Source organism: Schistocerca nitens, chromosome 6 (genome assembly GCF_023898315.1).
Source record: "Schistocerca nitens isolate TAMUIC-IGC-003100 chromosome 6, iqSchNite1.1, whole genome shotgun sequence".
Taxonomy (NCBI): Eukaryota; Metazoa; Arthropoda; class Insecta; order Orthoptera; family Acrididae; genus Schistocerca; species Schistocerca nitens.
The window spans coordinates 72,696,065-72,840,243 of record NC_064619.1 but is presented as its reverse complement, the minus strand read 5'-3'; the positions used below and the strand labels follow the sequence as shown (position 1 = coordinate 72,840,243).

At 43.6% G+C, this 144,179-nt stretch overlaps 1 protein-coding gene across 1 annotated transcript; it reads right to left on the bottom strand.

Moving 5' to 3' along the window:
- Positions 1-42,175: 42,175 nt before the first annotated feature.
- On the bottom strand, positions 42,176-121,774 carry LOC126262318 (zinc finger protein 532-like). Its single transcript, XM_049958872.1, has 4 exons — positions 121,598-121,774; positions 78,078-78,158; positions 47,301-47,476; positions 42,176-45,382 (listed from the first exon to the last, which is right to left on the bottom strand). The coding sequence occupies exons 2-4, from the start codon at positions 78,084-78,086 to the stop codon at positions 42,616-42,618; spliced, it is 2,952 nt and encodes a 983-aa protein (XP_049814829.1). The 5' UTR covers positions 78,087-78,158; positions 121,598-121,774; the 3' UTR covers positions 42,176-42,615.
- Positions 121,775-144,179: the final 22,405 nt, after the last annotated feature.

Genomic DNA, 144,179 nt, shown 5'->3' with positions numbered 1-144,179 from the left:
ATAATTTGCGATGGATGGTGGCAGCTAGACGCCTGCAAATACAAGTCTGTGTGTGTGGGCTTACGGTATGTGCAATGACCTAGGGATCGATCTTCTTTCCGGAGAACCAGCACATCCAGAAACGGTAAACAGCCATTCTTCTCTCGCTCCATAGTGAACTTGATGTTTCCGTGAATGGAACTGAGATGTTCCAAAAACTCTATCAGTTTATCCTCTCCGTGGGGCCACACTATAAAAGTGTCATCCACGTATCTCCAGAAGACCGTCGGTTTTAATGCTGCTGAGTTGAGGGCTTTCTCTTCAAAATCCTCCATAAACAAATTAGCCACCAGGGAAGAGAGAGGGCTCCCCATAGCGACACCGTCAATTTGTTCGTAATATTGTTCATCAAATAAAAAATAAGTGGAGGTTAATGCATGCTTAAACAAAGCTGTTATATCATCCTCAAACTTGCTGCTAATGAGATACAGGGAGTCAGCCAGAGGTGGCTAATTTGTTTATGGAGGATTTTGAAGAGAAAGCCCTCAACTCAGCAGTATTAAAACCGACTGTCTTCTGGAGATACGTGGATGACACTTTTATTGTGTGGCCCCATGGAGAGGATAAACTGATAGAGTTTTTGGAACATCTCAATTCCATTCACGGAAACATCAAGTTCACTATGGAGAGAGAGAAGAATGGCTGTTTACCGTTTCTGGTTGTGCTGGTTCGCCGGAAAGAAGATGGATCCCTAGGTCATTGCATATACCGTAAGCCCACACACACAGACCTGTATTTGCAGGCGTCTAGCTGCCACCATCCGTCACAAATTATGAGTGTTCTGAAAACTTTGGTCCACAGGGCTCATGTAGTGTTTGATGTTGACAGCCTGCAGGATGAGCTTGTACACCTGGAGGCAGTTTTTAGGAGAAATGGCTATTCGCAACAGCAGATTAAGAAAGTCCTGCAAATAAAAACTGCAGAAAAATCACAGGAAAAGGAAGAGGAAGTGGAAAGGGAAGTGAAATCTACAGCCTTTCTCCCATATGTGGGTAATGTTTCTTCTAAAATCGCTAGAATCTTGAAGAAACATAAAGAGGATGTCATATTCCGCCCACCAGCTAAGACTGCAGCCTTGTTGGGATCCGTTAAGGATGATCTGCTCTTGCGAAAGGCGGGAGTTTATGAAATCCTTTGTGAGTGTGGCAAACGTTACATAGGGCAAACCACGCGCACTGTACAGGAACGATGCGTCGAACACCGGCGGTACACACGTCTTCTTCAGTCCAACAAATCAGCAGTTGCCGATCATTGCATTTCTACTGGCCATGTCATGGATTATAAAGATGTTAAGATTTTAACTACTGCTTCATCTTTCTGGGTCTCAGTTGTTAAGGAAGCTGTAGAAATACAACTAGCTGACAACCTGCTAAACCGTGACGAAGGATTCCATCTTGACAATGCTTGGAAACCGCTTATTTCACACCTTCGTTCGGAAAGAATTTCTGCATCTTCACTTCCGACAGATGTTACCACTTTTAAAGATTAATTATTTATTTACAAGCATGGTGGAATTGCAGCAGCACTATTTTGTTTGCACTCTGCGCTTATATGTTTATCTTTGCTATATACATCTTATCTATGACTAGCACAGTAGTGGCGACTTTGATATCTTTGACGCATGCGCTTTCAATCCTCAGCAGCTTCGTATCACGTGACTCTCCGTATAAATAGGCACGCGCAAACGCTCCCGGCCATCTAGAGGGTTGGATCCCCTCCTTCGAAAGCGTCAGATTGCAAAGCCTGGGCTACTCTCAGGGTGGAATCTCCGTCTTCGAAGATTGTGTGTGTTTGTCTGTGTGCCCGCCGCTTGTTGCTGTCGCTGTTCGTTCGTTCGTTCGTTCGTTCGTCCGTCCGTCCGCCTGCCTGCCTGCCTGCTCGCTGTCCATCGCCGTCGTCGTAACCGCTGCCGCCGCCGCCGCCGCCGCCACCGCCGCCTGCTATTCGCCGCCGGCCATCGCCGACGCCGACGCTGACGCCGCCGCTGCCTGCTGCACGTCCGTCTGTCCGTCGCCGTTCGTCTGCAATGAGTACTCCCACCTCCACCGTCATCTACACCTCCCCCTCCCCTTCTCCCACAGTCACTTCCTGGAGTGCCGCCCCTGGCCTCCCTCCTTCCGCCTCCCCTTCCCCCGCTCACACATCCCCCTATATCCTCCCCTGCTGTATACCCACACCTCTACACCCTTCCTCCAGCTTCCACGCCCTCAACAGCTCCCACTCCGACCCCCGCCCTCACGTACGCCTCTGTTGCCGCCTCTGCTGCCGCCCCTCAGGTCGTTGGCTTCCCCTCTCTCACCGACCCCGTCGCTTCGTCTTCTGCATCTCCCGCACGCATCACGTCGCGCCGAGCCACCATCGCCACCACTGAACCAGCTGCTTCTCCCGGTGCCTCCGCTACGCCACAGGGATCTGCCACCCGCCACCTCCCTCTCCTCCCCGTCCCTCTCCCCTCCTCCCAGCCTCCAGTCTCCAAAAAACCCCAAAAGCGCGTCCTTACCGACTCTGCTCCCGAGACTTCCCACAAAAAATCAACACCACCTCCCCCTCCCCCTGCCGTCACCATGGACACCACCCCTCCTCCTGCCACCCATACCTTGGCCCCCACCCTCCACACCTTCATCCTGTCAACTCCCGATCCTAAGTTCCTCGACGCTCGTACCCTCACCAAGGAAATACGAAAGTACTTACCTGGTGCTCCCATTTCCCAACTCATTCCCCGCAGGGACTCAGTCCTTATCAAGTCCCCGTCCCCATCCTTTCACACAGACCTCCTGCGAAAACTCCCACGAGTTATGTTTGGCCCCCACGCCTCTCTGATGCCCTTCCTTTCCGCTTCCACTCCTCGTCAGCCCCAGCCTCCCCGTCGCCCCCCCACCTACACCGCTGTGATCACCAAGCTCAGCCCGGTGATCACAGAGGATGAAGTGTTGGTAGAACTGAACTCCCACCCGGACTTGGAAATCCGCTCTGCCCGCCGTATCCACAATGCCTCTGGTCCCACCTACCTCATGCGGGTATTCTCTGAATCCGCCCCATCCATAGACCATCTCCTCACCCAGGGTGCCCTGATATACCACCGTCGCCACCCTGTTGAATCCTCCAAATCCCCTCCCCAATCCTACCGTTGCCAGCGGTGCCTGATGTACAATGACCACCTGACTCCCAACTGCAAAAACCCCCCCACCTGTCCCCATTGCAAGGCCTCCCACTTTCTTAAAAACTGCCCCAACCTCGCTGCTCCTCCTTCCTGTAATACCTGCAATGGCCCCCATCCCACATACTCCCACAAATGTCAAGCTAAACCCCCTCCAGCCACCCCTGAACTTACGGTCCCAGTTCGTCCCGTCGATCCCCCTGTCCATCCCAACAATTCCCTCCGTCCACCCCCCACGGCCGAGGACATCATCCGGTTCATTACCGTTGTCCTCCAAAACATTCACCCTTTTCAGCGCCCCCACACCTTCCAACAAATATCCCTTGCTGCTCGCTCTGTTTTCCACCTGAACGCCTTCGCCACTTACTCCCACAACCAAGCCCACTTCACCTTCACCCGCCTCGACACCCTAGTTTAAGTCTCTTCCCTTCCCTCTCTTCCCCCCCTCCTTCCCGCCATGGCGCGGCACGAGTCTCGCATCCTCTTACAGAACATTCGCTCCTTCCGCTCCAACAAATACCTCCTCATGCACACCCTCTCCCACCACCAGGTCGACACCTTCCTCTTGAACGAAACCTTTCTCCAGCCCCACCATTCTATCCGCACCTCCCCCTATATCCTCCACCGCACACTGACGCTCCTGGTCCTCGTGCGCAGGGTGGAGTCGCGATTGGCCACCTTAAGCATATCCCTGTCCGGCCACAACCTCTCCTCAATGACCCCACTGAACACCTTATCCTTAGCGTCTTCTTCCCCTCCCTCACCATTACCTGTGCCACCATCTATGTCCGCCCCACTGCTCCTCTTCCTTATGACTTCATCTCACACATTGACCACACCTTCTCCACCTATGTGATTGCCGCCGACCTCAACATCCATAGCCGCACTCCTGCTGCCCTTCGGCGGTGGCATCAGTTCCTCTCCACACTTCAAGGTGACCTTGTTCCTCTTCCCCAGCACACCCGACCTGAAAGTAACACCACCCCCGATGTTGTCATTGCCTCCGCCAACCTCCTTGGGCGTATCACTGTCGCCGTCCTTGACCCCACAGGTAGCGATCACCTCCCTGTCCTCCTCACCATCACATCTGCAAACCGCCCCCCTCCGGCTCCGCACCCTGCACCCCCTCCCAAGGTCGTCCATGACTATCGCCGTGCCAACTGGGATGCCTACCGGGACTCCATCTCCGCCCAGGTCGAAAGCCACCCTCTTACCTATCACCATCCTGACGACATCAACCACGCCTCGTCCTTCCTTCAGCAGGTAATTACTGACGCCGTGGAGGCCCATGTTCCTACTAAAACCATCCACCCACACCGTCCCACTCTCCCTCCGCGGGCTGTCCTCCTCCTCCGTGAATCCCGCCGCCTCTATCGCTCCTTCCTGCGCACTCGTGACAGGGATACACTCCAACGCCACCGGCAAATACAGCGACACGTACGGAACCTTATTACAGCAACGAAACGCCGAGACTGGCGCTAGACCTGCACACGACTCAACGCCACCCTCCCTATCAACTCCTCCAAGTACTGGTCCGCCTTCCATCGTCTTACTGGTTCCCTTTCCGCTCCCCACTACCCCCTTCTCCATAACGATCGCCCACTTCCTGACAACCTCAGTAAGGCCAACCACTTTGCTTCCCACCTTTCCGAGGTCTTCTCCATCCCCGATGATCCCCACTTTGATTATTCTCTTTTCCCCATGGTCATGGAACGTGCCGATACCTCGGTCGCTCCTCTTGCTCCTAGTCTCCAGTACTTGGGGCAGTTGCCCCCCTCCGACATAAACACTCCCATCACAGCACAAGACATTAAACTTATCCTCCGGTCCAAACGCAACACGGCCCCTGGTCACGACTGTGTCACCTACCGTCACCTTCGCGAAAGCCCCTATTCCTTCCTGACTGTCCTCGCCCATCTCTATAATGTCGTCCTCTCTACTGGCTTCTACCCTGACCTGTGGAAGACCTCCCGCGTCCTCTTATTCCTCAAACCCAACAAACCCCCTTCTGCCGCCTCTTCCTATCGTCCCATCTGCCTCACCTCCGTCTTCAGTAAGGTCTTTGAATCCATCCTCTCCCGCCGTATCCATCAGCACCTTGCTCAACACCACCTCCTCCCCCTTACCCAGTGTGGCTTCCGACCCTCCTTCTCTGCTGACGACCAACTCCTCAACCTTGTTCACCTTCTGTCCCTCCAGCTCAACTCCCGTCGCTCCGCCATTTTTGTTTCCCTTGACCTCCAAAATGCCTATGACCGTGTATGGCATCCCGGTCTCCTCTTTAAACTCCAAACCTACGCCCTGCCTATCAATTTTGTCCGTCTGATCGCTTCCTTCCTCTCGCACCGTCCTTCCTATGTCACCCTCCACAACACCAACTCCCGTATCTTTTATCCCACGGCTGGCGTCCCCCAGGGTTCTGTCCTCTCCCCTCTCCTCTATCTCTTGTATACAGCTGATATGCCCAAGCCACCCCCACCAGTCCACCTTCTCCAGTATGCTGATGACACCGCCTTCCTGGCTCTCTATCCTACCCTTCAACGGTCTCAACGTACCCTCCAAACCCACCTTAACCAGTTCACCACTTGGTGTAACCAGTGGTTCCTCCGTCTCAACCCCTCCAAAACCCAGGCAATCATCATAGGCCGCACCACTCGCTCCTTCCGCCTCCATGATTTCTACCTCACCCTTTATGGTCGTCCTATCCAACTCACCCCCACCCTGAAATACCTTGGCCTCACCCTTGACCGCCACCTCACCTGGACCCCTCATCTCCTGACCATCCAGCAGAAAGCCCATTCCCGCCTCCGCCTTCTGAAACTCCTGTCTGGCCGGACATGGGGCTTGCATCCTTCTACCATCCTCCACACCTACAAATCCCTCATCCGTCCTATCCTCTGTTATGCCAGCGTTGCCTGGATCTCCGCCCCCACCCGCTTTTACAAGGCCCTCCAAATCCTTGAACGCCATGCGCTCCGCCTTGCCTTCCGTATCCGCCTTCCTTCCCCCACACGGCTCCTGTATGAACTGATCCCCTTCCCCCACCTCCTCCTGTTCCTCCAACATCTCCGCATCCTTTACATTGTTCGCAGGCTTGATCCCCCCACCCTCTGGTTTCCTCCTTCCTCTCCACCCCCCGCCCGTTGCCGCGCCTCTATCGCTGTATCCCTCCCTCTCTCCACCTCCACACCCTCCATCTCCTTCGTCAGGGCAATTTCCAACGCCTCCCCCTCCCGGATGACGAACTTCGCCGTGACATCTACCCTTCCTTCCAACTATAACCTGGCCTTGTTCCCCCCCCCCACTCCCCAGGGCCCCTTTCCCTCTTTCCTCCTTCTCCCAGAGCGGATTTTCCTCAGTCCCCCCCTCCCCTGAGACCCTGCACCCCATACTTGCCTCTCTCCTTCCCACATCCCTCCCTCCCTGGCCCTCCTCCACGCGCCCCCCGGTCACCTCCCCCATCTCTTCCCCTCCCTCCCTTCTTCAGGTCTCCCTCATCTCCTAGCGCCTGGCAGATCCTCTGTGTTGCTCTTCATCAGTGTGCCACATCAGTGTTGTTTAGTGCTGTTTCTCGTGTGCGTCAAGAGGTGTGATTTTAATTGTGTCCTGCCTTGAGGTTCGCCGTCACTGTTACATTATGTGCTATGCCATACGTCGCTCCCTTTATGCTCCAGTCATACTGTGCCTCGTGTTCTTTTAACCGTCGCAGTGTGTGGATTTTTGTGTGTGCTACTTTTAAACAGTTTTTTATCTCCATTTTACAGTCACCCCGTTTTTTGTCTATTGCCTTCCATGATGTTCCCCTTTTTTATATCTATGTTCACCTTATTCTCTCCTTTGCTGTTTTTAAATGTCTTCTATTGTTTTGTTCTATGTCTTTCGGCTGAAGAGCAGCGCCTATGCTGCTGCCAGCCCGCCCCGATGGGGAATTGAAATACAATAAAGGAAAAAAAAAAAAAAAACGCTCCCGGCGCAGCCGCCCAGCGGCTACCGGCCGAGTGCCGAAGGGTTGAGCCTGCTCCCCTTCGACGCAAAGCCGCGCAACCAGTCGCAGACTGCCGCGAAAGAGCTTCGGCTCGCAGCTCCCGGTAGCCTCCGGTTACCCAACGCCCCCAACGTGATTCTCACGTTCTTTTAGGGACTCTGAGGCAGTACCAGGGCTCCTTCACGGGACCAAGCCCGCGTGCTGCAGGCCATTCTTCTTCCGCACCTCCTTTAGGTGCCGCGCTTGCACGAACAGCGCATGTTAGCGTAAAGTAGGGACCACCCACTTCCATAGGGAACAAGTAACACTTCTCTCGCCTTTCGAGAAAAGTAAAATTGTCGTTTCCCCCTTCCCACCCAATACAATCCTAAGTGCGAGATGGCGGACGCTACTAGCATTTCCCCTGCTATCACCCGCAGCAAGACTGCAACACAAGAGGCGCGAGGATCGACTGCACCCGCCGGAACTCGCGCCCCGCCCGCTACCGAAGGCAAGGGAGCGGCTGGCGACGCTCGACAGCTTGGCGCGAAAGCGCAAAAGCAGCTCGAGTCGCGCCGGCTAATCACCGAACTTTTCGGGGCGGACGTCTCTCCCACAAAAACAAGTACACTTAGCATCACGTTACACTCACCTGTCACTGGACAGTCATGCACCATTCTCCCACCGACGCCGCAGCCTCAAGAGATCGAGGCAGTGACGGCGGATGTGGACACAGAAAACTACTACACAGAGCCCTGGCAGGTGGAGGGCCCAAAACGCAGACCCAAAAAAACACCAGCACAAACAAGCGAGCAACCAAACTCGCTAGGCAACCGAAAGGCGCTGTTGCCTACACCCACTAGCTCACCTCAGGCTAGCAACATTAACACACAACAAAACGCAAACACAGTTGTGGCGAACAACAACAAAGCACACAAAGCCACAACAGTGCCCACACAACACAAGACTGGTTTCCCCCCAGTTGTTATACAAAACTACGGGAACCTTAGTGCCCTTAACACTGCATTTGCGGAGAGGCACATAAACAGCACATTACATGCAAAGTACTCGGGGGATAGGGCCTCACTGTACGTTGCCACAGACAATGAATACAAAGATCTTCTGACCTTCCTCAAAGATCGGAAGATCGAACATTACACGTACAGAACGCTGGACGAGAGAACCCAGCAGTACGTGATCAAGGGAGTGGACCCCAGCACCCCCAACGAGACAGTACATGCGGCCCTTTGTTATCTGGGATTCGACTGTAAAAGTGCCTCCCGGATGACAGGGTTCCGTACACACGCACCGTTACCACACTACATGGTCGAGTTAGCCGACACGGCTGATTCCCGCGCCATCCTGCAGATAAAGAGCTTTCTGCGGATGGACGTACGTGTAGAACTTTACGAACCACCCAACGTCCCCCAACAATGCAAAAACTGCCAGCGGTTCGGCCACTCGGCCCTCCGCTGCGGCCTGGCAACTCGCTGCCGCGGATGCGCTGGCAACCACAGATCCAACACTTGCACACAAACACAACCAAACCAGCGACGCTGTGCCAACTGCGGTGGGCCCCATGCGGCCAACTTCAGACAGTGCAACTCATACAAACAGGCGCTGAAGCGAAAGCAAGACAAAAGCAGGGTACTGTACGACATACCACGCCCAAGGCCAGCGCCGAACCCAGTAAGGAACGGCGTAACGTTTGCCACGGTTGCACGCCCTGGCGGAACGGTACAGGCTGCGGAACCTCAGCGCCCTACACACACACACGTGAAACAACCGCTGCAACAGCCACACAACAGCCACAGACAACACATGAAACCCATCAAGCCGGCCGGAGTGGCCGTGCGGTTCTGGGCGCTACAGTCTGGAGCCGAGCGACCGCTACGGTTGCAGGTTCGAATCCTGCCTAGGGCATGGATGTGTGTGATGTCCTTAGGTTAGTTAGGTTTAATTAGTTCTAAGTTCTAGGCGACTGATGACCTAAGAAGTTAAGTCGCATAGTTAAAAAAAAAAAAAAAAAAACCATCAAGCATCGGTACCAACACCTATGCCCCCAAACAACACGACCCCACTCCCGGAAATCACGAGCTGCGAAGAAACGCACCATATACAGGAAAACACATACACACAAGAACCCCCCGAACCCCAAGCCCAGAGGAGGAATAGACGTACTCGCAAACACAGGGCGGGGAACACGAAATCACCACAACAGGCCACGCAGCAACAACAGAACAGCAACACACAAGAAAACAGTCAACAAGACACCGAGACTGTAACTCACACTACCATCCCCCTCACCACAGAAGTAACACAGGCGCCACAACCTCTGTCACAAAACACAAATGCCGCCCCAAACAACACACCAATACCCGCACAAGCGGCCGCTAACCCCACAACAGCACCTCAGGCTGCCACACCCAACACCAACACATCACCTGGGGGAATACTGGAAACACTATTCCCCGACACACGACCATTGAAATCCTTACCAAGGTGCTGATGGCCGTCACTACACTCATCACCCAGCTCATGAGCGCCGAACCCGGGCAATACTGGGCTGTCATACACACCGCCATCACAACACTCTTTCACACTCTTACATGAATAATACGCCACACCCGGCCCATAACGCAGACCCGCACACACTATCACGGATCCTGTTCTGGAATGCAGACTCGATCCACAACAAAAGGGCAGAATTTGCCGCGTTCATGGAGCGCAAGGGAATCCTTGTCGCGCTACTGAGCGAGACTAAACTTAAACCGCACAAACAATTAAACTTTCCTGGCTACTGTGTCTATCGTACCGACCGACCGGGCGACGCCGTGGCAGGTGGAACTGCAATCGTCATACACAAAGACATTGAGCACACAAACATAGAGCTCCCTGAACTGGAAAAAATCGAGGCTACGGCCGTCAGAGTCAAGTTCAACGGAGCCTACACCACACTGATATCGGTATACAACAGCCCTGTAGGCATTTCAACACGCGATATCAGCACATTACTCAACATTTCACCGCGAGTAATAGTCGCTGGAGATCTGAACGCAAAACACCCAGAATGGAATTCACGCATACGAAATCCCAACGGCAAAAAACTGTACGAACATTCACTTGGCAGAAACTACATTATACTAGCGCCGACTGAACCGACGCACATTCCCTATCAGAGGGGACACAGGCCAGACGTGATAGACATGGCCCTCATCAAGGGCATTACAACGACACTCAACGTTGTCGTTGAAAACGATCTGCCCTCAAACCACCAACCTGTAATACTATACATTGAGGAAACACTGCAGCACATGGAACAACGCAAGATGTTGGACTACGGGCGCGCGAATTGGACAAGGTTCAAGCAAACGCTCGATAGCCACATCCCGCCTATACACGAAATTAATGAAACAGCACAAATTGACGAGGCAGTAGAAACCCTCACTAACGCCGTCCAGGACGCAATGGCAGACACCATACCTGATCGCACCTCACAACAACGCAGTGCGGCCCTGCCCCAGGAAATCCTGGGCCTAATCTCAATGAGGAATCGCCTCAGGAGACAATGGCAGCGCACCAGGCGTCCGTACTTCAAACGGCACAGTAACAGACTACAGGGCATCATACACGATAAAATACAAACACATAGAACACAACAGTGGAACCAAAAACTCGAAGGGCTGGACACCACACGACCTGGCGTGTGGCAACTAGCCCGACACTTCACCAGGGAGAAAATATACACCCCAACGCTTCAAGGGCCCGACGGACCTGCATACTCAGCGGAAGAGAAAGCAGAACTAATGGCCCGAACACTTGCAGCGTCATTCACACCGAACCTGGTACCATCAGAACCAGTGTTCACACTTGCTTCTGACCAAGAGGTTACACGCATTCTAGCCCAACCATCGCGCGACGACATTCGACATGCTAGCACAGCCGAAGTCTCCTGGGCTATAATGCATTCCGCTGCTAGGAAAGCCCCTGGTCATGATGGCATTCAAAACCGTGTCCTCCAGGAGTTCACGGATAAAGCAACTGAGCACCTAACACACATAACGAATGCCATACTAAAACACCAACACTTCCCCGCCTTTTGGAAGACGGCCAAGGTCCTGATGTTCAGGAAGCCGGGGAAAGACCACAGCCTCCCACAAAATTACCGACCCATCAGCCTTCTGAGCTCGCTCAGTAAGATTGTTGAGAAAGTGATTCTCAAACGCATCACTAGGCACTGCATAACAAATGACATCCTGAGACCGGAGCAATTCGGCTTCAGGAATCACCACTCCACAACACAACAACTCCTACGGGTCGTTGAACATATAACACATGGCTTCAACATAAACAAAGCTACAGGGGCAGTGTTCCTGGACATCGAAAAGGCTTTCGACCGTCTATGGCACAACGGCCTCATCCGCAAACTCAGCGACGCGGGATTCCCCGACGGGCTGCTGCGTCTAATACACTCATACCTCACAGACAGGAGTTTCAACACTGACGTGCAGGGAAAACAATCAACACGACACGGTATACACGCGGGAGTACCCCAGGGAAGCATCCTAGGGCCCCTACTGTTTAACCTCTACATAAACGATCTCCCAACCACACACAACACAATGATGGCAATCTACGCGGATGACACAGCCATCCTTGCGCAAGATTGGAAACCATCAAACATTACGTCACGCCTACAGACTGCACTCAGAGTGGCCGAGCCTTGGTTGGAGAAATGGCGTGTTAGAGTAAACGTCGACAAGTGCGAAGCCGTTCTGTTCACTAGAAGGCCGAAGCAACTGCGCAAACACCGCTACTGCAGACCAATAACCCTACATGCACGTCCAATACGTTTCCACGAGAAAGTCAAATACCTCGGTGTCTGGCTGGACCGGAAATTACTCTGGGGGGACCACATACAACACATGACCAACCGAGCTAGCGCGAGGCTCAAACAGCTCTATCCTATGCTCAACAGGCGTAGCACACTGAACAGAAGGGTGTCGAGGTCCATGTACATGACACTTATCCGACCCCTGATGACGTACGCAGCTCCTGTCTGGGGATACGCTGCGCCTACACGCCTGCGCCGTCTGCAGCTCATACAAAACAAAGTACTCAAAATCATAAGCAATGCTCCACGATACACACGCATCGCGGACCTTCACCGGGAATACCGACTTGAGACTCTCACGGAGGTAATCCACAAACTCACCACAAGACTATACAGAAACTCCAGACATTCGCAGAACCCGTTTATTCTGAATCTGGGGAACTACGACCACAACCATAGATGGAAACATAAAAGACCAAAAGACATACTTGTAAGGGCATAACATCTATGGCCAAGCATACGCAAACATAACGGCACAGGCGAGCCCCTGTTAATCAGACGCCATTACTGGATATCCAGCTGAAATATACTGCCGAATAACTGGCACCACACAGGGAAGCCTTACCGTACACAGCATGCAAACAAGCTCCACACATCCCCCACACAGTGAGACGATCTATGGCCGATCTCCCACTACTGTATAACGATCTTGATTGTTCCAGGAATGTAGCAGCTGCAGCCACTGGGACACATTGCCATCGCTTGTCACGGTAATGATGCATGATACCCATACTAACAAATCCAACCTTGCATGAGCTATCGCAGCTAGTAAGCCACTACTGCTCTTACTACCCATCCCACTGTCGCAGAGGTTTTTTTCCCACGGCACGAGCCATGGCACTTTTTTCCCTCTGCTCTTCAAATCGCTACCCTCACTCGCGTTTCGTCCACTATCTATCACCTGATGGACCGTGTTAATGCGTAGTCTTACCCAGACGCACGGACAACATCACAGCCCAGCATCCTGTGATCCACTTACTAGATAACTAACATGTTTACGGAGGTGACAGTAGAACTTTTGGTTTGGTCACCACGTTGGTGCGGGCGTGGAGGGGCCCCATCTCTATTATTATTTTTTTTTTTTTTTTTTTTTTTGCTATGAACTCAGTCTCTGACTCGCCTTGAAGATGGCTGGGAGGTTTCTAGCCGAAATATCGCAAGAAGAATTGTCGCTGTCCCGAGTGCACGCCCGAAAGAAGATGGAACCTATTTTTGTGTTTCCTTTAATCTCTAATTTTTCTAATGAAAACTAACTTCACAACTGAGATCCATATGGGGTAGAAAAAAAATTTGGAAACACCAAAAACACAATGCATTACCATGCCTAATATAGCACAGGAAATCATTTGCCATTCCAAACAGCTTCCAGTCATCGTGGAATGGAAATGAAGTCCTATGCTTCTTGGCAGAGTGCAGGGGAACGATCAGGGAGACCCGCACCACCATACTATGCAAGGTCCTAATGGAGGTGGTTTGCCGTTGCCTTCCTCTGACCGAAATGGGGATGAATGATGATGATGATGATGATGATGATGATGATGATGATGATGATGACACAGCAACACCCAGTCATCTAGAGGGAGGTGAAAATCCCTGACCCTGTCGGAAATCGAACCCGGGGCCCCATGCTTGGAAAGTGAGAATGCTACTGCAAGACAACGAGCTGCGGACTCCAGTCATCATGGAGTAGATAAATACAGATCCTGTATGTTTTCAAAGGGAAAGCATTCTCCTTATAGAATACTGGTAAGTTCAGCTAATGGTGATGGAGATAGATAGCGATTATGCACCCTTCTCTCCAAAGTAGACCTTGGGCTCAATGACATTGAGATCTGGTGATTGGCAGCCAGGAGAGACGTGACAATTCATCCTTGTGTGCACAAAACTAGAATGCAATGATGCGAGCTGTGTGAGCAGGAGCCTTCTCACCTGGGAACGCAGCATCATCTCTGGGGAAGAAATAATATGCCATGGAATGGACCTCATCAGCAAAAATAGTCACATAATCCTTGCCCAAATAGTCACTGAACTCCTGCCAGGTTTCACTCTTGGTATCAAGCAGTCTGCATTGTAGGTTTCAGGTGGCATATGCCAGACATTACATGTGCATCTACATCATACTCCACAAGCTACCTAATGGTGTGTGGCGGAGGGTACTTTCAGTAACACTATCTGATCCCTCCAAGCCTGTTCCACTCACAAATAGTGCATGGGAAGAATGATTGTCAGTCCTGAAAAGTTGCCCAACATTTCAATAGTAAATCCCTCTAAAATGCACAATGCCTCTCTTGTAATGTGTGCCAGTGGAGTTTGTTTACCATCTCCATAACGCTCTCTCGCCAGCTAAATGATCCCACAATGAAACACACCGTTCTTCGTTGGATCTTTTCTATCTCCTCTATCCGTCCTACCTGGTAGGGATCCCAAACAGATTAACAATACTCAAGAATGGGGCAAACAAGTGCTCTATAAGCCACTTATTTCATGGATGAGTTGCATTTCCTTAAAATTCTTCCAACGAATCTGAGTTTGGTATCTGCTTTTACACTATCTATTTTATGTGGTCATTCCACTTAAGGTCACTTTGGATAGTTACACCTAGATATTTTACAGCAGTCATTGTCTCCAGCTGTTTGTCATCAATAGTGTAGCTGTACAGTAGTAAATTTCTTTTCCTATGTATGTGCAATATGTTACATTTGTGTACGTTCCGGGTCAACTGCCAGAGCCTACACTATTCATCGATTCTCTCCAGGTCATTCTGCAAATTCTTACTATCTTCTGGAATTGCTACTTTGGTATAGACAACTGCATCATCTGTGAATAGCCTTAAAGAGCATCTAACACTTTCGACTAGATCATTTATATATATTGTAAACAGCAACGGTCCTATCACACTTCCCTGTGGCACTCTGGATATTATCTTTACATCAGTCGATTTTGTTCTCTTAAGAGTGACATGCTTCAGTTCTATCTGCAAAAAAGTCTTGAATCCAAACACATGTCTGCTCCAATACTCTGTAAGCTCATATTTTTTTCATTAAACGGTACTGAGGGATGGTACCAAATACCCTGCTGAACTCAAGGAACACGGCATCAACCGGAGTGCCATTGTCCACTGCGCTGTGGATCTCATGGAGGAACAGAGCGAACTGAGTTTTACAGGACCTCTGTTTGTGAAATCCATGTTGATTTTTATAGAGGAGATGTTAATTTTCCAAAAACGTGATAATTCATGAACATAAAACATGTTCTACAATTCTACAACAGATTGACATCAATGATATAGGTGTATAAGTGTGTGGATCTGTCTTACGACTTTTCTAAAAAATGGGAATGACTTGCACTTTTTTCCAGATATTAGGTACCTTTCATTGCTCAAGTGATCTACGATAAACTACTGCTACAAGGGGAGCTAGTTCTTTCACATAATCTTTATAGAATCTTATAGGTATCTCATCTGGTCCAGACATCTTTCCACTACTAAGTGATTGTAGCTGCTTTTCAGTTCTGAGATTAGTGACCTCAATATATGTCATTTTGATGTTCGTATGACAATTGAAAAGAGGGACAATGTTACAATCTTCTGCGGTGAAACACCTTCGGAAGACCGAATTCAGTATTCCAACTTTCTCTCTGTAATCTTCCGTTTCGGTGCTGTTGTGGTTGTTGAGAGAATGAATAGATGATTTTGCCCCACTTACTGGTTTTACATACGACCAAAATCTCTTAGGGCTTTTACTCAGGTCAGTTGACAACGTCTTACTTTCAAAATCATTGAACGCTTCTCTCATTGCTCTCCTTACACTCATTTTTGCTTCGTTCAGCTTCTAAAATCTCTTAGGGCTTTTACTCAGGTCAGTTGACAACGTCTTACTTTCAAAATCATTGAACGCTTCTCTCATTGCTCTCCTTACACTCATTTTTGCTTCGTTCAGCTTCTAAAATCTCTTAGGGCTTTTACTCAGGTCAGTTGACAACGTCTTACTTTCAAAATCATTGAACGCTTCTCTCATTGCTCTCCTTACACTCATTTTTGCTTCGTTCAGCTTCTAAAATCTCTTAGGGCTTTTACTCAGGTCAGTTGACAACGTCTTACTTTCAAAATCATTGAACGCTTCTCTCATTGCTCTCCTTACACTCATTTTTGCTTCGTTCAGCTTCTGTTTGTCAGCTAGGTTTTTACTTCTCTTGAATCTGAGATGAAGTGCTCTTTGTTTATGTAGTGCTTTTCTGACACGTCTATTAAACCGTGGTGGATCTTTCTCATCCCTTAAAACCTTGCTCAGAACATACTTGTTTAGGGCATACTGAATGATGCATTTGAATTTTTTCCATTTGATGGCACTTTGGGCCACAGCATGTATAAGAAGAAGATGCACACCGATTTGTACCTACATGCGGATAGCTGCCACCACCTGGCACAAAAGAATGGCGTGCTCAAAACTCTTGTCCACAGAGCTCACACCATCTCCGACAGGGACAGTCTCCAACAAGAATTGGACCATATGAAAACCGTGTTTCGGAGGAATGGTTACAGGGAAGGGCAAATTCAGAAGGCTCTACATCCCACGCCTGCAGCACCGTCGGAAACTGAGGATGAACCTCAGGAGGAGGCGGCCTTAGCTATTATTCCGTTTTGTGGGGCCTCATCCGGAAAAATTGGACGCATTTTACGTAAACACCAAGTGGAAACCATCTTCCATCCTCCAAGTAAAACCAAGAGCCTTCTTGGTAGTGTCAAGGACAACCTTGGTCTACATAAATCAGGGGTTTATCAGATACCTTGCCAATGCGGTAGTGTATACATAGGGCAGACCATTCGTACCACTGAGTACCAATACCGAGAACAACAACGGCACACTAGACTGCAACAGCCCAGTAAGTCTGCAATCGCTGAGCATTGCCTGTCGGAACTCCACAGCATGGATTATGACCAAACCTAATTCCTGACACAGACTTCCAAATACTGGGACTGTGTTATCAAAGAAGCCATAGAGATCAGAGTAAGGGAGCCACAACTAAATCGTGACAGCAGTTACATCCTTCGCAAGGCATGGGAACCCACGACCACCCGGATTAGGAAGAAAAAGGATATTTCCCAGAAGGTACTGACTTCAGGAGAGGTGGGAAGAATAACAAGAGTGGTGCCGGCAGAGCCTCCTGATCGAGAAGACCTAGGACGCAGCGCCCAGACAGTGAGAGAACGGATGCTGTACCTGGAACGCGCGAGAGGTGCGGACCACACCGACTCATAGGATGGGCCTGAGGGAGGAGCGGGAGTGGGACTGTCCTAAATATACATGGCACCGGTCCATCGCTGGTCAGTACATCAGCGCACCTGATGATGGCAACGTGATCGATTGCTGAAATTTTGTGTCCTATGCACACTCATACTAGGCTGTTCACCCGAGATTTATTTCATCACAAAATATGCCTGGAGAAATTGAAGAATTACAACCCTGGGCACGATGCTACAAATAGATAGATTAGCCTGCACCCCGCATGCATTGCTAGTTGTCTTCACCAAATCTGCCAGTCGCCAAAAGGAGCTGAGGATGGCCTCAGAACCCAAGCAGAAGGCATGATTTGTGCTGACATGTGCCACTACCTGCAGCCGGTTACACCCAGTGTGCTCGATAGCTGCTGGCAAGGCCTCCTCCACATCACAGATGAGACCTCATGGTAAACGTACGGAATGCACACTGGAATTCTTTCCCGCCTTGCCTGCTATCTCCCTAGGGGTCTCCAACACCCGCCTAACATTAAGGCTCCCAATGACAAGCATACCTACCCTCTGTACTTGTCTGGAATGGACAGGAAAATCAACCACTGGATGAACAGGAGAAGCATCCTGTGCTGGCTCAATCATCAACACTGGGTAACACCTCGTACCCGTTGCTAACATGTAGGGAGCCAGTGACCCGGCCTGCTCCCTCTTTTGCCATCTGTCCAATGACACACAAACCCACCACTATCTGCCACCCACTCTGGACTAATGACAGACTGGTCAGATGTTGCGTGTCAGAAGCTGCAGCAATGTCCGGATCATCAAGGGATTCCAGTGGCACCGAAGGTATCACAGGTTTGGCACTGGTGCTCTGATGTCACTGAAACTTTGAGCATTAGCTAGAAGCTTGTTGACAGTAGTCAACGCAGCTTCCAGCTGTTTACGGGCAGCAGGGAACTCACCTTGTGTCCATTCACAATAGCACAGTCCCTAACCATATCCTACTGTGTATAAAATAGATATATGGTCTCAAATGGTGCTATTAAGTTTGCATAATTTCAAACTACGGCAGAGGATAATAAAGTAACACTAAAAATTTCTGTGCAGGTTTCTCACTGTACTATGAGATTGCAAGCTATTAAACAGAAATTAATTTCTCTACTGAAGTTGATGTATTTACAGATACCTTTTATTAGAAACCCTGTGAGTCATGCGTGGCTCGTGTTCCTGCCATCATGTATTTCACACCCTGTTTTTAACGTACTTCCAGCTCATTACGTTAATTTAAATAACTACTGTCACTGGGTTGCTGCTTTACCTGGCCGTGAGCGGCGTTAGCAGCGCATATTGATATATCCCCTCTCGTAGTATCTTTGGTCGACTGCTATTACTTCCCGCTCATTGTCTGTTGTAAGTTAATTGGTTGCAATTCTTGTTGAGAGTTCAGGCCTGCCAGTCAGTTGGAACGTGTCTGGAACGCAGTCCGGACCTGCCAGATGGGGAGTCGCAATGCGCCACTAGTGCAGTTTGGTTAGAGCAGCAGTGAGGGCTGCGTCAACATGGCACCATTGTCGCCACGCATCACTTGAGCCAGGGCATGGTCTTGGTGGATCATCGGTCAGTTGTCCTACTGGACGACACGTTTTGGCTTGCCAATCGTTCATGTGTGTGTGTGGGTGCACACGCGCAGTGTTGGAGCGTGTGTGGAGCTGTCCGATCGCTACGAGCTTCATGCTTCACCAACCCAGGATGTCAAAGTTGAGTAGTGGTTTCAACTACCCAGACCATGTCCATTCATGTTGTGGTGGTTCGTTTCATTTGTTTGCTGTTGTGGAGGCTTTCCTGTGAGCAACACCAAGTGTTTCTACTGCTAAAATTTAGCTGCCATTTGGTGCAATTAACTATTTTGGTCGACTACAATTTGGGTGCACCAGTGCAATTTTCTGCCTTGTGGCCGTTAGTGTTCCGGTTACCTGCCCTGGCCACTTACGCAATTTCAGGCAGCGTCCTTCCCTCACCTGTTGTTGCTGTCCCACATGGTGTGTAATTTTGACAGCTAATACATACTCCATTGTGGATTATCACATCTGTAACCTTTCCAGTTTGAGTTCTCATGTACTGATTGATGGGAAGCAAGTCATCGTGTCAGTCGGTCCATGGCTGTCCCCTGGTTGGGTTCCGCCAGTTCAAGTATAGTTGGCTCACCACCTGGCTCGCCTAAGTGAATGAGGGCAGACCGACCTCCCTGGAGGCTTCTGAGTGCCACTGATGTTTAATTATCTGTTGTCAGCTACTTTAAATTCAAAGCTTATGGCTTTTTTCTTAAAAATTGGCAAAATTAATTTTAAATTTATCTTTCAAGCTTGAACATTGCGGCCTTCTGCCTTTAAAAGATTATAGTAATATATTTGAAAATTTTCAAACTTAATTGTGGCCTTCAGCCACTGGTATTGCACCTTGCATATGTATGTTCTATCTGCTTAGCCTTAAGGCTTTCCATGTAGCCGTGATATGTTTCTTTATTTATATGATTTGCCTCTGTAATTGCATTTTAATCTTGTTGATTTTTAAGGCCAGAATGTTTAACAACATTCTGGCCTTCTGCCTTTAAAAATCTATGGTAATATATTATACAAATTTTGAAATTCAATTGTGGCCCTCAGCCATTTATATTGCACTTTGCATATGTTTGCTGGTTTATTTTTAAATTATTTTATTTCTATCTTAATTGGATTTTTATCTTGTTGATTTGTTAAGATTTCTTGGTGGAGACCTTCAGCCGTGAAAGAGTTGCATTCGGTAAAGGTCCAGCTATGTGCCGCTTTGGTTGTAAAGGTTATTAAATTACAATAAATGACAATTAGATGGAGAAACTGACCTCAACCTTTGGCCCTTTCTACAATCCTATTACCTGTTCTGCCCAGTGGGTTTAGCGGGTGTATCACCCTGTTTACCGAAAAGTTACTGCATGAGATAAATATTCAAACTAGAATGCATTAATCTAAACTTTATGCTGTCTACTGGCACAAAATTAAAACTTAGTGGTAAGACAGTTTCTGGTGACAGGAAAACTTACACTAGGAAGTCGGCTTGCACAAGGATATTCACAAGACATACACAAAAACAAAAGCTACTTTAATGTGGCCACAAGTTGGAAATATTGTGAAACAAGACTGATTGGACCAAATGACTTTCTTCCAATGTTCCATAGTCTAGGTTTTATGGTTTCAGCACAACATTTTCCTGGTACCAGCATTTGCATCACTGATAAGGGGCTTTGGAATTCCAGTACGTCCTGCATTTCCCAGCTTATGGGGCTCCTTTCATGCTGTTTTGGTTCTGACAGGACTTGTGAGTGTGACATTCAGTTCTGCAGTGACTTTTGCAGCAGTTGTCTTCTTATTTTTCCATCACAATCCTCTTCAACGACAATCTGTCACAATCACTCAACACAAATTTTCGTCTGTGTTGTGACTCAGCAGATGATGTTTTTCTGTTTTCCTTGTACGCATTACATATCTCCTGTATGGTGTCTTTTGGATTGGTTCAGGTAGCACCCACTGTATGAGCACCAACACATTGACCGCATTTGAACTCAGGTAGCTCCGAAATTATTTATTTATTTATTTATTTAACCTGATCTGATTAGGGTCATAAGGCCTTCTCTTACACTGGACCAGGGTTTTACAAGTACAGTACCTTTCCCACATTATAGTTACCTAAGAGATAACAATTCTAATATGACAAATAGTATTAAAATGATTTGAGTGTCTGTAGTGACAATGTGAGTACATAATACTGACTATGAACTAATAAAGTTAATATTGGCAGTAGCTTTATTACTGCAGATGCTACCACTGATAATAATAGCAGCAGCAGCAGCAGCAGCAGCAGCAGCAGCAGGAGTAGTAGTAGTAGTAGTAGTAGTAGTAGTAGTAACAATAACAATAATGGTAGTGGCAGATATAAAAAGAATTTGTAGGTGTACAAATAGATGTTTTCTGATACAGCAAGTTCTGGGGAAAATGAAATTTAAGGAGACTGCACCAGCTAACAATAATGGGAAGATCTGGTTGGAAAGAAGGATGTAAAAGGTTAACGACTGCGTGCAGGGCCAATAATAAACATTGTTGCTTTAGTGTATATGTCATTAACTGCCTTTTGAAACTGATGTTATTCAGTTCTCTAAAATAATTCAGGAGATTCTTCTGGAGTTAGGTTCCTCTACTAAGGATTTTGAGAAAGTTACAAACAATGGAATGGGACAGAAAAGATTTTGCTCTGATGGGAACGGGTGTTCCTGCCTTGTTGTTCAGATAAGTGCATTAAGGTCGAGGAGAGGTATGGGGACAGTGTATATTGCCAAGACACTAGAGAAGACTGAGGGTATGGATATCTCTGCACGCAAGGAGGATAGCTGTGCATATGGTGGTGAAATATGATCAAAAGAGTTGAACATCATAGGTGTAAGAAAGACAGGCATTCATAACCAGTTCCACATGCCATGACCTTTCCTGAGAAAGGCCTTGTAGGATAATTTGGTTTTTAACATTAATTGGGAGTGTAAGTGTTTGTACTGTTTTTCAGGTTAAGAGGAAACAGCTTTTGATATTTTTGTTGGGCGCAGAGAAAAGCTGATGCCTTCTTGCATATTGCAGTTATGTGCTCAGTCTAATTTAGATTTTCATATATTATTAGCCCTATGCTCTTTGCTGCAGGAGAGAAATTGATATTTGTCCCACTTAGGGTTAAGGATAGTAGGAATTACCAATAATTTGGGCTAATGAGCCTAGAATGATCAACCAGTACTGCTTGGGTTTTGAATGGGTTGCAATCATGACTATAAGGGGCGTGCAAAAAGAAATGAGCTGGAGGCATAATAACAGAAACCAGTACCTGTATGTTAGAAGTATTGACCCTGTCTGTTGAGACACTTGTCCCATTGTGACAAAAGGTGGTGAATGGCTGTCTCATAAAATTCCCGGGGCTGCAATGTTAACCAGTTCCGCACGTACAGCTGGATGTCATCATCCGAGGTGAATCATTTGCCCCTCAGAGCATTTTTAAGGGGACCAAAAATGGCATAAGCACAGGGAGAGAGGTTCGGGCTGTATGGAGGGTAGCTGAGAACATCCCATTTCAATTTCTGCAGCGGTGCTGTGACTGTGTTGGCCATATGAGGCTTCGCATTGTTGTGTAACAGAATAACCCCACAGGTGAGACTGCCTGGTTGTTTTGATTTGATCACTTGGTGGAGGGTGATCAAGATTCATGAGTAATGCTGGGCATTCACTGTTGTCCCATGCTCCAGCAAGTGAATCAGAAGGGGGCCATCTTGGTCAAAGAACAACATCAGCATAACCTTTCCTGCACTCGTGTGGACGACGACGTCCAGCTGCACATGTAGAACTAGTTAGCATCGCAGCCCTGCAGATTTTATGAGACAGCCATTCACTGCCTTGTGTCACAGTGGGACAAGTGTCTCAACAGCCAGGGTCAATACTTCTAACATACAGGTATGGGTTTCTGTAATCATTTCTTTTTGAACACCCCTTATACACAGAACGCTGTCTGGCCATGAGACACACTTGCTATTTATCAAGGGCATTGCACAGTTGCTGTTCGTGGTCAAATATAACAATATCACCAGCATGCTTGGCTAGTATCTGCATTTATGCTCAAGTGTGCATTTTTTGTGGTGTTCCAAATTTTTGTCCAACCCCTGTACTTTAGATCAGAAAATCATGTATTGCTAGAAATAAAAACCATACTGTAATTAAAATAATTGTGACCTTTTTATTTCTTATATTGTTAAATGACTCTTAAAATCAATTTTGGATGTGAAAACTAGCATTACATGTAAGGAAAATGATGTACTAATTTGATAATGTATATGTAATCAAGTGATATAATAATAATTATAATAATAATAATAATAATAAAGATTTTATTGTCTTTAGGCCATTACAGCAATTGACAACGTCAAATGAAATTACAATTTATAATACAGTGTGATAAGGTATTGACTACTGAAATATTTTAGCTTATATTACAATAAATGTACAGGGGGTCACCTGTTGGATTACTGCATTTTACAGTTGAAGAATTCATTGGTATCATAGAACGGGTGGGCAATAAACCATTCATGCAGTCTTTCTTTGAATGTATGTTCAGGAAGATCCTGTATAGCATGTGGCAGCTTATTAAATAGTTTGTGCCCTGTGACTTCATAGCTATTTCTTGATTTTGATAGTCTGTAGTAAGGCGTGTATATGTGTCTGATGCTTCTTGTGTTGTAACAATGTACATTTTCTCTACGTTTCACATCTTGTAGGTTCTTCTTCCCAAAGATTAAGATATTGTGTATATAGAGGTTTATTACTGTCATAATTTTTTGTTTAGTAAATAAGGTTTTGCAGTGAGCCTTATGTGAAGAATTTGTAATTATCCTAATGACTTTCTTCTGGAAAAATGCAAAATAAGATGATCTGATGTATGTTTCAGGTACACAATTTCTGAGTTGTCTTAATAAATAAATTACTCTAGATAGCTTATTACTAATATAGTTTACATGTTGGCCCCAGGATAACTTTTCATCTAAATAAACTCCCAGGAATTTAACAGAACTAGTGTTATCAGATAGTGGTTTGTCTCTTAGAGTGAAGATTATCTGCTGAGTTTTATTTTCATTTAGCAGGAAACCATTTGCTCTGAACCAATATGCTGCATGAGTGAGTGTATTTTCAGCACAGGTTTTAAGATCATTAAGATTGTTACTGCTATGAAGAAAAGTCGTATCATCTGCATACAATACAGTGGTGGATCTAATAAATGAGGGGAGGTCATTGATCATTATCAGAAACAGGAAGGGCCCCAGTACAGATCCCTGAGGCACACCTACTTAAACATTTTCTGTGTTTGACATTTCCTTACCAACACAAACTACCTGTTTACAGTTGTTGAGATAAGCTTTTAATAGTCTGAGACTGTTTCCTTTGATGCAGTAGAATTCTAGTATCTCTAGTAGTGGCATGTGCTCAACACAGTTGAAGGCCTTGCTTAGGTCACAGAATGAGACCTGAGCAAAGCCTTTGTTCTCAAAAACTTTGAGGATATAACTGACTACCGTGTTGATTGCATCAATGGTTGACAGATTCTTCCTAAACCCGTATTGTGTAGCATTAATTATTCCTATATTCTCAAAGTGAGATGATAATTTTTGGTACATGATGCATTCTATTACCTTGGAGAATGCGGGTACTATTGAAATAGGCCTGTAACTAGATGGAGAATCTTTATCTCCCTTTTTGTACACTGGGACGATCCTAGACAGTTTTAACTCATCAGGAAAATATCCCTCAAATAAGCACTTGTTTATGCAATGGGTTAAAGGGTACAGAATGCAATCACACACTTTTTTAGCAGGTTGCATGATATGCCACATATATCTAAGCTATCAGATGATTTCAGTTGTTTTATGACCCCTTGTACATATCTAGGCGATACTTCGGAGAAGGTTAGCATGCTTGTATTTAGTGACTGTCTACCCCAATTTTGGGAGAGTAACTCTGATGGACTAATGTCTGGTTTGATAATTGCGTCTCCTATTTCTTTCACTGAATTAATAAAAAACTCATTGAGTGTTTGTGGTGTGATATTAATTTTGTCTTTTTTAGTATCTGTGGCAGCACTGTTAATTACTTTCCAAGCGGTTTTGCATTTATTGGTGGAATTATGTATGCTGTTGGCATTGTAGGTTTTTTTGGCTTGCAGGATGGCTTTTTTGTGTTCATTCCTGCACTCCACATAGGCTGATTTGGCACAGTCAGACTTCATACTATTGTATATGTTGTACAGTAACAAAACTTGATTCTTTATATCTGTCAGCTGTTTAGTGTACCATATATTTTGTCTGTTTTGAGATCTGGATTTGTGGCTGCTGTCCATTATTTTGATTTTCTTTATGGGAATACTATGGTTAAATAGGGTCAAGAATGCATCAAAAAATCTATCAAATATTATTTTGGCTGGCAGGTCATTACTTGACGCGTAATGTCTATCGACACTACAATGGCCAAACCAGTCTCTGTCAGCAAGGGAATTACGAAATGTGTTAATTTTATCCTCAGTTATGGGTCTGGTAATCACAACTGTTGGGACAGGTCTGCTTGCATTGCTCCTATTGAGGGGAATTTTACTTGCATAATTTAAAGATACGGAGTCATGGTCAGAGAATGGGAACGCTACAACTTCGCATGTGTTTTCAGTGGTCTTGAAGTTTACAAAGACACTCCTGGAAATTGAAATAAGAACACCGTGAATTCATTGTCCCAGGAAGGAGAAACTTTATTGACACATTCCTGGGGTCAGATACATCACATGATCACACTGACAGAACCACAGGCACATAGACACAGGCAACAGAGCATGCACAATGTCGGCACTAGTACAGTGTATATCCACCTTTCGCAGCAATGCAGGCTGCTATTCTCCCATGGAGACGATCGTAGAGATGCTGGATGTAGTCCTGTGGAACGGCTTGCCATGCCATTTCCACCTGGCGCCTCAGTTGGACCAGCGTTCGTGCTGGACGTGCAGACCGCGTGAGACGACGCTTCATCCAATCCCAAACATGCTCAATGGGGGACAGATCCGGAGATCTTGCTGGCCAGGGTAGTTGCCTTACACCTTCTAGAGCACGTTGGTTGGCACGGGATACATGCGGACGTGCGTTGTCCTGTTGGAACAGCAAGTTCCCTTGCCGGTCTAGGAATGGTAGAACGATGAGTTCGATGATGGTTTGGATGTACCGTGCACTATTCAGTGTCCCCTCGACGATCACCAGTGGTGTACGGCCAGTGTAGGAGATCGCTCCCCATACCATGATGCCGGGTGTTGGCCCTGTGTGCCTCGGTCGTATGCAGTCCTGATTGTGGCGCTCACCTGCACGGCGCCAAACACGCATACGACCATCATTGGCACCAAGGCAGAAGCGACTCTCATCGCTGAAGACAACACGTCTCCATTTGTCCCTCCATTCACGCCTGTCGCGACACCACTGGAGGCGGGCTGCACGATGTTGGGGCGTGAGCGGAAGACGGCCTAACGGTGTGCAGGACCGTAGCCCAGCTTCATGGAGACGGTTGCGAATGGTCCTCGCCGATACCCCAGGAGCAACAGTGTCCCTAATTTGCTGGGAAGTGGCGGTGCGGTCCCCTACGGCACTGTGTAGGATCCTACAGTCTTGGCGTGCATCCGTGCGTCGCTGCGGTCCGGTCCCAGGTCGACGGGCATGTGCACCTTCCGCCGACCACTGGCGACAACATCGATGTACTGTGGAGACCTCACGCCCCCCGTGTTGAGCAATTCGGTGGTACGTCCACCCGGCCTCCCGCATGCCCACTATACGCCCTCGCTCAAAGTCCGTCAACTGCACATACGGTTCACGTCCACGCTGTCGCGGCATGCTACCAGTGTTAAAGACTGCGATGGAGCTCCGTATGCCACGGCAAACTGGCTGACACTGACGGCGGCGGTGCACAAATGCTGCGCAGCTAGCGCCATTCGACGGCCAACACCGCGGTTCCTGGTGTGTCTGCTGTGCCGTGCGTGTGATCATTGCTTGTACAGCCCTCTCGCAGTGTCCGGAGCAAGTATGGTGGGTCTGACACACCGGTGTCAATGTGTTCTTTTTTCCATTTCCAGGAGTGGATATTATCTAAACAAGCTTTGTTTCTTGTGGGCCTGTTATTAACATGATGTAAATTGTATTGTCTTAGTACGTTTTCCAGATCTGCAACACTACCCTTACATTTAGTAACATCAAAATCAGCATTCAAATCACCTCCTATTGCAATATCATAGTGTAGCCATTTAATATTACTTAATTCACTCAATAGCATGTCCATTTTTTCTAAAAATATGTTAATGCTTCCCTTTGGTGATCTGTACATGGATACTACTATTAGCTTATGACTATTGATGATTATACCTGTAACTTCAAAGTGCTGTTCATCACACAAGGAATTTAGGTATAGTTTGGTTATTGTACAATTGAGTGACTGGTTGGAATAAATTGCCACACCACCTCTAATGTGCTCTTTCCTACAGTAGCTATTTACTATACTAAAATTGTCAAATTTGGCAGCTGCAAGTTCATTCTCATTAGCCCAGTGTTCACTCAGGCAAAAAATATCAAACTGGTTATCAAGATCAAATTCATTTATGATAAGTTCTTTATCTTTCAGTCCTTGAACGTTAAGGTAACATATTTCAAGATCCATGCTCTTATTGCTTACACACTGAACACTATGGCGATTGGTTTTCAAACCTTTTTCAGGGCTTATCTTTTGGATTTCTGCCTCTTGTTGCCTTTTACTAAAAAATTGTTCACTTGGAGTGGTAGCACTTCTACTGTTGTATGCCTACTCTTCCCTCCTTGTGATGATATTGTAGATGAGGCTGCTACTACAGGAATTGATGGAACTGCTGTTATGGTGTGTGGAGGCACTGTTGTGTCATCTGGTGACTGAGGACATAAGGTGCATAAAGTAATGGAAATTATATATTTCTAACAGTAAATTAACTCTGAAAAGTGACGGCCATTGGAGCTCTGGTGAAGCTATGATAGACCCAGGAAGCCAGTAGTAGATAACCTATTTCCTTTCACCAGTCAAATGAGCCTTGGATTGAAACCAGTACCAAAAGTGACAAAGCTTCTGAGCAGATCTGCTGGGTATGACAGTCAATATGGTCCCGATGAAAGACGGATTTGTCTGAAGAAATATATAATAATTGGGGCTATTAATGTTGTATCCTGAGAAAATATGCTACAATCCAAGAAATCACAAAGATAATGACAGAAAGGAACATACCAATAATGGGAATAAGCAAGGTAAAAAAGAGAGAGAATGGTGGTAAGGTGTTGGAAGAGTAAATAAGATGTGGTGGTCAAGAACAGACAAAATAAGAAATGGTGTTGCAATAATAGCAGCTAAAGAACTGGTTAACAAAGTGCTTATGTGGAAAATAGAAGTGACAGAATAATTCAAATGACATTTGAAGTATTTTATTTGTGCTTCCTTCTGTTACCTAATATGCAGTGTAATATCTTGTCATGCTTAAAATTTTGTACTATTTATTTTGTAAATTTTTGTGAAGACATCTTCTTAGCCAATGGTATCATTTTCCATGCTGCTCGGCTTAGTCGTTTCCATTTGTCTCAGTTATGTTCTGTTCTGCACTTGAGCCACGTTCTCCATACATTATTCTTCTTCTTGACTGCTTCTGCCATTATCTCATTGTACACAAGATGCTGTTTGTTATGAGGGATGGCACCTGAGCAGTTCCTCTTCCAGACTCTTATGCCAATTCACAGGTCCATACCCCTCAAATTAGCTCCCTCACCACAACACACATCTGTTTCCTTCTCACAACTCTATTCCAACCATCTGTTTTACATAGTGTTAGCTTGTGGCCTGTTGTGTATATCCCTTTGATCACTACTGAAAAGCAGTATCCATTGGCTCACATTACTACTTCTGTACTGTCTCCATACACTTTTAGCAAACATTAATGGATTTCAACTGGGGCAGTTTGTTCAGCAGTGAGTAATTCAATGACACATTTCTGTCTTACATGTACCTCAATATCAGATGCAATTTTCAAATGCTCCCCTGCCACTACTATGTTTTTTTTTTTTTACGGAACTAGGAAATCAACGTGACATTTGATTACTCAAAGTCAACACGAAAGATTTGTGGCACTAATTCTGAAATGACCCACATACAATAAATACATGACTCAGGCAAATCATTAACAACATAAAAAGCCAGAAACAGAGTTCAAACAAAGGTAATGGAAATTAATACAAAATTTTTTTGGAAATAAACTGATACAAATAGCTAAAATTGGAGTAGCCAGAAGGCATTATAGCTAAGAACACAAGGAAACACATGACTGTAAAAAGAGGTACCATTTAATGCATCATGGAATGATATCCACAAGAATAAAATGAAAGTCGTTGATGTTTCTTTAACACATTTAACAACTGAGGGCACAGAGGCCCATGCTAGCCCACATAAAGATGCTATGCATGTTAGGTGTCATAGGTATGGTGCTAGGTATGCGCAAAGGACCTGGTGATGGCAGCCGGTGAGTGGGTTGCTTCTGGTGGCCACCTCAGTTAGTTGCCGGTGTGCTGTCTGAATGTCTGTGTGCACTAAACTTGCCATAGTGTCTAGTGAGAAACCTTGATATCGCTCAGTCAGGTACTGTTTCGAATGACCTCATTGTCAACAGAACATTAAACTCTAATCTTTCTTTTTTCTTTTTATACATGAAGTAGCTGCACCTCAATTTCCCACATTAAAAATAAATGGGATGAATAATACACTGCACATCTAAAGGAAGAATGGGAAGTGTTACAAAAATATAGAACAATGTCAATGACATTAATTGCCTTAACCTTAAGAAAACACAAGCCAGAGTAAAATAATAATAATAATAATTGAAGAACAGCAGAAATAATAATATTAATAATAAACTACTGTACCTCTAAAACTATAGTTGTGTGTGGACTGCCATGTCGTTCCCATGTGAACAATTCATTGATGACTTCCTGAGGAACAGAAAAGTAATCATTCCACAAAAAGGGACTTCAGTGGAGCACAGGGAAATTAGTGAAGGACTTCCAAAGCAATCAGTCTTGGCTCCTGTTCCATTCAGTCTACATATCACAGACCTCTGTGAATATTTTCACATCAATATCCAAATACTATAATGCACAAATTACATGCGTTTATATGATGAAGATAAAAATTTAGAGTTGCCAACTAAGGGTGAATGTAACCATTAGTTGCTTGCATGTATAGTGCATAGATAGTAGACTTGAAATATCTACTAGTACGTCCATTCTGATGATAATCACTAGACTGTGAATTCCAGCAATGCAACTGACACAATACAACTTCCCAATACCAAAACCAATAATATAGTTAGTTGCGGGTGTGCTGTCTGAATGTCTGCGTGCACTAAACTCGCCATAGTGTCTAGTGCAAAACCTTGATACTGCTTGACTCATTATAAACGAAAATCTAAAATTGAAACACTGTATTACAAATGTTATTAGAAGATTTGAAGAAGCATGTAGTATTATAAGAGTACAACTGGAGTATGGTGGGGTTCTGATCAATGAATGACCATGACTTTATGTACCAGAGCCTAATAAGGACACTCTTTGGTTATGTTCACTTGTGCTATGGATCAGTGCCAAAGAGCATATTCAAGATGTTTTATACTATGCAGTGTTTAGTTATAGGGGCTATTACATCAGCGCCAATCACCACATTGCTACTTGAAGGACACAAGCCATCTTTAAAACACTCAAGAAATTTGTTGAGAAGATATATTTTGACAAATATATGTCAGTGTAATATATGGGAACTGATGACTGACTGTACATCTGAAAAATACTGAGTAAATAAGTAAATTTCACCAAGATAGCAAAACACAAACACATAGAAAAACTAAGAATCAGAGTACAGAAAGCTTCAACAATACCAACAAAAATGTGTCATATGAAACAATAATTCTGTAAACTGATGTTAGTATGAACTTAAAATTTCAAGATCAAAACAAATTGCAAAATGATTTAGAAAAGATATCTGAATGGTGCAAAAATTGGCAGTTGACCCTAAATAACAAAAAGTGTGAGGTTATCCACATGAGTGCTAAAAGGAATCAATTAAACTTCGATTACACAATAAATCAGTCAAATCTAAAGGCTGTAAATTCAACTAAATACCCAGGAATAACAATTATGAACAATTTTAATTTGAAGGAACACAGAAAACGTGGGGAAGGCTAACCAAAGAATGCATTTTATTGACAGGACACTTAGAAAATGTAACAGATCTACTAATGAGACTGCCTACACTATGCTTGTCTGTCTTCTTTTAGAATACTGCTGCACAGTGTGGAATCCCACAGGACTGATGGAGTACATACACTACTGGCCATTAAAATTGCTACACCAAGAAGAAATGCAGATGATAAACGGGTATTCATTGGACAAATATATTATACTAGAACTAACATGTGATTACATTTTCACGCAATGTGGGTGGATAGATCCTGAGAAATCAGTACCCAGAACAACCACCTCTGGCCATAATAATAGCCTTGATACGCCTGGGCATTGAATCAAACAGAGCTTGGATGGCGTGTACAGGTACAGCTGCCCATGCAGCTTCAACACGATACCACAGTTCATCAAGAGTAGTGACTGGCGTATTGTGACGAGCTAGTTGCTCAGCCACCATTGACCAGAAGTTTTCAATTGGTGAGAGATCTGGAGAATTGCTGGCCAGGGCTGCAGTCGAACATTTTCTGTATCCAGAAAGGCCCGTACAGGACCTGCAACATGCAGTCGTGCATTATCCTGCTGAAATGTAGGGTTTCGCAGGGAGTGCTGTCAATGCAAACAAGAGGTGACCGAGACGTGTAACCAATGGCACCCCATACCATCATGCTGGGTGATACGCCAGTATGGCGATGACGAATACAGGCTTCCAATGTGTGTTCACCGCGATGTCGCCAAACACGGATGTGACCATCATGATGCTGTAAACAGAACCTGGATTCATCTGAAAAAATGACGTTTTGCCATTCGTGCACCCAGATTCATCATTGAGTACACCATCGCTGGCGCTCCTGTCTGTGACGCAGCATCAAGGGTAACCGCAGCCGTGGTCCCCAATCTGATAGAACATGCTGCTGCAAACATCGTCGAACTGTTCATACAGATGGTTGTTATCTTGCAAACGTTCCCATCTGTTGACTCAGGGATCGAGACGTGGCTGCATGACCCGTTACAGTCATGCGGATAAGATGCCTGTCATATAGACTGCTAGTGATACGAGGCCGTTGGGATCCAGCACAGCATTCCGTATTACCCTCCTGAACCCACCGATTCCATATTCTGCTAACAGTCATTGGATCTCGACCAACGCGAGCAGCAATGTCGCGATACGATAAACCGCAATCGCGATAGTCTACAATCCGACCTTTATCAAAGTCGGAAACGTGATGGTACGCATTTCTCCTCCTTACATGGGGCATAACAACAACGTTTCACCAGGCAACACCGGTTAACTGCTATTTGTGTATGAGAAATCGGTTGGAAACTTTCCTCATGTCAGCAGTTGTAAGTGTCGCCAATGGTGCCAACCTTATGTGAATGCTCTGGAAAGCTAATCATCTGCATATCACAGCATCTTCTTCCTGTCAGTTAAATTTCACTTCTGTAGCACGTCATCTTCGTGGTGTAGCAATTTTAATTGCCAGTAGTGTAGAAAAAGTTCAAATAAGAGCAGCACATTTTATATTATCACAAAATATGGGAGAGAGTGTCACTGAAATGATACAGGATTTGGGCTGGACATCATTAAAAGACAGGCATTTTCCCTTGCCATGGAATCTTCCATGAAATTCTAATCACCAACTTTCTCCTCCGAACGCAAAAATATTTTGTTGATACTGACCTACATAGGGAGAAATTATCACCACAATAAAATAAGGGTAATCAGAACTTGTACAGAAAGTTATAGGTGTTTGTTCTTTCTGTGCACTGTACGAGATTGGATTGGTTGGTTTGTGGGATTAAAGGGACCAGACTGCTACGGCCATCGGTCCCTTTTTCCAAAAACTTTAAACACCCACAAAGAATAAAAACGAACAATGGAGATGACAAGAGATGACACAGGACAAGAAAGACTCAGACAGAGACCAGACAAAAGAAATTAAAATCACACAGATTGTGACAGTGGTTGGCCGACCATAGAGACAAAAAGGAAAAGCCAACCACCTAGAAACACACTAAAAATCCAGTCTAAAATCGTAGGCCAAAGGCCAGAATCAACACAAAAAAATGACAAACACTTAGATCAAGTGATAAAAGCCCCATGCCCGAATAAAATGCAAAACTAAGCCTGCCATGGCAGTGTCATCTTTTAAAAGGGCAGGGAGCGTATCAGGAAGCACAAACATCTGCCTGAGCACAGTTAAAAGGGGACAGGCCAACAAAATGTGGACCACTGTCAAAGCCGACCCACAGCGACATATAGGTGGGTCCTCACGGTGCAGTAAATAGCTGTGCGTCATCTGGGTCTGGCCAATGCGGAGCCAACAAAGGACAACTGATTCCCTGCGAGTGGCTCGCATGGATGACCGCAACACATTCGTCGTCTCCTTGATAGAACGGAGTTTATTTGGTGTGGTCAGGTTGTGCCATTCAGTGTCCCAAATCGCAAAATCTTTGCGGCAGAAGACTGCTCGCAAATCGGTCTCTGGGAGGCCAATGAGGAGAGATGGTTTACTGGTGGCTTGTTTGGCCAGGCGGTCAACATGTTCATTGTCTGGTATCCCGACATGGCCTGGGGTCCAAATGAAGGTCATTGAGCGTCCACTCCGGTAGAGGGCATAAAGAGACTCTTGGATTAGCAATAACAAAGGATGCCTAGGGAAGCACTGATCGGGGACTTGTAAGCTGCTTAAAGAGTCACTACAAATGACGTAGAACTCGCCAGAGCAGGAGCGGATATGTTCAAGAGCGCCATAGATGGCAACCAGCTAGGCAGTGAATATGCTGCAGCCAGCCAGCAAGGAGCATTGTTCTGTACGGTCAAAGTGAGCGTAAGCAAAGCCAACAAGACCATCGACCAGTGAGCCATCAGTGTAGATGATGTCTGAGCCCCCAAACCCGCCAAGAACAGAGAGAAAATTCCGGTGGAGGACCTCAGGTGGGACTGAGCCTTTGGGGCCAAGAAATAGGTCCAGCCGAAGCTGCGGCTGAGGTATTGACTATGGAGGGGTACAGAAATGAGTCTGCAGGAAAGGTGGTAGGGGGGAAGCATCAAGGTCATGAAGAAGTGACCAGACACACACAGCGAAGGGATTCCCAATTCTGGGCCGCCGTTGCGGGAGATGGACCACCATGTTGGGGAAAAGAAGACGGTAATTTAGGCAGCGAGGTGAACTATGGATGTGTGCAGTATAGTTTGTAAACAATAGTTGCCGCCGGAGCCGCAATGGATGAACGCCCACTTCTACAAGGAGACTGTTCACGGGGCTAGATCGAAAGGCTTCCGTAGTGAGGCGAACTCCACAGTGGTGGACAGGGTCTAGTAGATGTAGTACAGAAGGGGCGGCTGAACCATACACCACGCTTCTGTAATCAACACGGGACTGTACAATGGCATGGTACAGTTGCGGTAGAGTACGACGATCAGCACCCCAGTCGGTGTGGCTCAGGCATCGTAGTAGATTGAGATGTCGCGAGCACTTGTCTTTAAGCTGATGAATATGGGGAAGCCAACTTAAGTGGGCATCGAAGACCAGTCCCAGGAAGTGGTAAGTCTTCACTATGTCTAGTAGTTGGTCATCGAGGTAAAGTGCGGGATGTGGATGGACGGTATGACGGCGACAGAAGTGCATCACACAAGTTTTGGTGGCCGAAAACTGGAAGCCGTGATTGAGGGCCCATGACTGCACCTTCCATATAGCTCCCTGCAGATGGCGTTCAGCTACAGCAGTAGAAGAGGAGCAGAAAGAAATACAAAAATCATCAGCATAGAGGAGGGGAGAGACTGACAGTCTTACTGCTAGTGCAAGACCATTGACAGCTATTAGAAAGAGGGGGATGCTCAGGACAGAGCCCTGGGGGACCCCATTCTCCTGTGTATGGGGTGCACTATGGGAAGCACCAACGCAAACTCTGAAAGTGCGGTAGGATAAAAAGTTCTGTATAAAAATCAGGAATGGGCCCCGAAGACCCCACTCATGCAGAGTAACGGGGATGTGGTGTCACCAAGTCGTATTGTAGGCCTTCATGAGATTGAAAAACACGGCGATGAGGTGGTGTTGCCGGAAAAAGGCTGACCGAATGGCAGACTCCAGGTACACGAAGTTGTCGATGGTGAAGCGTCCTTGGCGAAAACCACCCTGAGACGGAGCCAGAAGGTCCTGAGACTCAAGGAGCCAACTCAACCACCAGCTCACCATGCATTCGAGCAACATGCAAAGAACGTTGATGAGGCAAATTTTTTTTTTTTTTTTTTGTTATGGTTTTAGGGTGCAAAACTGCTATGGTCATTAGGGCCCAGTCTGTGACTTAGGAAAAGCTAAAAAACGAAACTGGAAACCAGCAGCAATGGGAGCAAAACTCAAAAAAGTGGAGAAACCAAAAACAGAAGGAAAGCCTAAAAACACACCTTTGGAGAGGGGGGAGATGTTTGTCCCCAAAAAGAGCTTCAAATTACTGACGTCATCTCACTGGCACTAACGAACTCGAGAACGCGATCGGCTGATCGCGTTTCATCTGCTAAAATGGAAGATATATCAGGTGACAGCTGTAGACGGGCGCGTAATGGAGTAAAATAGGGGCACTCAAATAAAAGGTGTCTCACTGTCCACAGTTGAGAGCAGTGGGGACAGAGTGGGGGAGGATCGTATAAATAAATGTGGCATCCTTCATTTGTGCGCAGAGCAGCAAATGCCCGACGATAAAGAAGTGAAGGGGTACCATCCTTGGGAAATTGACGAAGGTCACGGAGTAGGCAGGTCCGGGACCGGAGCCAAGGCGGTGCTGTACCCCAAGTTATCAAGAAAGTTTTAGGAAAGTAGAAGGAAAGAGAATGGAGCAGTTGACGGAAGTGGACTCCTGGTGGTAGTAGGGAGGAAGGGCGGCCAGCATACCCTAAATCCAAGGAGGCGTCGAAAAAAATGTCATGGGCCGGATTTGCAGGCATGGACGACAGATGGCTAGCATAACAACTCAGAAGGACAGTTCACCAATTGGACAGCGGAGGTGGTGGTGGTTAGTGTTTAACGTCCCGTCGACAACGAGGTCATTAGAGACGGAGCGCAAGCTCGGGTTAGGGAAGGATTGGGAAGGAAATCGGCCGTGCCCTTTCAAAGGAACCATCCCGGCATTTGCCTGAAACGATTTAGGGAAATTACGAAAAACCTAAATCAGGATGGCCGGAGACGGGATTGAACCGTCGTCCTCCCGAATGCGGACAGCGGAGGTTTAGCAGTCTCAGCATAAAGGCTTTCCTCAGGGCTGGTGTAAAAAGCTCCAGACACTAAACGTAATCCACGGTGGTGGACAGAGTCGAGACGCCGAAGAATAGACAGCCAAGCAGAGGAGTAAACTATGCTTCCATAGTCCAGTTTCGAGTGCCCTAAGGCGCGATAGAGGCGGAGAAGGACCACTCGGTCCGCTCCCCAGGAGGTGCCATTCAGGATCCGGAGGGTGTTGAGGCATCACTGATGAGGACAGTGAGCTGAAAGATAGGAAACGTGGGAGGACCAGCACAGTTTTCTGTCAAACATAAGAACCAAGAATTTAGCGACGTCCGCGAACGGAAGGTTGACAGGGCCTAGATGTAAGGAAGGTGGAAGAAACTCCATATGACACCAAAAATTAACACAAACGGTCTTACTGGGAGAAAAGTGGAAGCCAGTTTCAATGCTCCAAGAGTGGAGGCAATCGAGACATCCTTGAAGACATCGTTCAAGAAGGCTGGTCTGTTGAGAGCTGTAGTAGATCGCAAAATCGTCCACAAAGAGGGACCCCGAGACATCAGGAAGGAGACAATCCATAATTGGATTTATGGCAATGGCAAACAGTACAACACTTAGCACGGAGCCCTGGGGTACCCTGTTTTCTTGGGAGGAGGTACGGGAGAGAGTAGTGTTCACCCGCACTTTAAATGTGCGCTCTGCCATAAATTCACGAAGAAAAAGGGGCAGCCGACCTCAAAAGCCCCAAGAGAACAGTGTGCGGAGGATGCCTGTTCTCCAACAGGTATCGTATGCCCTCTCCAGATCAAAAAATATCGCTACTGTTTGGCGTTTCCGGAGAAAATTGTTCATGATATAAGTGGAGAGAGCAACAAGATAGTCAACTGCAGAACGATGCTTTCAGAAAGCACATTGGGCAGGTGTTAAAAGACTGCGGGACTCCAGCCACCAGGCTAAATGGCAATTCACCATACGCTCAAAAACCTTACATACACTACTCGTGACAGAAATGGGGCGATAGCTAGAGGGGAGATGTTTTTCCTTTCCCGATTTCAGAACAGGAACGACGATAGCTTCCTGCCATCGTCTGGGAAAAGTACTGTCGGTCCAAATTCGATTATAAAGGCGAAGGAGGTAACGCAGACTATGGTATGATAAATGCAGCAACATTTGGATGTGGATACAATCCGGTCCTGGGGCAGAGGAGCGAGAAGTAGAGAGTGCATGTTGGAGTTCCCGCATGGAGAAAACAGTATTATAGCTTTCGCAATTTTGAGAGGAGAAAGCAAGAGGTTGCACTTCCGCTGCACGTTTCTTCGGGAGAAATGCTGGCGGGTAATTTGAAGAGCTTAAAATCTCAGCAAAGTGTTGACCCAATGAGTTAGAAATTGCGACGGGGTCCACTAATGTATCATGCGCGACAGTGAGCCCAGAGAGCGGGGAGAAACTAGGCGCGACAAATAACCGTCGAATCCGACTCCAAACTTCCGAGGAGAGTGTGAAGGTGTTAAATGAGCTAGTAAAGAAGTCCCAGCTTGCCTTCTTGCTATCGCGGATGACGCGACGGCATCACGCACGGAACTGCTTATAGCGGATACAGTTGGCCAAAGTAGGATGGTATCTCAAAACGCGAAGAGCACGTCGCCGCTCAAGTATTGCATTACAGCATGCCTTGTTCCACCGAGGATCTGGGGGGCACCGGGGCAATTCGGAGATGCAAGGTATTGAACGTTCTGCAGCTGTAAGAATAACGTCTGTAATATGAGTGACCTCATCGTCGACGCTAGGAAAGTGACGGTCATTGAATGTCGCTAGAGACGAAGACAGAAGATTACCGGCGAGTAGAATCGTAAGATGATAGACAATTCATCCCAATTGGCTCGAATGCCGCGGATATTCCAATGGATAATGAACATACGATGGACAGAGAATGGAAGAATGTGACCAAGGTTGCCCTCAACTCAACGACTGCTCAGAGCTTGCGACCGACAGTGTTGCGGCGGGCTCGCGCATGGAGCCATTGAAAGGTAATGAGGTGTTCCAATGAGGGATGCCGCTTCTGATGCTGGAGTGCCCGCCTGCAATCTTTAATCACCTCAGCAATCTCGGGCGACCACCAAGGCACAGTCCTCCGCCGAGGGGATCCAGAAGAACAGGAAATAGCCGAGTCTGCGGCAGTAACGATGCCGGCGGTGACCGAGTGAACCACCGCATCAATGGCGTTATTGGAAAGAGTCTCAATAGTGGCAATGGAGGAGAACAAGTCCCACTCAGCCTTATTCATAGCCTATCTGCATCGGCGCCCAGAAGAGTGATGCTGTGGCAGTGACAGAAAGATCGGAAAGTGGTCACTACCGCACAAGTCGTCGTGCACACTCAATTGGACAGATGGTAAGAGGCTAGGGCTGCAGATCGAAAGGTCGATGGCTGAGTACGTGCCATGCGCCACACTGAAATGTGTGAAGGCACCATCATTTAAAAGGGAAAGGTCGAGCTGTGCCAATACATGCTCAACAGTGCTGCCTCAGCCTGTTGCCACTGATCCACCCCACAGAGGGTTATGGGCATTGAAGTCGCCCAGTAACAGAAGAGGTGGCGGTAATTGGGCTATCAGTGCAGCCAGGGCATGCCGCGGGACATCACCATCCGGTGGAAGATACAGACTGCAGACAGTAACAGCCTGAGGCGTCCACACCCGAACAGCGACAGCCTCTAAAGGCGTTTTTAGAGGGACAGACTCGCTGTGAAGGGAGTGAAGGACATAGATGCAGACGCCACCAGATACCCTTTCGTAAGCTGCCTGGTTCATATAATAACCCCGATAGCAACGAAGGGTGGGGATTCGCATTGCCGGAAACCAAGTTTCTTAAAGAGCAATGCAGAGGATAGGGTGAAGGCTGAGAAGTTGTCGGAGCTCAGCAAGATGGTGGAAAAAACTGCTGCAGTTCCACTGGAGGATGTCCATGGCCGAGAAAGGCGTGAAGAGACTGGGGAGGCAGATTAGGCCACTGGGTCACCTGCTGCCACCGATTGAGTACCTGTGCAAGTGCTATCCATTGTGTCTGAGGGTCCGGCGAGATCTAGGTCGTCAGCAGACACCAGAATCTCCACCTCATCTTCAGACGCAGAGCTTGAAGGTTGTGGTGGGGTGGGTGCCACCACAAGTTCCTTGGCCTTAGAGGTCTTCCTCTTGGACTTCTCTCACTGCTCCTTGGGTTTCACTGGCTGGGAGGGCTTCACCGATTCAGTCTCTGGTACGGAGGAGGATTGCGAAGCCCTACGACCAGCTGCTTGTGGGCACTTATGCCACTGTCTGGCGTCATCCTTCCTGCTTCTGGAAACCTGAGAAGGGAGGGACCCAAGGGACCCCTTGCGAGCAAGGGGCGCTGAAGAAGTTGGACGCTTCTCCGGCTTGGAAGCGGGGACAGACGTCCCCGATGGGTGGGGGCTTGCTGCTCCCGAGGTAGGTGGTGCAGGAGCGGGACAGCAATGCGACGATGAGAAAGCTGGCTAAAGGTCTCAATGCACGATGGACACCACAATGCACCATGTAATGCGCCCTTCCCCAATTGGCTCGCTCTTCGGAAGAATTTGGAAATATGGAGGTCAAACCCAACAGGGGACCATCACATATAGGCCGAAACGTTTGAGACTCCATTTAGTTGCCTCTTACGACAGGCAGGAATATAGCGGGCCTATTCTTACCCCCGAACCTGCAGGGGGAGTACGAGATTTGAGTAATAGAGAACTGTGAAGGTGGTTCGATGAACCCTCTGCCCAGCATTTACATGTGATTTGCAGAATACCCATGTAGATGTAGATGAAAACTGTGATCTTAGCAAAACAAATGCAATGGAATTCCTCTGCCAGCACATAGCAGTGTGCATAATATACAGAGAAGGATTCAAGTGGTGGGCCCTAAAAAATGAATGACAAGGCTTGTATAAGTCGGTCCCAGACTCTACCACAACAATAGCTGTGTTGATTATCGTACTGGGATCTTCACTATTTGCGCAGACAACCACTGAAGGAACAACAGTCATTAATATCTGATAGCATTAGAAACCTCACAACCATTTTGCAAATATAATAGCTAACAAAAAGTTAATATCATATTCCAGATGAAGAGGAAACAAAAAAAACTATAATGGTTTGGACAAAAACGGCATTCTAGAACCATGAAAATGAAAATGTAGATGCTCTTGCTATGGAAGCATCTGCAAAGGGGAATCTTTTAGTATGAGAAAATTCCAGAAACAGAAATAATTTACACATTCAGAAAGGAGTTGTCAAGGAACTGGCAAGACAAATGATTAAGAACATCTATTAACAAAGGCAGCCAATATGCATTAATTTGTCCAATAATTTAAGTAATGCCAGGTTTCATAAGATGAAAGCCTCAAGAAGTTTCACAACAGATACCGCAAGATTGAAGATCAATCATTGCAGTTACAAGAAACACCTAAATAGGGTCAACCTTGGTGTCACATTCCTGGTTGTCCGTGGCAAGGAACAAGACCCAAGCCTTTTTTTTTTTTTTTTTTCTCTCCTCAATGTGTCTGGAATATAGGGAGTATACATTGATTGAAATTAACCTTAGAGAACTTGTCCAATAGTTTCCAGTTCTAAACCTCATCAGCTTCTAACAATATATCTGTACATAAACTATTTAAACATGTCACAGAAACAGAACTATAGAACTTGTGCACTGTCTTCAACACTTGCAACAAAGTACCAAAACATTTGTTCCTGTAATTTAAGGTAGGCTTATACCCTATGTTTAATGTCTCTGTGTCAATAGAAAGAACATATGCAATAAAAGAGAATTTATCAGTTTATAGTGCACTGTTAGACAGACAATTCAATTTGTTCTATATAATATTCTTCATCTTATCCAGTCTTTGTTTCAAACATTGCATGTGAAAATTTGTACCGTTAAATTTACCATAACTGTATGTACCTTGATTCCTGAAAGTCCATTTTGATACTGCATAATTTAGAAATGTTGGAATCTAAAGCATACAAAATGAACAGTAAGATTGCTGCATGGGCAAATTCTAAAATCCAGCTTACATAAAGAAGTGCCTATCTCTCATCTTGGCCTGAGATGAGGGCTACCATTCCCTATCCTCTTCATCCAAATTAATATTCTGTTAATAAATGGAAAGCAACAGTTTGCTATTGTTCTACAATATTACTTTTATTTTACAAAATATAAGTAATATTGCAGAACAAAAGCATTTTCATTCATTATAATGTTGTTTTACCAAGAACCAACACAAGATTCTGTTAACATAATATTCTGTTGCCCATCAAGCCCAATCCTCAAGCTGCCCATGCTTGCAAGCAATCATGCACGTCCTTGGAGCATTCCCCTGTGGACAACACAGGCTGAAGTCCTACCCTTGCACCAGCTCTTCTGAGCCCTACAGCGAGGAGCTGTTTCTCCAATATATTGTTAATTTCCACAATCTCCCATCACTAAATATCCACTAGCCTTCTTCCCATTCCCTTACCATCTCTTGTTTTCCTAAATTCTCATTTCCCTTACTGAATGAGCTTTCCAGGTCAGAGGAAAGCAAATTATGTCCAGCTAAACTGTATTCCATGAAGGCTGCTGCTTGGCGACTGATTTACCTTATTATTTGTTTACTAAAAGCTCATATTGCCTTGTAATTATGTAGGTGCTTGAAACACTAACGAGAAATTAATACAAGCTTGTAAAATTTAATAGATAATTTGGTATGGGTGATATATATATATCTACTATATAAAACATTAAATTCTTTTGAACATTGTTCAGACATAAAATCTCTACTGTAACAAATGATGAAAGTTTTATACAAAAATAATAGTTGTCCAGCAATGAGTTTACTACAGTTACAGAAAACTTATTTTAAAGTGAAATTAAAAGAAAAGAAGGGATATGACAGCTATAAAAGGAACAAACATTTGACACATACTTTTGTACTGCAATGATTGAATTGCACTATTCTACATGTCACATAAGATAAAGCAAATAAAATTGCAACCTACCCCATGGGAGCATAAGATTTTTACATCATTTTAAGACAGAACTTCACATAGCGAAGAAATTAACAGTTATTTGATGAATCTGAGTAACATGTTATAAAACTTTGCTTTTAGACATATTAGCTAATAGCACACATTGAAATAACATTTATTAATGACATACATTGCTATGAAATGTGAGAAAAACTTTTACACAAACAATGGATGTCCACACATTATGCTGTTATTATTTGTCTAAGTTCTCGTTGTTTCTTGAGAAGAAATGCCATCCCATGCACACGGAAATGCTTATCTAATTCTTCCGATGTTTCAAAACTATCATGGCACACACTACATTTGTTTTCATCAGCTTCGTCATCTGATGATACAGTCACTGGGGAGAATCCATTGTAGGGGTCATAACTGTCTTGTTTACAATTAAGATTTTCAGTTACATATTTTTCAACATCTCTTATGCCATGGCAGACTAAAAGGTGCTTCTCAAATGATGGTTGGACAATAAAACACATTCCACATTCCATGCACTGGAAAGAACTAGAATCTGTCTTATGAAGGACAATGTGCGATTCAAATTCAGCTTTATCAATGTGGGTAAACTGACATTTGAAACATTCATACTTATTGTCTTCTTTTTTTACAACTGGGAATATAAGCTTTCCTGAACTGAAGGGTGTAACAGGTGCAGGTGGTTTGTCTTTGGATCCTAATTTTGACTTCTTTTTCTTTTTAGGTGGTTCAGGAGTTTCAGATTTTTCTCCAGAGGAAGTGTTTAGTGGAGGCTCAAGACTTTCACTGTCTTCTGGTTCCATTTTGATGATAGTACCTAACTCTTTCCCTTCTTTCCCTTTCTGTGAATGTTCAATATTAATTTTTTTCAGAAGTGGAGTAAGTTTATGGATCTCTATGTTTTTGTGCTCTTTGCTAAAATGATCCTGAATATCACTGGACTGTATATTAATTAGCTTTTTGCAAATGTGGCACTTGAACTGCCCAGGAGGAGCTTTGGAATCAGTACTACTATGAGGGCCATTAAATGCAAAACGAGCACTTTCTTTAGTTTCTTCCAATTTTTCTGTCACTATGCTGCCAAGAGGTTTCAATTGCCTGGTAGTAGGTATCACTGTTGTGGGATGTGTGGCTGTAACTGTACTTGAAACTGGAGTTGCCATCAGTTTTGGAGCAGAAACAACAGCTAAAGTTTTATTAGGGCTATTTGCCTTCTGCAGGTGCACAATTGTTTTAGTTCCTGAAGTAAAAATACTTCCTGAACCTGAGAGAGCATTGTGTTTTTTTAAGCAGTTGTAACATTTGGAAGGAAGCATGGAGTATTGTTCCAATGAAGGAGAATGGAACACAATTTCTCTTTTGCATGAACTACAATTACGAATAACTCTACGGACTTTTAATACACCTCCATCTGTGCTTCTCACAGTTGCTTGTGCAGGCAAAATATTTGCTATTAGAGTATTCTTTTTTAAATCCTGCGTGAGTGTAATGTGTTTTGTTGGAATAAATCTGTTTCCATTTGTCTTCACAGTTACATTACTGAGTCTGTTGTTGCCGTACTGTCTAATAGGTGGTTTTTCAGCCTGTGAAACCGGTTTCGGTTGTATAGTTTTTGGAGACGACAGCTTCTTCACTGGGAAGCTCCGGGTTAAAATTTTTATTGGAAGACACTTTGGCATATCAGACCTTTGGCTACTTGTAGAAGTAGTATTATTCCAGTTATTATCATCAATATTATCAACAGATGTCTCTAGGTTGTTGGTGCTAACAGAATTATCACTGCTGTTCATATTATCAGTGGTACTGCTAACAGAGGTATTTTTACCCCCATCTCTGCATGCATTGTCAGTACTACAGTCAGATGCTATCATACTGTCTCCTTGTGAGTTAGTCCCCTGAGCACGATCTGCACACGCTGGTGGTCCACTGCACTGGTGTGCTCCAAATACAGCCTTCTGCTGGAAGAAGTTTTTGCATCCAGTACACTCAAACCCAAATGCCAAGCACTTTTTACTGCGGGTATGTTCCAAAACATGCCCAGCAATTTGTTCTTTTGGGGTGAGGCGATCTGGGCATATCTGGCACTGCTGAAATTGGAGAGTCTTTACATCCTTTTTCACATGGGCAATTGCCTTGTGTTGATCAACAGAAATAGTATCAAAGCATGCTATGGGGCATAAGTCACATTTAAACACTGTCTTGATGTGATCAGAAAAGAAGTGCATTTCAAGCAATTCAACAGAATAAAAAAGTGTTGCACACTTTGGGCACCTGAATCGAATACACCGAGACAAATGAAAACATGAATAATTGAGGTGAACCAGGAATGATGCCCAAAGAGAGAAGATACGTCCACACTCAGGGCATGTGTGGGGTCTCAATTTCTGATGATACCTCTTATGAGCACGAAGACTACATATTGATGGTAAAATTAATTTGCATTGCTGACATTCTAACCCAGGGTCAACATAACAGTTTGGCCTCAGTAAGTGGTTCCTTAAGTCAATAAGAAGTTTCATGCCACATTCCTTGCACACCTCTGGCATTGTTAGGTTTTTGGAGACTTTAATATTACTCATAGCAGTTGTGTAAAGGGACTCTTCTACAGTTGTTCTTTGCTGAGCCTGTTCCTCTGTATGCACTGCAACTGCTGTATTTGTAGTTATCTCAGATGGAGCACCATTTTTGTTGAGTCCAACTGTTGCAGTAGATGAGGGTTTTACAAAAATGTTTTGGGTATAATCTTTGTTTTCGAATGTCTGTTGGTCTGTCCTAAGCTGGTCTTCAGCAAGAGGCGTCACTGTGACATGGAGGATGTCAGTCAGATATCCTCCAGAGTCTGAGTGTTGTTGTAGGTGGTTCAGAAAACTGCATCTATTGTAATCAGTGATAAAACGATTGCAGTTTTGACAATGATATTTTATTTGCAAACTTCGCCTCTTCATGTGGAAATCCAAGCTGGATTGCAGCAGATACCTAGAAAGAAAAATCAGGCTGTAGCTTACAAAACATTCAATAGGCAGGTAATTACAGGTTTATATTTCTCATTGTAAGCTGTTCTTCAGACGACAGTGTATGGTATAGTGTAGTTACTTCCATGTTCTATGGATGAATCATAATTGCAATCTCTGACTATGATAACGAATGAGATGGTTTCACAAATGCAGTACACTCCCCCCCCCCCCCCCCCCTCTCTCTCTCTCTCTCTCTCTCTCTCTCTCTCTCTCTCTGTGTGTGTGTGTGTGTGTGTGTGTGTGTGTGTGTGTTTTTTTTCTTTTTTTCGATTTTCCAGCAGCTCAGCACCAATAGCAATCTCGCTTATATGCCTGTCAACCACCAAGCCTTAACTACACTGCGAGTGGTTGACCTTTACTTTTTGTATTCTACCCATGGCTTACAGTGTAGTATTAAGTTATCAGTAACTCAAACACGTACACAAGTAAAATGGACAATAGAAAAAGCTACTCATTCATTCTGTACCTGCTCCTGTGCCTGAGGTCATTAACACATGGTTGTGGGGTGGCTCTGAACTTCAAGGTGGTGGAAGACATTTTCACCTTTAATATTTGAATAGCACGAGTAAGTGAGGTGGTGGTGTACAATTCCTGATCAGCAGACCTTGCACTGATGTCTTGGATTAAATTCTAGACCTCTCTGCAGTGCCTCGTGGAGTGAGGGCACGCTACACTGCTCATGGCGATCGAGCTTGACAGCCCCTTTGGTCTGATTTGGTCACATGAGCATCGTACATAAACAAACCAGCTGAGATGGTTTGAGAATTTGCTAAAAGTACTTGACCTTTAAGGTTGCTATTTCATGCTCAGTGTATCTAACCCCACATACATCCATCACATTACCTTATAAAGAATGAACCTGAACTCCACCACCAAAGTTTTGGAGGTGGTTCAGGGACACTTTCTGAGTATTTTGGTGCAAGGAACCTTTGGTCTTTGGTGGCTCATTACACAGTAACTACATTTTGTTGAATTTCTGGTTGGCAATTATTTTTCTTTGTATCTGTATGGCAGTGAAATTACCTGCAAATGTAGAAAATATGTATTGTGTGTCTTGTTTGGAAAGAAACTTGTTCCATTCACTCACGATACTTGCTGTTGACAACAGCAATGCCCCCACGATTGCTCTCTGTATTGTTTGTGTCTGTCTCAGGTTTGTTTTTCTGACGCTATTAGTTGCATATGGATAGGTTTAATGACAGACAGTGGCAAAAGTAATGTGATGTGGTTTCATCACTGTGGGAACAGTTCAACATAGTGGCACTGTGCAGCTCTTCCTCTGAATTCAGTGAACCCATACACGAGGTGCATATTGGCCAACTCTTCACGAGTAAACCTATCCATATTGAACTCTTCACGAGTAAATCTATCCATACTGCAGTTTATCACTGTTAACATACAAATATCACTACCAGAACAACAAAGCCCCAACAGAAACATGTAATACCAAATGCGAGCTTGAGGGCCAAGAGTGAAGTGGGCCATATTATTGTCAACAACAAGTACCATGAATGAATGGAACCAGTCTATTTCCAAATAAACACTGCACACACCATTGACATATATGCCATTGTGTAGGTATTTTCAGTCCAATACAACTTCAAAGGTAAATGGAGGTAAGAAATTAAACAAAATGCAATTACTCTGTAATATGCCATGGGAGACAATGGCTCCCTTATACTAAAGTCCTAAGAAATATCCCTAGACAAAATCAAACATTTTGTCAGTGGTGTTGTGGTTCACCCTGTGGAAATCTACATTTACCAATGAAAATGTTCTAAATGGTGTCACAATAATATATTAAAATAAAGCTTATATACCTTAAAACACATGGTACACATTATAAAAACTATAAATGAATACAGGTAAAAGTAACTTACCTGTCATGACAAATTGGACAGGTATAGAAATTCTGAGGCTTAAAAGGCTCATCATCTTGTAGAACTGGTTTGTAAGGTGGCAAAGCAGCATTTAGAATCTGGTCATCCCAATGTATCCCACTAGAATTACCATTTATATCTGAGTGATTATCTTCCTGATGTGGGCTCTCACTTACCTGAAACAAATTAAACAATTCATAAAAACGTTGAAGGATTTCAGTTTCTTTCCTGAAAGCGAATAAAATTCTTATACAAAGAGAATAAAAGACACCTTTGTGGTGTGTCATTAAAGATTTGTGTCTAAGAAAGCCATTCAGAATCAACTATGAACTTAAGCTTGTCAACTACCTTTCATTTTGGGACTTGTAAGGTACCCTCCAAAGGGCAAGCCATACAAGATCTCACAGATTAAATATTGACAGAGCTAATGAAGAAGAATTATCCTGTTGGCATATTCTTTGTCTTTGCCAAAGCACCTGATTATTTTATCTCTAAATTCTGATCAGAAATCGAAAATGTTATGAAATTAATAAAATCCCACTTGTATGGGGGAAACCTTTTAAGCTTCATAAAGAAGCAAGAGACAGTTTTAATAAGATTATGCAGACTTAACTGGAGAATCACTGCTTGTGGAGAACTTAATGCTGAAGTTAAACAATGAAAAGCACATGTTGGAATGTCAACAATTTTATGAAAAGAATAGACTGTTACTTACCATAAAGATGACATGCTGACTTGCAGACAGGCACAATGAAAAAGACTATCAGAGGCAACAGGACAAGGCTATAGAGTGCAGTGTGGGGAGGCTGTAAGGGAGGGAGGGACGAGGTTAATGGGGAGAGGAAAGAAGAGGGGCAGAGAAGGGGAAAAGACTGGTGAGTGCATAGGCAGAAAGTAGTGCAAAATGAGGGTGAGAGGACGTGATTTAGGAGGAGGTGATAGGACAGAGGGGGTGCAAACAGTTGGATGGAGGGTGTGAGGACAATTTGTTACCAAAGGATGAGGCTGGGGTTATTTTGGGAGCAAAGAATGTGTTGTAAGGATAACTTCAATCTGCGCAGTTCAGAAAAACTGGTGGTGGAGGGGAGAATTCAAATAGCCTGGGTTGTGCAGCAGTCATTGAAATCAAGTATGTTACTTCCAGCTGCACATTGGGACACATGTTGTCCACTTTGCTCTTTGCCACAGTTTGGTGGTGACCATCCATCCTGGTAGATGGCTGGTTGATAGTTATACAAACATAAAAAGCTCAGCAATGTTTGAAGCAGCACTGGTACATGACAGGGCTGCTTTCATAAGTGGACCAGTCTCTGATGGGGTAGGAGATGCATGTGACATGACTGGAATACGAAGTGGTGCGTGGGTAGATTGGGCAGGTCTTGCACCCGAGTCTTCCACATGGATACAATGCCTGTGGCAAGGACTTGGGATTGGGAGTGGCATAGGAATGGACCAGAATGTCTTCGAGGTTGAGTGGGTGATGGAACATCACTTCAAAAGGGGTGGGAAGTATCTTGGGTAGGGTGCTTCTAATTTCAGGGCACGAAGACAGATAATCAAGCACATGCGCCTGACATAAATGTCCACACTATGAGGATGAGGATGATAAGTGTGTGGAATCTTCATAGGGTGACATACCATAAAATTTCTCAACACACCTTCTCTCCCACCACCCTCAACAAGCAGATATGCAAGAGAGCCCCCTTCATCACCCAATACCACCCCAGACTGGACCAATCGAACCACATCCTTTGTCAGGCCTTTTCAGCTGGCAGAATCATGAGGGTATCATTGCAGTGTGTGTGAAGTCTGTTGCATTCAGCCCTAGTCAAGATATATGGCAGAGTTTAGATTTTGATATAATCTGGCACGTTTTGTGACTTACACACACTCCACAATGACTCCGTCATCGTGGCTTTACCAGATGACAAGGGCAATGCATATGTTATTCTGAATACAGCTGAATACAATGCTAAAATTCAGTTGATTCTTGAGGAGGATACCTACCGGACACTGTCACGGGACATGACGTCAAGAATAATGAGGAAGACATTGGAGCCCCTAAAACAGTCATCACTGGAAGATCTCCACCCTCAGGCACTAAGACCACCTATGTTTTATGGGCCACCAAAGATGCACAAAATGGGTTTTCCTCTTCACCCTATTGTGAACACTACTGGGTCACCAGCTTACAGAGTAGCAAAACATCTGGCCAGCCTTCTTAATCAGCATGTGGGCTACTGTATGCATCACATCAAAAGCACCAATTATTTTATCCACCAAATTAAACATCTGCTTCCTGGGCAATGTGATATAATGGTCAGTTTTGGTGTGGTCTCCCTATTTAAGCATGTTCCTTTCAAAGACTGCACAGATCCCCTCTCCCAGTTATTTGATAGTACAGTTGTGGGATTGTTTAAGCACACATTGCCATCACCATATGTCCTATATGGCAGCCAGTATTTTGACCAGTTGGATGCCGTGGCAATGGGAATTCCATTAGCTCCATCCATAGCCAACCTTTTTATGGAGAAATCTGAATACTTTGCTTTGGACACAGCTCCCAAAAAGTCAAGTTGCTTTTATCATTATGTTAATGACACATTTATCATCTGTCTCCATGGATGTGAAAAACTGGGAGACTTCTTAGAACACCTGAACTGCATTCATGACCTCATTAGTTTTATGATGTGAGTAGAGACAGGTGGTGCATTGCCCTTCCTTGACATCCTCATTCACCAGAAAACCAATGGACATCTCAGTTACAATGTGTACAGGAAACCTACAATACAGACCGGTATCTGCACGCTCTTAGCCACTACCATCCAGGGCAAAAACATGGCGCTCATCTTAGATGAAGAAAATCTGGCACTAGAACTACGTCGCCTCCCAAAAGTCTTCCGGACAAATGGCTACAATCACCACCAGGTATCATGGGCTATTTCTGGTGAGACACACAAGAAAAACACCACCGAAGAAGAGAACAAGAAACTTCCATTTTGCTTTTCTGTGGTACAGTGTTGCGAAAGATTAGTCTCCTACTGATGAGACACATCTCATCAGTATTCAGCTCTTGAGGCCTGTGAAGGATGCTCTAGGGCTCAGAATGCCTTGAGTGTACTAAATACCATGTCAGTGTGGCCACTACTACAGTTACCATACAGTACGCACTGTGAAGCTACACTGGATGGAACACTGGAGATGCTTATGCATATGCAATCCTGAAAAATCAGCTGTGGCAGCACAAACTTCATAAAATCTACACCCAATTCTACACGATGAAATATCTGCCATTATGAGGATGATGGGATTTTGGGATAGCGTCACAAAAGAATCAGTAGAAATAAAAATATCTGAAAACACCATCAACAAGGATGGCGGTTTGGGGCAAAAACATTATTACATTTGGTGAGGGAGACAGCATCAGTGATGTCACAGCCAGCAGTGCGGCTATATAACAGAGAGGCCGCTGCGACACGGCAGGCATTTATCACTTTACAATTATCGATGAGAACTCAGCTGAAAGCTTGTGGGATTTCTACCACCTGATGTGGCTGGAAGCCCAAGAAGATTTTGTTAATTCATATTTCCCTGAGACAAGCATTCACACAATGTACAGTTTGTTTCTCCTTGGTATTCTTCCTGGTCAGGATTATCGCAGCCTGCAGAACATATTGCCAATAAAAGTTTATCATACCATACCTAAAAACCTTCCTAGTTACTGGTAAGTTGAAGGCCTAGGCATCAGCTTTATTAGTTTATTTTCTCTTCTGTTGGTCTGATCCCTGCTGGCAACACAGAATGATCCAGAAAGTCACTATCTTTTGCCATAATTGACATTTTTCTTTGTTCACACCACCACGCCTAATTGATACACCATATTGAAAACCTGCTGGAGGTGTTATTGATGTTCTCGCATCGTGAAGATGGAAAAATTAGCATGTCTTCAAGGTAAGGAAAACAGAAGGGAAACTTGTGCAGAGAGGAATCAATGAAGCACTATCAAGTCTGTGCTGAGGTTTTGAACCCGAATGCCATGTACAAAATGTTGGACAGCCCAAAGGAGGTAGTTATAGGAACCTTTGAAATGTCGTATGTGACCTTTGGTATCTGTAAGTAAGCCTTTTGACAGCCTATAATTTGAAGACTGAAGCACCTGATAATGGATGACAGAAGTCCTGTATATTCGGTACGGGATACTGGCTGGAACTGGTTCGAGCATTGACGGCTCTGTAATCTTCACATACCTGAAATCTACTATCTTTTTTACTGAACCAAATGAATTCGGGAAACCCACACACTTTTGTTAACAATTCATCTACTGCAACTTTCACTACATGTAACTTATAAGGGGACAGTTGCTGTGCCTTATAAAAGATGGGAGGTCCCTCTGTAGTTTCAGTCGTATGCACTGTAACCTCTTAAAGCTGTGGCCTTGGTAGGTAAGGGGTTGAGAAGTGCTAAACGTATGTGCATGGGAGACTGTCACTAAGTACATAGTCACCAACTTATGGGTGAGTCACTGATACAAAAGCAAGGTTTTTGTAGAAGATAGGCAATGTCATCCATGATTATTCTGAGTGATGCAGTGTTAAGCTATTTGCACAGCTTCTCTTAGGGAGGAGTGTGTGTTCTTGTCATATTTAGATTCTAGAAAGTCCAAATCAAGTAAAGCCTCGGTGGGCAACTCACCAACATATCTACATTTATTATCATCCTTTTTGGTCCCTTCTTACCCCTTATATATATGTGAATGACTTTCCACTTAACATTCAACAATCAAAACTGGTACTTTTTGCAGACGATGCTAGTGTTAAAATAAATCCCATTAGAAAGAAGGCAGTAGAAGTAAATGATGTTTTACAAAGAATTATTAACTGGTTCTCTGAAAATGGACTCTAAAAATTCTGAAAAAAGCCACTACATTCGATTCTGTACAACAAAATGAGTTATACCAAAACCTGATGTAGCACATGAGGAAGAGTCAGTAAGTAGGATACAATGCTCCAAAGTTTTTGGTGTGCATATTGACGAAAACCTAAACTGGAAGAAACATATTACTGAGCTTCTAAAACAATTAAGTTCAGCTACTTTTACTCTTCATGTAATCACTAATCTAGGAAACAAACATATTAATCTCCTGACACATTTTCAGTCAATAACATCATACAGTATAATTTTCTGGGTCAATTCATGAGTTAGAAAAAAAGTATTGATTGCAAAAAATTGAGCAGAGAGAATAATATGTGGTGTTCATCAACAGACATCATGTAGGTACTTCCTCAAGAAGCTAAGCATTTTAACTGCACTGTCACAATACATATTTATGCTAACAAATGTCATCATAAATAATCCATCACAATTTGAGAAGAAACATGAGGTACATACCTACAACACTAGATGAAAAACTGATCTTTATTACCCATTGTTGAAGCTGTCCTTGGCTTAGAGAGGAATTCAATAAGCATCAATAAAATTTTTAGAGATCATTTGTCCAACATAAAGTGTCTGACAGGTAGCAAAGCAAGTTTTAAATTTAATTTAAAATCATTTCTCCTGAACAACTTCCTCTATTCCATCGAAGAATTTCTACTTAAAACCTCGTAGCAAGTAAAAAAGTTTTTAAGTGAAGTTGCACGAGTAGGGATAAAATGACAATGTGTTAATTAATGTTAGTACCGATCATGTACAAATATAACATCATTTCAACAAAAGAATCATTCAAATGATCTATGGAACAAGTAACTAACTAACTAACTAACTAACTAACGAAATGTAGTGGTGTTCGGGATCATGCCGATTTTGGAATCTGAGTCGACAAGAAAATATTGGTTGGTACTGCTGTACTGTGGCTCTGTGTCTACTCTGCATGCAGCCCACTATACACCCAGACTGCGTGGGCATCTGTCTTCCTTTTACATCACACACGCTTTCGGCCATGTTCTGCATGGCCACCAGATGGCAACCCAAGCACCATCAGAGGTTGCTTGCCCCACAAACCTTTTCCTTACATGAATCATGTGACTGAAAATAGAACCAGCTGTATCCTGGTGTCTGGGACTGTATTTAGGCCAGCTCATGGGCTCTGAGCAGCCGGTTCACTGTCAGTCGGCTTCCTGGGCCAGGCGCCAAAAGCAGTTGCATTTCATCAATCAGGAGCTCACTCTGGAGTCATCGCTACACCAGCATCACAGTTTGCTTCCGTATTTGTGTCCTAGATCTTCCAACATGGCTGCACCTTGAAGAAGATGTGCCCCTGTGCAGTAACTAATCTTTGGATTTGTAATTTATATTTATTCTTTTCTTGTCACCAGCTTCCCCGAACTTAGCTTTGGACTGAGATTTTGATAAATCCCTGAGCCTTATTTTTTGACCACCATTGGTGGGCACATTAATTACTACTGTCAAGTACGTAGAAGTGGCCACTGTAGTCAAATGCTGGAAGCAAAGTAGTTTCATTCAAGTAGATCGATTTTTGGCATACTTTCATAATATAATGACCTCTAATGCCTAATGAAGCGTTTGGTTTCTTGCATTCAGGGGAGCATTTATGAATGGCAGTTCTGAAGCACATGTGGAACCCGCATAATCATGCAATCTGTGGCCACTGGTAGCACCCTCGGTGTTGAGCAGCACTGGTCAGTTTGCTGTTGTCAGCTGATCACAGTGCATCTTGGTCACCGGAAGGTACTGACCTGTGGTGGGAGCATATGGAGTCTAATGCGTTTGATCGTGCTCAGACACTGTCAGCCGAGGTGAAAGCCAAGATAACTGCTGCCATTCCATGTATATCTGGTCATGACACATTGGATGTGGTTGGCTCTGCTCAGTAGCTGCCAGCTATGCTGAAGCACTTTACATCTGCCAAGTATATGTTCTGCTGGTGGCCGATGGATAGCAAGGGCACCCCATCTTGTAACACAAAAACACGATCTACCATCTGTAATTTAGCCTCTTGTGTGAGACCTTCATTACAAATTAAGGACACTTTAATCCAGTGAGGCAATTTACTTTCCCATATGCCCACAGCATACTGGCTGGTAATAATGCAGGATACACTAGACTTTGTAGATAACATCAGAATGTTAGGGTGCCCATCCATTCAACTGCTCAGAGAAAATTGGCAGTCATATTTGTTGCTCAGGTCAGTTTCACAGTCTCTGAAGTAATGCTGTCTTGGCCATCTCAAATCTGTTAAAAGTAGATGGTTATAGGACATCATCATTGATGATAGAAGCATACTCTCCTGTGCGATATAATAATGTGGAATATTTCACTGTAATCTCAATAACACAGTGAATGAAGAACATTTACTCTATGGTGGCTAACCATGTTTGTGATTGATCTGGTAGGAATTGAGGCAGTTTTGATAACATGTGGTGAACAGCAGAAACATTGCTGGAAAAGTGTCTGAATGGCACTAAAGTGAGTTGATCTGGGAGTGTCATCAGGCATAAGCCCATCGACATGGTAAGAAACATGGAAATCTTCTGATGCGGCTTGACCAGCCAAGCCCCACCAAGGAGTAAAAATGGATGTCATCTCAAAAACTGGTGCAGTAGCACAGTTCGAACTGGGAGGAGTAAGAATGCAGTGTTGCACCTGCACACTAGGATCTAATGTAGGTCCTGTAACACATGCAGGTATCAGTTTCTGTTGTACCTCCATGAGATAAGTCAATCAGATCTGTGGGAGGCACTTTCATTAGCATCTTAACACATGGGTGACTCATTTTGTTCATAGCACTATGCAATCCATGAGAATCAAAACTGACGAAAAGTCCCAATGACCTTTGATGGTCTGCAGTATTCAATATATTGTCAGGAAGGTTGGCAGTGCTGCATGTTTGTCAAGTTTATAAAAAAATGTATAGCTGTTGGCCACCAACATGGGATCTTCATAGCAGTTAGTATGCAGAATAACATGTGGATAATGCTGCCATTTTACCATTTTATTCATGTAGATCCATAGAATAATAAATGGACACTTCAGTCACCGGAGTACACAGCACGACAATAACAACAAAGAAAAACAAAGACAATAATAAATTTACAGAAATACACTCTTTCACTGTTCTTAATGTTGATTTTGTAATGTCAATTTTAGCAGTCAGTGCCGCCACAGATGTTTATGTACAGGTCATATTGCAGAAGTATGCTGCAGCACATTGGGAACCAGGCACTGACTCCATCTGAATCACGTTAACAACATATCTGACAGTGATACTGTGCTGGTACTTCACAAAATTTTGCTACATACAAAAGTGCAAGAAATTCCAGTGGCTTTTCTTTTTGATACCAGCACATCAGTTTCAGACATTTACTTTTATGCGGGCACTCCCTCACTTAGCAAAATGTAATCAAAGTTGTGGGTATGTGGCCATCATTAGGTTCCACCTTTAGGTTGTGTGCAACTGGCAGTCACCTACAGTCAGGTGTCTCAAATGTTGTCATTTGTGGCTGTGGCATATTCAACGGTTGAGAACATTTTGGCCTTATTGAATATTCTGCCTTTGGAGTTTCATTACATCATGAACTACACTCTATCAGTTCGGCTCATTGGTTCTCTATGGGGTGTAAACTAGCTCGCATCCGTGGAAGACGTCCACATGTGCATGCTGGGTAATGCTAAATGAGCTAGAACGATAGCTGTCACCAGACTTCTCTTCTCCAGAGGATCTCCTGGCCTTGCGCACATGGAAGCAAGCCTGTCAGATAATGGCTCCTGCAGGAGCTGCATGATGTATCCTTCACTTATGTATTCTATAGTGTATTTTATCATATAATTTCATAATGTAATAAGTGTAAACCATGTGTGTAGCACCATATGCTAAATAAAATAAATACTGGTTCTCTATGAAGCCACTGATACGATTTGTTAGCAATTTATGTGAACCAAATCTGTGATTTTTCTAAGCTCACCTGATATCACTGGCCATTTCTATTTCTACAGTCAGTGGGCTTCGCCCTTAGTGGTCCCTTACTGGTGGTTAGGATGCCTAGGGGCTTTCTTAAGTTGTGAGGAGTCTTCAAGCAAACCAGCAATGCAGAAGGCTACATTGAATCTTATCCTGTGATTAGTATACATGAAATGTCTTCTAAATTTTCAGAGGGAAACTATTTTCTAAAATCAATCTTGCAGAAGCATACTTTCAGTTACATCTTGAGCGAGATTTTAGTTTTTAACAAACTTTTCAGAATGAACCAATATAACAAGTTGCCTTTTGGTGTCACCAGTGACCTCTGTCATATTCAAGAGGTTTTGTGTACTGACTACTGCAGTGATTTTGCATTGTCTGAATTAGCTTGATAATATTCTTAACATTGATGAACAAAGGAAGAACATGTAACAGTCTATGCCATATTTTTGCAGCCCTTGCACAAAAAGGTGTTAAGTGTAATTTTTTCAGATACTCCTCCTTTCAACCAGTGGTCAATTATTTAGGCTATATCCTCAATAACAGGGCCTTTGGCCCACCAGTGAATATGTAGACATAATTCAGAACATGCTTCTGCCTAAATCCATAAAGGACCTTCAAGTATTTCTCGAAAAATTGAATTAATATGCTCGGTTTATTCCCAGGCAGCCTCCATAGCCCACCCACTAAATCATCTCTGTAAAAAGGGAGTCCACTTTCAGAAGAACCCCACCTGGATTTTTAGAAATTAAAATCAGCTCTTCATTCAGCACAATACCTTATGACTAATCAGCCCCCACTTGCCATAGGTATTGGCAAAAAATGCATCTCCACATGGCACCAGGACTGTTCTCTACCATAAATTAAACATACATTGTCATACACCAGCTCTTATGTAAACACTGTTTGGCCTTTTACATCGGCATGACTACCACCCAGTTATCAGTCAGGATGAATGGGCATAGGCAGAGGGTACATACAGACAACACACAATATACTGTTGCAGAGCATGCACTACATGACAGTCATGATCTCGGTGCCTGTTTCATCACACGTGCCATCTAGATTCTTCCCCCAGACACCAGTTTTTCAGAACTCTGCAGGTGGGAACTAGCACTACATGTCCTTGGTTCTCACCACCCACCTCACCTTAATTCCTTCTGTCTCAGCATTTCTTCATAGTAATTACTCCTTTCTTCACTCCATTTTAGTTTTCTACATCTTCCATTTTCTGACTTGTCTGTTTTTCACTGTCCTGCCTCTCACCTCTGTTGCGTACAATGCACTTAGCTTTTCACTCTTATTAACTCATGCACGATGTTTTAATAGCAATCTCTGTCTTGCACATTGCCCTGTCTTCCACCTTTAAGCTCTCAGGTTTTCAAATCTCATCTGCTGCAGTCCCCAACAATCAGTCTTTCATTCTCATCACATCTGGTAAGTCTCCCCAGACCCGGGGTTTTGGACGACTTTTCTGAACTATACCCCTTTCCCTAAGCCTCTCCAGTCCTTTTCTTCCACCCCTCTTTCTTCCCCTTCAACTCTTCTGCCAGAAGAATGAGCTACTGGCTCCAAAAACTTGTAAAAGTTAAATCCTTTTGTGTGTGCGTTCGCCACTGGTGATTGGTGAGTAAATTTTGTATCTATCCATTTACATTATATTATCAACACCTGATTATTTTTGTTGTTATAAATTAAACAATGGTACGGAGAGGCAACCAAATTATGTGAAAGTCATTTACCCAGCACAAGAATGTTATTCACAGATCAAAAAGGAAGCATTAGCGATCTTATTGGGTCTACATAAATTTCACACTTTTGCATGGTCACAAATTTCATCTTATTATTGACCACAAACTGCTATTGTCGCTTTCTGGACTTACGCCAAAATTGCTGGAGTGAACACCACATCGCCTTCATCAATAGGCTCTCTATTTGACAAATTTCCAGTAATCCATTCATTATCATGCTTCACCTCAACATTATCTATTGGTCTTGTACGGATGGCAATTTTGCACAGGTGGGTCGCCAGTGTGCCATTTGGCAGGCACATCAGCCATCCAGGCCCCAAACAATCTCTCTGTGGCCAGTGTAACACAGCAGTGGAAGCAATTTCACATCGGCTGCAGTGTTGTTCGACAACACTGGTGGCCACGATGGAAACTTTGGAATTGATATTCACAATAAAGGGTGCATCCTGTACTCTGGTGACTGACAATGGTTCCCAATCCACAGCTTCTAATTACCAAATGTTTTGCATCCTCAATGGAACTAAACATTTTACCACAACCTTCTTCCATACAGTCCCAAATGGGTTGGCAGAACGATTTATTTATACATTCAAAATTTAAATTTTGAAATCATTACAGCCTCCTAAATTGACTTCTGTGCTTCTCATCTTCCTATCTTCTTAACGGTTCTTGCTCGTCATTGGTCGAAGCTTGGTGGAGCTCCTATGACACTTTTGGATGCTCGGTCCTGTTTCTGCATCCAGAACATGAAGCAGATGCGGCCTTGCCATACTGTGTGGGTCGCTGAGTGTGGGCATGCATATTTAGGCAGAATCCAGGATGGATCAAGGGATCCATGGAATATATTTTCTGAAAATTACTTCAAGCAGATAATTGAAGAACCAACTGATGAAGGTAACATCTTAAACTTCCTAGCAACAAACAGACCTGAACTTATTGAACAAGTTAGTGCAGAGTAAGGTATCAGTGAACATAAGGCTGTGATAACAACTATGTCTATGAGCATTAACAAAGAATGTTACAATAGGTAGAAAAATATCTTTGCTTAGCAAGAGTGACAGGGTGCACATTGAAAAGTATGTAAATAGTCGCATCAAATACTCAGTGCTTAGGATGAAAATGTGGAGCACAAATGGAAAAAAATTCAACAGTATCATTCAATATGTCTGAAACAAGTATGTTCCAAGCAAAGTTTTAATACGTGGGGAAGATCCACCACGGTTTAATTGCCATGTTAGAAAACTGCTATGTAAACAAAGAGAGCTTCACCAACACAGATTCATGAGAAAACAAAACCTAGCTGACTAACAAAGGCTGAAAGAAGCAAAATTCCATATGGAGAGGAGTGGAACAAGTGTCCAATGACTCTTAAAGTAAATCTTGTCAACTGATCTGACTAAAAACCCTAAGAGGTTTACGTCTTACTTAAAACCAGGAAGCTTTTGAAACTCATCTATTAAGCCAATCTGTGACCATACTAGCACTGAAATGGTAGATAACAGAGATAAAGCCAAAATACTGAATTCGGTCTTCTGAAACTGTTTCACCGTGGAAGATCATAACGCAGTCCTCCATTACAGTCATTGTATGAATGTTGACATGACAGATACCGAGATAACCAACTGCAGAACAGAAAAGCAACTACAATCATTTAGTTGTGGAAAGGCATACTTTTAAGATTCTATAAAGGTTATGAGAAAGAACTTGCTCCCCTTCTAGCAGCAGTTTATCATAATTCACAGGATCAATGATGGGTACCCAGTGAGAGGAAGAAAGTGCAGGTCATTCTCATTTTCAAGAAGGGTCGTAGGACAAATGCACATAATTTCAGGCCTATATCATTGATGTCAATTTGTTGCAGAATTATGGAATATGTTTTATGCTGGAGAATTACGATTTTTTTTTTTTTTAAATGAAATCTCCTCTATAAAAATCAACATTGTTTCTGCAAACAGAGATCCTGCAAAACTCAGCTAGCTCTGTTCCTCCACGAGATCCACAGCACTGTAGACAATGGCACTCAGCTTGATGCTGTGTTCCTTGACTTCAGGTAGGCATTTGACACTGTCCCACACTGCCATTTAGTTAAAAAAAATACAAGTTTACTGAGTATCTGACCAGATTTGTGACTGGATTCAAGCCCTCCTTGCATATAGAACGCAACGTGTCACCCTTAATGGAACAATACTGACAGATGTAAAGGTAATTTCTGGAATACCTCAAAGGAGTGTGATAGGATTGTTACTGTTTGCAATATACATAAATGAAGGTGTCGGGAGCTCTTTAATACTGTCCACAGATGATGCAGTTGTGTAGCAACGTCAGAAGACAGTACCAATTTGCAGAATGACCCACAGAGGATTGATGAATGGTGCGGGCTCTAGCAGTTGGCCCTGAACATCAATAAATGTAACATACTGCACATACATAAGAAAATAAATCCACTTCTGTACAACTACATTGTTGATGACAAATTGCTTGAAATAGTGTCTGCCATGAAATATCTAGGAGTAACCTTAAATATCTAGGAGTGACCTTAAATGGAATGACCGCATAAAGCAAATAGTCAATCTGGGACCTTTACCAGGTAGAACTCGCGAAAGAGGTAGAGAAGATCCAACAAAGAGCAGTGAAAATCTCCTCTATACAAATCAACATCATTTAGTCAGTGCGAGAGCATTACAGAAATGCTCAACAAACTCCAGTGACAGACCCTACAAGTGAGGTGTTGTGCATCACGGAAAGGCTTACTACTGAAATTTCGAGAGAATACTCTCCGGCAAGTGTCGGACAACATATTACTTCCTCCCACATACATCTCGCAAAATGACCATTATGAGAAAATTTGAGACATTACAGCTAATACAGAAGCTTACCAAAATCATGCTTCCCACACACCATTCATGAGTGGAACAGAGATCAGTTAGTGGTACCAAAAGTACCCACTGTCACATATTACCAGGTGGCTGCAAAGTACTGATGAAGATGTAGATGTAGGAACAGCAGGGGCACCACGTGATGCTGGTGGCTACAATATGAGGGTTGCTACGTCAGCACCGCAACCAATACCAGTAGCAGCACCCTAGTCAGCGGCCTCCTATCAGGGATTCCACCACGGGCGCAGTCACAACCACATCGCAGTGTACTTCACTTGCGTGTCACAGAGGATGGCCATCTGGTTCCCCCTTCCAGCAGGCTGAAGAGCACACCCATGGACGTTTTTCTGGTTTCGCCGATGGTTGAATTATCAGATCTGCTGAGTTCCTCAGGATGCCTCTGCTTCCAAGAGTGATGAGACTGTTATCTGCACTCCATGGGCTGGTATAACATTTCCATATAGTGTGTGTGGTTTCCATCACCGTAAAACGTATTTGGAACTGTGGCTAGTATTATAATTTCAATACAGAGGCCCAACAAAATAGTTGTGCTTGGTCTTATATTAATTTCGTTGAGAAACAGAAACTATTATTGTTTGTCCTGCTGGAATTACATGTTCTTGGAGACATACTGAGTCTCAACTTTATCTTTGATAAGGGTAGAAGACCCCCCCCCCCCCCCCCCATGAACCATAGACCTTGTCGTTGGTGGGGAGGCTTGCGTGCCTCAGTGATACAGATAGCCGTATCAAATAGTGGTAATGCAGGAGTAGGTTTAACAATGAATAAAACAATAGGAATGCGGGTAAGTTACTACAAACAGCACAGCGAACGCATTGTTGTGGCCAAGACAGACACAAAGCCCACACCTACGACAGTAGTACAAGTCTATATGCCAACTAGCTCTGCAGATGATGAAGAAATTGAAGAAATGTATGATAAAATAAAGGAAATTATTCAGATAGTGAAGGGAGACGAAAATTTAATAGTCATTGGTGACTGGAATTCAGTAGTAGGAAAATGGAGAGAAGGAAACATAGTAGGAGAATATGGATTGGGGATAAGAAATGAAAGAGGAAGCCGCCTGGTGCAATTTTGTACAGAGCACAACTTAATCATAGCTAACACTTGGTTCAAGAATCATAAAAGAAGGTTGTATACATGGAAGAAGCCTGGAGATACTGACAGGTTTCAGATAGATTCTATAATGGTAAGACAGAGATTTAGGAACCAGGTTTTAAATTGTAAGACATTTCCAGGGGCAGATGTGGACTCTGACCACAATCTATTGGTTACAAACTGTAGATTAAAACTGAAGAAACTGCAAAAAGGTGGGAATTTAAGGAGATGGGACCTGGATAAACTGACTAAACCAGAGGTTGTACAGAGTTTCAGGGAGAGCATAAGGGAACAATTGACAAGAATGGAGGAAAGAAATACAGTAGAAGACGAATGGGTAGCTTTGAGGGATGAAGTAGTGAAGGCAGCAGAGGATCAAGTAGGTAAAAAGACGAGGGCTAGTAGAAATCCTTGGGTGACAGAAGAAATATTGAACTTAATTGACGAAAGGAGAAAATATAAAAATGCAGTAAATGAAGCAGGCAAGAAGGAATACAAACGTCTCAAAAATGTGATCGACAGGGAGTGCAAAATAGCTAAGCAGGCATGGCTAGAGGACAAATGTAAGGATGTAGAGGCTTATCTCACTAGGGGTAAGATAGATACTGCCTACAGGAAAATTAAAGAGACCTTTGGAGCAAAGAGAACCATTTGTATGAATATCAAGAGCTCAGGTGGAAACCCAGTTCTAAGCAAAGAAGAGAAAGCAGAAAGGTGGAAGGAGTATATAGATGGTCTATACAAGGGTGATGTACTTGAGGCCAATATTATGGAAATGGAAGAGGATGTAGATGAAGATGAAATGGGAGATATGATACTGCGTGAAGAGTTTGATAGAGCACTGAAAGACCTAAGTCGAAACAAGGCCCTGGGAGTAGACAACATTCCATTAGAACTACTGACAGCCTTGGGAGAGCCAGTCCAAACAAAACTCTACCATCTGGTGAGCAAAATGTATGAGACAGGTGAAATACCCTCAGACTTCAAGAAGAATATAATAATTCCAATCCCAAAGAAAGCAGGCGTTGACAGATGTGAAAATTACCGAACTATCAGTTTAATAAGCCACGGCTGCAAAATAGTAACACGAATTCTTGACAGACCAATGGAAAAACTGGTAGAAGCCGACCTTGAGGAAGATCAGTTTGGATTCTGTAGAAATGTTGTACACGTGAGGCAATACTGACCCTACGACTTATTTTAGAAGCTAGATTAAGAAAAGGCAAACCTATGTTTCTAGCATTTGTAGACTTAGAGAAAGTCTTTTGACAATGTTGACTGTAATACTCGCTTTCAAATTCTGAAGGCGGCAGGGGTAAAATACAGGGAGCGAAAGGCTATTTACAATTTGTACAGAAACCAAATGGCAGTTATAAGAGTCGAGGGACATGAAAGGGAAGCAGTGGTTGGGAAGAGAGTGAGACAGGGTTGTAGCCTCTCCCCGATGTTGTTCAATCTGTATATTGAGCAAGCAGTACAGGAAACAAAAGAAAAATTCGGAGTAGGTATTAAAATCCATGGAGAAGAAATAAAAACTCTTGAGGTTTGCCGATGACAGTGTAATTCTGTCAGAGACAGCAAAGGACTTGGAAGAGCAGTTGAACGGCATGGACAGTGTCTTGAAAGGAAGATATAAGATGAACATCAACAAAAGCAAAACGAGGATAATCGAATGTAGTCAAATTAAGTCGGGTGATGCTGTGGGAATTAGATTAGGAAATGAGACACTTTAAGTAGTAAAGGAGTTTTGCTATTTGGGGAGCAAAATAACTGATGATGGTCGAAGTAGAGAGGATATAAAATGTAGACTGGCAATGGCAAGGAAAGCGTTTCTGAAGCAGAGAAATTTGTTAACATCGAGTATAGATTTAAGTGTCAGGAAGCCATTTCTGAAAGTATACGTATGGAGTGTAGCCATGTATGGAAGTGAAACACGGACGATAACTAGTTTGGACAAGAAGAGAATAGAAGCTTTCGAAATGTGGTGCTACAGAAGAAGCTATCAGCCCATCAGCCTCACCAACGTTCTTTGTAAGCTGCTGGAATGTATGGTGTGTCGGCGGTTGGGTTGGGTCCTGGAGGCACATGGCCTACTGGCTCCATGTCAGGGTGGCTTCTGCCGGGGTCAGTCTACCACTGATAATCTTGTGTCCCTTAAGTCTACCATCTAAACAGCCTTTTCCAGATGACAACACCTGGTGCTGTCTTTCTTGATTTACGAAAAGTGTATGACTGGTGACATCATAATCTCGCCACATTATACGAGTGGGGTCTCCAAGGCCCGCTCCCAGTTTTTATCCAATTTCCTGTCACTTCGTACTTCCCAAGTTGGTGCCTCCCATAGTTCCCCCCATATCCAGGAGAATGGGGTCCCACAGGGCTCCATATTGAATGTATCTCTATTTTTAGTGGCCAATAATGGTCTAGCAGCAGCTGTAGGGCAGTCCGTCTCTGTATGCAGATGACTTCTACATTTCGTACTGCTCCACCAGTACTGGTGTTGTTGAGCGACGCCTACAGGAAGCCATCCACAAGGCGCAGTCATGGGCTCTAGTGCACGGTTTCCAGTTTTCAGCTACAAAGTCGTGTGTTATGCACTTCTGTCAGTGTTGTACCGTTCATCTGGAACCAGAACTTTACCTTAATGTCGATCACCTCCCTGTAGTGGAGACATATCGATTCTTAGGACTGGTTTTCAGTGCATGATTGACTTGGCTTCCTCACCTCCGTCAGCTTAAGCAGAAGTGCTGGCAGCACCTCAATGCCCTCTGCCGCCTGAGCAACCTCAACTGGGATGCAGATCGCTCTACGCTGCGGCAGATCTACAGAACCCTTGTTCAATCCTGCCTTGACTATGGGAGTGTGATTTATGGTTCGGTGGCACCCTCAGCGTTGCATTTACTCGGCCTGGTGCACCACTGTGGCGTTTGCCTAGTGACAGGAGCTTTTAGGATGGGTCCGGTGACCAGTGTCCTGGTGGCGGCCGGAGTCCCTTCATTGCAGGTTAGGCATGCGCAATTGCTCTCCAGTTACGTTGCACATGTTTGTAGTTCTCTCTCCAAATTACCGTCTCCTTTCCCTGCCCGTGGCGGCTCATCTGCCTCATCGGCAGCCCAGGTCAGGGCTTACAATTCCAGTTTATGTGTGATCCATTCTCTCTGAACTGGAGTCCTTGCCTTTACCACATATACTTGGGGTTCATTTATGAACACCTCCATGGTGTACACCTAGGCTGCGGCTTCGCCTGGACCTTTCACATGGCCCTAAGGACTCAGTTAACCCTGCTACTCTCCGCTGTCACTTCCTCTCGATTCTCGACATGTACTGGGGCTGTGAAGTGGTTTACATCGATGGCTCAATGGCTGATGGTCACATTGGCTTTGTGTATGTTCATGGAGGACATATAGAACAGCACTCCTTACCAGATGGCTGTAGTGTTTTCATTGCAGAGCTGGCTGCCATATTTCGTGCTCTTGAGCATGTCCGCTCATGCCCAGGCGAGTCATTTCTCCTGTGTACTGACTCCTTGAGCAGCCTACAAGCTGTCGACCAGTGCTACCCTTGCCATCCTTTGGTAGTGACCTTCCAGGAGTCCATCTATGCCCTGGAGCAGTCCAGTCATTCAGTGGTATTTGTCTGGACCCCTGGTCACGTCAGAATCCCATGCAACAAAATTGCCAACAGGCTGGCCAAAGAGGCTATGGGGAAACCGCTTATGGAGATCGGCTTCTCTCAAACTGACCCGCATTCAGTATCACACCGCAAGGTTTTGCAGCTTTGGGAGACGGAATGGCATAACCTCAGTACGCACAACAAGCTGCGTGCCATTAAGGAAACTACAAATGTGTGGAAGACCTCCGTGCACACCTCTCGCAGGGACTCTGTGGTTCTGTGTCAGCTCCCCATTGGCCATACGTGGCTGACGCATGGTTATCTCCTCCATCGCAAGGACCCACCTTGGTGTCGCTGTGGCTCATGAATGATGGTTGTCCATCTCTTGCTGGTCTGCCCACCTTTAGCCACTCTGCGGCAGACTTTAAACTTTCCCAGCACCCTACCTTTGGTGCCTCAACAGCAGCTTTAGTTTTAAGTTTTATTTGTGAGGGTGAGTTTTATCATTTGCTCTAAGTTTTAGCACATGTCCTTTGTCCCTGTGTGTCCTCCACCCTAGTGCTTTGGGGATGGAGGTTTTAATGTGTAGCAGAGTGGCTGGCTTTTCCTTTTTATCCTCAAGGTCAGCCAGCCATGGTAACCTGCTTTCTTGTTTTAACCTCTTCCGCCTGTTTCTTGTGTCTTTGTCGTTTTCTTGTCCCCTTTTGCCCATTTAAGTTTTTGTTGCCCTTCAGTCGTTGTGGTTTTTCCTTTCATTCTGTTTTGTATTATAAGTCTCTTTGTCTTATTCTCACCCTTGTGGCATTGTTTCCTTCGGAACAAGGGACTGATGACCTCGTAGTTTGGTCCCTTCCCCCCTCCCCTCCCCTCTTTTAAACCAACCAATCCCACAAGCAGCATTACACCTCCCTTCTCTGCTCAAGACCCCTCCTTACCTCTACCAACCACGACAAATTTTTGCTCCCATGAAGCACTGATGCAGTCTGCAGTCCAGCCTCAGTAGCCAGAAACTATTGTCATGTGTATGAGACTTGTGTTTGTGTTTTCTAATTCAGAAGACAGCCTTTCAGTCAAAAGCTTAAATGTATAGCTGTCTTTTCATTGTGCCTGTCGGTGACATAGCGTCTCCTCTACATGCTAAGTAGTTATCTATCCTTTTCATAATATTCATTTTTAATTAAGTGTTTTTATACCTCCTATTTATTAGGAATGTAGAGGGCCCATGTAATTCCATGCTTGCCACTGCCTGCAGTCCATAGCAGATAAAAGCTGAAAAAAATGAAGTAAAATTTGTCCCAAGGCCGGCCCCTCTTGATATTCCCTTTTTAAACCATCAGTATTGCCAGGACTCTCTGATACTGGAATAGGACCTCAGCTTTGTACTAATGGGGGGAATGCTGTGTATACCTCAGCTGTGGGTGATCTATTGATCTGATGGAATTACAATTTTCTGGAGATATGCTGAGTCTCCACTTTATCTTCGATAAAGCAAGAAGCTGAAGAAATGAATTAAAGTTGAAGTTGAAGTTTGTGTTGGAGGGGCATTTGACTAGTGTAGTCCAGCAGCTGTGCTGCCTGGGTGATGTAGGGGATGGCGCATCTGCCTAGTAAGTAGGAGACCTGGGTTAAAGTCCCAGCCGTGGCACAAATTTTAATTCATTTCTTTAGTTTCTACTCTTTTGTTGTTGTTGTTGTTGTTGTCCTTAGGGGTCTTATTTTTTGGACTTTTCTCACTGCTCCTTGGGTTTCTCTGGCTGGGAGGGCTTCACTGATTCAGTCTCCAGGACTGAGTATGATCGTGAAGCCCTACGACCAGTTGCCTTTGGGCACTTCAGCCACTGGCGGGTGTCATCTTTCCCATTAGCAGAAACCTGGGAAGGGAGTGACCCAAGAGACCCCTTCCTGGTGAGAGGAGCCGAAGCGACCTTACACTTCTCTGGCTGAGAAGTGGGGACTGGTGTCCCCGATGGTTTGGGAGGGGGGGGGGGGGGGCTGTGCTTCTGAGGTAGGTGGTGCAGTAGCAACAGGAGGGGGGGAGTGGCCCCCAACATCAAGGGGGGGGGCAGGTGTAGCCTTTTGGCTCTGAGAGCCGACTGGAATTCGCGGTACTGATGGGGCTACAACTGCTTTCATACGGGCGGCGTATGAGGTAGTCGTAGCCACAGGACGTAGGCGCTCATATTTTCTCTTAGGCTCAGTGTAGGTCAGTTGGTCCAGAGTCTTTTATTCCATGATTTTCCTGTCTTTCTGTAAAATCCTGCAGTCTGGCGAGCAAGGTGAATGATGCTCTCTGCAGTTGACAGAGATGGCAGGTGGGATACATGGATTATTGGGATGTGATGGACGTCCACAACCTAGACATGTGATGTTGGAAGTACAGCGGGAAGACATATGGCTGAACTTCCAGCACTTAAAGCACCGCATCGGGGTAGGGATATATGGTTTGACATCACAGCGGAATACCATCACCTTGACCTTCTCGGGTAAGGTGTCACCCTTGAAGGCCAAGATGAAGGCACTGGTGGCAACCTGATTATCTCTCAGACCTAAATGGACGTGCTGCATGAAATGAACACCTCACTGCTCTAAATTGGTGCGCAGCTCATCGTCAGACTGCAAAAGAAGGTCCCTGTGGAAGATAATACCCTGGACAATATTTAAGCTCTTATGTGGCGTGATGGTAACAGAAACATCCCCCAACTTGTTACAAGCGAGTAAAGTGAGTGACTGGGCAGAGGATGCTGTTTTGATCAAGACTGACTCAGATCTCACTTTGGACAAGCCCTTCAACTCCCCAAACTTGTCCTCTAAATGATATACAAAAAACCATGGCTTCATCAAAACAAAGTACATATGAGGTACCGGGTTGAATAAGGTTCGCTGCCAGCCATAGCCTGGTGTTCCTCCCATGGTATCGCCAGGGAGGGGAAGGATTTAGCGTCAAATTTTCTTGCATTATACTGAGACCTGGAACGCTTAGAGACTGCTGGTGTTTAACCACCAGCAAGTGATGACGTGGTACGCTTCTTCGCACATCATCCGCCCTGATGCCACCCACTCCGACCAGGGGGCCTCCCTACGGGTGCCACCCAGCTGCAGCAAAGGCCTCCTGGCAGGATGGCCACTGCTGGGAGTCCCAATGCCCCAGGATGTCCAGCATCTACTCCTTGGCATACGTGGGGAGTTAATGGTGCAGGCATCAGCAGAGTGATCACTGTGTTGTCAGAGGGCTACAACCAGCAGGGTACATGGCGGCCCCACCACAATGGACTGGCTATTGTGCTGGACATGAGGTGCAAAGACGTCCATGGTCATCGTCGGCGCAGAAAGTGACACTGTATAGTGCATGGTGGAACTTGCACCCAGGAAGGTGTCCTCACCCAAGAGATGTAGAATGAGATGGAATGCAATGCGACGAAGAGAAAGTGGGCTAAAGATCTCAAGGCACTATGCACCATGTAAGGTGCCCTTCGCCAATTGGCTCGCTCTTTGGGAAAATTTTGGAAAATGGAGGTCAAACCCTACAGGGGACCATCACATAAAGACTGAAACGTGTGCAACTCCTTTTAGTCGCCTCTTACGACAGGCAGGAATACCTCGGGCCTATTCTAATCCGCAGACCCGCAGGGGGAGCTGCTTGTGGGAGCATGCAGGGGTGTGGTGAGGATAGGGTAGGGCAGGTGCATTGGTGGAGGAATAAAAGGCTGTGTAGTGCTGGACAGGGAGCAGGGATAGGTAGGTGAAGGACAGGGACTACTGAATGTTGAGGCTAAGTTGTGTACATGAACACAGGATCTATTGTAGGGAGAGTTTCCACCTATGCAATTCTGAATCATAGCTAACAACACCAGCTTTTCTGAATTGCACAACTAGCTAGCCTCCATGCAAAATATCTTACATTCCCATAACCTCCTTGACCTCAAACTTTGCTAGTCCCTGTCCTCTACCTACCAAACCCCTTCTCTGCTCCCTGTCCAGCACTACATAGCCTTCTGATCCACCAGTGTTTTTTTCCCTTTCTTCTCTACTTCTTGCGTTTTCTGCTCCCCATCCCCACTCCCTCAACCCTCAAACCTCCCAGCTACACCTTGCAATCCAACCCCATCTCCTCCATGTCACTACATGCTCCCACAAGCAGCATTACACCTCCCCATCCCTCTCCTTACCCCCACAACCCATGCCAAATTGTTTCTCCCACAAAGAACTGTTGCAGTCTGCAGTCCAGCCTCAGCTGCCAGAGACTGTGGTCATGTGTGTGACTTGTGCTTGTGTGAATGTGTTATCAATTAAGAAGAGGACCTTTCAGCCAAAAGCTTAAATGTATAGCAGTCTTTTCTTTGTGCCAGGCTATGACTCAGCGTCTCCTCTATATGGTGAGAAGTAATCTATCCTTTTCATAATATTGTCATTATACCATCCTGGACTTTCTACTGTTTGAATTGAAAATCAGTTTCTAGAATGCGCTCAATTGTAATCAAGAGGAATACAACATTTAAAAAGATTGCTGTGAAGAATTAAAAAACAATTACTTAACCAATAAATTAATATTTATTATTACACAGATCTCGTGTCATATACTGATGACTTAATGACTTGTGCATTGTTACACTTAAGGCTGTTGGGACCCATTAATGGCACTCTAAGGTATGAAATGAGAGACACAATGCAGAGAGCAGAGAAAAGTGGTAGCATTTAGGTTACCGGAGCTAAATAGTAATACAGAGCTCTCAGAGTAATACAATAATACAGAACCTATACTAGAGCCCTACAAGTAGCAGATGCTCTGGGCATCTGTCTCAGGGGAGAAGTTTTACCTCAGAGAATTACCTGGTAACTCCATCCACTGCCTAGAAGCTTGTTAAGTGCTGGTGAGTTGATGGGTCAACTAAAGGACGCAAGAAATAGTGCGCCACCGTGATTCCTGAAGAGCCCAACTTTTTCTATTTAGAGAGAGTTTCCCATCAGATCGCTGGAGTGCTCATGGCCAGCCTCAGTAAGCTCTGACATGTCTGCTACTCTCAAATTTATACTTAACATGCTGCTAGTGTTCTCTACTTCTGTTAGCACCCATACCCCTGGATTCAGAGACTGTTGAGCAATCAGTTGCCTCCTTAGCTTTTTCTAATGTTTAGAATTAGCCTTCAGTGTAGTAGTTAATCTGATCGCTAACAAATAGTGTTAATCAGACTCCTGAATTCCATGAGTCTCCTGCTGCAAGCGTCCTGTTGAGTCCCAGAACCAACGCCTCTCGTAGGTGTCCTGTGACAGTGTTTGGTGCTGATCCAAGTCATCATCCTGCCTTCACTGGGAATCTGTCTTTCTGCATTTGCTCCTCACTGCTTGGAAATTGCAGACTGACCTCAAACCCCCTGTCTGCCCTTATCTTGTGTCTGGACATGACACTCAGAGGTCATCTGAGTCATTACAAGGGTCAATACATTATTAATATGAAGATATATCTTTACAACACAATCAATGTCTTATTGATATAAATGTAAGAGCTGTCATATGTTAGTAGGTTTAAGATGAAGAGAAGAGTAGCTGATTCTCCGTGAGGATGAGGTAAACATCATAGAAAGTGGCATGCGATATGGAATAGGATAACATGAAATTTAATTGGGAGAATGTACATAAGGATTCCAAAACCTTTAAAAGGGCATCCTCACCGAGGGTCAGCTACATGCTTATGTTCACATTAAACCTAATAACAAATGATGATAATTACATTTTGAAAGTTCCCATCCTTTCCACGTCAAGCTTTCCTTCCCATATAGCCTTTACATTCAAGCCAAAGGTACTTGTTCAGGCACAGATTCCTTATGCAAAACACCACAATTCTGACTTCAGCTTCATTGGACATAATGACTCCATCATCCCAGTTCAAAAGCAGATTTCCAAGGCCATCACATTCAATCCTGGTACTGCTGATCCCTTTAAAAAACAACTTAGGAGTATAGTTCTTGTCACTCAGTATTATCCTGGTCTTGAATGTAACAATCAGCTACTTCGACAAGGCTAAGACTTCCTAAAATCATACCCATAGATGAGGTGCATTCTATCTGACATTCTGTCCACCACACTTAGAATAGGTTTTCGGGACCTCTCCAATCTCTGCAATATCCTGGTCAGACACTATTCTCCTTCGGCACCCATTTTCCTACCCTAATGGCTTCTATCCCAGCGACTGACCCTGCTGTAAGAATTGTCCTATGCACCCTCCTACCATCACCTATTCGAGTCCTGTTACTGACAAAACATACCCTATCAAAGGGAGAGCCACCTGTGAAACAACCCATATTATGTACGAGCAGTTATGTAAACACTGTTTGGTCTCTGACACTGGTATGACTACCACCAAGCTACCAGTTAGCATAAAAGGACATAGACAGAGGCTGTATACTGACAACACACAATATTGTGTTGCATTGCATGCTCTACAACATGACAGTCATGATCTCAGTGCCTGTTTCCCCACACATGCCATCTGGATTACTCACCAAGGCAAAAGTTTCTCAGAACTCCACAGGTAACAACTAGCATTACAACATGTCTTTGGTTCTCACTATCCACCCGGTCTTAATTTACATTAATTTCGTCGGCCTCTGCATTTCTTCAGAATTATTATTCCTTTCTTCACTGCCTTTTAGTTTTCTATATCTTTTATTTTCTGACCTGTCTATTTTTTCCCATCCTCCACATCTAACCCATACAACACACTTAGCTTTCTGCTTTTAACAAATCTTGCATGATATTTTGTCAGTAATCTCTGTCTTGCTTATTACCCTATATTCCATCTATAAGCTCTCAAGTTTTCAAATCTTGTCTCGTGCAGTCCCCAACAATCAGTCTTCCCTTCTCATCCTGGACAGTAAGTCTCCCATGACTTGGGGTGCTGGGTGACTTTTCTGGACTCTCCCCATTTCCTAAACCTTGCCAGTTCTTTTGCTTCACCCCTCTCTCTTTCTTCTCCTTCGACCATTCTGGAAGGAGAAGGTGCCATTGGCTTCAAAAGCTTGCACATTTATTTAGCATTTATATATAAGTTTTCTCTTGCCACTGCTTGGTGAGTAGATTGTTTACCTATCCAATTACATTATATTTTCAAGTATTGATTATTTTCAAAGGTTAACTTTGACATGATATTTAGTCAGAATGTTTACTTTCACACTCATGTTGTACACATCACCCACTTCGTACCCACGGTGCATATCTGTCTTTGTCTGTGCTGTAAACAGCTCACTGTACACTTCAGCCACTTGCCCTGCAAGATTGTGATGCAGAACTTGTGCTCATGCTACATTTTGAACTCTGGCATACCTTCTGCAACAGATTAAGCCCTTTCAAATTGATCACTTGCTCTACAAACTCGTCTCCTCTTCCTTTTCCTCTATTCACCTTTCTTCTGAGAAAATCTATGTGCCAGTGTCATTTCTGCCATAACATCTGCAACACAACTATCAACAACTTTTTGCCCATTCCCTGTAGTATCTATTAAAATAACATCATCATCTGCAGTCTTTTGCTGCACTCAGCACTGCATCCCACACTCATTCCCACTACCTGAGACTCCACAATTCCACTTGGTATTAGAGCTGGTACTCCTTACTTACTCTCCTTAATTTCAACTACATCATTACTCTGCACCACATGTAACTTCTCAATTATTTGTATTACTACACACTATACAATTATTTTAGTGTTCACATTCAAATGATCGTCCACCTTTTCACAACATTCTACGCTGCTCTTCAAAGGATCAACAGGTTTCGCTACATCAGTGTTAGTTGGCTGTCCTGCAGGAAAAGGTATACTATCCAGAAGCCTGCTCCTTCACCTTCCAGCTTCCTCCTTCTCCCTCCTTACTTTCCCTTCTTTATATCTGACTCATAATCAACATGTTCCTCACATCCCAAGGCCTGTTTTCAATCAACCAGATATCACTAGGTATCGTGCTCTCTCTGCACTCAGAAGTTTTGAGATAAGCTATTTCCTTCACCTCAGCATCAAGTGCTTCTGCTCTGTAAGACCGCTTTGCTTTGCTTGCTCAACACTGATCTACTTCGTCTCTTAAAATTCTCAGCACTTCACTGTGTAGCCCCTAACAGTATTGAAAACTCTGCTCCCTGTGCTACTGAAAATGACACGATTACCTCTTATCAATTACATAAACACAAACAGGGGGGGGGGGGGGGGACCTTTAAACATACCACTTTTCCAGCTTCTCACTACCCTACTTACCCCCACCATATATTGATGAAACTGCACTCCTGCAGTAGTTGTGTCGTAACCTTCATCCATGGATGACAGTTGTAGGCACTATTTCTCCCTCCCTACCATCAAACAGTGTCACGGGCTTGAAGATCCTGCTGTGGACATTACTCTGTGGAGCGCAGAAGGCACTCAGTGAAAATTGATCTACTTCACAAGCACCCAATTCCATTTTTTAAAATGACTTTTCACTTTGACTTTATGAACTGCAAACTACTTGATGCCAAGGTATGATAACTGTGGAGTGCAGACAGTACTTGTTAACGTAAGTGGTGGAGTGATGGACCGATGGGCCAGTGACACACTGGTGGTCAAGAGAAATCTTTTACTCAACTTCAAATACATGTTACATTGTTAGTAATGTGAGGCAGACATGCCCCACTCTGGCAACCCTGGCCGGCATTGACTCACAGGCGGTTGGCTTCCACTCCAGTGAAGAGGCGCAAGTGTAGGCACCCTGTGATGCTAATGTTGAGCCAAGCAACGGCTGGCTGCCTGTCAGTAGGCCACAGCTTTGACACCAGTGATGCTCTCCTACTTTCGCTGTGATAGCGATCCGCTCGTTCCGCTGTGGAATAGCCTCACACCCTGTGACGCGGGCCCCAATCATGTCCACCGTAGAGGCGGGTCAAGACTGCTGTGCATGGAACATGACCTGCTGCCCTCTGGCAGGAGTCTGTCAATGGCATGTCAGTGGCATTGTGACACCAAGTTGCACAAGGAGACCCAGCACACGAGGTGGCAGGCCCAGTTCAATCTCAAACCAATGATTGTAGCTGGTGGTGCCCAGTCATCTCAAGGAACAAGTGTCATGGCAGTGCTGCTAGACTCCGAATGAATCTGCCCCAAAATTCACATTTATTTATATGGCTGTGAGGTGAATTTGCTGCACTATTACTGAGCCCCTGGTTAAGTAGTTCACAACATGTATCTTTCCCTGGTATGGTGATAGCATACAGCCTACTTCGGTTATTATCGATACTTAATGGAAGTTTTGCCAAGCACAGCTGGTCCGCCTTCCAATCCTTTTTAACATATGTTATCCCAACCTACATGTGACAACACTGTAGTACTGGCCAACGGTTGCTACTGCAACACTTCGCGGCATCTTCCTTACACATTTCTCTAAAACTGGATAGCGGCACTAAATAATGAATGATTTAACTGATTTGTACAGAAAGCAGTTTTGTGTTGTGTATTTACAATGGAATGATGTTAGGTCATATTTGTTTCAAGCATTGTAGTTTTAAAGCTAATTGCACTTTCAGCAGCTGTGATAGATCCCCTCGATGTGGCTTCGTGTGCTGTATAATAAATAATTACAATAAAGTCATAATTTGAAGTCTTCTAAACCTGAGTCTACGATAACCTCTAGGAGCCTTGTAGCATATTAGCCTCGCTATTTTCTTTTGTAATTTAAAAGCACCGGACGCACACTTACAGGTGCCCACAGATGATGCCATATTACTGTGGATTAATAAACAATTGAGAATGAAAATTTCAGTAGCCGATGGTCACATGCCCATTTTTAGTCTTAGTTGACGATGTTGTGATGTTTTCAATGGTACATGCATGGGTCATCAGCTGCAGAGGCCTATTGTTAGGATCTTCGGTGCACTGTGTTCAGACGCACTTGTACTCTGTCCAGCATTAAGATCTGATGTTAGTTCTGCCACAGTTAGCAGCTTGTCCTGTTTTACCAGTCTACCTGGCCTTCAACGTCCAACATCTGCAATGAAGGGTGGCCGCCCTACCCCCCGAAGTTTGGACGTGGTTTCACCACATGTTGAAGACACTCACCACAGCATGCCTCAAACACCCGACAAGTCATGCAGTTTCTGAAATGTTTGTGTCGAGCCTCCAGGCCATCACAACCTGCCCTTCCTCAAACTTAGATAGATTGTGCGCCTTCCCCATTCTACACACAGACAGCACACTCACTGATACTACATGCACTATGCGTGTGTCTGACTAGCAGTCATTCATTGCCAGGTGATGCTACTATTGCCTGGATGGGTTTATATTGATAGTAGGTCAGTGGTCATAAGTTCTGGTTGAGCAGTTTACGTGTTCTATGTTTGTTCTGTTGACACATTCCACATAACGTTTATTGTGGGTGTGTTCTATGGAACAAGTAACTCTCTAACTTACTAATTAACATACATTTTCTTCATAGCGGGTACCACAGCAATGAATTTATTAAAAAGAAGGTGGCATTTTCCATTTATTTGTTGACTTAGCATTATACCAAGGAAGAGAAGCAAATAAATATCTCAGAAGAAATTGAAAGTATCAGTCATTTAAAAAGTTAACCTGACACACTGCTTAATGAATAAACAGATCTTCAGAACAAAAAGTTACTTCATAGCATCAGCCACATTCAGTTAATCACCAATCAGAAATTATCTACACAATAAAAGGAAATTTAAAACATAAAATTTAATCTCACCTCACCATAAATTTTAATATTTACTATATTTTCCATACAACTTTATTTCATCTTATTTTTTAACTTTTCTCAACTACATACATATATTAGGTTGGTGCATATGTCCGTAGCATTTTTCCGTACGTTTATTAAACACATCAGACTTTAATCATCAATAATATATTCTTCTTCACTATTTACAACTGTCTGTCAATGCTGGTAACTTTTCAATTCCATGATTTTAGAAATCATGTAGTTTTGAGGCGAAGAACTCATACATCTGTGTTCAGAGTGCATTTTCATCTGGAAAGGAAATCCTAAAAGGATGGTTGATAGAGAGCAGAAAAGGTGAAAATCGGAGGGTGCAAGATCAAGTCAACAGGCGGGTGTGGAAGAACTTCCCAACATAACTTGTGTATAATGATTTTTGACAGTCTAGCATAATGCAGGTGGGTGTTATTGTGGAGTAGCATTGCTTTACACAGTGTTCCTGCTCATTGTTCTTGTACTGCATCTGTAAGACATCTCAGTTGTTAACAATAAATATAGTAGTAATGGTAAAACCTCCGAGAAGCAATTCACTGTACACCACACCGTCATCGTTCCACCAGATGCATAACATTATCTTTTGTGGATGCACACAGATCTTTGTACAGGGAGTTGGTCCTTTGGGGTGAACAAATTCCTTTATTTTCCATATGTTAACATAAAGGCACTATTTCTCATCACCAGTAATGATACAGAATAGGAATGGTCAGCATTGTTCATGAGCCAATTGACGATGAGCAAGCAGAGATGCACATATGGCCACCTGCTGACTTTTGTGATTGTGGCTTAGAGCATGCAGTGTCCATACACCCGATTTTTGAACTTTGCCCATTGCATGCAAATGTGGTGTGCATGCATGGTGGAATGATCACAGTCATCAAATTTGCCAGTTCTCGAGAACACTGATGTGGATCATTGTGGATTAATACATATAAACTATCTTCATCAAACCCAGAAGGTCTTCCTGAACATGGAGAGTAACTAATGTCAAAATGACTCTCTTTAAAATGAGAAAGCCACGTTATGGCTGTGCTCTGTCCATTGGGATTATGCTCATCCACAGCACAAAAAAATATGTAAGAGACGATAATTTCTAGCAATTTCATGTTGTAGCCAATAATGTCTGTTATGTTACATCAGAGCTGAATTTAATCATATGAAAATTTAGTTTATGAAAAACAAAGGCACTGCCATCAGAAGCAGTCAACTATGTACAAACTGAGTGCTTGCAATCTCTCTTCAGATTAATAAAAAGATCTGAGAATTCAACAGGACCATATCATAGAACCACCATTGTTGATGTGGCAGGCAGTTGTTTGTTAGCAGTTTAGAAACGTGTCTCACACTCATTGCTCTTTAAAGACCCAATACTGCCTGAAATATTCATTTCCAACTGTTGGTTATGTATCTCAAAACACTTGGTTTAAGGTCCTCTTCCATTTATACATTTTTTGTCCAAAAGTTGGGAACAAACTGTATAGTGCTGCAGCTTTATAATAGTTGTGTTCAGCTGATGTCAGTTTCACTATCCTGTGTTCTTGCAAAATTTGGAATTCCATTTTTTAAAGTTTTGTATACTGAGATAAAAAGTTTTGTACGTTGAGATAACAGCTACATCATAGGCACCAACAACAAAGATAGGCAATATTCATTCAGAAATAAAATGTACATGTGTTCTCAGTGTATGACATCCTGTATCTTCAGTCTTAGTTGTTCTGTATTCTCCCATATCTGTACTGGAGTATAAATGTTACTTACCTCAGACATAATGACACATTCCTCAATCAGATATCTTCAAATGTTATAACGAAAGTTTCTAGAGAAGTAAACTTCGTAAATCTGGAACAAAAATAAAAGAAAATTAAAAATATAATATAAGCTAAATGATATTAAGCAAAAAACTTGCAAGCTATAAGGGACAGTCAAACTCAACAGTAATCTCTGCATGTACTGAAGCCAATACCGTGAACGGAATTGAATAAGATAAATAGGTGAAAGATGGCAAATGTCATTTGGCAAAAACTTTAATTAATATAGACAATAGTATCCTGTAATAAGTTGATAATGTAGACAACATGGAAGAAGTGTGGTATGAGTCACTGATTAATAAAGTCATTCCATCTCTAACCATTTCATCACTGTGATCCTACCTAGACTTTGAGATGGTTTCTTATACTAGGTCCTTCAAAGACATATAGGATTTGTTATGTTTATGGCAAGACTTCTAGCTCACAGATGTAAGTCTTGAAACTGTTATTGTTAAGTGTGGAACTAACATTTCAGTAACACTTTACCTGTCTCTTTTCTCTCTGTTATTGAGTGAGGTTACTGTTAGGATGAGCGTGTAAGTAAAAGAACCGAATGGAACGAACACACAGACTCAGTCACACATAATGCAGAAGGCAGTTTCAAGAATTAGTATTAAATGAGGAAACTATGAATATACTGCAGCCTCCTACATATCACTCCAATAGGTGTCATGAAGACAAGACTAGAATAATTACAGTAATGCAGTGAGGCATTCTCCCCTCACTACCAATGTGAAGGGAATGGCTGAACTCCCTATTACAATGCCATCTGTCATTTTCTGCATAGTGATATGGATGTAGATTGTAAAGCACTGACTTCCATTAAAGCACCTTCTTTTGCTTGAGAACTTACTGGAATTTTTTCCATCTCCTCTTTTATATTTTAGTCCAGCTCCTGTTTTCTACATTTTCCATTACAGCGATTTAGCCTGGGTAATAAAAGTAAGAATATAACACCACAATTTTACATCAAGAAATGACAACAGGTGAATAATGACACTGTAAAAGCCAGGGAATATCACAGCAGGAGAGAATGGTTCAGTAAAAAATGTTCACCAGAAAGATGAAATAAGGCTGAATATGTAACTGCAAAGTTGAAAAGCCAGAAAATTGTAGCAAAATTCAGGGAGACCTACAGAGGATGGACATCTCCTGGAAGACACAAACAGTTGAGCCTCAATGTAAATAAGTGTAATGTGTAACAACAAACAAAGAGGCAGAAAGACTTATTATTATTATTATTATTTGAATACACTATTGGCCATAAATAAATGGAAACAATAACAACCATAAAATATCTAGGCAACTGTGAAGGGCAGTCTACAATGGAATGACCACATAAAACAAACTGTAGGAAAAATTTGTGCCAGATTGAGATTTGCTGGGAGAACCATAGGGAACTGTAGTTCAGTTGCAAAAGAAGTGGCTTATAAAAGACTCATTCAACCATTTCTTGAATGTTGCACATCTGGAAGGAACTGTTACCAGTTATGATTAATTAAAGAGAGAGAGAGAGAGAGAGAGAGAGAGAGAGAGCGAGAGAGGGGAGGGGGGGAGGGGGGAGATGGAACATCCAACTCTGTGCATCACTGAGAACATTATGTTAAAATTCTAAGAGTGCACTTTACAAGGAGAGCCACACAACATATTACTCCATCTGATTTAATTGGATAGATAAAAAATTTACTCACCAAGTGGTGGCAAAACCCATACATAAAAGGAGGTTTCAAATAGGCAAGCTTTCGGAACCAGTGGCTCCTTCTTCGGGTTGAAGGGAAAGGAAGATGGATCAAGGAAAAGGACTGGAGAGGTCTAGCAAAATGGATAGATTTCGGGAAAGTCACCCAGAACATTGGGTCAGGGGAGACTTACCTTCTCATCCCATGCAGTAAGTCTGCCATGACCCACAGTCCTGGGTGACTTTCCCAAAATCTACCTCTTTACCTAGACTTCTCCAGCCCTTTTCCTACACTCCTCTTCCCTCCCCTTCAACCCTTCTGCCTGAAGAAGCCACTGGCTCCAAAAGCTTGCCTTATTACAACCTCCTTTTATGTGCGTGTTCTGCTGCCGCTTGGTGAGTAGATTTTTTTTATCCACCCAATTAAATTATTCTGTCAAAAATTGATTGTTTTTGTTGTTATATTACTTCATCTGACACATGATTTGCAAATAGACCACAATGGGCAAACTCAAAGAAATTAAATTTCATGCAGATGATTATCAACAGTCCTTCTTATGTGAATCATTCGTGAATGGGAGAGGGAAGAGGAAAATAGTGTACTCTGTGTTGCACATCATCATGTTGCTTGCATAGCATGAATGTAGGTATAAGGATCTAATAGCCCATATGTGCATGGCAATTTGCTATCTCAATAGTAAAAGAGAGAGAGAGAGAGAGAGAGAGAGAGAGAGAGAGAGAGAGAGCGCAGACGAGGAGGAGGGGGAGTCATTAGCATCCATATCCTTCCTCTCTCTCTCTCTCTCTCTCTCTCTCTCTCTCTCTTTTACACACATCAAGTTCCGTAGGACCAAATTAAGGAGCAGATTTCCAAGGTCATGGAATATGTCAGTACATGAAATTACACCATAAAAGTAATAACAGATAAAAATAAAATGTTTATGAATCCAAAAAAAAGTCAATCCATAAGTTTAAGTAAATACAATCAACAATACAACAAGAATCAGCTTAATTTTTTAAGGAACTCCTCAACAGAATAGGAGTGACCCACAAGGAAACTCTTCAGTTTTGATTTGAAAGCACATGGATTACAAAAAATATGCCTGCTTGTGTATGTATATGTGTGGATGGATAGGTGTGTGTGTGTATGCGAGTGTATACATGTCCTTTTTTCCCCCTAAGGTAAGTCTTTCCGCTCCCAGGATTGGAATGACTCCTTACCCTCTCCCTTAAAACCCACATCCTTTCGTCTTTCCCTCTCCTTCCCTCTTTCCTGATGAGGCAACAGTTTGTTGCGAAAGCTTGAATTTTGTGTGTATGTTTGTGTGTCTGTCGACCTGCCAGCACTTTCATTTGGTAAGTCACATCATCTTTGTTTTTAGATATATTTTTCCTACGTGGAATGTTTCCCTCTATTATAACCATATCATATATATATATATATATATATATATATATATATATATATATAACAAAGATGATGAGACTTACCAAACAAAAGCGCTGGCAGGTTGATAGACATACAAACAAACACAAACATACACACAAAATTCAAGCTTTCGCAACAAACGGTTGCTTCATCAGGAAAGAGGGAAGGAGAGGGAAAGACGAAACGAGATGGGTTTTAAGGGAGAGGGTAAGGAGTCATTCCAATCCCGGGAGCGGAAAGACTTACCTTACGGGGAAAAAAGGACAGGTACACACTCGCATATCCATCTGCATATACACAGACACAAGCAGACATTTGTAAAGGCAAAGAGTTTGGGCAGAGATGTCAGTCGAGGCGAAAGTAAAGAGGCAAAGATGTTGTTGAATGACAGGTGAGGTATGAGCGACGGCAACTTGAAATTTGCGGAGGTTGAGGCCTGGCGGATAACGAGAAGAGAGGATATACTGAAGGGCAAGTTTCCATCTCCGGAGTTCTGACAGGTTGGTGATAGTGGGAAGTATCCAGATAACCCAGACGGTGTAACACTGTGCCAAGATGTGCTGGGCGTGCACCAAGGCATGTTTAGCCACAGGGTGATCCTCATTACCAACAAACACTGTCTGCCTGTGTCCATTCATGCGAATGGACAGTTTGTTGCTGGTCATTCCCACATAGAAAGCTTCACAGTGTAGGCAGGTCAGTTGATAAATCACAGGGGTGCTTTCACACGTGGCTCTGCCTTTGATCGTGTACACCTTCCGGGTTACAGGACTGGAGTAGGTGGTGGTGGGAGGGTGCATGGGACAGGTTTTACACCGGGGGCGGTTACAAGGGTAGGAGCCAGAGGGTAGGGAAGGTGGTTTGGGGATTTCATAGGGATGAACTAAGAGGTTACGAAGGTTAGGTGGACGGCGGAAAGACACTCTTGGTGGAGTGGGGAGGATTTCATGAAGGATGGATCTCATTTCAGGGCAGGATTTGAGGAAGTCGTATCCCTGCTGGAGAGCCACATTCAGAGTCTGATCCAGTCCCGGAAAGTATCCTGTCACAAGTGGGGCACTTTTGGGGTTCTTCTGTGGGAGGTTCTGGGTTTGAAGGGATGAGGAAGTGGCTCTGGTTATTTGCTTCTGTACTAGGTCGGGAGGGTAGTTGCGGGATGCGAAAGCTGTTTTCAGGTTGTTGGTGTAATGGTTCAGGGATTCCGGACTGGAGCAGATTCGTTTGCCACGAAGACCTACGCTGTAGGGAAGGGACCGTTTGATGTGGAATGGGTGGCAGCTGTCATAATGGAGGTACTGTTGCTTGTTGGTGGGTTTGATGTGGACGGACGTGTGAAGCTGGCCATTGGACAGATGGAGGTCAACGTCAAGGAAAGTGGCATGGGATTTAGAGTAGGACCAGGTGAATCTGATGGAACCAAAGGAGTTGAGGTTGGAGAGGAAATTCTGGAGTTCTTCTTCACTGTGAGTCCAGATCATAAAGATGTCATCAATAAATCTGTACCAAACTTTGGGTTTGCAGGCCTGGGTAACCAAGAAGGCTTCCTCTAAGCGACCCATGAATAGGTTGGCGTACGAGGTGGCCATCCTGGTACCCATGGCTGTTCCCTTTAATTGTTGGTATGTCTGGCCCTCAAAAGTGAAGAAGTTGTGGGTCAGGATGAAGCTGGCTAAGGTAATGAGGAAAGAGGTTTTAGGTAGGGTGGCAGGTGATCGGCGTGAAAGGAAGTGCTCCATCGCAGCGAGGCCCTGGACGTGCGGAATATTTGTGTATAAGGAAGTGGCATCAATGGTTACAAGGATGGTTTCCGGGGGTAACAGACTGGGTAAGGATTCCAGGCGTTCGAGAAAGTGGTTGGTGTCTTTGATGAAGGATGGGAGACTGCATGTAATGGGTTGAAGGTGTTGATCTACGAAGGCAGAGATACGTTCTGTGGGGGCTTGGTAACCGACTACAATGGGGTGGCCAGGATGATTGGGTTTGTGAATTTTAGGAAGAAGGTAGAAGGTAGGGGTGCGGGGTGTCGGTGTGGTCAGGAGGTTGATGGAGTCAGGTGAAAGGTTTTGTAGGGGGCCTAAGGTTCTGAGGATTCCTTGAAGCTTCGCCTGGACATCAGGAATGGGATTACCTTGGCAAACTTTGTATGTGGTGTTGTCTGAAAGCTGACGCAGTCCCTCAGCCATATACTCCCGACGATCAAGTACCACTGTCATGGAACCCTTGTCCGCTGGAAGAATGACGATGGAACGGTCAGCCTTCAGATCACGGATAGCTTGGGCTTCAGCAGTGGTGATGTTGGGAGTCGGATTAAGATTTTTTAAGAAGGACTGAGAGGCAAGGCTGGAAGTCAGAAATTCCTGGAAGGTTTGGAGGGGGTGATTTTGAGGAAGAGGAGGTGGGTCCCGCTGTGACGGAGGACGGAACTGTTCCAGGCAGGGTTCAATTTGGATAGCGTCTTGGGAAGTTGGATAGTGTCATAGGAGTTAATTTAGACCTTTCTAAAGCTTTTGATACTGTTAGTCATAAAATTCTTTTACATAAGTTGGAAGCAATGGGGATGAAAGGGATGGAAAACATGTGGTTTCAGACATATTTGCAAAACAGATCACAGGATGTAGAATTCACTTCAGCTCATTCTGACCATTAAATCAGATTAGTATCTGATGCAAAGAAAGTTGAAATCAGTGCAGGAAAAGGTGGATGTTGGACCCCCTTCTGTTCCTTATTTATATAAATGACATGCAGGTCTCAGAAACTGCTGCTAAGATCTTATTGTTTGCAGATGACACTGCTGTTAGAATAAGGAATGTTAAGGAATCTCTGTATACAACAATTGAGCAAGTCCTTAAATCCTTGCACAGTTTAATGACAACGGACTGACCCTTAATGAGAACAAAAGAAATTAAATTCCATTAGGACAAAATGAATCAAAACCAAGATCTCCAGCTGGTAGTGGACAGAAATGAGTTAGAAACGGTACAATGCACAAAACTTTTAGAATGTATGTTGATCAAAACTTAACCTGGGAAGACCATGTAACAAAACTATCCCCATACTCTGTTCTGTAAATTTCACTCTTGAGTATCATGTCCAAAGTTTACTCCACAGAAGGTGCTACACTGGCTTATTTATGTTACTTCCAGGCCATTGTAGCTTATGGAATGGTATATTGGAGTAAAACTAAAAGTCGAGTAAATGAATTTTTTTACATTACAGAAAAGGGCTATCCCAGTGTGGTTACATGGCTCTGTAAGTGCTCACTCAAGCACACATTTAAAACGCTGTGTGTACGTACAGCATACATATAGAAATCTGTGTTGATGGCAAGGACTAATCTTGGAAGCTGAAAACTAATAGCAAATACCATAGCTATAAGACTCACAACTGTGGATCTCTCCATGCAGAATGAGGTAAGACAACTAGTACCCAAAGACGTGTGGACTACTTTGGTGTCATTTTTATAAGGCACTGTCAACATATATAAAGAGGTTAGAAAAGGAAACAGCTTTTGGAGAGGTTTTAAAATAATTTCTTGTTAAGAAGTGTTTCTACTGTGTAAATGAATATGTTAGCTTACAATCAAACAATGAAAAATCCAGGATTGATTGTAACAATATCAGAGAAGGAAAGTTGCTACTCACCATATAGCGGAGATGCTGAGTCGTGATAGGCACAACAAAAATTGCGTGAATCTTTTTGTTGCGCCTATCGCGACTCAGCATCTCCGCTATATGGTGAGTAGCAACTTTCCTTCTCTGATATGTAAGATTACAGTAATACTAGGCTCTCATTTATTGTTGAGAACTTTTTGAACTGTTAACAAATGTACCAACTATGTTGTGTGTGTCTTTGCACAAGAGTACATCTGCTACAGGTTTCCTGTTTTCTCTGTTACAGAACTAGTGCACTACACTTCCTAAGAAAAGGATCTTCTGCAAGATCAGCGGTGATAGATACAGTGTTGGCAGATATTTGTGTGTTTATACTTTTCAGCAATATTATACAATGTGTTATTTGGTTTACATCCCCCCCCCCCCCCCCCCCCGAAGAGCAATGTAACAGAAGTTTCATGTTCTAGTTATATCACTGATTATATTTCTTGTGCATGTTATAATCTCCTTTTCTTTCCAAATCAAATACCAGATGTGGTGGCTAGACCAATGTTAATGCATTTGACTCGCATTTGGCACGAGTGGGGTTTATAATCTCTCCGGCCATCCTGACCAGGGTTATCTTCATCTATACCCTGCAAACCAAGGCAAAGTGTTATGTCCCATTGTACCAGTTATTAGGGTTTCTTCTTGTTCCATTCACGTTTGGAGCACAGGAAGAATGATTGTTTGAAGCCTCTGTGCATGCAATAATCATTCTCCTTGTGATCCCCATGTGAGCAATACATAGGGGATATCTGTACATTCCTAAAGTCACCCTTTAAAGCTGGTTCTTGAAACTTTGTTAATAGACTTTCTCGGAATAGTTTATCTCTATCTTCACGAGTCATTCAGTTTAGTTCCTTCAGTATTTCTGTGACACTCTCCCACTGATTAAACAAACCTGTGACCATGCTGCTTTTCTCTGTCTATGTTCAATATCTCCCATTAGTCCTATTTGGTATGGGTCCCACATACTTGAGCAATATTCTAGGATGGGTCAAACAAGTGATTTGTAAGCAATCTCTTTTGTAGAACGATTGCATTTTCCCAATATTCTAACAACTCTGTCTATGTGATCATCCCATTTCATATTCCCACACAGTGTTACACCCAGGTATTGTATGAGACAGCCGATTACAACAGTGACTCATTAGTCACGGGATACTATGGTTCTTCATTTTGTGAAGTGCACAATTTTACATTTCTGAACATTTAAAGCAAGTTGCCAATCTTTTGCACCACTTTGAAATCTTATCAAGATGTGACTGAATATTTATGCACCTTCTTTCATATATTACTTCATTACTGATAACTAAATCATCTGCAAAAAGTCTGATTTTACTGCTGATATTGTCTGCAAGGTCATTAATATACAGCATGAACAGCAAGGGTCCCAACATACTTCCCTGGGGTACATCCGAAGTTATTTCTACATATGAGGATGACTCGCTATCCAAGATAACAGCTGTGTTCTCCCGACCAAAAAGTCTTCAATCCAGTCACAAATTTCATTTGATACCCCATATGATTGAGCTTTTGACAATAAGTTTAGATGTGCTACTGAGTCAAATGCTTTTCGGTAATTGATAAATTCTGCATCTATGTGATTGCCTTGATCCATTGTCATGTGGGAGAAATGCAAATGATGGTTCAAATGACTCTAAGCACTATGGCACTTAAACCTAACTAACGGAAGGACATCACACACATCCATGCCCGACGCAGGATTTGAACCTGTGACCGTCGCAGCAGTGTGGTTCCGGACTGAAGCGCCTAGAACCGCTCGGCCACAGCAGCTGGCAAGAAATGCAAGTTAGGTTTCACATGATCGATGTTCTCGGAACCCATGCTGGTTGGCATTGAGGAGGTCATTCTGTTCAAGACATCTCATTACATCTGAGCTCAGAACATGTACAAAGATCCTACAACAAATCAATGTCAAGGATATTGGACAGTAGTTTTGTGGATCACTTCTACTATCCTTCTTGTAGACGAATGTGACCTGTGCCTTTTTCCAAGAACTGGGCACGATTTTATGTTCAATGGCTCTACATTAGACTGTAGTTAGAAAAGGGCAAATTCAGTATTGAATCTGACAGGAATTCCATTGGGCCCTGGAGCTTTGTTCAGTTTTAATGATTTCAGTTGTTTCTCAACACCACTGACACTAATATCTATTTCATTCATCTTTCAGTGGTAAACTGGGTTAAATTGGGGAAATTCTCCTGGGATTTCCTTTGTGAAGGAACATTTGAAAATGGAGTTAAGCATTTCACAGCTTTTGTTTTGCTACCTTCAATTTCAGTTCTTGTCCCATTTACTAGGGACTGAACACAAATTTTGGTGCCACTAACAGCCTTTACACATGACCAGAATTTCTTTGAGTTCCGAGAAAGATCATTTGACTCTATTCTGCTATGGTAGTCATTGAAGGCATCACACATTGCTCTCTTGACAGCCAAACTCATTTTACTCAGCATCTCTCTTATATATGACCCTACACTTTATTTTAAATCTATTATGAAGTACTCTCTGTTTCTTTAGAAGTTTCTTTACATTATATTCCATTATGGACTGTTCTGCTGGGTACTTATCCATCCAGTGCGTGGTCAACTATTCTTTTAAACTTGAGTCCTAGTTTATCTAAATGCTCCTGCCCTGTGTTTGAAGTTTCAGGTTCCTCATTGAGATACAGCACTGCTGATTTTTTATCTAAATTACTGAACATATATATATATCTTTCTGCTTGTTTTAGTTGTCCTTTGTACTTTGGCAATCACTGTTGCCACAACCACAACATGGTCACTGATACCAATTTCAATGTGCTCATCCTCTAAGAGGTCAGGTCTGTTTGCTGCATTAGAGCCAATATGTTTCAATCTAGAGTGGGATTCCTAAGTATCTGTTCTAGGTAGTTTTCAGGAAAGGCATTTAGTACTGTTTCACAAGATGTCATATCATGCCCTCAAGTAACAAAACTGTAATTTTACTTACTTACAAGTGAACTGAGGTCTTCTCTAAAGTATTCGGTTACATCAGGAAATGAGTCTGGTGGGCGATAGAAGGATTTTATGCCCAGCCCTGATATTGAGTTGTGCTCAGATGACCTCACATGCAGCTTCAGTTTCTATCTCTGTGGATTTGAGTTTGACAAATACACTACTTCCATTTCTCATTTGCATATCCTTTTGATGTACACTAAAATTCTCCCCAAAAATATCTTTCTTTCGATCTTACAGTGATACTTCCGGGTTTCCTACAGCTATCGTTAAGTGGATTGGACGAAGAGTTGTGAAACATAAAAAGCCCTTGCATGCACCTCATACAAAGTCAGCTACCTCAGTAGCAGCCTCTGATGTGTAATGTGCATCTGACCCATTTAGGGGGGATCCTACAGTTCACAACCCTATGGCCCAAGTCCAGGAAGTTGCAGCCTACCTTGTCACAGAACCTCCAGAGTCTCTGATTCAGTCCAGGGGAACCAAACGGCCATAATTAGTTCTGGGGACAATGCTGCAAATTGTGAGCTTCATTGAACTCCCTGAGCAAGGCTGGTCTTCTCAACCTTCTCTACCAGTTGCTGGAATGATCCAAGTATGACCTGGAGCACAAACAACAGGCATAATTTGTCCCAACGTGTGCCACAATCTGCAGTTGGTTGCACCCTGTTCCCTCAACGTCTGCTGGAATATAGTCTCTTCAACATGTTGAATGAGGCCTCCAGGCATACACACTGAGTACACCTGGTGTCCTTTTCTATTCCCTGCTGTCATTTCCCTAAGGGGTACCATCATTTGCCATACATTTAAAATGCTCACAATTAATAGACCCTACCCTTTTGCATTTGCCTCCTCTTGACACTGGACAAAACAAGTTTCCCCCAAACAGCCCACTGGCTAAGTTTCAGTGAGAGAGAGAGAGAGAGAGAGAGAGAGAGAGAGAGAGAGAGAGAGAGAGAAACTTGTTGGTTAGAGAGATCAGTACAACACCTTGAGTACTCCCTGATCCCTGTCCACCCTGTACAGGATGCCTAGAACTACCATTGACACACCACTCACAGTAAAGTGGACAAGTAATGACATATCCTGTACTTTCTGGAGAGGAAACAGGATCCACAGGAGAGGATAGGTCTTGGGGTACCTCTGGTACTGGTGTCACAGGTACAAGACTCTCAGGAGTTCTTCCAACACACTGATTTGTAGCGGCTGCCAATTGTTTGACAGCAGCCAGGCGATTTACAGCTGCTTATAAATGTTAACCAATTCATCCTGTGTTCAAGGACAGCATTCACAGTGAGGCTGCATTTTGGCTGGTGCCATGTATTACAAGGCAGTGAAAAAAAAAAACCTTTACATTAAGCTCACTCAGGGCTTTTTTTCTAAAAATAAAGTTTGAGGGTAGTCCGACATTGCATATAATGCAGCGAAAATTACTTATAAATGAAGCATAGGATATCACCCATCTGCTTTTAGCCATGACGTCATCAACATGTCACTACAAAAGAAATGAAAAAAGGTATCAGACTCTTCAGTTGACTTTACTATCCCACTATTAGCGGGCGAGGGCACTACATGGTTGTCGAACTGGCTGCCAGCGATTCAGTAATCGAGAACGGTTGCCGCAGCTTCGAAATGCTTCAAGTTCAAACAGTCAACGACATCCCTTTTCCCACCAAAAACTGCAGTGGTATCGTTCCTATTGCAATTACCAACACGAAAAAATGAAATAAATTTACGCCCGTGAAATAGGTCTTCGGCACTCTTCCAAGTTCTCAACATCATAAAAAAACTACTTTGTCGATGAAAAAGTTTACGGGTACGCATCCCCCAGCATTCCCCGAGTAAAACAGCACTGAGCCCAGCACAGCATTGATTATCTTTTAATCTGTTGAGCTAAAATGTTGCTAATTCCCTACGAGAATTAAGGCAAACACACAAAATGTGATTTCTATTAAGGCAACAAAAAAACTTGTTTTAAAGATTACTAGTTTCCTAAAATGTTTTGAGGTTAATTATAGTTATTTGCAAACTTGAATAAAGGGTTATTTACAATGATGCAGATAATATACAGGGCTACTCCTCTTTAAGCGAAAACAAGATGTAACACAATATATTAGAATATCTGCTACAGTAATTAAATGACAAACGCCTATTAACTAAGAATTGCTCGTGGTTTACGCAAATGACAATGGTAGCTTCGAAAAATCTCAAAAACACACGTTTATTTGCATGGATACACAATGAAATTCAGGGGTGATGGATTCTTGGCAGCACTGTGAACCACAAACGCAGATCTGCTACGAAATAAATCACGTATGCAAAACACTCATATCAATAACTTGCGAAAATATAGTTTTGTTAAGTGTCCGAAAATTTTCAAAAATAACCTATTTTCCAGGTAATTATGCAATGAAACCAGAGAATGCGAGGATAGTCCTAGTGTTCTCAAAACTTTTAGAAGAGCACAATTAAGTTTAAGCCTATAATTGACGAGAACAGTACGAGATTATTGCGGCATTCGCGAGTGTTTGAAATTTCAGAATATAGCACAATACAAACGGGTACTAATACAATCAATGAAAGATTATGCAGAAGCGACGCGTTCAGCAAAATAAGCGAATCTAGAATTTCAGATCGGTACACAGTTCTTGTACACACGAAGGTTTCACACAATGCAAAATTTCGAAGTCGGGTTTCATAAATAAATCAACGTACGTATTGCACACACCTTTTCACTTGGCTAATTCTGTGTACACTTCTACATTGGCGTACCGAAGAAGATCACTGCAGCGCCAGTTTATCTCGGTGAAAATCGTTAAAATGTGCAGCACCAAGAAAGCATGTCTTCTACCTGTAGCAGCTAATAATACAAGACAACACAGTTTTCAATGGTTAGTGGATTGCTGGGATGGTTCCATTTATAAGCCCATGGATGACTTCCTGTCCTATGCTCGCCTAATTCTACCATACTCTGTATAAGTTTTATATATGTATATGTTATTTCTATAATGTATCTGATATGTCTAACACTATTATGCTGAACAACAATTCAGACTCACGCCAATGAAAATACGTTATTGCCTCCTCACTTACAGTTATACCACATGGCTGCTGTGTATTTACTATTTCTAGCTTAACATCTACTTGAATACCACATCCTGTTTAGAGTAACTTACTATGTGTCCATATCAAAGAAGATAATCAATTTTTGAAAATGTAAGTCTATAGATAAAAAGGTCTACTCGCAAAGCAGTGGCAGGTGAAAACACATGTGAAAGTTAAAGAGATGTGCAACCCTCTGAAGCCAGTGGTTCCTTCTCCTAACAGAAGGGTTGAAGGAGAAGGAAGCGGGATAAAGGTAAAGGACTGGCAAGGTTTAGGAAATGCAGAGTGTTCAGAAAAGTCACCCAGAACCCTAGATCATGGAAGACTTACCACATGAGATGAGAATGAAAGATTGATTGTTGGGAACGGCGCCAAACAAGATTTGAAAACCTGAGAGAAGCGGAAAAATGATTACTAAGCAAGACAGAGATTTCTGAAAAAACTTCATTCAAAAGTTAATAATAGGTTAGAGTTAATGAGCTTTTGGAGCCAACAGCAATAGGAGAAAACACATGTGCAAGCTATCGGAGCCAGTGGCTCCTTCTTCTGGCAGAAGGATTGAAAGGAAACGAAGAGGGATGAAGGAAAAGTACTATCAGGGCTTAGAAACGAGGAGAGTTATGGAAAACTCGTCCAGAACCCTGGGTCTGGGAGACATACTGGATGGTTGAGAAGGAAAGATTGCAATGGACAAGATGCAAAAACCTGAGAGCTTAATGGTGATGATATAGTAATAAGCAAGACAGAGATAACTGACAAAACATCAACGCAATAGCTAGTAAGATTGGAAAGCTATGTGTATTATTTCATGGTAGACAGGTGGGGATGGAGGTGGAGGAAAAATGGGCCACTCAGAAAATAAAACACACTGAAAACTAAAAGGGAATAATGAAAGGAATAGTTACTGAGAAAAATGATGAGAGTGAAGAAATTAATGTAACTTAGGGCCAGGTGGATGGCGAGAACCAACGACATGATGTAGCACCAGTAAGGGCAACTCTTACAGCACATATGGTCACAGGGGGAGGAGCCACAGGGTAGGGAAATGGATGTGGAAGGAGCACCAGGTCTCACCAGGATATTGCGGGGATTGGGAGATGGGGCAACGAGAAGCTGTTCTATGTGTGGTAGGCCAAATGTCAGACAGATAGGACCTCATTGTCTCTAACCTCTTATTAACTATTACACATTGTTTTTGTCCAGAAATGTCTGTCTTGTTTACTACCCTATCTTCCACCTCTAAGCTCTTAGGTTTTCAAAGTTTGTCTGGTGCACTTTCCAACACTCAGTCTTTCATTCTCATCTCTACGATAAGTCTTCCCTAACCTGGTGTTCTGGGCAACTCTCCACATTTCCTAAACCTCGCCATTCCTTTTCCTTCATCTCTCTTCCTTCCTCTTCAGCCCTTCCACTAGAAGGAGCCACTGGCTTGAACATTTCCTTAACTTTTATAAGAGTTTTTCCTGCTGCCACTTGGTCAGTAGACTTTTTATCAATCCAATTATATTACTATGTGTCATGTAATTTTACAATGAACACTGCTACTTGCCACACTTGCTACTTGGCTACATCCAGCCAACAAAACTTTTCAATTCTTGAATCTAAATATGCAGATAATGTTTAGAAAGAGCGGCTGATGACGTACGTTTTTCGTTTTCTTTTGAATAGTAGGTATTCCTAATTTCTTGCTTTTCATTAAACGGAGGCTTTCTCATGTTATAACACAGAACAAGAAATTTGCAGCCAGACAGTTATATCCAAGTCCTGGATTAGTACTATTGCCAGCATCCAGTCTCATTCTATTTCATGTCCAAAATAATGTTTCCACAAGAAACTAAATTCAGTGCCAAATGTCTACCAAAATTTGGCAAATTATTCTTCTCAAGTCCAGGTCTAGCTGAAGAAGTACCTTCTCTCCTAATAGAAGACATTATTTGTGCTGGTTTGGATTTGCTTCATTATAATTATGAGGATCTTAACTCTTTTTAAGCCAATAGTCTTTCAAAGTAGCATTTTGAATGGATTTCCTTTTTTTCCACCTGTTTCATGGAAAAGTGTTTCACCTAGTAGCAACAGGAGGTAGTCAGCTTCTCCAATCAAAATTCTACACTTTTTTATGTTATGGATATCCCTGAAGTGATAGCCTGAGTTTTGGTAACTATAACCTAAGAGTAGTCAGTCGGTGTACTCGTCCAGTCTCAAATGCTCCTTCAGGTGATTGAAGAGGATAGAGTATAGCTATGCTTCTTTTCTAACAGCTCATTTTATTTCAATTTTCTTTGACAGGACTCTGTCAAATTTTAAATTGGAGATGGTGTACGTGTTTGGGTGGCTTCTAGAAGTATATGAAAATTCGTACATATGGTGAAGTGCCAAAGTTCCTGCTGGTATACGTACATTTGCGTTTCAGAACCTGTTCTGCACATGACCTTGTCTTTGTAAATCCAGTGGGGTGGTATTCTCCTATACCAACAGCACAGTAGTGTTATTACTGTATTGAGTAATATCTTGGAGAGGATTCTGAAAGGTACATATAGAAAGACCCCTTAGTAGCTGCTAAAGATCAGTTTTCCCCTTTGTCACATACTGGGTGAATGAGAGTTGAGGTACAATGATTTGAAAGTGTTTCTGCTGTGGACTGAGTCTTCAACTGCTTGTTTCTGCAAACTTGCAATGATTCTATTTTCACATGCAGCTTTATTTGTTTCTGAAGTTGGAGGTGACCTGGCCAATTCTCTCATTGGTAGATGTGCGAGAGTCCAGGTCAGTAACATTTAAAATGTAATTGTTATTTACCATCAAGTTCCTAAGTACATATGGGACTTTTGTGTTCTCTGCAACAGCAATTGCAGCACAGCTCAGAAGACGATAATCTGAGATTTCAGTTTTGTACACGTTTCTGATGTTGCCCCTCTGGAAGATATCCTCTGTTTCATCAATGATGTGCTTGTTATGGTGTCTCTTGGCATTTTTGATAGTCCTAGCAGTATATTTCTTTATTATTAGGAATAATGAAAGTGCTGGCAGGTCGACCTGCCAGCACTTTCATTTGGTAAGTCACATCATCTTTTTTATTAGGAATAATGTGTGATATACGGTGAGCTTAGATGGTTCTATGTAAAACATACCTGTTTTCTTTCCTCTCTTGCTTTATGACACAATGACATATGCTACAATTATTTATTTCTTCTTATTGAAGCCGTATTTTATGTCAGTTCTTCTATCAGCACTATCTGTGTATCCGATCAGTAATTTTTCTCCTTGCTATTTCCTGGCATGCTAGTAAAGCTATTGTCTTTCGATTGTGTTGCTGTATTTTAGAACGGTGAACTGACTGTCTTTATTACCTCTTCACTTTGTGAGAGGAATAAAATTAGTGTTGATCAGAGACAAGCAATGGTCTGAACTGATGTTGGCACTTCCTATACTTTGATACACTTCTTGGTATTCTTTCTACTGATGGTGACATGGTTGAACTAGAACTACCTTAGCAGGAATTTGGTCCCTAGAGAAGTACGATCAGTAATACTGATTTGAGGAACATGCTGTAATTTTGGTAAAAGTACATCAGTCACACCCTATACTGACAGGTCCTCAAGGATACAATATGGTCTTACAATGTTACTGAATATTTGCTACATGGCAATCTGAACTTGAAAGAGTACCGTGAAAATAATCGCATTATGTTTTATGTTGTGAAATCTTACCGATTCTTTCTTTCAGTCCTCCCTAAAGCATTCTACATATTTCTTGTTTGTGTCACTGGTAGACGCTTGAAAGTTTATGGTTTGAACACTGACTGATCTTTCACAGTGCACAGTGTAACTTGGGGATACATGGTTTCAGCCAAGGGAGACCGCTGGCAATCACACACAGTCACAAGGTTTTCCTGTCATGAGGACAGACCCAACTAAACTGCATACACAGTCATTAAGATTCAAATCATATGAAAGTGCTACAGGGAAGTTTCTTTGGGTGAGCAAAGGTACAAGGAAGCATAGCACTGCAAGAAACAGACACTTTGTAATTAGCATTGAAATAGGGAAATAAGTGGAACTACTGACCAACATCTCGTGTGTGGTAGTGCCATATGTGTTTTTTGTGTGAGCATAGTTTTAGGGATGTATTTACTAGCAAAATGTAAGGGAGACTTGTTGCAAAGATGACGTTCCTGATGATTACCAAAACAGCAGGGGTGGTTTTTTATATGAAAAACCCTGACAAATGAGAGAAATGCTACGCATGAGAAATAAGGTCGAACAGATTTATTTGCTGTTAGATGACGTGTAAAGAAGGAAGAATTTTTTCAACATTATTTGGTTTTGTTCTTTCTGGTTGTTAAGTGACAATACAATGGAGTAATGTCTATGTCTGAAAAATGACGGAAGTACAGTGAGTTAATATTAGAAAATGCTGCTTAAATTATTATGCAACCAATGAACAATGTGGTTCACACTACATAAGAGTAGAGAGACGCAAAGAATATTGTATTCTATGTGTCAACCCATGAAATGTATGAAGATATTTTTTCAGAAATGTAAACAGTTCGCAATCTGGAGACCACATTTCTTAAAGGGGAGAGAGCATAGCACCACAGCTTTGCCTGGTGTGATAAATGTTTCCTGCATGGATTCAGCAGAATGATATCATTAGTGGAAAAGCTCACATCAGCTTGATAACTAAATACTAAGTGTTCAGTATACAAGAACCATGTACAGTACACTGACAATGCAGAAGCAGCTAGCTAATTAGCTAGCATCTCTGAGAGCCAAGGCTGTCCTTACAGCACCAACAGAGCTTCTGGAGGAGCTGAACAGACACGAAAACCAGGGCAAACGAAGTCATAGTTTCCAAATCATTATGCCTGGCCATTCCACCATGTGGTGACTTCTGCACTGGGAGTGCTGTCATTTTAGAGACACTAGCCAATGTAATTCAGACTCTCAGTCTCAGTGCCCTCAGTAGTGTTGATTGTGCACAGTATGTCCAGTTACCTAGTCAGTGCCAGTTGCTAGTTGTGACAAGAAGGCTGCTTACACACCAAGAAGAAACAGCCGACTGTCAGCGTCCGACATTGCTATCAGTAGCTCTGCCTAAACTTTAAAGTCCGAATGGAGTCTACTAGGTGCCTACAGATCATTGGCTCACCCACTGGGTGACTAACATCCACTGCTGGGCACCTTCCTAATGACACATGGGTTTGAGTCTGGGCCATCCATCTGACCAGCCACAACCACCCAAGTGGGCACAGTGTCACTGTTGCTGTCGCTGTCAACCACTGCATGTGGTCACAAATTTTTGCTGTCCAGCATGTAGGGAGGGCACATGCCATTATTGTCAGCCGTGCAGGAGGCACCTGTATAACCCTGCTTGCCCTATAGGTCAGCTGCCATGGCTGCCTTCTGTGACCCGTCACCAGTTGCTGCCACTGCTTAGTGTCAGCGTTCTGTTACTGTGCTGACTGTAACACCTGCCACCTTCTTGCGGACGACTACTGACAGCATGCCTCAGTGATCGTGCCCGATTACGTCACAGAGGCTACAGTCTACCCCTCCAGCTTCAATTCTGTCACTGTAACTATCATGAATAAATGACTTTCTTAATCAGCAATGTTTCCCTGACAGGCCACTGTCCAACACCAGCTACAAACACTCCTGCAGACACGGCCTGCCAGGTCTATTGCTTTAAATCCTAACGTACCAGCAGCCCAAATCACCAGCCACCTTAGGGATCATGTCTTTGCCGCTACACTTTGTTGGGAGTTTTGAAGCTTATGATTGATGTTCTCCCATTTAGGAGTGAGAAGGAGCATTGTTTATTATATTATTAACTAATAATCCTAGTTTTCATACTTTTATATCTGATGGTTTCTAAAATTGGCAGGAAATTTTGTCAAATGGCATCATTACATGTAAGTAAGATCCTTGTAGCAGTTGTAAACGAGGTCTACATCTGCATCTATATCTATATTCTGCAAACCACTGTGAGGTGCATGGCAGAGGGTATGTCCCTCTGTACCAGTTATTAGGGTTTCTTCCTATTCCATTCACGTATGGAGTGCAGGAAGAACGATTGTTTGAATGCCTGAGCAGTAACTATTCTAATCTTATCTTCATGATACCTGTGTAAGTGTTATGTAAGGAGTTTTAGTATATTCCGAGAGTAATAATTTAAAGCCAGTTCTTGAAACTTTGAAAACAGACTTTCTTGGGACAGTTCACATCTGTCTTCAAGAGTCTTCCAGTTCCGTTCCTTCAGTGTTTTTGTGACCGTTCGTGCCGCCCTTCTCTGTATACATTCAATATCACCCCCCCCCCCCCTCCTCCCCAATCAGTCCTATCTGGTATGGGTTCCACACAGTTGAGAAATATTCTACGCTGGGTCACACGAGTAATGTGTAAGCAATCTCCTTTGTAGACTGATTGAACTTCCCCAGTAGTCTACCAATAAAATGAAGTCTACTAACTCCTTTATCGAGGACTGAGCCTATGTGATCATTCCATTTCAGATCGCTACAAAGCATTACACCCAGGTATTTGTGTGTGTTGGCCGATTCCATCAGTGACTCACTGTATAGTTTTCAGTTTTGTGAAGTACACGATAACTGCATCATCTGCAAAAACCCTGATGCTACTATTAATATTGTCTGCAAGGTCATTAATATAAAACACAAAGAGCAAGGATTTTAACACACTTCACAGAGGTACACCCAAAGTTACTTCAACATCTGACGATGACTCTCCATCTAAGATAAAGTGCTGTGTCCTCCCTACCAAAACGTCCTCAGCCTAGTCACAAATTTCACTTGATACCCCATATGATCATTGGAACTCAATGTGTCAGACAAGCAACTCTTGATTCATATCAGAAGTGAAATGTGGAAGAAAATGAGAAAAGGAAGAAGATGAAGATGAAGAAGAAGAAGAAGAAGAAGAAGAAGAAGAAGAGAGAAAATATGGAGACCCGTGCTCTTAGTAAACATTTGCATCTGAAGGGTTGGACAACGGGACAAATGAAATCTGATTTGGTTGGGCTCAGCATGCGTTGGGGGTCTCCCTCCCATGGTCGTTCCTCCTTCGATCTGTTATAGTCTATGTGTTAAACATGGGAGCAGAACCCACTGCAAGGTCAGAATGGGTCCCACAGAGAGTGGATTCTTATTCAACTGTCTTTTTGTCATAAGTTAGTATTAAAAGTAAGGAATCCTTATGACCTTGCCCTCATCAGAGTGCTGTATCAGTGGGCAAAGGAAAAAAAGGGACTAACTGCATCTAAAAGTAATCAAAAACAGGGTGAAAGAGGGATAATCTGGGTGTCTGGTGGAGGAGGTACAGTTGAGGGGCCTCTGGCCCAAGGATGTGGTGGAGATACACCACACCCCAACTACTGCCCCAAAAGCAGCGTAAATCATTCAATCAGAGAGTAGAAACCACTTTCTCAGAGGAAATGAAGAACCAGTTCAACTGTCCATATGTCATCTGTCAACATTAGAGGCAAATAAACTAAAAATCCATGCTTGACTTGGATCCTCTGAAGGAGGGGGCATTCTCCCAGGACACGAGTTACTGTCTATAAGGCTCCACAATCACAATGTGGGTCATTACATAAGATAATACTACAGATAAACCTGGTATGACTGATATGGAGGCGAGCAGGAAGGTAGATTCCTTCCAGAAGGAAACAGAGGCTGGATCTGCACTGGCAAATCCGAACTTGGTATCATCAAAGTGAATGTTGGGTGAATAATCACGTCTACAGCCAGACAGTTGGCTAGTTCATTTCCTGTGGTATTTACACAACTTAGGACCCAGATAAAGGCAACTGAGCAAGTAGTAAGACTCAGGTCAGAGAGAAGATCACAAATAGCAGATATCACAAGGTGACAAAAGTAACTCTGATCAATAGCCTGGAGACAGCTCATTCAGCCGCTACAAATTAAAACACAGCTAAGGGAAGTCTATTTAATAATAAATGGGGCTCTGTTAGAAGCTGTCAGCTTCTCCATAAGAAAACTACATGTTCATGGGAGCTAAGACTGTTCCTGATCAATTGGATGTCCAAAAAGGTTTCTCACCCTATTCATGGTTTTAAAGCCATCAGTGTAGATGATGGTAGCACCCTGATACTCCTTAAGAGGTGATGATGATGATGATGATGATGATGATGATGATGATGGTGATGATGATGGTGGTGTTAGGTGAGAGGTATTCAACATCATGGTCATCAGTGCCCTGATGGGAAATCAGCATGTCAATCTCATGGGTAGGAATCAAGGCTGTCCCCACATGCTGAACAGTTTATAATGCATTAAAGTCTGCCTCCCTTCCCTGCCAATTTAGGCCTGACCGTTCACAAAATGTCACCACTCTTGTAACACTGGACCAGTAGCAGTGAAGATGGTGGGCAGATCTCCATTGAGACTGAGGACTACCCTGATATCAGTATACAAGACACACACTGCCAAAATACAGTGAACTGAAAGTGATGCACCTCAAACCTCATGGAGTAGTGAATTCTCCTACTGGAGGATGGAGCTATGTGTTAAAGGGCTATGCCCAAACACAGCCTGGTAAGCAGAACCACCTCCCAGTGGTGAGGCTGACATGAAATCTGCAATGCCTGTGGGGTCAATTTGAGTTTGTTTTCTGTTGCCTTCAACCATTCAGTCTCCCACTGACATATGATGCATCTGTCAGAGAAATGAGATGACAGTGTGCAAGGGGATGGGGCACTGACAACATCACCATCCCGACATGCTGCTTTGCCTGCTTTCACAGCCATGTCATTTCCCTGTAACCTGATCTGGCCAGGTACCCAGCAGAAGATCACCTTCCTGCCATGGTGCTGGAGCTGCTATAAGGAGTCATGGATAGGCTGAATCAACTGGTCCACTGGATACATTTTATGAAGTACTTGTAATGCACTGACACTCAACCCTACAGATACCAGACACTCAGATCGGTACCAAACTTTGTATGTGGATAGAGTATCAACCAGAACTCTGATTTAGTTTGTACTTTGTGTTGTCATCGAGCAGAACGGGTGTAAATGTTAATTAAGAGTAACGCCAGAACTATGGAGCACAGGAAAAGCACAACTGTGAGTAACATATGTATAGCTTCTGTGGGGAAGTTGGTAGAGCATTAGATCGTTGTACCAAGGGTTCTGGATTCATATCCCAACGATGACAACTATTTTTACTGTATTATGAATGAAATTGTTATATGGGACTATTACTACTTTCACACGTTATGCAGTTTTTTCTTTGTTCTACTGTTCTGATTCTTTATGTTTATTCTGTGAAACTACAAATGCACTAGCTGCTTCATCACGAATGGCGTCTGTTCTATCGTATGTATCTGACAGAACACTACACCTATCTATACAAATGCACTCTATAGGCCTGCTACTTTCAACTGACAAAGCGACAGCAGACTGCCAAAATACCATTGCTACAAACTCCAAAAAGTCTTTTTACACATCAGGAAAATGTTCCCCCCTACAACATTTTCATGTGTAAACAGTTAAAACAAGTTGTCACCAGTGGGGTTTGACATGACTGAAGTTTCAACATGATGACCTCACGCTCTATCAACTCACCCATGTGATCCACAAAAATGAAAAACAATAATTCACAGATATGCCTTTCCATTGCTCTGTAGTTCTGATGTTACTTTTAATTAGTATTTATCCATGTTCTACTGGACGGCAGCACATAGTACGAGTGCAGAGTGTCTCAAAATTCAATCAACTGGGAATCCCATCTGTATGAAAGTAGAATCTGACAAGTCAGATGATTAGGAAATTGTTGCTTGGCATTGTGAGCAAGAGTTGATACCACTGGTAATGACGAGGAAGATCCTCGCTTCGATAAGGAAACTGTCTATGGGACAAGTCCAGAAATTGGAGAAACTAAAAGCAGAAGGGAAGCTTAAAAATCCACTACAGAAAGGGGTAGGCTGTCCCCAAAAAAAAAGCCTCAAATGACTGACGTCATATCACTGGCACTAATAAACTCGAGAACGCGATCGGCCAAGCACGTGTCATCTGCTAAAATGGACGATATATCAGGCGACAGCTGTAGACGGGCGCGTAACGGAGTAAAATAGGGGCACTCAATTAAAAGGTGTCTTACCGTCCACAGCTGAGAGCAGTGGGGACAGAGTGGGGGAGGATCGCCATTTAAAAGATGTCAATGGCTAAAAAGACAGTGCCCTATCTGAAGTCTAGTTAAAATTACCTCCTCCCGACGACGCGTTCGGGAGGAAGAGGTCCAAGCACAGGGAAGAGCTTTCACGTCCCACAATTTATTATGGGGAAGTGTCGACCAATGTGCGTACCATAAAAGAACAACACGACGACATAAAACGCTCCGTAGATCGGCGAAGGGAATCGATCGAATAGCTGGCCGAAGAAGAGAGACTGCAGCCTTGGCCGCTATATCGGCCGCCTCATTTCCACAGATACCAACGTGTCCCGGGAGCCAGAGGAACGCCACCGAGACGCCCCCCAGGTGGAGCAAGCGCAGACAGTCCTGAATCCGGTGGACCAGAGGGTGGAAAGGTAGAGAGCTTGGAGACTGAACAGAGAGCTGAGAGAATCTGAACAGATAACATATTGTATCCACTGATGGCGGCGGATGTATTGGACAGCCTGGAGAACAGCGTAAAGCTCCGCAGTATACACCGAACACTGGTCAGGAAGCCAAAATCGATGTGGGGTGTTGCCAACAATATAGGCACTCCCTACACCTAACGATGTTTTCGAGCCATCAGTGTAAATAAATGTGGCTTCCTTCATTTGTGCACATAGAGCAGCAAATGCCCGACGATAAACAAGTGAAGGGGTACCATCCTTGGGAAATTGACAAAGGTCACGGAGCAGGCAGATCCGGGGACGGAGCCAAGGCGGTGCTGTACCCCAAGTTGTCAAGAAGGTTTTAGGAAAGCGGAAGGAAAGGGAATGGAGCAGTTGACGGAAGCGGACTCCCGGTGGTGGTAGGGAGGAAGGGCGGCCTGCATACCCTACATCCAAGGAGGCATCGAAAAAAATGTCATGGGCCGGATTTGTAGGCATGGAAGACAGATGGCTAGCATAACGACTCAGAAGGACTGCTCGCCGATTGGACAGCGGAGGTTCAGCAGTCTCAGCATAAAGGCTTTCCACAGGGCTGGTGTAAAAAGCGCCAGACACTAAACGTAATCCACGGTGGTGGATAGAGCCGAGACGCCGAAGAATAGACGGCCGAGCAGAGGAGTAGACTATGCTTCCATAGTCCAATTTCAAGTGCATTAAGGCGCGATAGAGGCGGAGAAGGACCACTCGGTCCGCTCCCCAGGAGGTACCATTCAGGACACGGAGGGGTGTTGAGGGATCGCAGACAGCGAGCCGAAAGATAGGAAACGTGGGAGGACCAGCACAGTTTTCTGTCAAACATAAGACCCAAGAATTTAGCGACGTCCGAAAACGGAAGGTTGACAGGTCCTAGAAGTAAGGAGGGTGGAAGAAACTCCTTACGTCGCCAAAAATTAACACAAACGGTCTTACTGGGAGAAAAACGGAAGCCGCTTTCGATGCTCCAAGAGTGGAGGCGATCGAGACATCCTTGAAGACATCGTTCAAGAAGGCTGGTCCGTTGAGAGCTGTAGTGGATCACAAAATCGTCCACAAAGAGGGAGCCCGAGACATCAGGTAGGAGACAATCCATAATTGGATTTATGGCAATGGCAAACAGTACAACACTTAGCACGGAACCCTGGGGTACCCCATTTTCTTGGGAGAAAGTACGGGAGAGAGTAGTGTTCACCCGCACTCTAAATGTGCGCTCTGCCATAAATTCGCGAAGAAAAAGGGGCAGCTGACCTCGAAAGCCCCAAGAGAACAGTGTGCGGAGGATGCCTGTCCTCCAACAGGTATCGTATGCTCTCTCCAGATCAAAAAATATCGCTACTGTTTGGCGTTACTGGAGAAAATTGTTCATGATATAAGTGGAGAGAGCAACAAGATGGTCAACTGCAGAACGATGCTTTCGGAAACCATATTGGGCAGGTGTTAAAATACTGCGGGACTCCAGCCACCAAGCTAAACGGCAATTCACCATAGGCTCCAAAACCTTACATACACTACTCGTGAGAGAAATGGGGCGATACCTAGAGGGGAGATGTTTGTCCTTTCCAGGTTTCGGTACAGGAACGACGATAGTTTCCCGCCACCGTCTGGGAAAAGTACTGTCGGTCCAAATTCGATTATAAAGGCGAAGGAGGTAAGCAGACTATGGGTTGATAAATGCAGCAACATTTGGATGTGGATACCATCTGGTCCTGGGGCGGAGGAGCGAGAAGAAGAGAGTGCATGTTGGAGTTCCCGCGTGGAGAAAACAGTATTATAGCTTTCACGATTTTGAGAGGAGAAAGCAAGAAGTTTCACTTCCGCTGCACGTTTCTTCGGGAGAAACGCTGGCGGGTAATTTGAAGAGCTCGAAATTTCAGCAAAGTGTTGACCCAATGAGTTAGAAATTGCGACAGGGTCCACTAACGTATCATGCGCGACAGTGAGCCCAGAGTCCGGGGAGAAACTAGGCGCACCAGATAACCGTCGAATCCGACTCCAAACTTCCGAGGAGGGAGTGAAGTTGTTAAATTAGCTAGTAAAGAATTTCCAGCTTGCCTTCTTGCTATCGCGGATGATGCAACGGCATCGCGCACGGAACTGCTTATAGCGGATACAGTTGGCCAAAGTAGGATGGTGGCGGAAAACGCGAAGAGCACGTCGACGCTTACGTACTGTGTCACGGCATGCCTCGTTCCACCAAGGAACTGGGGGGCGCTGGGGCAATGCGGAGGTGCGTAGTATTGAACGTTCTGCAGCTGTAAGAATAACGTCTGTAATATGTGTGACCTCATCGTCGACGCTAGGAAAGTGACGGTCATCGAATGTCGCTAGAGACGAAAAAAGTGTCCAATCGGCTTGGGCAAACTTCCAGCGTCGTGGGCGCATATATGGCAGTTGAGGCTACAGTCGAAGGACACATGGAAAGTGGTCACTCGAGTGTGTATCATCAAGGGCGAACCATTCGAAGCGCCGAGCTAGCGGAACAGTACCGACCGAAAGGTCCAAATGAGAGAAATTTGTCGTGGAGGCAGGCAAAAATGTAGGGACCCCAGTGTTGAGGCAAACTAGATCCGCTTGGTGGAAGACGTCTAGCAATAGTGAGCCATGTGGACAAGGATGTGGAGATCCCCAAAGCGGGTGGTGGGCATTGAAGTCCCCAACCAGCAAGCTGACCAAGAAGATGAAGGAGATCAGCTCGTGCCATTGGTGTGGATGATGGAATGTATACAGTACAAAGAGAAAAGTTATATCCAGAAAGGGAAAGACAGACAGCGACAGCTTGGAAGGAAGTGTTTAAGAGGATTGGGTGATAATGGAGAGTATCATGGAAAAGGGGAGATCAAATCAGACAGACTGAAAATGGGGGAAAACAAAGCGGTCATGGGGACACAGCTTTGTTTCATGAAGACAGAAGATGACCAGCGAGTAGGATCTTAAGAGGATCGACAATTCATCCCGATTGGCTCGAAGGCTGTGGATATTCCAGTGGATAATGGACATAGGGTGAACAGAAAATGGAGGAATGTGACCAAGGTTGCCGTCAACTCAGCGACTGCTCAGAGCTTGCGACCGACAGCATGGAATGGCAGTCAGCCGAAGGCAGAAGATCCTGATCCATAGGTTGTTCAGGAGCAACTCCTGCCACCAGCGATTGGCCGGTTGATCGGCCGCCAGCAGTGCGCCTCGGTGACACAGAAGATGGCCGAGCGCGATTACCGCCAGGTGGTGCTGTAGATGAGACACGCCTTGGCGGAGAAGGAGATGAACTGGATTTATTACTAGCCTTCTTGGAAACATGATGTTTAGATGAAGGTGGAACCGATGGTTGTGAAGTTGGGGTACGTAAAAAAATCTTCACGAGTATGCTCTTTTTTCGAAGTCTTGGTGTCTGACTTTTGGGCTCGAGATTTAGCAGAACCCGATGAAGGGTGAGCCATAGAGTGGGCAGGCGAAAGTGGGGAGGTTGAACGGGCGATCTTTGCGCTGGCCGATCTGACGACCATGGCACTAATGGTAAGGTCACAAGTCTGCGTGGCTGCCTCCTTTGTTAGCCGAGGAGAGGCAAGGACAGTGCTGTATTTTCCTGTCTGAGGCACGGTGGGCTGTCGACTGGCGAATAATTTTCGAGCAGCAAAGGTCGACACCTTTTCCTTCACTCTGATTTCCTGAATGAGCTTTTCGTCTTTAAAAATGGGGCACTCTCGAGAGGAAGCAGCGTGGTCACCCATACAGTTGATGCAAGGAGGGGATGGAGGTGGACAAGCACCCTCATGGACATCCTTGCCACACGTAACACATTTGGCCGGATTGGAACAGGACTGGCTGGTGTGATTGAACTGCTGACACCGATAGCAACGTGTAGGGTTTGGGATGTAAAGGCGAACGGAAATTATCTCATAGCCTGCTTTGATTTTTGATGGGAGTTGAGCTTTGTCAAATGTCAAGAAGACAGTACGGGTTGGAATGATGTTCGTGTCAACCCTTTTCATGACTATGAACTGCCGTTACGCCCTGGTCAGACAGGTAGTGTTGAATTTCCTCGTCGGACAATCTGTCGAGGGAGCGAGTATAAACGACCCCACGTGATGAATTTAAAGTACGGTGCGGTTCCACCCGGACAGGGAAGGTGTGTAGCAGTGAAGTACGCAGCAATTTTTGTGCCTGGAGGGCACTGACTGTTTCTAACAACAAGGTGCCATTTCGTAAACTGGAACAAGACTTTACAGGACCTGCAATTGCGTCGACACCTTTCTGAATAATGAAAGGGTTGACCGTGGAGAAGTCGTGACCTTCGTCAGGCCGAGAAACAACAAGGAACTGTGGCAATGATGGAAGGACTGTCTGTGGCTGAGACTCATTGAACTTACGCTTGTGAGCTGACATAGTAGAAGATGAGGAAACCATTGCGAAAGTATCCCCCATGATTACCGGCGTCTCCGATGGTGCGCTCCTTCCTTGTGGGGGCCCTCTCTGAGGGCACTCCCGCCTTAGGTGATTGTTCACACCTCAGATCACACCTCCCGACAAACGGACGGAGGGACCAATCGGCACTTTCGGAAGGTATCAGCTCGGGTAATCACCCCTCCCTGAGCCTGGCCGTTACCAGGGGGTACGTACGTGTCCTTACCTGTCTACCCGGGGCGGGGAATTACGCGTTACCCCGTCACCGGCTAAGCATGGAAATGCGTGGGTCGGCCTTCAGACACGCACCGGGAGGAAAAAAGAGAAAGGGAAAGGAAAGAAGAGAGGTCTCAAACGCCGCAGCGGAGAAAAGGGCAAAGAGAAGAGGTAAGGAAAAGAGAAGGACAGAGGAAGGACGAAGACTTGCAAGCGGAGAAAGCAAAGAATTTGTTACAGTTTCGAGCGTCCGTCTCCGGACGTAGGCACAAACCATACTCCCAGAGGGGGAGAAAGGGAAGGAAAGAACCAGAGGTGAGGGGGGGGGGGGCGAAGATGGGGGATGGGGAAGGATGCGGAAAGGGAAGGTATGCAGCCCGGAAAGGAAGGAAGGCCACATTAGCTCGGGGTCCCGTGCTCGCTACGCACGTATCCACAAAAGAGTTGTGGACCCCCTGGGGGGAAGCCAAAGGGGTGTTGCTGATTTATAAACCTGACAACCACTGTTCAGTCAAGACAAGATTATGGTCTGGTAAATACAGAATAGAGTAGCAGTATCCACCAAGAAGTGTGGGCAAGGAAGCCGACAGCATTGAGCTTATTAATGCACCTAGTATTAAGCTGATGAATATGGGGCAGTCATGTCAGCTTTTTATCAAAAAAAGAGGAGTCCCAAGAATCGGGACTACACAGCATCCAAGTGCCTGAGTACCTAAGGAAATTTCTGGGTCAGGATTAAATGTGATACAACGATAGAAATGGATAACTCCATTTTCACAGAAGAAAACTGGAAGCCATTAGACAGGGGCCAATAAGAGGCCATTCCAAAAGCTCCTTGGAGCTGGTATTCAGGCAAGACTACAGGTTGGGAGCTAAACCAAATGTGACAGTTGTCAAGATACAGTGCTGGGGTAATCAGTGGTCCAACAGAACTCACTAGCTCACTGATTGTGATAAAGGTGAGTGGAGCCCCTAGGGACACAGTTTGATTAGACTTATGGGGAGCTGAGCGATGTACCATTTCTGAACTGAAACAACTGGAGAGATAAAAACAGTTGAAGAGAACATGGGAGGGAGCCTTAAAAGCACCGGTAAAGCGTGATGGGGGCACATGGTATTGGGTGGTTATAGCTGAAGAGCAGAAACTCATGGAGGTCCAATGTGGGCTGTAATTATTGTATGGCGGTGAAACTTGGTAGATATGCTAACGCATTAATGTGGAACCGATTTATGTTGGATAAAGAATTAGTCTCAATTTTAGCATTCAGGTGAAAATCTGGTGCTCTTGATCAAATAGTTCTACAAATGCACCATCTTGTTGATGCTTCCAGTATTCATACTGAATAACTGTATAAGCAATGGTTAACAATAAAATGAACATTATGCCTTTCTCACTTGCTTCACCTTTCCTGCCCATGTCCTGTTCCTAATCCATTACATATGAAAACATTTCTATATGTCTTTCTTGCATTCACAACACCAGATTTGCACCTGGTGGCCAAAATTAGAACTAATATTTTTTCAGCGTAAATCAGTTACACATTATCATATTTACTAAGTTTCACTGCCATATGATAATTATAGCCCATACTGGACCTCTGTGAGTAGCTGCATTTTAGTTATAACCACCTGGTACATCTTATGTAGACTTCAATGAGATTTTAGTGTTTAGAAAAAGCTTGTCAGACTGCTGTCTCTGACCTAACCAGATGGTCAGTTGTGGATTGTTCCTCCAGAAAACCATACTGATATGGGGATAGAAGGCCCTGTGATTCAAGAACCCAGCATAATAGTTGGGCTACCATCCTTCCAAGCAGTTTGTAGAGCATGTTGATGAGGCTAATCAGTCAGTAGCAGTTGGTGGACGTTTTGCTGGTTAAAGGATTGGGATGATAACACTACCCCTCCAATACAAAGAGGAAACACCCTCTGATCTAATGCAGTTGTAGACCCTGAGTAGACTGAGTCTGTGAATCTCATTCAGATGCTAGATCATCTGATTATGAACTAAATGAATCCCTGAGCCCATAATGTGTGATGTGTCAAGAGCCTGAAGCAGTTGCATTCAGTAAAATGTTCATTATTTAATTCAGGGTTATGACAGAGGAGGGGAAGTGGGGGGAGGATATTGGGATATCTTCATCTTGTCTATTATTTGTTGAAAATGTAGTTGGATAAAAAGAGGACACCAACACTGTCACAAATGGCCTCGGAGGTATCAGCAAGAAAGGAGATGGACAAAACTTGGAACAACTGTTGATCTTTGGTGGCCCATAAAACTACAGAATTCATTCAGACCTGGGTTAAAGATGTTCATGCTGCCAAACAGAAGACATAGTGCTCCCAGAATTCCTTCTTTTAATTAGGTAGTGAGCCCTTGTGAGGAACCTCATGAAACTGATGAGGGTGGACTGTGAAGGATCTTGCTTGAGACACCGCAATGCCTTCAATAGCATGAATAGCTGCTGAAATATTTTTGATCAATCACGATATCAGCCATTGGAGGAGGGGACCTACGAAAAGGTGGATAACAGTTCCAGGAGTGCAGGTGCTTGCGTCAGAGAGATCTCTGACAACCTGGTCGATACACTCTGATGGAGAGGGCATGAAGGTGATGGCAGAGGCATGCAGCTGCCAGTTCGCTCTTCAGAGAGCCCAACATAGCAAATGGCCCAACAGGCAGTGACAAGGATGTGACAGGATCACCAGAAAGTGATCATTGTCATGAAGATCGTCATACAGTGACCACTGTGGTGAAGCTTTGAGACTGAGGGAGAAAGTCGTAAATTCACTAATGTGCCACTGGTGGCACTGAATTGCACAGAGGTACCTTCGTTATGGAGACGCAAATCGAGATCAGAAAGAAGTTGATCTATCCAAAGGCACCTGCCCCCCCCCCCCCCATATGAGGTGGTGTTCACTGAAATCCTCAAGTAGGAGAAAGAGAGCAGAGAATTGTCAGGTAAAAAGTGTTCATCTCAATGTAGTAAGTGAATTAATGTTGGTGACTGCTGATGTTCACACTCACTCTGCCACTAGTTCCAGTGTTAAGTGAAGGGGAATCCTCGCACTGGTAATATCTTCATGAACCACCATCCAGACACTCCTTTAGGGCCAGTATGGTTCCAACAGATAGCATGGTGATCTCAAAAGGCTGGAGAATAGTCATCAGCTAATGCAACACAGACTGCAAAACATAAGGATATCAATTGTTATATTTCTGGCAGGTGACCGTAATATTCATTACAGCTCATTGTTATCATATTAAAGGAGTCCTGATTGGGCATTGATGGGCCCGAAGGACAGGTCACACCATTGCACCATTGTCTGTCATTGGTGGGGATGGAACAACATCTGCAAATATAAGTTCTGAGTTTGATGGTGAAGGAGGATTTGGCACTTCCAGGTTCACCAGAGCAGTCTTCACCCAAGATTTCTTCTTTATCTCCTTAACCAGTTTATAGGGTCAGTACTCGTGTGAGAGTTTATCCACTGTGGTGGCAGGGATTGAAGAGAAGCAGGCAGCCATGGAACCAGCAGTTCATGCATCCTTCAGCAGTTGGCTGGTGATAGGTAGATGGTCTGTGATTTCCAGAGAGAAGGTTCCCAAAAGGAAGCCTTGTTACTGAATAATGCTAATGGAGGAGGATGTTTCTCTCACCAGGTGTGGTGAGCTCAGGTCTCTGAAGATGGGTGTTACTGGAACAACAAGAGGGGAGGATCTATCTCCCCATCTCATATAACTTTCACTACTGTAACTGATGTAAGAAATATTTTGGTTGCTTTATGTCAATAGTCTCTCTTTCTTCTCATTGAAAAATACAAATATAAAATGATTTGCGAGGTTGATGAATAATGTAGTCCACATTAACATATTTTAAGACTCACTGTTTTTATTTTATCAAAACTGTTACAAAAACATAAGCATGCCTCTCTGCATCCATTCAAGTCCATAGTTACCAGAACAAGACAAATTAGGTCTGCTTTTCTTCATTTAACAATTGACACTGAGATGGTGGCAAAAATAGAACTGCTCAAGTGAGCACATAATTGCTAATAAAGGATACCTGACAGGAGAAACAAAGACAAACATGTTACATAAAACCACAAAACTAAATGGAACAAGCTGTGTTGCAACTACAGGATAGAAGTAATTACACTTTCCTTCAGTTTCAAAATCTGAGATGTGATTGCAGACCTTAAGCCCCTGGATTTCACATTCCTCAATTAAGGCAGCACACACATTAGGGATCATGGAGAGTGATCTTCTCTGCAACTGACACAGAATAGTGGTTGCTCACATGACAAATTTCCAAGTGATGGCCAACAAGTCTCCACAAACTGAAGAGTTTGTACAGTGGAAAGACATATACCTGAAGTGTTGGTACTTGAAGCACTGCATTGGGACTAGGATATATGGCTAAACATCAAAACTGTAGAGACGATTTTAAGTTTTTTCAAGAGCTGGATTGGATACACTGTTTTAATTACGACATAACTACTTTGTAGTTTACTGAGGGAAGCTATTTCTCCTATTAGATTTTTTTTTATATTCCACAAACAACATAGACTTATTACGTAGGTTGGAACTTAAATAGTGGCAACACTGTTGTGGAGACACTATGCAATGGAATCTACTATTGTCGCTGATAGCACACATTATTGACATACCTACCTTACCTCCAGCAAACAGACTCGCCCGTCCCATGTCACCGACGTGGGCACAGTCGAGGGAAACACAATCACTCATGAGCGAGTGGCCTAACTTAACGGTGTCACTATGTTTTTGAAACAGGAATAACGGAGCTGGCTCAAGATTGAATGTGCCATAGGTCGTACAGCACGACAGTGTCATCAAGGTCTTCAAGAGGTTTGCAGGCATCAGCATTGCCATACAGAACAGTGGCACACTGGATAAAAGCCTTCAATGAAGGTTGGCAAACTGTGGCAGACGTGCATCGGGCAGGTTGCCCTAGCATCTCTGAAGAAGAAGTGCATGCTGTTTCCGCGTTAGTGGACAGTGATTGACACCATACAATTCGTGAGCTCATCCGCGATACTGGATTAGTGCATACGACTGTGCTTCGCATCCTGAAGGAACCACTGGGCATGCGAAAAATTGCATCACCATGGGCTCCACATGACTTGACAGAAATGCAGAAATGGATGCATTATGACACTGCTCAGACGCACTTGGAGTGTTATGAGCACGAAGGGGAGGCTTCCTTACACCACATCGCAACACTGGATGAGAGATGGGCCACATTGTACGAGCCAAAACTGAATCGCCAATCCAATGAATGGCATCATTATGGGTCGCCGCGAAAGTCGAAAGTGCATCAGAGCCCCAGTATGGAGAAAGTTATGGTGATTCTCGTGTACAATTGTGATGGTGTTATCCTAATGCATTATGTTCCTCCATGGCAGACCATCAATGCACAGTATTACTGTTCATTTTTGGAGCGTCACCTGTTACCAGCTTTGTGAAAGAAGCGGCGACACTTTCTGCGCAAGCCACACATAATTTTGCATGACAATGCATGGGCGCATACAGCACAAGCTGTGGCTACTCTGTTTGGTCGATGGGACTGGGAAATGCTGTACCATTCACCATACTCCCTGGACTTAAGTCCTTGTGACTTTGATTTGATTCCGAAGATGAATAAACCAATTAGTGGCATTCGCTTCAGAAGTGTTCCAGAGATTCGACAGGCAGTAGAATGCTCCATTCGCACCATCAACAGAACAGGCTTTGCTAACGGTATACTACGGCTTCCACATCGCTGGCAACAGGTTCTCTACACAACGCTGGTGACTACTATGAAGAACAGTAACAGGTGCAAACATGTAACTCTTTTGTATCGGTTGTGAATAAACAGTTTTCACTATTTAAGTTCCAACCCTCCTATATAGAAAAGATCCTCCACGAGTTCAGTGTAAAGGTGGAAATGGAGGGGGATAGTATGTTTGCAAAGTGGTCTCTTAATTGTTGAAGAAATTACAACTTATTTTGAGTTAGTAACTGTAGTGAGCTGGCCTCAACAAATTCCTAGGGAAGATGCAGTGGTTCTCTGTAGACTATTTCTGCAGCTGAAGAGTCCAAATCTTGTTTATCCATCATTTTTAAGCCCAAGAGAATGATCGGAATGGTGGAAGTCCAGAATGTACCACGACATTTGAGCACTCCCTCCATGGACAGTGCTCTCTCTTGACCATGCTATTATTAGCAGGGTGGTAGATAGTATTTTATGATGTACACACATGCAAAATGTAGCCAGCTGGGTGAAAAACTCCAATTCAAACTGCCTGCCTCAATCAGTAGTTATGTGGAGCAACCAGCCAAACCTAGCTAGCCAAGATGATGTGAAGCCAGAGGCAATGGTTTCTGTGATAATGTTGTCCACAGATGTTGCCTCCGGCCAGCACGTAAATTGGTCAGTCATTGTAAGGAGATATTGCTGGTTGTTCAGTGGAGAAAGCAGTCCCACAACACAAAGTTCCACATGAGTGAAACAAGAGGTTGCATCTGGAAAGTTACTCATTGGTGTGTGCACATGATGGGGCACTTTGCAAATCTGGTATTGAAGGCATGTCCACGTCCACCCTGGCATGCCCATGTCCACCCTTGGCAATCCCTCTCCACATATGGCCAAAAGAAGCATTAAGCATTGTAACATGAGGTGAAAGGTGGGAAGGGCTCCAGGGTGACTTAGGTTGTGGACACTGTCGAAGGCTTGTCGTCGGAAAGCTGACAGAAGAAAAGGATGAGGTCCTCCTCAGGAGATGTTAGAATATAGTCTGGCATCTTCTCTTTGAATGTTGACGAGTTGCAGCTGCAATGCCGATGTGGCATCGTTGGTGAATGTTTGAAACTCTCAGCCATCCTGTTGTGCATGTGCTGTAAGTCCATACTAAATTGATTTATAAATTCTAGATGATTGAAGTGGCGGGGGAATGTTTGATGCTATTCCTTTTGAATGTGTAGATCATTGGTTTGTGATCTGCATATATCATGAATGTCCTTGCTTTATTTGTGGATGTAAGTATTTAACTGCTTCAGTGGTTGTCACGAATCTTGTGACCTTTGTTACTTAAATACTTCTTGTAGATGCCGATGATGTTGCTATCTGGTGATAGAAAACAAAGGTATGTCATCCCAGTATGTGAAACATACGGCATTCCTCATAGAATGGAGTCAATAAACTTCTGTCCGGTTTGTGCAGCGTTCTGTAACCCAAATATCAGTGATTATCACTGTCTTCAGAATGTCCTCTTCTGCCACAGGTATGTGTGTATGTGCCTTGGTGTAGCCTAAAACAATGAATATTGTTGCAACGTGGAGATCATAATTATAGACATACAACAAAGGTACGGGATACCAATTACGCACGGTTGTTGCGTTGAGTGTTCAACAGTCACTGCATGGGCACCAGGCTTCTCCTTTCTTCAGAAAAACATGCAGTGCAGATGACCATGGGCTACTCGCTGGCCGGATTATGCCTTCTTTAAACATCACACTGAATTCTGCTTTAACAATAGCCAAACAATCAGGTGAGAATCTCTTTGGTCTACAAGGTGCTGATGGACTATCTGTGTGCTGCAGTCAGCCCGGTAATACTGTCAACCGGTTTGGCATTGGCTATATCTGGTAAAAGATGGTAATGTGCCAGGAGATCAGCTCCACAGTGTCAGCAGCAGTAAGGTCCTACATAAATGGACACAACAGTCCCACATTCAACTTTATCCACTGCATTCAATATGTATAGACAGATGAGTTGTTCACCAAAGGTAAACAGAACACAGTCAGCAGCCTACAGTGGTGGACTAAAGTTCCTGGCAGGATGCTCTAGCCTGAGCCAGTGTCTATGAAATATTCCTGACCAGATCTCCTGTCAATAAAACACAGGCATCATGACTTTGTTGAGCAGTCAGTTGCATCTACTACCAGCTGCCACTGGCATTTGGGTGCAAACACAGTGCTGTACATTTACGCATATGTTTGCGGAACCTACGGTTGTTCCAGCATGTAAAGTGTTATGTGTTTGAAAAAGCAACATTTGTTGATGACCAGCTACTGGATCTCTGGTGATTACATCCTGTACCATTCCAAGCACTGCCCTAGGACAATAGCAGGCTGACCAGTGTGCATGGCATATCTACTTCCACTACCAGTGAGTCAAATTCCGTGCATGTGACGATTGGTGCCCCTGTCACACTGATACATGGCACTGTCACTGCATTAACCTGTGTGTGTGTGATGATCTCTAAAATCCAATCTGCAAGCTCTGCCACCGTGTCCAACAAGATTTCTGTCTGTGGCGCCACGATCGCTTTAATCTGTGGAGGTAATCGGCTACTCCGTGGGGTGTGTAGCAGGTTATAAAGGACGGTAACTGTATCAAATTTCCTCTGGAGATGATGCAGATATTGGAACAGCTTATGATCACTGATGTCTCCTTGTGTTAGTACCTGTCTGATCCAGTTTTGAACAGTACAGCTACTCTCCAGATTAATTCTGATTTTCATATCAATTTTCGTGTGGCAATGCAGTGATCATTTCTTGTACCTCTGCAGCTTAGTGATGGTCGAGTTGGCTAACAACGTGGGTGAATTTTGTCAAGTCAGTCGTAATCCCTGGATAGCTAAAACTGGGTTCAACTTGAGCAAACCATAAAATTGGGTTGTTTGGCCAGATGGATGTAAATTGACTGCTAGTCTAGACACTGTTGGCATGTCTGAATCTTACCTGATATTTAAATACTGTAGTAGTCACTCAACCTTCTTCTTTATGCCAGAGTCACCATTTGCCAAGACTACAGGATTTGAGCTAAATGATCTTTGCTTGGCATGAAGAAAATCGAGTCAGGAGGTTTCACGGAACAAAACAGTGTCGGACAAATAGATTGGACAAGCACTTACTCTCTAAGTTGAATACAAATCCAAACATTTAACTTTCAGGTGCAACGTTCTGAACATGCCTATAACTCAGGAAGGGGCAAAAAGAAAAATGGTCATTAACACTGTATAATTGAGAGACTAATTCTGAATGGAACATAGAAACATGGAACATACAAATCATATAAAATTCACATGTGAAAAAATAAACAATACAAAAGAACATCAAAAACAGCACCCCTGGTAGTTGAAGTGGAAGCTGTTTGACAGCTGCAGCTCATCTGTTACCACAGACCACCTGCATGACACTGAACCACTGATCACAATGACATTGCCTGTTGGAGCGAACTTCGTAGCAGACACTACAATGCAATTATGATTGTAATGAAACTGAAATGTTTTGTGGGGAGGACATGTAACCATGTGAATACATAATAGATGGGCAATACAAGATTTTGTGTCAAAAGAAAAATCAAATTGAGTAAACAATGTAATTATAAGAAGACATATATAGTTTTGTGCTTTTATGTATGTGTGTCAGCAGCACTTAGAATTTCTGCTCCTGAAGGTATGTAATGGTCGGCCTTTCTGTCTCTGAACTTTAAGTAAGTTCTTTGCTGGTATAAGAAAAGACAGCCTATGATGTAATGGAAGCTGAGTAAATGATAATAGAAAACAACCAGGGGCTGCATTCAAGTGTACAGTTGAAGCCTACAATGCATAGGAAAGTCAAGAGGTCTTTAGGTGGCGACCGGGGTGGCCGAGTGGTTCTAGGCACTACAGCCTGGAACCGCGCGACCACTACGGTCGCAGGTTCGAATCCTGCCTCGGGCATGGATGTGTGTGATGTCCTTAGGTTAATTAGGTTTAAGCAGTTCCAAGTTCCAGGGGACTGATGACCTAAAAAGTTAATCCCATAGTGCTCAGAGCCATCTGAACCATTTATCTTTAGGTGGAGTGGATGACAAATAGCTAATGATAATAAAACAAATTCTCCTACTACCACAAACAAGTTTATTCCTCATGGATGATATCCTAGCTGTGTCAAAAATGTTTTAAAATCGAAAATTTCAATGATTACCCCCATCCCCTTCGTCTCATTAAGGGCCTAGGGTAATCGAATTGAGTTAAGTCTGATCAGTGAATGTCGAAAAGCTTAATACTGTTCGGTGAGGGGTTTATGATTTACAGTAATTATATTGTAACTGTGCAAATGGAGAACCTCATGGGTTGAGAGAATTATGTATTTTGGAAGTTTGCAGTAGAAGCTTATCTACAGCTGGACAACTTTTGGGATGTCACACATGGAACCTTAAAGCCCACAGAACAAAGATTGTAAAACAAAATTCAAATTAATTCTTCTAGTCCATCTTGTAAGTTACATTCATACAGAAAAGGCTAGCATGGCAAAGGAAATACAGGACAATCCAAGGGGAGCTTTTGAAGACTGGGGTTTAACTAGGATAGTGGGTTTGCTAAGAGAACTTATCACCACACATTTAGATGAATGTAAATACTGGTATGTTGATGTATAGGTAAACAAAATCATTTCCATTTTGAATAGTCTGAGAAATTATGGATTCTACATTACTGAAGAACAGCTTGGTACCTTGTTACCAGCAGGACTGCCTGATAAGTAGTGGACTTAGAGAGTTCAGGGATACAAATTACAGGCAACACTGTAAAAGTCTAGGCATTCAAGCTGTTAAGAATGTACAAAAACATTCTATCCAGAACAGAGGAATGGCTTTGTATTTTAAAATACAAAAAGAAGAAACACGTTTTAATGTTATAAATGCCAAAGAATGGAAATTTTGTATCGTGCTGCACAGAAAAAAAAAAAAAAGAGTTCACAAGAAAAAAGTCATGTTTAAAAAGGTCAGGAAATGATGGCAAGCAATCACCGAAAAGAAGGTAAGGTACTTACTGTGTGTTATTCTTATAATAAAACTGAAAGTAAGAGTACAGACTGGTTCCTGGATTCTGGTGCATCTATGCAAATTACCACAGATCAACTCCATTTTATATGATGTTTCTGCTAAAACACACATTGGTGGTTCCACAGTGGATGGTATGATGTTTCTTTTAAAACACATATTGATTTTTTAACATGGATGGTGTGATGTTTCTCCTAAAACACACAACACACACTGGTGTTTCAACAGTAGATGGTTCTCAATTACAAGTGAACTGCTATGAAATATAAACTTTAGTTTCTATGTTAAAGGAGATGACAAGGTATTACAGAAAATGATGTACATTATTTGAAGAATGTGGCCACAAATTTGCTTTCAATGAGTGAAATGGTGAATAAGAGCAACGAGGTAATTTTTTTTATTTAAATGGTGCAGAAATAACTGATCAGAGTAGCAGTGTGATAGCCACAGCAAATTAAGAAAGGGGTATTTATAAATTAGATGTCCTTAAAGTTGGAAATGGTTACTCAGTATATTCTGCAAAAAGTTTTTGATGGCACTGAAAACTCAGGCATCTTAATAGGAAAAGTATGGCCTCGTAAAAAAGTATGACAGCAGGGGCAAAGTAATGTAATGTGTTGTGACTTACCTTGTGAAAATTGTATACAAGGAAATCTAATGGGATTACCGCTTAAAACCAGTAAAAATAGATCTACTGAGCTTTTACATCTGATACACAGACATCTGTGGATCTATGGAAAAATTATCTATAGGAGACAGTTGTTGTTTCCTTATCATGACAGAAAGTTTTTCAAGATATACCCATGTTTATTTCCTTATAACCTAGCACAAACTGAGCAAAGTATTTGCCAGTTTTCGCACTGTTGTTGAAAGACAGACTGGTAGGAAGATAAAAGTTCTCAGATAAGACAATGGTACAAAATATGTCAACAGTTTAGGCAACAACTGAGTGAAGTTGGAATCAGACATCAAATTACAATTTGCTATAGTTCTGCTCGAAACAGAGTAGCAGAAAGGACTAACACAGCAATTGTAGAGAAAGCAAGGAGCATGTTAAAGGATGCAGGATTACAAAAATGTTACTGGGTAGAAACAGTATCACTTGCAGTGTATCTAATAATAGATTGCTTACTAAAATTGTTCCAAATAAGACTCCATATGAAGTTTTGACTGGAAAAGAACCTAATCTAGATCATCTATGAATGTCTGCTTGTAAGGCCATGATACAAGTTCCCAAAAGCATTAGGAGAAAACAGGACTCTAAACCTGATTATTTTGTTGTTGGATACTATGAAAATTACAAATGTTACAGACTCATAAATTCTAAAAACAAAAGGGCAATAGCTAGAAAAGATTTGATATTTTTAGAATCTGGTGAAAATGGAAAAAAGTTTGAAAAAGTATGTGTAGATATCCAGAGGAAGATGTCCAAGAACATGCAAAGGCTGCAGTAAACTTAGAAACTAAAGCACCAGAAGTAGTTCAGGAACAATCAGATATGTTTATTACTGGGTAATGAGATATAGGAAACTCCAGCAGCAGAGGTTGTAAATTTATGGAGTACAACAAAACCTAAAGTTGTATCCAGTTTATGAGATGGCTGCTCAAACAATCAACAGTGAACCTCTTACTGTTGAAGAAGCCTTGGCCAGCCTAAATGCAATTGGAAGAAAGCTATAGAAAAGGAATTACAGTCTTTCTCCAAGACTGATACTTACGAGTGGGTTGATGCACCACAAGGAAATAAACCATTACGAGTGAGATCAGTATTTAGCATTAAAAACCCTTAAGACGCAACATCACATTTTAAAGCTTGTTTGGTAGTTAAAGGCTGTTCTGAAATAGAGGGCACAGAGTATAAAGAAACATTCTCATTTGTTGTGAAATACGCTTCCTTAAGACATCTCCTGTCCCTTACTATAAAAGAAAATTTATTAAACCACCACATCGATGTGAAGACCAAATATCACAATTGAAAACTGAAGCAAGAAATTTTTGTGATTCCACCAGAGGAGCCAAGAAAACTCCTCAAGAAAAGAATAAAATCTGGCATTCCATAAGGAGCATGTATGGTCTTAAATAAAGTGGTTACCTTTGGAAACAGTGCTTACATAAAGCATTAACAAGGATGAACATGAGTCATTTTGCGGCTTGGTATATATCACAAAAGAAATGAAGAAGAAACTATAATTTTGGCCATATGGGTTGATGATATTTTTATTTTGACAAGAAGTGAATGTTCAATGAATAGTTTCAAGAAAGAACTTCAATCTGAATTTCATATGCATGGCGAAGTGAAACAATAGCTTGGTATGAGGATCATAAGAAGTGACGATGAAGGAGAATTGTCAACTGATCAATCAATGTACACAAAGAGAATGCTAGAAAAATTTGGTATGAATAATTGTAAGCCAGTTTCCACACCTTTGGAACAGAGTGTGAAGTTGTTAGTAATAGAAAATGATGAAATATGTTAAAAGGAAGTGCCTTGGGAAGTCTTTTATATTTAGCTCTAATTTCCAAGCCAGATACTGCCTGTGTTATAATACTGCGAGCAAATTTTTCAAAGACCTTAGAATTAAACATTGGGTTGCAGTTAAAAGAATATTCAGAAAATTAAAAAGGATCTGTTGATTATAAATTAAGTTACTGTAAGACTGGAATTTTATAGTGAAGTAGACTGAGGAAGTGAACTGTATAACAAACATTCTGTTACAGGTAGCTGTTTCAAGTTGGAGATCCTGGTCTTGCAAGAAACAAATAACACTGGCTTTAGAGTAGTGTTTAGACTGAATATATGGTGTTGTCTTTCACCATACAAGAAGTGTTACGGTTAAGAACTCTTATAAGTTGTGTGTGTGGGGGGGGGGGGGAGAGGGGGGGAAGAGGGGAGGAGACACCAAAAATGCCATCACATACACAATTGTATGTTTATGAGACTTTTTCTACTTACCGAATTTTACATTCAGCAGCATGAGTTTAAATACTGACTGGATTGGCAACTATCTTACTTCTCTCATAAAGAGATAAATGCTTTATAATGATCAACAGAGTTTTTGGTGTTTATTTTGTCTCATAGCTTTCAAAAATTTAATTTCTAGTCCATTTCCTGAACCGAGTAATAGTCATCTCTTAAAGACAATGTTTGAACCTTATCTATTTTAACCATAAATGGTAAGCTTCTGCAGTGTGGAAAAAAAGTACTTCATTATACAGGTTATTATCTAACAAAATTGTAAGAATAGCCTGTTTATTTGTGATGTAGAATGTGTAAGACATTAATAAACACAGGTTTTTAATTCCTATACTGATATTAACAGATACTACTTCATACTTTATGAACTTACTGTATGACATTTACCAGGTGAATTGTATGGTGTACTGAAGCATATAAAATTCTTTTCCATTTCTATAACGGAAATGGATATACAATTTGATGCAGATTCAAAATAACTCATTCTCCTCTTCTACTTGTGGAAAAGAGAAAACACACACACACACACACACACACACACAATTAAATGTACAAGAGCAGAGAAGTATTTGTGCTAAACATATTTTATTTACTTCTCCCACCTTTGATTTCCTGCTAAATTATAGGTCTGTTTTCCTGAAGTTTTCATTTTCATTTATCCTGAAGTATTTACTTATACTTTACAGACTGGCAACAGGCTGTGGCAGTTGTTCCCCCACACCTCCTTGCACTAGGCCCAAGCTGTTATATTATCAAAACTGTTCAGATACTCAACAGGTCTGTTCCACCACCATTACAGACAGTGTTTCAGTGGGCAAATTTTATTAACTAGTGTGATTTCCAAGAATTCTTTGAAAATAAAAGAAATGAAGAATTGTGTTCAAATTATTTGCTTTTACTCAGAAGCGAAACGTCCAAGTATTTATTTCCCCCAACTGCCCAAAGGACATCAATAGCTAGTGACAGTTCAGATATACTGTTTCTAGGTTTATTATACACAAGCTTCCCTTAACAACAGTGTTGTGTAGGGAACACAATTGTAACTGCAGTGATTTCCACAATGGAGACATGTTATCATGCATATGCTGGTATTAAAAAAAACATGTATAATGTATTGAAAGTGAAAATTATTATAAAATGTTGAATACTATACTTCTGATATGCGCATTTAGTTTTATGGTGGGGATGTTGCAAGCACTGGATTGTTGGTTGTGTTAGAATGGCAAAATTGATACCTGGGCAAAAATTATACTCCTAGTGTCTTAAAACATTGGGAAAAACGAAGTTGATTGTGGAATAATTGAAGCAGAATGCAGATAATGAGTTGTTATGTCCAGTTTCTTTGTAGCTTAAATACTGCTCTAGTGTGCTTAAAAATATCCTGTAGCATTATTGTGAAAATACAAAGTAGTCTCACAATGCACAAAACACACAGGACAATAACAGCAATTTTCAAGCATCAAAACTATGAACTAGTAATGGAAAACGTTTTAAAATGACATTAACATTGGTAAATATCTTAACAAACCGTGGTAATGCAAGAATACCAAAGATATCAAACAAACTTCTTACCAGATCGCAGTGTCGAGTATCAGACACAGGTAATTAGATCGTCTCACAGTGTAAAAAAAGTTGCTGTTTATTGTTTTCAGAGTCTTGTGTGTATGATATTATTTAGTTTTAAATCCTACAGAAATAAATTTCACGTCGTCCCACAATGCTTTTCGTCTTTCCGAACGGAACGACATTAACGACATCTAGCGTGTACCACAAAACTTTTGATCGTTGCTTCGCTATCTTGTGTGGAACACCACATGTAGCATGCTAAAAACTTTTAAAACAGTACGATATGAGTTACTGAAACGTAAGTGGGTCTTCTAGTATAAAAAATTATGCAATTAGCTTCTCACTGTTTTTTTACACGTTTTTGCGGAAAGAGTTCAAAAGACGTTCATTTTCTCTCAAGAGTCCAGTGACAATGACCTTCCAACATTTTCTTTTGCTCTAGGCCTCGTAAATATTGAGCTAACTTGAACAGTAGAACGCTACAGTGTTGTTTGGGACAAGAAATGTACTTATTGTTCTACTTAGCATGTGAAAGAGACTTCCACTCTGTTATAAATTTTTAAAGAAGGAGAAATGCTCCATAAAACGGAAAACTGAGTGTTCGGATCCCTTTTTTAGTAATAGAAATCTCGTCACACAGTCTTCAAAATGTTGTATTTTATCTCTGACATATATATTCTTTTAATGTCTCTGACGCTAGGTTATAGAACCTATGACATTTGCTTCCTGTATATCTTTGAACATGCGTTGTTTGTTTTAAATTATAGGTAGTACAGAATAAAATTGAGAAGTGGTAGCTTTAAAAGTATACTATATTACCTAGAGAAAAGTTATATGATATATAGATATTCCACTTTTATTTGTCAAGTATTTCGACAAGGTAACAGATAATTTGCGCTCTCATCAGCTAGTTATAGAAAAAGTCAAAATACAGTCATTGCCTGTAGCATCAAAGACATCCTGTTGAGAAATAAGAGACGTACATGACGTTACTTCATCTCTCATTGTTGGAAAAAATAGAGTCGCGTTGATAGTTAGTTATGTTCTGCACAGTCTTAAGAAATTTTACGTCTACATGTATATTCTGTGCTATGCTTCTCTCGAAACCGTCGCATTCTTATCAGCGAAGACGCCTATTACACTGATACCAATGTTTAATAAATGAAAAATGACTTTTGCCATCCAAATTGAATCACTTGTTTGATGCATCTTACCTGCTGTTATATTGCAGCACATAAATAGTTAAAAGTGCCTGGTCACAGCTTTATTTATTTTTTTTTAATTACTCTGATGAATATAAACATTTCTGGTGGAGTGAAGTGCAAGTTGGTAGGAGTAAACATGGAATGCTGTTTTTGCAATCATGTTTCAGAGAAAGTGAATTGTACAGGATGATTAAGTGATATACCGTACATAAAAACTTTGTTCCATTTATTAATGCACGAGTAGTAGTTCACGAAATTCTCTTTTCCGCAGCTCGTACCATAATTTAATCTGGCTCTTTAGTTAATTGTAGAGTATATTTCCATGGAAGACTATTTATTTGTGTAATAATGCTATGTACTGATAAGAGGGCTCGTATTTATTAGGCTAATAATACATAATTAACTATCATATTTCTAATCAGTAATTGTTGGATCAAATATAAATAAATAAATAAATAAATATTGACCTCATGATTTCGGAAGCCATTTCGAGATGAAGTCGTTTGCGATATTAGCAGTGTTGCTCAGATTCATCTAAATGTATGAACTATTGATGCGTTGCGTTTACAACTAACTATAAGTGAAAATAACATAGTTTCAGATGAGAATTATGTGATGGGTCCTGATTAAAAAAAAATGAGTCTTTCCTTGCTACTAATGCCCAGGCAGTTACTCTCCCAGTTCAATGCCCCACTCAAGATAGATATTCTGATTTGCTAATTTTTGAAGCCGAAGAATGTCGCTTGGGATGACTCTTCCTGTGATCTGAGTGTTGCGTATCAGATATCCATAAGTAATTGCTGGCGTTCTGGGAAAAAAAAAAAAAAAAAAAAAGAATCAATTCTTTCTCGGTCAGCTTATATTAGGGTAAGTAAACAGAATGCGCTAATTATTTGTGGGATATTAAATATTGTCAGGAAAATAGTGTACCAGATACTTAGTTGTCTTATGGTTGGTTAATTTTTTTGTTAGTATGCTAGTGTTTATCTTCCATGGTACCATAAACTTCTTAAAAACGAGTTTAGTTGATGTTTCTGATGTATCTATTTATTTAGCAGTCTATCCTTATATTACCATGGTAGCAACACTGGAGGAGTCACAGTGTGCAAACATAATTATACATATTAATATGTGCAGATTGTTTACATTTGACAGAACTGTTCTGCTGTTATATTACACTCACTCTGGAGCTGTGTTCACACAGTATTCATTTACATGAAGCGTACAGTACATTTCTGCTGTAGGCTATTCCTTGACAAATATTTGTTGCATTTGATGATCTGTTAATGAATTTTAAAAGTACCGTCAGAAAATAACTGCTGCTTGTAATAAAATTCACTGTCAACAGTTTGCTGCTTTACCTTTGTGTGTATTCAGCTCAAAGTGAATAAAATGAAGTTAGCAGAAAAGCTATGACGTTGAAGAAGACACAACTACTTCCGTTATCTCGTTGCTTGCTTATAGTACATTGAGTTATCGAATATTACCAGATAATAGTAGTAGTTTAGATGCTGTAAGACTCGTGCTACCTAGAGGACATTTTGATACAAGGATTTAGATAATTAAGTAAATACTGCTAAGTCAATATGCTGTGACATTATGTTTAACTGTTTGTCATAAACCAGATGACTGTTAGGATTGTTTGAAACCTTGGGTAGTATACTAGCATTAGTGAAGATAAGCCTTGGAATAGGCCTTAAAAGTCTTTTGGGGCGGGGGGTGACTGCAGTACAAACAAGAGTTGATCAGAGTTTAATGTAGATAAATGTTCCATAAGCCATGGTTGTAATAATCATTATAATGTGCAAATTTATATAATCAGTTGAACAAAAGTTACACAAGTTTATTAACATACAGTTTTTTTTTCTCATGCTGACTGTTTGTGGATTTGTATTTGATCATTAATTTCTATTCAAGAATTCTTCTATAGAATAGGAGTCCTCAGTTTGAAGCAATTCTGCATTTGTAAGCACTTATTTTTACACTATCTGCCAGATGCTTTATTCCCGTGGACAGACTGTCAAAGAGCATTGTAGGTGCACTTCTCACTCCTTTCTGTGCAAAATGTATATTCATTTGAGGGTAAATTTCTTAGTACCTTGTTTTATTCTGTTACACTCAAATAAATGGCCATTAAGTTTCATACTTGAATGCATATACCATGAACCTGTGTTTAATACTCCCTACTGTTTGAACAAAAGCCTGCGAGATGACCATTTGCGAACCCACACTTTTGTAAGGCTACAGATCCAAACATCTGGGGTGACATCCCCAGTCGGTCCTAGCACTTTTTCTGTCACTCATCACATTTTTCAACTTTATGAGTGATTTGTTATGGGAAAAATGCCCATCTTATACCAGTTTCGAAGTTTGCATAAATCTGTAGGTTCCTGTAAACTACCTGGGTACACCAGTACAAAAAAGTGATGGTAGGCAAGGGCATGCCTTGTCAGTAGGACCAATGTTAGTAAAGCATAGTGATATTCACCAACCTTCGGTTTGAAGAATAGCATTACTTACCAAAACATACCATATTCTTCAGTACCATTTTTCACCAATTTGCATATATATGAATGTATACCTCTCCACTTTGTTGATTAATTCTTGTGGTGTCCTACATTAATTGAAGGGGATGTATTCTTGACAGAACAAAGCTAGATAGTTGTATTTTTATTTTGTGTACAAAGAGTACAGGGGGCCTGTTTAGGAAAATTAGTTACATGGGGAACTAAACTAGGTATTTGCTGATTCATACTTTGCATAAAACAGTAACTTTCTTAATCATGAGTTGCCTTTAGTAAGTCCAGAAGACCACAAATCTTTTTCAAATTCCTCTTAGTAGAGCAGCCCTTTTGAAACATAAACTGTAATTTGGTAAGTATCCCAACATTGTCCAAGTGTGTGACAATTTGTGAGGGGATTGCCTTCTCTACAACGTGGAATGTGATCAGTAGAGTTACTCTTTACATAAAGGAGCTAAAGTTTAGTGTGGCTTGGTAATTTATTGTGTGTTACGTATGTAACTAAGAATGTAAGATGTTATAGTGCTACAACTTTTTAGTGTCTTATTGGATAGATCTTTAATCCTTATGTAACTGTTATCATCGGGACTCTTGATGTGGAGCTGGTCAGTAGATACATTTAATAAGGAAGTACCTTAGAGTTTGAGTTGTATACTTCCTCTGTATATCTCTGGGTACTTCTGCAGGAGACCACACCACGAGCAACTCAGAGCTGGGCTGGAGTATATGTGGGAAGTCAGTCATTTGATAGGAGTATAGCTAGTTAGCAGATCAAGTCTCTCTCTCTCTCTCTCTCTCTCTCTCTCTCTCTCTCTCTCTCTCTCTCTCTCCCCCTCCCCCTCCCCCTCTCCCTCCCCCTCCTCTCCCTCCCCCTCCTCTCCCTCCCCCTCCTCTCCCTCCCTCCCTCCCTGCCTCCTAGTTATTTAATAAGGTTACTGTAACACATGTTCGCCATTTTATGACTCCAGATTAAATGTGAAAATAGATTCATTATCTTTAAAGTATCCAAAGTGAAATATAAGCCTCACCCTACATGTGCGATTTGAGGAATCAAATGCCACCTTAAGATCACAAGGCTGTATCTGTGAAATTCCCTCAATCATTATTTATCTAAAGCAACTTGTACCCCAGAACTGCAATGGTGCAAAAGCTCTGGTGTGGAAAAACTGCTCCATTATTAGCACTGCCCTGATGATTTTATGATTGTGGTCATGGATTGGTAAAAAATTCTAATTTCATCAAATTTTATCTCTCTTATTTTCCTTTGGGTACTATATAGTTTTCCCTTCTGTACTGATTGTAACATAGTTTTACAAACACTTGTGAAACTTTTTCAGACTGAAGGCCAATCAGTGACGGAATATGATTATATGTGAGAAAATAAAATAGGTTTCAGTAAGTAGAATAGGCCTTGAACACTAGACTGGCATGTAAAAAGAATGCTAGACTACAATGCTTTCAGAAACTGATCCTTCCTACATGCCTGTTTACTGCTAAACACAATATCTGTTTTTTGAGAGTGACATTTGTAATGTACAAAATTACAGTGCTACTTATTATTATTATTATTAAAGAGAGTGATAAATTATAAAGACAGTAGTCCCATTCATCCATTCTTCTCCATTTTGTCTGTCTATGATATTTCGTATTGATTTGATTTCTCTCTCTGACTTCTAACTTGAGACATTCGGGAGGACGACGGTTCAATCCCGTCTCCGGCCATCCTGATTTAGGTTTTCCGTGATTTCCCTAAATCGCTTCAGGCAAATGCCGGGATGGTTCCTTTGAAAGGGCACGGCCGATTTCCTTCCCCATCCTTCCCTCACCCGAGCTTGCGCTCCGTCTCTAATGACCTCGTTGTCGACGGGACGTTAAACACTAATATCCTCCTCCTCCTCTAACTTGAGACAGAAAATCTGCATGCTTGGAGAGTTTTTACAGCTTTTCTTCGTGTGTGATAGTAATCTTTATAACATGAAAGGATTTCAAAAACATTACCTGCTCTAGTTATTTTATGTTTGTGTTTCTTTTTGAAGAAATGTAGTAATTAAAAAAAAAAAAAAATTGCCGACACTATAACTGTTTTACAGTATAGACCCAAAATTGCCAATCTTGTTGAATTGAAAAAAGGTGTTTTTCCACAGTAAACGTCATTGTAGTCAAAAATTTACAGGCTTCCTCTAAAGCCTCCTGTTATTTGATCATTAATCAGCCTCTCCGATTTCCTTAACACTTTCAAAACTAAATGCAGCTTGGACTGTGTGAAATTCATTTAACACATAATAGACATGTTTGGCAGAATAATTTATGGGCTAGACGTCACTGTCCAGTGCATATAGTATTTTTGCAAATGACCGCATTACTGTCACCAGGTATGGTGATGAAGTTCTGGCGTGAGAGAGCATGGCTTTATCTCTATGCCCGCTTCCACCCAACTTCTTAATTCTAGGAGGTCCTTTGTTTCTTTGTGTGAGGTTCGCACTCAAGTGGTGTGTATATAAACAGCATATGTGTCTGGTGCTTTGCCTGAAGCAGAACTCTACCAGATAAACCCAATAAGAAGTAGTGGTAATGAGCACCAATTCAAACAAGACTTTATGGTCTTCTCAAGATTGATAATGACAGGATACCATTTTGCCAAATCATAAACAACACAAGAGCCCCTACATACTATCATTCTAAGTACCTTGAGAACACCCTTAGCCTCTACTTTGGTAAAAGTAATCATCATCATTAAACTTCTGTTGACCTTATGCATCAGTTCGGCAAAATCAGATTGTTTCTGACAGTCTTGTTAGCTCAGTGAGTGTTACATGATGTTCCTATAATTTGTTTTGACTGTTACTTTGCTGACAATATGTTGCTATTTACCTTTTTTTACAGTAGTCAGAGTATCAAGTCTCAAAAAATATTCTGTTTTAGCATTTATCCTATGAAGACAATAAAAGTGTTTTCTTCCATTGAAGGACTGTGGCCAGAAGTGGCAATTTTGTTCATAGCAGTCGTGTGTTCCACCATACCACACAGCTTTTCACCATGTATGTTGATGTGAGAACATGCGTCATAGCTATACAATGTACGACACAACATTGCCACCTGCTTATTTATCATCTACCAGCTTGTTACCCGCAGCTTCGCCTGTGTATGCGTGCATCACATATACAGCGTGCACATATGTGATTGCGCCCCCCCCCCCCCCACCCGCCCGCCACACCCCCACTCCCACCACAGACCTGCACACCCATGTGCACACTGGAAAATCCAGAATGGAATACTGACAGTATTACGTGAAGGATAGTTTGCTACTGACAATATAGAGGTGATATGAGTCGCAGCCAGGCACACCAGAAAGATTGTTAAATATGTGAGCTCTCAGCAAAAAGAACTTCTTTGAAAGCAAGCGTGCCCACAGCACAACTCACACACTTGACCACTGTCTCTGGCCCCTGAAGACAGACTGTGTGTGTGTGTGTGTGTGTGTGTGTGTGTGTGTGTGTGTGTGTGAGAGAGAGAGAGAGAGAGAGAGAGAGAGAGAGAGAGAGAGAGTGTGTGTGAGAGTGTAGTAATAGTGGGGTGGGTGTATTGGTGGAATAGAAGGATAGAAGGCTGTGTAGTGTTGGAATGGAAGCAAGGAAATGGATTGGTGGGTAAAGGACAGGAACTAACCAGGGTAGATGTCAGGGGGGTTAGGGGAATGTGGGATTGATTGCAGGGAGAGTTCCCACCTGCACAATTCAGAAAAGCTGGTGTTGAGAAATGCTGAGACAGAAGACGTAAATTTAGGCCAAGTGGGTGGTGAGAACCAAGGACATGTACTGCTAGTTCCCACCTGTTTAGTTCTGAGAAACTGATGTCTGGGGCAAGAATTGAGATGGCGCATGTGGTGAAACAGACACCAAGGTCACAACTGTCATTGTAGTGCATGCTCAGGATACTGCGTGTTGCCAGTATACACCCTCTGCCTGTGCCCATTCATACGAACTGATAATTTGGTAGAAGTCATGCCGATGTAAAAGGCTGAACAGTGTTTACATAATAGCTGGTATATGACGTGTCATTTCACAGGTGGCTCTCCCTCTGGGATTGTATATGTTTTGCCAGTTACAGAGCGGCATAGGTGGTGGTAGGAGGATGTGTAGGGCAAATCTTGCAGCGAGGATGGTTACAGGGGTAGGAGCCATAGGGTAGGGAGATGGGTGCAGAAGGAACATAGGGCCTGCAAGAATAATGCAGAGATTAAGATGGCGGCGAAGAGCTATTCTAGGTTTGGCAGACAAAATCTCAGACAGAATGGATATTATTTCAGGGTGTGATTTTAGGAAGTCGTGGGCTTGTGGAGATTACATTACAGACCAGTAGTGTGCTCCGAAGCTGTTTTTTGTAGGGGTCAGCAGTACCAGGGTTTGATGTGATGGACCAGGAAATCCTAATGTGGACAGAAGTGTGTGGCTGGCCTTCAATGAGGATGAGATCAGCATCAAGGAAAAAGGTACAGGTTTCTGAAGAGGACCATGTGAAATTTAATTGGGAGAAGGTATTCAGAGATTCCAGGAATTTTAACAGGTCAGTCTTACCATGAGTCCATATGGTAAAAATGTCATCAGTGTATCTAAATAATATGAGATGGGATTCATCATGGCAAGAGAGCACAGTTTGGAGTGTTAGCTGCACAGTCTCAGGCGCCTTGCCATGGTTCGTGTGGCTTCCGCTGTCGGAGGTTAAAGTCTGCCCTCGTGCGTGCGTGTGTGTGTGTGTGTGTGTGTGTGTGTGTGTGTGTGTGTTTGTTTTGTGCTTACCGTAAGTTAGTTTAAGGTAGATTAAATAATGTGTAAGCCTAGGGACTGATGACCTCACCACTTTGGTACTGTAGGAAATTATCGAAAATTTCAAATTTTTTTGGAGTGTTAGAAACTGTGGGAAATTTGACATGAGATTCACCATGGTGAGAGAGGACAGTTTGGAGTGGTAGAAATCTATTCGAAAACATGCTTTTGCACTATCAAAACCAAGGTCCCACATTCTGTTTGCCGGCCGGAGTGGCAGACTGGTTCTAGGTGCTTCAGTCTGGAACCGCGTGACCGCTATGGTCGCAGGTTTGAATCCTGCCTCAGGCATGGATGCGTGTCATGTCCTTTGGTTAGTTAGGTTTAAGTAGTTCTGAGTTCTAGGGGACTGATGACCTCAGATATTAAGTCCCATAGTACTCAGAACCATTTGAACCATTTTTGAACCACATTCTGTTTCTTGAAAACTCTTTGACCCTTGGAGTTACTCCAAAAGGCCTAACATTGGAAGTTCCTGTTTGTGGATGTTATCCTCTCTACACCAGGCTCTTTTACAGTTTCAAATACAGAAATCTCTTGCCCTTACACAAGTAATCTGTGACCTCTATGCCTCAACAGCCAATTTACACTCCACCAGACTTCTCTCCTTCTACAAAATCCTGCAATTATCTGCCCCTCATGTTTCCTTGGATGATTTCCTCTGCTGAGCGAACTTCAAACTGCAACAACAAGCCAGACATCACCTCAAAAAGCTATCCCACCTTCTGCTTAAACTACCTCAACAGTGGCGTTTCCCTTCCTGTCACTCTGCAGCTCCCTAAACAGCCATACCTTCAACCACCACTCCTCTCCTACAAACCAAGCTTGCCCAACCTCCGCCACGCGGTTAGAGGTGCCGTATCACTAATTGTGTGGCCCCTCCTGCCGGAGGTTACAGTCCACCCTCGGGCATGGGTATGTGTGTTGTTTGTAGCATAAGTTAGATTAAGTTAGTTTTAGTAGTGTGTAAGTCTAGGGACCGATGGCCTCAGCAGTTTGGTCCCTTAGGAATTCACACATTTTTTGCCCAACCTCCTTAACATTCCACAGCCTTCACCACTGCCTTCCAGACCAAGAATAACTCATAATCACAAGAACCAGCCACAGCAGTACAGTGTCCTCAACTTTTCGTCTAAAGCACTCTTCTCTCTTGACTTATCTATATTGTCCAAGGGTCCCACTTTCAGCCCTAAACCTGAATTTGATCATGCTGCTTTGGTGAAGGACTTCTTTCCTTCACAAGTAATGTCAACTGGAACTTTCACTTTGCAACTCGGTCACAAAACCTTTCCAAGAGCAAACCTGATATTGAAAGCCGCCTTGAACAGTCCTGACCATGATCCCAACCTGATCCACCACCACTACCTCAAAACTATTTCTTACAAGCGTTCCAAGAAATCCTCACATCCAGCATTGCTTCACAACCCTTCCTCAGGTCCCTACAACATGACTCTAACCTGTCGTCTGCAGAACTCCAGGCTCGTATGTTCCCTAAATGCTGATGACTCCATGATTATGCTTCCAGTCGACAGAGGATCTACCACTGTGGTACTTGACCGAAAGAAGTATGTTAGTGAAGATGTACGCCAGCTGTCTGACAACTCTGCATACAGCGTCTGCCATCAAGACCGCATCCCTGTGAGTCAAACTGACCTGTCCCCCCTAAAAGCCTCTGGCCCTTCACAAGGACTAATACCTCAGTCTACAGAACATCTCACTCCACCTGAACCACGCATCCCCACCTTTTACCTTCTTCCTGAGATCAACAAACTCAATAATTCTGGCTGTCCTATAGTTGTTGGCTTCAAAACACCCACCAAACATATATCTGCCTTAGTTGATCAGCACCTGCAACCCATAGTACAAAGACTTCCCTCCTATATCAAAGACACCAACCATTTCCTAGTTCATTTGAAATCTGTGCCAGCCCCACTCCCACTACACACCTCTCTTGTTGTCATTGATGCCATCAGTCTCTATACCAGCATCCCACACATACATAGTCTGTCTGCTGCTGAACATTTCCTCAGTGAGCATCCACCCAATTCCAAACCTATGACATCCTTCCTACTCACCTTAATCAACAGTATACTTACTAACAACTATGTCACCTCTGAGGGGCAGACATACAAACAGATCCGGGGTACGGCAGTGGGAACTAGGATGGGCCAAACTTTTCGTGGATCACTTGGAAGGGGCATTCCTGGGATCAATATATCTTCAACCCCTGGTTTGATTTAAATACATTGATGACATTTTTACCATATTGACACATGGTGAGGCTGATCTGTTAAAATTCCTGGAACTTCGGAATACCTTCTCCCAATTAAATTTCACATGGTCCTCTTCTGAATCCCGTGCCACTTTCCTTGATGTTGATCTCATCCTCACTCAAGGCCAGCTTCACACTTTTGTCCACATTAAACATAATAACAAACAACAGTACTTACATTGTGACAGTTGCCATCCTTACCCTGTCATACTTTCCCTACCATAAAACCTTGGCATTTAAGGCAAACATATTTGTTTGGATGCAGACACTTTACAGCAATACACCTCCATTCTCACCTCACCTCACCCTTCATTAGACGTAATTACCCACCAGCCTAGTTAAAAAGCAGATTTCCAGGACCATCACATCCAATCCTGGTACTGCTGATCCCTCCAATAAAACAGCTTCAGAGCACACCACTGGTCACTCTTAGTGATTTTGGTGTGGAATGTATTAATCAGCTATTTCAACAAGTCCATGACTTCCTAAAATCGTGCTGTGAAATATCTGTTCTGTCTGAGATTTTGCCTGAATAACCTAGAATAGCTTTTCACCTTCGTCCTAATCTCCACAATATTCTTGCAGGCCCTATGCTTCTTCTGCACCCATCTCTGTACCCTATGGCTCCTACCCCTCTGACCGCCCATGCTGCAAGACTTGCTCTCTATGCATCCTCCTACCACCACATGTCCACAGCTCGTGGCCTAGTGGCTAGCGTTGCTGCCTCTGGATCACGGAGTCCATGTTTCGATTCCTGGCTGGGTTGGAGATTTTCTCTGCCCGGGACTGGATGTTTGTGTTGTCCTCACCATTTCATCATCATTCGTGAAAGTGGCTGGACTGGACTGTGTAAAGAGTGGGACTTTGTACGGACGCTGATGACTGCGCAGTTGAGTGCCCTCCAAACCAATCATCATCATCATCATCATCATCATCATCATCATCATCATCATCATCATCATCATCCAACCACCTATGCCAGCTCTGAAATTGGCAAAATGTATACTATCTCAAAGGGAGAGCCACCTGTGAAATGGCACGTCATATACCAGCTGTTGTGTAAACACTGTTCAGCCATTTACATTGGCATGACTACTGTCAAATTATCGGTTAGTGTGAAAGGGCATAGGCAGAGGGTGTTTCCTGCAACACACAGTATCCTGTTGCAGAGCATGCACTACAACATGCCAGTCGTGAACTCGGTGCCTGTTTCACCACACACGCCATCTCGATTCTTCCCTCAGACACCAGTCTCTCAGAACTCCACAGGTGGGAACCAGCATTGTAACATGCCCTTTGTTCTTGCCACCCACCTGGTCTTAATTTATGTTAATTTCTCCCATTCGGCATTTATTCACAGTATTTACTCCTTTCTTCACTCTGTTCTTTTTACATCTGTGTGTTTTTTTTCACTGCCCTCTCCCACCTCCCCACCTCTGTTACATACACTGCACTTTGCTTTTTTCTCCTATTAACTCGTGCACAATGTTTAAGCAGTAATCTCTGTCTTGCATATTACCCTGTCTTCCACCTGTAAGCTCTCAAGTTTTCAAATTTTCTCCAGTGCAGTGCCAACAATCAGTCTTTCCTTCTCATCCCATCCGATAAGTCTCCCCTGACCCTGCGGTTCTGGGTGACTTTTCCGAAATCTACCCCTTTTCATAGACCTCTCCAGCCCTTTTGCTTTGCCCCTCTTCCTTACCTTTCAACCCTTCTGCCTGAAGGAGGAGCTACTGGCGCCCGAAACGTTGCCTAATTACAATTTTCTTTTATGTATGTGTCCTGCTGCTGCTTGGTGAGTAGATTTTCGTATGTATCCAATAATACATTATTGTACGACGCGTATCAAGTAAACAGATGAGCTAGTACACACTATGTATTCAGAATAAAGGTGTCAACAATTGTTAAATGTAGGGAGCAGCAGCAAGCACATAATATTTCCTCCTCAAAGTATGTGGTGCATTTTCATGTATTTGCTCAATATTAGATTCATGTATATGATAGTGAGGAGAATATATATACATATTCAATAATGCATGATGTAGTAACGTTGAATATGTATTCTGACAAACTGCTCTGCTTTAGGACTATGGTTTATATCTCAGTGTTATGCTCACTTTATGCAGCCTCATAATCTTTTTAGTTCTGTCAATTTCTTATATTTGCTGTTGTTTTATGATGCCATTTTACAATATGGTGTATTTTTATTGAACTGACCAAAATGTTTTTATAGGTTGTAGTAGCCACCAGAAAGATCGCGGGAAGCGCACATTGGCACGGCGCGTCACGGACGGTAGTTGCCTCAAGTAGAGTCCCGTCCACCAGAGGGCACGCGAGAATTCGGACGCGACCTCTGCCGGCGTAACAACAAGAACAACAACAACAACAACAACAACTCCGGCAGCACGGGCCGTGCCCAGTCAGTTAACATCGGGCATGCCTAGGACACAGTCCCGGTCTACGCTAAGTGAAGTGCGACGTAACGTGAACAGTGTTACTACAAAATTGGCGACGAGTAGGGTCGTTCTTTCGCGTGTTGCGTCGTTGTTCCGGTTTCGCAGCTTCTCCACGGCATGGAGGATTTGGTGCGGGTTTTGGTGGCGCAGCAGACGGAGCTCATGGCCACCATGAAACAAGTGCTTCCGGCGTTGCTCTCCACGCCGTCTGCTCCGGCGCAGTTCCCTCCTCCCTTTCCCCCGTATGACGAGACGGCGGAGGATTGGGACGCATATGAACATCGCCTTCGGCAGCGTTTCCAGGCGTTTCATGTTGCCGATGCGGAGGTATGTCGTGCTCTCTTCTTGTCTTGGATATCTCCCTCGCTGTATCACGTTTTGCGGCAGCTAGCGCCATTGCTGGAACCCTCGTCCTTGTCTTTTGACACATTGTGTTCATTGCTGTCTTCATATTATCGCCGCCGCACGCATGTTGTGGCGGCTAGGGTCGAGTTCTATCAATGCAAGAAACAGCCCCATCAGTCTTACCGGGCGTGGGCCGCTACCCTGCACGGTCTTAGCAGCAAGTGTCATTTTGTCACGGAGCAGTCGCGAGAGTCGTATGCCCACGTTATGGTACGCGACGTCATTGTTCGTTCGGCCCCTGATAGGGAGGTCCGGCAACGGGCCCTGCAGTTAGAAGACCCTTCCCTCGAGGAAGTCCTGTCCATTGCTCAATTGTATGAAGTCTCTCACGCAGCAGGTCAACAGCTGGAAGCGTGGAGCGACGTCGCGGAGGTTCAGGGCGGTGCGGCCGCGTCCACTGTGTCTGTGGTGGACGACGTGCGAGCGGTACAATCCGGCCGTTACGGCCGCTCCCGCACGGCGCGTAAACAGAATTCCGGCCGCCGGCCCCTGTTGCCGTCGTGTGCGTCGTGCTGTATACATCATGATCGGTCAGAGTGCCCCCAGCGTTGGGCCGTTTGTCGCAAATGTAATAAAAAAGGCCACATTGCTAAAGTTTGCCGCTCAGCCTCAAAAGAATCGAAGGAAGCCAGTACAGAGGACATGGACGTTGACATTCAGGAAGTTTCATCGGGCCAGGCTCCCGACGCATCGGCACGCAAACTCTTTATCGAGGTGTCGGTTCTGTCGCGCCGGTTACAACTGCCAGTAGATACGGGCACGGCAGTTTCGTTGTAGAATGCACAAACTTATTCCGACCTTGGATCGCCCCCGTTGGCGCCAGTTTACCGGCGTCTACGCGGTTATGGTAAACAGTTCATTCCCCTACTGGGTCAATTCACTACCGACGTGACTTACAAATCAGTCACTCGGCCTATTACTTTTATTGTTGTCAGTGATGCGAGCTCCGCTAACCTTTTTGGCCTGGATGCCTTTCAAGCTTTCGGTTTTTCTATCGCTGACACCATACAGTTGGTCTCCGCAGACGTTCCCTATCACTCATTGGAATCTTTGATCTCAGACTTTCCAGATATTTTTGAGGAGGGCCTGGGGCGTGTTTCCGATTTTGAAGCTCACTTAACGTTGAAGGCGTCGGCTCGCCCACGTTTTCTACGCGCGAGGCAGATCCCCTTGGCTCTCCGCCCTCAGGTAAAGGAAGAGCTAGACCGGCTGACAGCCCTAGGGGTCGTTCTTCCCGTTTCTTCCAGTGAGTGGGCTTCGCCCCTCGTTATTGTCAAGAAGCCCTCGGGAAAATTACGTCTTTGTGGCGATTTCAAGGCCACCATTAATTCCCAATTGGTGGTGGACACCTATCCTTTGCCTCGTGCTGATGAATTGTTCTCCGCCGTTGCGGGAGGCCAATATTTTTCGAAAATCGATCTGTCGGAGGCTTATCATCAGATACCACTTGATGAGGACTCCAAGCGGCTGGCGGTCCACAACACCCCGTTTGGCCTTTACCAATACCAGCGGTTGGCCTTTGGAATATCCAGTGCCCCGGCGATATTCCAGCGTTATCTTGAGCATGTCACGTCGACAATCCCTCATTTTATTAATTACCTGGATGACATAATTGTCACAGGCTGCAGCACGAAGGAACACTTGCACAACCTTCGCACCCTCTTTCTCAAATTCAGGTCTGTGGGCTTGCGTTGCAACCTGCATAAGTCAACCTTCTTCCAAGCGTCCATTGAGTATGTGGGCTACACCATATCTCGGCATGGCATCCAGCCACTAGGAAGTTTGGTCCAAGGTATCATCAACCTTCCTCGGCCCACTTCGCTGAAAGAGTTACAAGCTTTTTTAGGCAAGATAGCCTATTACCACCGGTTCATTCCCAGGGCTTCCACTATAGCTCACCCCCTGTACTGCCTTCTGCACAAGGGTGTTCCTTTTGATTGGTCGCCTGCATGCGAGCGAGCGTTCACCTCGTTGAAGGGCCTCCTCACGTCAGCCCCTTGTTTGGCTACTTTTGATCCCCATAAGCTGTTGGTCCTGGCTACAGATGCTTCGCAGTATGGGGTGGGGGTGGTCTTGGCCAATCGCAACGCAGATGGTTCCGAGCAACCACTGGCGTTTGCGTCGAAAACGCTTAGTCCCGCGCAGGCCCATTACTCCCAGGTGGAAAAAGAGGCTTTGGCCATTGTCTACCCTCTTACCAAGTTTCACCCTTTCTTGTATGGCACGAAGTTTCAGTTAATCACTGACCATAAGCCGTTAATATTGTTCTTTGGCCCCGCCTCTCAGATTCCGGATAGGGCGGCCCACAGACTACAGCGCTGGGCCTTGTTCCTCTCTAAGTACCATTATGACATTCATTTTCGCCCTACAGGACAGCATGCCAACGCCGACGCTCTTTCCCGTCTTCCGGTGGGCCCGGATCCTACGTTCGATCGAGAGGAGATTATGTGTTTTCATTTGGATGTGGCGTCCCGCCAAGCGGTTGATGGCTTCCCGATCACTAGTTCTCAAGTCGCCAGGGAAACGGCGGCTGACCCGGTTCTCCGGCAAGTAGTTTGCCTCATTCAGCAGGGGTGGCCGTCCCGCCCTCCGGGCCGGGCCTCGGACCCTCTTCGTAGTTATTTTCTTCTACGAGACCGCCTCTCGGTCTTGGAAGGAGTTCTACTTCTGGCTACCGATGATACAGCTCCTTGCGTGGTTGTTCCTGCAAGTTTACGAAGGGAGGTCCTCACGTTATTACATGCGGGGCACTGGGGTGTTTCCCGTACTTTAACCTTGGCTCTCAGACATGTGTACTGGCCCGATATTGACAGAGAAATTGAGCACTTGGTGGCCGCCTATTCCCAGTGTGCGAGCCAACAAGCATCTCCCAGGGCAGCGTTCCCGTCATGGCCATCGGAAACCCAAGCATGGGAACGTGTTCACATCGATTTTGCGGGCCCGTTTCTCAATGGCTTTTGGCTCATTGTCATTGATGCTTATTCCCGATTCCCATATGTGGTTCGCTGCTCCTCAACCACTTCTGAAGTTGCAATCCAGGCACTAGCAAAAATCTTTTCTGTGGAAGGTCTGCCAATCACCCTGGTCTCGGACAATGGACCGCAGTTTATTTCGCAGACCTTCCAGGATTTTTGTAGGCACTTTGGTATTCGGCACGTTTGCTCTGCCCCCTTCCATCCACAATCGAATGGGGAAGCCGAGCGCATGGTGCGCACATTTAAGACGCAGATGAAAAAGTATGTGCACGAATTTCCTGCAGAGGAAGCATTGACGTTTTTCTTGACGGCATACCGGACCACACCAACGGGAGAACGCAGCCCCGCAGAGCTCCTCCATGGGCGTCAACCTAGGACTCTGCTGCATCTCCTCCGGCCTGGTCCTCGCCAGTCTTCACAAAACGGAGTACCGGGCTTTCCACTGGGTATGTCGGTCTGGGCCCGTGGGTTTGGTCGCAATCCACGTTGGATACCGGCGGTGGTCCTGCGCCGAAATGGCCGCCGGCTCTATACCTTGCAGGCGAGGGATCGGGTGGTACGTCGTCACCAAAATCAGCTACGTGCACGTTCGGGCACCCACCCTCCAACCTCTCGGACACCGGCTTCCCCATTGCCAGCACCTGTATTGGTTTCACATGGGACGTTACCTCCTCTCCCCGCTGTGACTCTGCCGCACTGCGATGGTTCTCAGCCTTGGCAGCCTCCGGTAGCTCCAGCACTGGCATCGCCATCATTCGAGATGCCCCAGCGAGAGCCGGCCCCCCTAGCAGGCCCGGTTTCTCAGGGGGCTAGTTCACCTGTGGTTGTCCCTTCCCCTTCGTCCCCGCCACTGGGTCTTGCCCCTCCCGAGGTGGAACAGGATCCGGAGTTCGACAGCTTGTCGCCCGTTCTGTCCCGGGCTCCAGTTGTGGGACGACGGGGGCCTCTTTGTGTGGGTCACTTCCAGCCGTATTCGAAGGTTCCGGCTCGAGGGTTGGCAGATCCCCTCGACTCCGGCCATCGAATGGATGCGGTGGTCATCGCTCCTGCCCGACGCTCCACCTTCCGACGCAGTGGATCACAGTGGCTTCACCCCCCCGAAGGAGGAGGAGTGTAGTAGCCACCAGAAAGATCGCGGGAGGCGCACATTGGCACGGCGCGTCACGGACGGTAGTTGCCGCAAGTAGAGTCCCGTCCACCAGAGGGCACGCGAGAATTCGGACGCGACCTCTGCCGGCGTAACAACAAGAACAACAACAACTCCGGCAGCACGGGCCGTGCCCAGTCAGTTAACATCGGGCATGCCTAGGACACAGTCCCGGTCTACGCTAAGTGAAGTGCGACGTAATGTGAACAGTGTTACTACATAGGTATTCTACAATTTTATAATGGAATTTATACCATGATGCCGTTCTAGGTGCTTCAGTCCGGAACCACGCGGCTGCTAGGTCGCAGGTTCGAATCCTGCCTCGGGCATGGTTGGCTGTGATGTCCTTAGGTTAGTTAGGTTTAAGTAGTTCTAAGTGTAGGGGACTGATGACTTCAGATGTTAAGTCCCATAGGGCTTAGAGCCATTTGAACCATTTTTATACTATGACAGCAGTATACACATTACATTGTGTTCCCAGTGGTGGCTCCCACACATCTTTCTGCAAGTATTATGTATTTGCTGCCCTTTCCTACATTTAACCATTGTCGGTACCTTTTTTAATTCTGAATAAGTAGTGTGTATTATCTGATCTGTTTACTTGATATGCGTCATACAATAATGTATACCTGTTCCCGTCTTAATTCTGCTATTGGTTGCAATATATCCTTCATCAAAGAATGTAATGTGTTATCAGGTATTTGCTCTATATTAGAGGCATGTATATGATTGTGAGAAAATTAATTTGGAAACCCTACATATCCAGTAGTGTTTGATGTAGTGAATGTCGAGGAACAAACTGCTCTTCCTTAAAGAGTGTGATATTAACTTTAACACATTTTACATTTTGGTGTTATGTTTAGTATTGTGTGGCCAGATAACCCTTCCTGTTTCGAGGCTTCTTTTCTTTGTATTAGACCGATCCCATGGTTTTTTAATGTATTTTATATTATGATCCTATGATACACTGTAAGTCATTAAGTACTAAGTTCCTTTCAGATTGTGGTGATGCAGTAGCTCCACACTTAACAATCATATATAAGTGTTTGCTCTATGAAAGATCCGTACACAAAGACTGGAAAGTTGCACAGGTTACACCAGTATTCAAGAAAGGTAGTAGGAGTAATCCATTAAATTACAGGCCCATATCATTAACGTCGATATGCAGCAGGATTTTGGAACATACATTGTGGTGAAACATTATGAATTATCTTGAAGAAAATGGTCTATTGACACACAGTCAACACAGATTTAGGAAACATCGTTCTTGTGAAACACAACTAGCTCTTTACTCACATGAAGTGTTGAGTGCTATTGACAAGGGATTTCAAATTGATTCTGGGTTTCTGGAAGGCTTTTGACAGTGCAGCACACAAGCGGCTTGTAGTGAAATTATGTGCTTGTGGAATATCATCTCAGTTATGTGACTGTATTCGTGATTTCCTGTCAGAGAGGTCACAGTTCATAGTAATTGATGGAAAGTCTTCGAGTAAGATAGAAGTGACTTCTGGTGTTCCCCAAGGTAGTGTTATAGGCCCTTTGCTGTTTCTTATCTATGTAAATGATTTGGGAGTCAATCTGAGCAGCCGTCTTAGGTTGTTGGCAGATGATGCTGTCATTTATTGACTAGTAAAGTCATCAGAAGATCAAAACAAATTGCAAAACGATTTAGAAAGGATATCTCTATGGTGTGAAAATTGGAAATTGACTCTAAAAAAACAATGAGTGTGAGGTCATCCAAATCAGTGCTAAAAGGAATCTGTTAAACTTCGGTTATGTGATAAATTAATCAAATCTAAAGGCCGTAAATTCATTTAAATACCTTGGAATTACAACTATGAACAACTGAAATTGGAAGGAACACACAGAAAATGTTGTGCGGAAGGCTAGCCAGAGACTGCGTTTTATTAGCAGGACAAATAGGAAGTGTGACAGATCTACTAAGGAGACTGCCTGCACTACGCTTGTCCGTCCTCTTTTAGAATATTGCTGCGTGGTGTGGGATCCTTACCAGATAGGATTAATGGAGTACATCGAAAAAGTTGAAAGGAAGGCAGCATGTTTTGTATTATTGTAAAATAGTGGAGAGCATGTCACTGAAATGAGACAGGATTTGGGATGGACATAATTAAAACAAAGGCGTTTTTTGCTGCGGAGCAATCTTCTCATGAAATTCCTATCACCAACTTTCTCTCCAAATGAGAAAATATTTGGTTGACACTGACCTACATAAGGAGAAATGATCATCATGATAAAATAAGGGAAATCAGAGCTTGTATGGAAAGATACAGGTGTTTGTTCTTTCCATAGCCTACCCGCTGTACTGGTTCCATGCTACTTACGGGGACACTGCCTGCAATTGCTGCACGTCCTGCGCCTACTCAAGAGACTGGTGGGCAGGTTTAGGTGCCATGTCCCACCACGTGCCTTCACGGTGCATATCTTCTGACGCTGCACCACACGCTTCAGCAACACGACACTTCTGTGCCACAGATATCTTGACCGTCATCCACTTTCTTATCAACACTAGCATTGATGTTAGCATCATCCCGGTCAAGCACACTGTCGACGCGCCATCCCCCACTACCCTCGCCTTGATCGCCGCCAACCATTCTCCCATTGCAGTCCACGGCTCTATCAAGATGTCGCTTCTCCTCTCACCCGTTCAAATCTTCCCTTGGACCTTCCACAATGCCGACGTGGGTGAACCTGTGATGGGTTGGTTTTTCTACACCATGTTCACCAGACCTGCAGGCCGCTGCGGTTCACCATGCAGCCAGCTCTACAGTTCCGTGTATAACTGAGTTCAGCACCAATTCGCTCTCCACCCCCTTGGCAGCATTTTCCAAGTGTGGTTCCCTGGTTGAGCGCATAACCACATGGCTCTCTGATCTGTCGTACATGCGCTTCCAGATCGACAATAGTCACACCCAGAACGATGACTTAGGTGCCCGCATTTCCTCTGCCTCCGACGAATTGTTACATGCACGGCGTACCATACTTCGCCTATCTACAGCCCTGCAGCGAGGCGGCCCAGCGCATGCTTGTACAGTGTCTTCTCACCAACCTGCTCCAATGTTGAGCATTCCACAGGCTGCTGTTTTTTTCGCATCGCTGTGGATGACTCTCCAAGACACATCTGCATTCGCCTTACCAAATTCTTCGTCACTCCTGTATCACGCCTTCTGTCGCTGACTACAGCCGACGCCCCGCCTATCGCCCTGGTTCATCAAGGTCAGTGAACCGACATTGCTTGTGGATACCTTCTTGACCCTCATGCCGACTCCCCCGCGCAATTATCGGCCATCAGTAATGGCACTTGCCATAAGATCCGCACCACCTATGGTCCACATGTTCATTATAAGGCCAGACGCCTTAGCACTTCCAAACATCTGCACGCCAAGGAGATCGTTCAGGATCTGTTGGCTTTGGGTGCGCTCCGCCCCTCCGATAGCAACTGGTTTTTCCATATTCAACTTGTTCCCAAAAAGGACGGCACCTTACGCATGTGTGGGGACTACAGGTCCCTTAATGCCAACACCATTATCAATAACTACCTCATACCACATATTCAAGATTTCATGTAGTTGCATCATGGTTCTACATTTTTCTTGATATTAGATTGTTCCAAAGCGTATCACCACATTCCTATGCATCCACTGGATATTCCGAAGATGGCCATCATTAGAACCTTTGGCCTATTTGAATACTATTACATGCCTTATGGATTAAAAAATGCTGCACAGATGTGGCAGCAGTTCATTGATTCCATTTTGCTCCCTCTGCCTTTTGCTTACACTTAGTTAGATGATATCGTTATCTTTTCTTCCTCCGCTGAGGACCATCAAGTTCACCTCGCCTCAGTACGCTCAGCCCTCGCTGCCAGCAGCGTGGTGATCAACAATGTTGAATCTCAACTATGTTCCACATCCGTTACCTTCTTCGACCATTCCATCTCAGCCGACAGCCTCCCGACGATGAGCTCTCGTGTCGAAATTTTACTTAAACTTCCTCTTCCAGAGGATTGTGCTCAGCTCTGTCGTTTTCTGGTTATGGCAAACTTTTACCGCCGACATATTGCTCTAGCTGCCTCGGTCCAAATGGCCCTCAACGACACACACTCTGGCAAGAACACCACTGGAAAACGGAAGTTGGAGTGGACCCAACCAATGCTCGATGCTTTTGGTAACCTTAAAACTGCCCCAGCCAAAGCTTTCACGCTCGCCCACCCTGACTCTGAGACCCATGTCTCGATCACGACTGATGCCAGTGATTCAGCTGTGGGTGCCATTTTACAGCGGCGCACTGCCAATTCCACCCATCCCATCCGATTCTTATTCAAGAAACTGACTAAGAGCCAGTGCAAGTGGTTGGCATTTGATCGTGAGCTGCTCGCAGTGTAAGAGGCAATTAAACATTTTTGTAGTGACCTTGAGAGGTGACCCTTCAGGATCTATACCAATCACAAGCCACTTGTGGACCCTGTTCGTAATCCGGCTAAAGACCTTCTGCCCAGGTGTTTCCTCCATATGGACTACATCTGTCAGCACTCTTCTGATGCATGCTGTATCCATGGCGCAGAGAACATTGTGGTAGACTACCTTTCCCGCATCTGTGTGCTAACCGCACTGCTGAATCTGGAGGAGCTCGCCGACTACAAGCTGACGACAACGATACACAGCCACTAATATCAGACAATGGCTCAGTGCTCTCTGTACAGCCCAATATACTACCTGGTTCGGCAATCCCTGTTCTTTGTGACACCTCTACAGGCCCACTTTGC

Coding starts and splice junctions, on each gene's coding strand:
- LOC126262318 (XM_049958872.1), bottom strand. Junction 45,383..47,300: donor TGTCCAATTTGTCATGACAG/GTAAGTTACTTT, acceptor TTTTCTTTCTAG/GTATCTGCTGCAATCCAGCT.